This window comes from Neovison vison, chromosome 11 (genome assembly GCF_020171115.1).
Source record: "Neovison vison isolate M4711 chromosome 11, ASM_NN_V1, whole genome shotgun sequence".
NCBI classification, from domain to species: Eukaryota; Metazoa; Chordata; class Mammalia; order Carnivora; family Mustelidae; genus Neogale; species Neogale vison.
Genome location: NC_058101.1, coordinates 126,015,438 through 126,147,239, shown reverse-complemented (window position 1 = coordinate 126,147,239; position 131,802 = coordinate 126,015,438). Strand labels below are relative to the sequence as shown.

General features: G+C 39.2%; 1 protein-coding gene across 6 annotated transcripts; it reads right to left on the bottom strand.

Annotated features, from left to right (window-relative positions):
- Positions 1-36,736: 36,736 nt before the first annotated feature.
- Positions 36,737-100,273, bottom strand: GUCY1A1 (guanylate cyclase 1 soluble subunit alpha 1). Of its 6 annotated transcripts, none has more exons than XM_044224667.1 (9): positions 99,992-100,273; positions 67,853-68,211; positions 63,079-63,140; positions 58,892-58,950; positions 56,826-57,535; positions 54,767-55,252; positions 51,008-51,151; positions 47,329-47,483; positions 36,737-37,630 (listed from the first exon to the last, which is right to left on the bottom strand). In XM_044224667.1, exons 2-9 carry the CDS (start codon positions 68,105-68,107, stop codon positions 37,429-37,431), a joined length of 2,073 nt encoding a protein of 690 aa, XP_044080602.1. In that variant the 5' UTR covers positions 68,108-68,211; positions 99,992-100,273; the 3' UTR covers positions 36,737-37,428. The 6 variants fall into 6 exon arrangements, with proteins under 6 accessions (XP_044080602.1, XP_044080603.1, XP_044080600.1 ...); XM_044224668.1 differs by lacking the exon at positions 99,992-100,273 and adding an exon at positions 99,730-99,952; XM_044224665.1 differs by lacking the exon at positions 99,992-100,273 and adding an exon at positions 99,531-99,636.
- Between the last annotated feature and the right edge of the window lie 31,529 nt (positions 100,274-131,802).

The following is a 131,802-nucleotide window of genomic DNA, read 5'->3' as shown; positions in this document are numbered from 1 at the left end:
TTATAATTATTATATCTTTGAAATGTAAACATAGCTCACAGTTGCCTGAGACTGAAGAAAGAAAGAAAAAAAAAAGAGAGGAGAGGCCTTTTTATTTTTTTCTAAATATTTTATTTACTTATTTGACAGAGAGAAATCACAAGGAGACAGAGAGGCAGGCAGAGAGAGGGGGGAAGCAGGATCCCTGCTGAGCAGAGAGCCCAAGACTGGGTTCTATCCCAGCACCTGAGAACATGACCTAAGCCTAAGGCAGAAGCTTAACCCACTGAGCTGCCTAGGAGCCCCAAGACAGAGGCTTTTTTAAAATACAAAGTCTAGCTCCTCTGACAGGCAAGTATGTTCCAAATATCCACCTTGGAAAAATCTCAGATAATCTCTTTGTGCCTTTGTGATGTAACATTTCTCTCTTTTGTTTTAAAGATTTTATTTATTTATTTATTTGAGAAAGAAACAACACAAGAGTAGGTGGGAGGGTTTAGGGAGAGGGAGAATTGGGCTCCTGGCTGAGCAGGGAGCCTGATGTGGGGCTCACTTGATCCCAGGATCTGGCGTTCATGACCTGAGCCAAAGGCAGTTTTGCTCAGAACTGTGTAACCTTCTGTATTTGCCTTTGATACCTTTTACTGTCACTTTGATTAAATGTATAATTCAATATCGTTTTCATAATGATTTCTGTTTGTATTTAATCAGATATTCAAACCTTTTAATATTTATCGAGATACTTCCCAAAATCAAACTCTAAAATGAGGCCTTTGGACCACAGTCTAACTGAAATTTTCAAGTGGGCCCCTGAAACCTATCCAAACAATAACATTGTGAGAAATTAAACTAATTAGGCTAATTTTGTATGTCAAATTACATGGGAAGAGTAAGTAATAGTAAACCCTCTTAGATTCTATTTCTAGAGATATGTTATTAAAATAAGTTTGCTAAACATTGTACAAAACTAGAAAGCTGATGATAATAACCAGGTATGTTATTATCTTGAAATGTTTTGTATTCAAAATAACCAGATTTTCTTACCAATTGCATTATAATGAACTCGAATCAGCTCTTTAAGCATGGCCTTTTTTAAGTCTTCTCTCATTTATAGAGAGTTACACTGTTACTCAGACACTCTTGTAAAATCTTCCTACAGATGTGTTTCAACTTTAATGAGATTCATAGAACGAACTCTGAGTGCAGGTTCCTGATAGTCTTAAGATCATGAAACTGAACTAGGTAAAAAATTCTGGTTTGACTAGAAAAACTGAATTCAAGCAGGACAAGGAAGAGTATCATGGGACTTGAATAAACTAAGGAAATATAAATTTTATATAACTTTGTGTTTGTAACACTGCTGACTTTTTAAAAATGCTTTGTTTTTATCAATTTAAGAAAAATTTTTCTTTTAGGCAAACTGATAGTGATTTGATAAAATATACCTTTGTGAGTAAATTGAAACATTTATCTTGCTCCCTACCTGAACCCTCCAGAACTCAAAAACTCTCAGTTAGTATTCTTAAATTTTTACGGCAAAATATTTATTTGCATAAGTTCAGTAAGAATCTGCATTGCTCATAATAGGACACAACTAAACACATTGGTTATATTACCAAAGCTTTGACTGGAATGTCATATTTGAGAGAGACATGGATACTCAGATTGACCAGCTTTGAGGAACTCGGGTTGGCTTTATAGAGCCAATAAAGCCTCTTGGAAATAAGAGCCTGGTACCTTGCTTACAGAATTGCCAGAGCCTTGCCAGGTGAGTAAAGAAGGTCATTCCTGGCAGGTACAGGAAATAATACTTTGAAGACCTCGAGAAGAAAGGCATTCACCCAGATCTAAAGGTTCTGCAGGCATAGTCTGATGACAAGTATTTGGCTTGGGTTCTAGCCTTCAGAGGCTGTTAAAAGTTCAATCTAGAGATTCCTAATGAAAATTGCCAGTAAACCCGTTTTTAAAGAGTCTACGTAGTTCTTGCAGAACTTATGGAGATAATCAGGCCAAGTTTTGTTTTTGTTTCTTGAAACTAGACTTATTTTGCTGGTTAGTGTTAATTTGGCTATCTTTAGTAGAAACGAGAATGATTTTAGAGAGAAAATTTCTTTCATTAGAGCATTTTTGTAGATATTCGATTTGAATACTTTTCATTATAAACTGGACTAAATCCTGATTTATTCTAGTGTCCTCCAATGCCTGTCTACAATTCTTTAAACTAACATCTTATTTTTCCCCCCATCTTTTTGACTTGGAATCCTTTGAGAGTTAACACTAGCCTTTTCCCCAGAGCCCTGCAAACTGAATATAAACAACTTGATGTAAAACTTCAGAGAAATTGCCACAGTAGTTGATGTATCCACGATCTTTGTGTCTATTGTTCTGTGGGCCACTCAAAAAGATCCCCAGACATTTAAACTACACACTAGGACAATCGGTCAGATTGCCACTGCCTGCCCTCTCCCTCTCTCTCAATCTCTCTCTCTCTCTGAAGATGCTTGGAGCCTGACATCTAGAAATCTTGACCAGCTACCTTTGAGAACTCAGAAACCGGTTTATAATTTGATCCAATCATTAACTGTTGTTTTTCTTTTGTTTCCATAGAAATACCTTTCATTTAATACCTGACTACTGGAACCATAGGCCCAAGTTTGAGAACACAACTGCATCACTGCCTCCTGAAATGAACCCAACAGAACTGACCTATTGTCAACAGTAATAGATCAGTTCAAGGACATGGAACAGTATACCAGCTCAACTTCTGGGAAGTTTCAGAGGAGGGAGCTGTAGGGGCCAAAGGCAGGCTGCCCCCTCATGAGCCACTTGGCATGCAGACAGACTATGGGAGCTGGGGGCAGTTTCCTGAGAAATTTTTGCCCTTCCCTTAGAGAAATCTTAGTTGGGGATTTTTCCAGATTAAGAGTTAATAGCAGACATAAATGTTATCCGAGTGACCCATCTGTATGGCAGGGGAAAACACCTACTTGTGAAACATCTACTCTTCTTATTACCCCGTGAATTGCATTCTCTTCAAGTTCTAGACCAATGCCCCCCTCTCCTTAGTTCAGGATGACAAATATGTCTCACTTTCCTGACTGTCATTGGAATTCCTATGTCTGTGTGGATTCCCTGTATGTAAGTTATTAAATTTGATTATCTCCTGTTAACCTCATGTCAATTTGTCTCTTGGTCCAGCTAGAAGGGTCCTTGAAAGGGAAAGGAATTCTTACTCCCCGATACTCTCTTCTCTGTGTACCCCATGCTGAGAAGAATTTGTTATGTAGGAATAGGAAGAGCTTAAGGAATTGCTTAGCCAGCCCTAAAGTTAGCAAAAATAAATAAATTAATTAATTTAAAAACATAAATAAATAAATAAATAAAAATGAATGAATGAATGAATAAATAAATAAATAAAAAGGCAGTATGTGGCCTTCAGAAATATCACCTGAAAATACTCACCATAAGTTAGTTGAGTAAGTTAAATATTAAATGTATTGTAACTTCTATTTTCAAGGTTTTTCCAGAAATGTGAAAATAATAAGCCTTAGGTTGGTAATAAAAAGGAACACATTTTTGGGAGGGTTTTCTCAGGTCTGTGTTTGCGTTTTTCAAGGTTTGGCTGTTTTGCCAGTTTTTCCTACCACGGAATCAGGGCTTCTAGTTTTGGATCATTTCATGGAGCAGCATGTCCTTTAATTTCAACAATTCTGATTTTATTTATATTTGTATGCTTCTTAATCTGCATGGTTCCAAGCCCAATTACCATTTCTCCATGGAGCCTCCATTACTTGAGCTACCTGTATCTATTCCAAAACAGTTCACAATTCATAAAAGCCTCTAGATATTTCTAGTCTATGTCCTGCTATGCAACTATTACTGATACAAAAGGAAATAAGAGAGAATGAGCCACTAATTCATTTGTCTGAATACTTCTTTTTATCTTCTCTATATTGAAAAAAAAAAAACAAAAACAACAAAGTCAGCTCTGAGAACAATATGGTAAAGTAATTAATTGCATAGATTCTTCAGTCAGACTGGTTTTCCCCATCCCCCCATGATTTGGTAGTGGTGTAAACATTGAACAAGTCACTTGAGTTCTTGAATACAGTTTCATCAGTTATATAATGGGAAAAATAGTAGGTCAATACACTCCTGTCTTGAGAAGATTAAAAATAGTATCTACCTCACAGGTTTATTGTGAATAGAAATTGGTAATACAAATGTGATGCTTAAAATAATAGTGGCACCCATAAGCACTGAGAAACTATCAGCTAATATTATTTTTAATGTTTTTTCTATTATTGCTGTTTTTATAATCAACGATTAATGTGACTAAACCTCTTGGGTCCCCCCTACAGAAATGTAGGCTTAGCCAGCCCTAAAGTTAACTGGCATCCACCGGCAATGAACACATAGTGAAAAGAACCAAAACGTGGCAATTAGAAGATCTAGATCAGCTTTGTCAGTTACTGCTTGGCAAGTTAACCTGAGTCCCAAATTCCCCATTTTATAATGATGATAACATTGTTTGGCCCACTTTCCTAAAGTAAGGTGGTAGGAGAATCAAATAAGACATGTTTGAAGGCTTCTCATAAACCTTAAAGAGCTACCCTACCCTGTTACTGAGTGTAGGAAATTAGCAATTGAATAAATCAAACACTCACATAAGAAGCACTGAGTGACAAGTGACAACTAGACAATTTCTTGGCTGTATAGGGGTCAAAGGCAGACTGCCCCAAGATGGGCCACTTAGGTGTAAACATTGTTTTGAGTTAAAATAAAACAAAACCCAGCATATTCAGGAAAAGCTTTTTAAGTTCCCACTCAACTGCCTGCAGGTACCAGGAGGAGACCTATTAACAGAGATTCCTCTTTAAGATACTTATTTGTATAATAGTAGGCAAACTCTTTGTTTTGTCTTCCAAACATCTTCTTTCACCTTCCTCTTTTTTTTTTTTTGTTTAAAGATTTTTTATATAATTTTTTGACAGAGAGAGATCACAAGTAGACAGAGAGGTAGGCAGAGAGAAAGGGAGAAGCAGGCTACCTGCTGAGCAGAGAGCCTGATGTAGGGCTCTATCCCAAGACCCTGAGATCATGACCTGAGCTGAAGGTCCCAGCTTAACCCACTGAGCCACCCAGGCACCCCTTTCACCTTCCTCTTAATGGTCTTTTTCCTCTATATCCTCAGAGTCTTACCGCTCTCCTTAGTTCATATAGACCTCATGTTGCCTCACTGTCTTTAGAATTTCATGTCTATGTGACTTCCCTGTGTGTATAAAACTCAACTTGATTTCTTCCTGTTAATGTGATCTCTCATGTTGATTTGATTCTTGATCCAGCTAGGATATTGAGGGCATAGGAAATTTCTTTCTTCCCAACATCTGCATCTACCTCTGACATTCATATTTTTTTCTTTTTTGTTGAAATTGAAATCCAAACCTAACTAAATGGTACTGTTATAGAACTTGGACTGGATCCTGGCAGAAGAATCAAGCAGCACTCGGGAGACTTTGGAGGATCAGAGGTTTATTTAACACCAGTGGACTCAGGAGAGGTTGTTATCCAAAGGTCTGAGCCCTGAGCACAAGCAGGGAGGGGAATTTATACCCTCCTATTTCTGCATACTTGGTACTTTTGGCTTGCACAGGAAACAGTAGAAAAGAAGAACCCAGAAGGGCTTTGAGACAGGAACTGGAATTCCTTTGCTGGTTTGGTCAGCCATCTTACAGTACAGTTTTTCTCTATCAGTACAACAATGTTATGCATTTTCTAACAAATGCAACCTGAATAAAAATAATGAAAAGGAAATAAATTGTCCATTGATCCATTTACATAGAGCTTGAGCTTTTTTTTCTGAATTAGAACTTTATCAGCAACATAAAAAGTTAAGATTAGCCCATGCCAATATGACAATATTAATTTCCATTGACATTTGCAATGAAACAATTTCATTAAATGTAATCATGAGTATGTTTACAAAACAGAAGTGTTTAATAAAATGTCATTTAGAATGCATTTAGAAGAATCTTTATGATTTCTGGTGTTTCTGTATGATAGCTCCCTATATAGCAAAGAATGTCAAACCGGAATGCAGACACAAAAATTCCTGAAGTGTTTTAACCAGATTCAAAAGCTGGCAATGAGGTTTCACTTGAGAAGCATCAAAACCTTATTGAAAAATTAAAGTGTGAAACAGCACTTGTTCTACTAAAATGATTTTAAGCTGTTTAGTTAAAAAAAAATCTTTCCTTAAGTAACCTTTGCAGTTTACCAAATACTTTCATACACATTATCCTCTTGTCTATGAGGGAGATGGTTTTTCTCATTTTAGATCTGGGGACCCAAGGGCCAGAGTCATACAATGATAAGGCCCATGGCTCTAGTCATTGACCCCAAGGCAGATCGTTAGATTCCAAACCTAGAGCTCTTTTCTTATGACATCATTCTTCTCCTTTATGTGTCTAGAGAAATCAACAGTTGGTGTTTGTTATAATGGATGATGGAATAAAAAGAAATCAAAGGAGGAGTTATCTGCAATGAGCTATGTAGGTTGGAAAGAATTGACATAAACCTCACCTTTCTTGCCTTTAAAACAAAGACATTATAGGCAGTAACTTTTATACCTTCTGTAGGGCTTTGGTAAGAACCAATGAGTAGATACATATGAATGCATTTTATGTACAGTACAACTTAATGCACATTGGATTTGCTATTTTTATTATATGGTTTTCTGTCTGAATTGCATGAATTGTGAACATTCTTGTGAGAAAATACCACAAAGGAGATATGAGAATGGGCTCAATAAGACTCCTGGCCTTTGGCCCTACTATGACAAGCTGCTGAATTGTCTAAACCTGTGAAAGTAAGGCAATTGTGAAGAAGAAATATGATAGTGTATGTAAATGACACATTACAGTGTCTGGCACACAGTAAATACTCATCACATGTGAGTTTACAATCCATTTAAGAAATGTATTCATAAAAATATAAATAGTCCATTTTAACAGGAGGTAAGGTAACACTTGAATCTTAAATGACACAATAGAGAATAGAAGCCATGGTTTCCTGATCCCTTCCTGTATCACTCCAGCCCAACCAATAGGAGCCGAAGTCAGCAGAATAAAGCTGCTCTACATTCTATTACCCTAAGGGAAGGGAAATCAAACCACCCATGGCTATTACCAGCAAAAATAATGTGCATTCATATTATTGCACTGATCTTTCTTTCTTATTCCCTTCCCTTCTTTTCCCCTCCCTTCCCCTTTCCTTTCCTTTCATCTCTGCCAAGAGACCCATTAAAAAAGGCCACAAATAAATGGCTATAATTTTCAAGACCACTCAGGCCAACTTTCTTGACCTGCTATGGAAATCTGTGGTTTCTCCAGTGTATCTTAGGTATAGATGATGTTAATGAAGCCAAAAGTTAACCCATATGGAAAAAAAAAAAAAAGGTGGTACAGTGAACTGAATAGGGAGTCCTGAGCTGTGATGTGGCTCTTCACACATATGCAACATTTGATATGCTGTGGTGGGCAGAATCACACCCTCCCCTCCCCATCCTCTTCCTCACCTTAAGATGTTCATGTCCTTATCCCCAGAGCCTTATATGGCAAAATGGACTTTGTACACATGATTAAGTTGAGAATACTGGTACATGGAGAGTATCTTGGATTTTCTGAATGGGCTTAATATAATCACAAAGGTTCTTATAAGAGAGAGACAAAAATATCAAAGTCAGAGAAGATGTGATGATACAGGCAGAGGTGGGAGTGATTCAAGGAAGGAGCCATGAGCCTAGGAATGCATGTGGCTTTTAGATACTGGAATAGACAAGAAAATTGATTCTTCTCTAGAACCACCAGAAGGCAGCCCTGTGGACACCTTGATTGTAGGACTTCTGACCTTCAAAATTATAATGTAATAACCTTTTGTTTTAAGCCACTAACTTTTTGATAATTTCTTAGAGTAGCAAGAAGATACGAATACAATTTTTTCTGTATCTTCTGGGTCAAATTTTGAGATCTCTTGAAGACCTTATTAAGGACTGAATATTTATGTCCCCTACAATCCATATGTTGAAACTTTTTCAGTTCCCAATGGGATGGTATTAGGGCCCTTGGTAGGTGATTAGGTTTAGATGAAGTCATACAGATGGTGTCCCTAAGAGGGAATTAGTGTCTTTATAAGAAGAGGAAAAGTCCAGCCATGGGAAGACACAACAAAAAGACATTTACAAACAAAAAGGGCCCTTTTCAGGAAATTAATTTGTCAGCAGCTTAAATTTAGACTTCCTAGTCTCCAGAAATGTGAGAACTTAATGTCTGTTATTTACGCCACCAGTCTATGGTATTTTATTATAACAGCCCAAGCTGACTTAGATAGAATTTTAAGTTGTATTTCTTTTATTTTTCTTTTTTAAAATTTTATTTAAATTCTAGGTAGTTAACATAGAGTGCAATATTGGTTGCAGTGGTAGAATTAAGTGATTCATCACTTACATACAACACCCAGTGCTCAGCATAACAAATCCCCTCCTTAATACCCATCACCCATTTAGCTCATCTGTCACTCACCTCCATCAACCCTCAGGTTGCTCTCTATTGTTAAGAGTCTCTTACGATTTTGTTCCCCCCATTTTTATAAGTTATATTTCTATACTAATCTTTCAGAGATATTAGTAATAGTAGCAAATCTCCCATTCTCTATCCACGTATATCCTATTACTATGCATATTGGTCTCTTCTTCGCCTGTTGGCTATGTTGTGTTTCACTGAGAGAAGGATCATACTGATCTAGTTCATATATAATAGAGTATCATGTGCAACCCCCTCCCTTCATGGTTAGCCACAGCCTTCTTCTAAAGAATTATCTTCCCCAGAATTAACTGATACAGAAATTGCTGATCTGTTCCTCAAAGTTCTACACTACAAGCAACAGAAACTAGCTGTGGCTAACATAAACACAAAAAGAAACATGAATACTGAGCAATTCACAGAATCACAAAGACTGGAAAAATCGTGGGCAAAAGCATCAACTACATGTAATTCTATTCATTTCCTGCATGAAAAGTGATCCAAAAGATATTGATTTGAGTCAACTGTATATATTACATAAGTATGTATATATGGGGATGTTTCCTTCTTATAAAATAGATAGCATTATTTAATAGTTTTTGACTTGGGGAACTAAAAAATTATCTTTGCTCATTGTGCTGTTAGGTGCCTTACAGGGTCTGCAAGTTTTTTTCTGTCAGTCTTCTTAGAACTAGAGGCCTTCCTTCTACCATTACCAAGATATTTGGTCTGTTTCCCAACACTAATTAATTTTTCTATTTTTTAAATTGCATTTGAACATCAGGAATATGCAGAGGGAGGTACTTCATCCTGAGAGTTGAGGATGAGGTTTGAGAAAAAGCCAGCAGTGAAACGAGAAAGCTGGGAAAGGAAAAAGGGAGAAGCATATGAAACTAATCATCTTGGGGGTAGGAAAAAATTTTGGAGGAGATGAGTCACATTTCAGTGATGAATGTGTGAATAAAAATCAAAAGGTTATTTATCATGGAATAAAGATACTGATTATACATCTGAGAATAAATGCAGTGAAACCACTGAAAACCAATTGATAGGCTTTTCCAAGTCTCGGTTTTATCTTCTGGTTCATGGCTTCCCTATCATTCCTTGACACAGATACTTTTTTTTTTTTTCCAATTTATTTATTTTCAGAAAAACAGTATTCATTATTTTTTCACCACACCCAGTGCTCCATGCAAGCCATGCCCTCTATAACACCCACCACCTGGTACCCCAACCTCCCACCCCCCCCGCCACTTCAAACCCCTCAGACTGTTTTTCAGAGTCCATAGTCTCTCATGGTTCACCTCCCCTTCCAATTTACCCAAATTCCCTACTCCTCTCTAATGCCCCTTGTCCTCCATGCTATTTGTTGTGCTCCACAAATAAGTGAAACCATATGATAAGTGACTCTCTCTGCTTGACTTATTTCACTCAGCATAATCTCTTCCAGTCCCATCCATGTTGCTACAAAAGTTGGGTATCCATCCTTTCTGATGGAGGCATAATACTCCATAGTGTATATGGACCACATCTTCCTTATCCATTCATCCGTTGAAGGGCATCTTGGTTCTTTCCATAGTTTGGCGACTGTGGCCATTGCTGCTATAAACATTGGGGTACAGATGGCCCTTCTTTTCACGACATCTGTATCTTTGGGGTAAATAACCAGGAGTGCAATTGCAGGGTCATAGGGAAGCTCTATTTTTAATTTCTTGAGGAATCTCCACACTGTTCTCCAAAGAGGCTGCACCAACTTGCATTCCCACCAACAGTGTAAGAGGGTTCCCCTTTCTCCACATCCTCTCCAACACATGTTGTTTCCTGTTTTGTTAATTTTGGCCATTCTAACTGGTGTAAGGTGATATCTCAATGTGGTTTTAATTTGAATCTCCCTGAGGGCTAATGATGATGAGCATTTTTTCATGTGTCTGATAGCCATTTGTATGTCTTGATTGGAGAAGTGTCTATTCATATCTTCTGCCCATTTTTTGATGTGTTTGTCTGTTTAGTGTGGGTTGAGTTTGAGGAGTTCATTATAGATCCTGGATATCAACCTTTTGTCTGTACTGTCATTTGCAAATATCTTCTCCCATTCCGTGGGTTGCCTCTTTGTTTTGTTGACTGTTTCCTTTGCTGTGCAGAAGCTTTTGATTTTGATGAAGTCCCAGAAGTTTATTTTCGCTTTTGTTTCCTTTGCCTTTGGAGACGTATCTTGAAAGAAGTTGCTGTGGCTGATATCAAAGAGATTACTGCCTATGTTCTCCTCTAAGATTCTGATGGATTCCTGTCTCACGTTGAGGTCTTTTATCCATTTTGAGTTGATCTTTGTGTACGGTGTAAGAGAATGGTTGAGTTTCATTCTTCTACATATAGCTGTCCAGTTTTCCCAGCACCATTTATTGAAGAGACTGTCTTTTTTCCACTGTATATTTTTTCCTGTTTTGTCAAAGATTAATTGACCATAGAGTTGAGGGTCCATATCAGGCCTCTCTACTCTGTTCCACTGGTCTATGTGTCTGTTTTTATGCCAGTACCATGCTGTCTTGGTGATCACAGCTTTGTAATAAAGCTTGAAATCAGGTAAGGTGATGCCGCCAGCTTTATTTTTGTTTTTCAACATTTCCTTAGCGATTCGGGGTCTCTTCTGATTCCATACAAATTTTAGGATTATTTGCTCCAGCTCTTTGAAGAATGCCGGTGGAATTTTGATCGGAATGGCATTAAAAGTATAGATTGCTCTAGGCAGTATAGACATTTTAACAATGTTTATCCTTCCGATCCAAGAGCATGGAATGGTCTTCCATCTTTTTGTGTCTTCTTCAATTTCTTTCATGAGTGTTCTATAGTTCCTCAAGTACAGATCCTTTACCTCTTTAGTTAGGTTTATTCCCAGGTATCTTATGCTTCTTGGTGCTATAGTAAATGGAATCGATTCTCTAATTTCCCTTTCTGTATTTTCATTGTTAGTGTATAAGAAAGCCACTGATTTCTGCACATTGACTTTGTATCCTGCCACGTTGCTGAATTGCTGTATGAGTTCTAGTAGTTTGGGGGTGGAGTCTTTTGGGTTTTCCATATAAAGAATCATGTCATCTGCAGAGAGAGAGAGTTTGACTTCTTCATTACCAATTTGGATACCTTTTATTTCTCTCTGTTGTCTGATTGCTGTTGCTAGGACTTCTAATACTATGTTGAACAAGAGTGGTGAAAGTGGGCATCCTTGTCTTGTTCCTGATCTCAATGGGAAGGCTGCAAGCTTTTTCCCATTGAGGATGATATTTGCTGTGGGTCTTTCATAGATAGATTTGATGAGCTTCAGGAATGTTCCCTCTATCCCTATACTTTGAAGCGTTTTAATCAGGAACGGATGTTGGATTTTGTCAAATGCTTTTTCTGCATCAATTGAGAGGACCATGTGGTTCTTCTCTCTTCTCATATTAATTTGTTGTATCACATTGATTGATTTGCGAATGTTGAACCATCCTTGTAACCCAGGGATGAATCCCACCTGATCATGGTGGATAATCTTTTTAATGTGCTGTTGGATCCTGTTGGCTAGGATCTTGTTGAGAATCTTAGCATCCATATTCATCAGTGATATTGGTCTGAAATTCTCCTTTTTGATAGGGTCCTTGCCTGGTTTGGGGATCAGGGTAATGCTGGCTTCATAGAAAGAGTCTGGAAGTTTTCCTTCTGCTTCAATTTTTTGAAACAGCTTCAGGAGAATAGGTGTTATTTCTTCTTGGAAGGTTTGGTAGAATTCCCCAGGGAATCCGTCAGGTCCTGGGCTCTTGTTTTTTGGGAGGTTTTTGATCACTGATTCAATCTCGTTATTAGATATCGGTCTATTCAGGTTGTCGATTTCTTCCTGGTTCAATTTTGGTAGTTTATATTTTTCCAGGAATGCATCCATTTCATCTAGGTTGCTAAGCTTATTGGCATATAACTGTTCGTAATAACTTCTGATGATTGTTTCTACTTCCTTGGCGTTAGTTGTGATCTCTCCCTTTTCATTCATAATTTTATGAATTTGGGATTTCTCTCTTTTCTTTCGGATTAGTGTAGCCAGTGGCTTATCGATCTTATTGATTCTTTCAAAAAACCAGCTTCTAGTTTCATTGATACGTTCTACTGTATCTCTGGTTTCTCCCTCATTGATCTCAGCTCTAATCTTGATGATTTCCCTTCTTATGTGTGGAGTTGGTTTGATTTGTTGTTGATCCTCCAGTTCTTTAAGGTGTAGAGACAGCTGGTGTGTTCTGGATTTTTCAATTTTTTTGAGCAAGGCTTGGATGGCTATATATTTTCCCCTTAGGACCGCCTTTGCTGTATCCCATAGGTTTTGGACTGAAGTGTCTTCATTCTCCATTCAAAATGGATGGAGAGAGAAAGAGACTATGCAACCTTGCCGGTCTTGGAAACTCTTTATCTCTCCATCCATTTTGAATGTCAGTCTTGCTGGATAAAGTATTCTTGGCTGCATGTTCTTCTCATTTAGTGCCCTGAATATATCTTGCCAGCCTCTTCTGGCTTGCCAGGTCTCTGTGGACAGGTCTGACGTTATTCTGATGGGCTTCCCTCTGTAAGTAAGGAGCATCTTTGCCCTGGCGGCTTTCAAGAGATTATACCTACAATTATAATTCCTCAATTTGACTATCAGGTGTCGTGATGTTTTTTTGGAGTGTATAATCTTGGGTGGAGACAGTTCAGCCTCTAGTACATGAACGCTGGTTTCATTTGCGAGATTCAGAAAATTTTCATGAAGGACTTGTTCCACGATATCTTCTAGAGTTCTTTCTTTCTCCTCCCCTTCAGGAATTCCAATAATTCTGACGTTGGAACGCTTCATGGCATCATTTATTTCCCTGATTCTGCTTTCGTGGGATCTAAGCTGTTTGTTCCAGGCTTCCTCCTGATCCTTTCTCTCTATCTGTTTGTCTTCCAGATCACTAATTCTATCTTCTGTCTCAGTTACCCTAGCTTTGAGAGAGTTTAGATTAGATTGGAACTCATTGAGAGCATTGTGGACCTCCTCCCTGGTAGCTTTAAGCTCCGCCCTAACATTGTGAACATCCTGTCTGGTCGCTTTCAGTTTGGCCCTACTCAATTCTGTTTGGTCATCCATGGCTTTCTCCAACCTAGCTATTGCCTGGATAATTGTTAGCCTGAATTCTCTTTCCGACATATTGTCTATGTTGATAGCCGTTAGCTCTATTGCAGAAGGTCCATCCTCTGTATTTTTCTTCTGTTGGGCATTCCTCCTCCTAGTCATTTTGGTGGGAGAAGACTGAACAGATGTAGCTGGATGTATCAACTCTGGTGCAGTCAAGGTGCACCCTGGAACGCTTCCTGATCTCCGTCTCAGGGAGAAGCCTCAGTCTGGGTGCAGAAGCTGAATAAATTCCCCCTTGGACGCTGGCAGTGCAGGTTCCAAGTTGCAGACCCTGGGGGCGCAGGATCTCTTGCTCGTCCCCAAAGCCAAGGCAGTGGCGGCTGTCTGGGAGCTCCTGACCGCCAGAGAGGTTCCAAGCAGCGATCGCACACTGAGATTTTGCTGCCGGCCCGGGCTGGGAGTGCCCGGCTTGCTCGCACCTCTTTTCTGAGGCGGCTGTGGGTCGGGCGCGTGTCTGGGGCTCTGAGAACGGGGCTCTGGTCCGTAAGCCGCAGGCTGGGCTTTTGCGCGCCTCTGTCGGGGGAAGAGTTTCGCGCGCACGCGGCTTAGACTTTGAAACAATGGCGCGGGTCAAGAAGCGCCCCCGGGCCTTAGTAACCCAGGAGAGGTCGATGGACGTGCGCGGGCCTCTCAAGCTTTGTGGTAGGGCTAGCGCGCGTTCCGCAGACCGGCGCAGCTCCCATCCCCTCACAGGAGCCGGAAACCACGCGCTCTGGGGCGCCCTGGCAGCTTAGGGACCAGGAGCTGGTTTCTCCGCCGCACTCTCTCTGCCTCCGCACCGGGGAGGCCGTCTGGAACCGGGGACTTAAGCCTCTGTCCCTAGCCGCCCCGATTCCCACAATTTCCCCCCGTGATCCTTTGCTCTTTTGGAGTGCTTTCAACCAGTCTCCAAGTTAATGTTGGTCCCCAGATGCAGGGCACTCTCGCTCGGATTGGGGTATTACTTTCCCACCAGTCGCCTCTGGTGGCTCCCTCCCCCTTTTGTTTATCTTCTGATATCAGTCTGCCGTTCCCATTCCGCTTTACCTGCTCACTGGGGTCTTCTGCCCCTGTAGAGATCCAGACGTGTATAATTCTGATCTCAGGCTGATTTCATGGGTGATCGGAGTTCTTTGGTAGGTAATCAGCTCACTTTGGGGTACCAGCTGAAAAGACGCCTCTTCCTAGTACCCCGCCATCTTGTCCCCCCTCCCCTTGGCACAGATTCTTAGTAACTGTCATTTAGTCTTGGTCCCAGAGGTAATCCAATGGTGTATGGTCTGGCATTTTAGGGCCTCTTTTACTCGACACTCATTCTAACTACCGAGTCTGTTATGGAACCTAGACTGGATCCTGACAGAAGAACAAAGCAGCACTCAGAGAGTTTGGAGGATTGGGGGTTTATTTGACACCGGTGGGCTCAGAGGAGGCTGTTCTTCAAAGGTCTGAGCCCCAAGCACAAGCAGGGAGGGGAATTTATATCCTTCTACTTCTGCATACTTAGTACTTTTGGTGCACACAGGAAACAGGGTAGGAAAGAAGAACCCAAAAGGGCTTTGAGACAGGGACTGGAATTCCACTGCTGGTTTGGTCGGCCATCTTGGAGTACAGTTTTCCCCTTATCATTCACCCCTTAGATGCCCCTTTAAACACCTAGTTTAGAGGTCATCATTATCTATTATGATGGCAGCAGCTCCCCTGGCAACAGTATTTTCTTTTCTTTTCTTTTCTTTTTTTTTGAATTTTATTTATTTTTTCAGTGTTCCAAAATTCATTGCAACAATGTTTTCTATGGACTTAGCAATCCATCTTAAGGTTCCTAAGGCTGCCCAATAAACAATAACAATAACAAGTTTCTGGGAGAAGTCCAGTCAGAAGGGGCAGAAGCATAAAGTCCAACTCCTGAGGTGAGGGATATCACACCAACAATAGCCAGATATCACAGTGAACAGATGTCCATCAGTAGGTGGGGTCTTGTCAAAGGTGGAGCTGGAGCAGGTCTGTAGGATCTGGTTGGGCTTTCCACTGATGTGACTCATCCAACTAGTGAGACCCTTCTTTACTCTAAAGCAGTGGACCCAATTTGTATGACACCTATGGCCTTGAGGGCAGTAGGGGTGGTTAGAACAATAATGTGGGGCCCTGTCCACCATGGTTTGAGGGGGTCCTTTCTAAAGCTTCTCAGGATATGTGCCTTGGAGTTTTTCCCAAGGTTTGGTGGTGTTGGGACACTTCTAAGTTTCCAATCTGTTTGAGGTCTCCTCTAAGCCTACTTATTATAGGGGGTGGCCCACTATAGAACCTTTGAGATGAATTATAGCTGCAGCAGTCCTTTAAATCCAGTTGACTAGAATAAATGATATCAATGACCTCCAACAGTTATCCTCTATGAAAATATGACGTTCAGGTTTAAGCATAGCTGGATTTAAAGTTTGACAGGTTTTAGGTATTATTTCAGGTATATCTATCAGTGTAACTGTTATTTAATAAGTCGGCCTCCATCACCCATTGGTGGCCTTTGGTTTCTAAGACACTCGGGACCTGATGTGAAATCATTACAGTCAGGGACTCTCCCATAGTGAGCTTTGAGGCTCCTTTTACCAGGAGGATTGTTGTATGCTTAGCTAAAGCCTTTGTTTGCAATTGTACCTCAATAATGGTGGCTTCTAGGATAAATATGACTGAAAAATACTATTAAGACCACCTCTTTGTTTGAGGTAAATAGTTAACATTCTAATTACAAAGGATCACTGGCAAGTGGGAGAAAACTTGTCTCAAGAAGTAAGGCTATCCCCAAGTGCATTACCCAATCCAATCATAAATAAAGTGGGGTCATCCATTATCTCCACAAGTCCACAGATAACCCTATGGAGTGGGGTATGCTCTGGCTTTTAGGGAATGATTTCATTATCTCAGCCACATAGAACTGGTCAAGGTGATAAGTTATACAATTGTTGGGGAATCAATCCCATTGTCCAGTTGTTTAATCATGTGCCATGGGGTCCTGTTATTATTAGCCTCATAGAATAAAAACAAGAAGATTTTCTAAATGAGCTATTGTGCAACTTCTCTGAAGTTTACCTCAAGTTGTCTAGCTTAGGTAAACAACAAACATTTAAAGACAATCAAATCTAGAATTTACATCTACAAAGGTGGGTTATTTAAATGTCATTTTTTCTCTCTAAATAACCCTCATTTCCAGAGATAGCCAAATCAGGACTAATTTATTTGAGAAACAATTCCAGTTCTAACAAACCTGGCCTAATTATTTACATAAGCTCAGCAAGAACAGTGAGTGATCATATAGATCTTTAAGAATCTGCTTTCCTGGAACTTTATAAAAAATCTCTAGGTTGAACTTTTAGTAGACTTTCCTGGCCAGAAGCCAAGCCATATGCTTTCCATCAGACATGCCTGCAATACCTCTAAGATTTGGGCAGATTCCTCTTCATGAGATCCCCAAAGTATCCTGACATTCCTGAACCTGCCAGGAAGTGACATTCTTTACTTACCTGGTGAGGGAACCTCTGTAAGTAAGGTATCAGGCTTTATGGCTCTAGGTTGTCAACCTTAGCTCCTTAAATCTGTCTGGTCATATCTGAGTCTATGCATGTCTTTGCTCAAATATGACTCCAGTCAAAGCCTTGGTAAAATAACCAATGTTTCCAATGGTGTTCTGTTACAAGGAGAATAGATTCTTACTAAACTTAGGCAAATGACTAGGATTGCCATGAAAGAAGGTATACTTACTGAGACCTTTTGAGCTTCAGAGGGTTCAGATAGAGAGAAAAGTTGAATGCTTTAATGTGCTTACAAATGATTATTTTATCATGTTTCTATATGTCCTAGAAATTTTATGTTTCCTTAATAAAGAAGAGTGAACATTAAAGAAACAGCAATGTTTTTCAAACAAGGATCACAAAACCATAATCATCATTTTAGCTCATTTAGTCCCATGTTACTGATTCTTGTTCAGTCTGAATGCAGCTTCTTAGTTCTGGAAGTTCTTAATCATTTCAGTTTTAGGATTTTTAATATACTGAATATGTGTATCTGTCCTAAAAGTCCTTTATATGAATCTCTTTGAAGATATAACTCCCTTTACAAGAGAATTAGAACAATGCTACATGACAAAAACTCAGAATAGACATGGTTAATGATCTGACAGGAGAGTTCACTATGAGGAGATTGACAAGGAAACTCAGTTATTCTGTGATACATAATATTTCAATAGCCAGAACCAGAATGTTACATATCAAACAAGTAAGGCTAAATTAGTCAGCAAGACTTTGTTCATGATTTAAATCTTGGGGAAGTTTATTAAAACCTTAGGAAGTTTTAAAGCACATGCCTACATAGGATTAGGGATGTTAAAGACCTGATAAAGGCAAAAACACACACACGTACACACACACACACACACACACACACACACACACAAACAACAACAACAAAAAAACCTGATAAAGGCAAGACATAGAAACTGGTTTTTCCAAGCAGGTGGAGAGAAAACAACTGTTTGCATCTTCTTATCAAGAACAGACCAACAATTGAGAATATTTTGTCTTTTTTTTTTAAGGTTTTATTTATTTATTTGGCAGACAGAGATCACAAGTAGGCAGAGAGGCAGGCAGAGAGAGAGAGGAGGAAGCAGGCTCCCTGCCGAACAGAGAGCCTGATCGATCCCAGAACCCTGGGATCATGACCTGAGCCGAAGGCAGAGGCTTTAACTGATTAAGCCATTCAGGCGCTCCAAGAACTTTGTCTTTTTGAACAGAAAGAAAACCAACTTTCTATACCAGTGTCTTTCTAAAGTTCATTTCAATCTTAGTCCATCCTGACCACACTTAATATTCATTTCCAAAGATTTTCTGTCACAAACCTTCTACAACTCTCCTTTGCATTCAGGTTTTGCCCCAAGCCATTTCTTTCCAAACAATCATCTCATTTAGGACAAAATTACTTTTTTTTACCTTCAACAAGATGTACTCCCTTTCCTTGCTTTTCTTACATATCTCCTACTCTTCCACATATAGATTTGATTCCCTTATTTCCATCAGTCTTAGTTACAGTTAGCAGAATTTTGCACTCTTTTAAAACCTTAATCTCCAGTGAAGACCAAGGAGAAACCAATTGTGAACTGTTAGACCAGAATTCTTAAATAGCAAACTTGTGAATCAGTTAAGCATGATTCACATGCTTGGTAAAAACATGTTTACCAACAGATTGAAGGATCCTTAGTTCTTTGCAGTAAGTCAAAAGCAGAAACCTATGTCCAGTAAACAATGGTATAGCACTTTATCCCATCTGGAAAAGACAGAGAGGTCCAACAAATTTAATTCCATTTGTCACCCATCCAAAACCTTAAAGTTTCAGGTTACCAAAGACTTTGAAAGCTATTTTTAAATTACCCATGAAAATTTTGATGAGACAATTAATCATTTTAGTCATCTTTTTACTAACAACCCAACAGAGATAACAGGAGGTTATTTGACCTTCAGTAAACCTTGAAAGAACAAAAGTTCCTCATTTACCACTGTTAGCTTAAAAGATACATCTATCTTATCTAAGCCAAAAAATTAGTTTAAATGCTGAATTCTGTTCCACCTGATCTTCCCCTGTGGACAATTTTCACCTGAGACACATGGGAAAATCTGGAGTGGGTGGTGTTAGGTCCTGGGAATGCTCTTCTTGCTCCTTGACAGTGGTACCTGAAGCACCGAGGATGTTCTAGAAGCCAGTAATGCAGACCGCAACCAAGATGGTGAAGACACAGGAAAAGGGGGATGGGGAGGCAGAAGAGACAAAGTGCTGCCAGAGGGCAGAGAAAGGGTTCCCAGTTCAGGGGCTCATCAGCTCCAGAGAAGCAGACTCCATGTTTTCCTGTCAACAAGGTGGGGGATAGGCAGTCCATGTTGGGCCAGATAATACCGGGAACTTCCTGGAAACAAAGGAAGTTTCAAGAGCTGCTTGGAAATATTCCTTAAAGTCCTCATCCTGAAGGACAGCTGGGATCATGACCTGATCGGAACGTTGGGTCTTAACCAACTGAGCCACCCAGGTACCTCCCCCACTTTCTCTTAAAGGTAAATATGCGAGCTCCTGTTATTTTACCTCCTGTTTGTCTGGATCAAGTTTCCTGTGGGCTCTCAGAGCTGCTAAATCAGGTATCTCCCCACACATGCCACTTACAAGAAGCAGGAGCACTGTCTTGAGATCTTTAGGATCCGGGACAGAGGACTGTGGTCCCCACACTTTCTGATGGGTTCATCCTTGTCCAGAGCTCATCTGCGTTGCTGTCCCTGATGCCCCCAGGCAGGGCCTCCCTGATAGGCTTTGCTTCCTTAGAGCCTTTGGATTATTTTAGTTGGGTTACAAATATACTACACTTTGGTCCTTCCTATTAGCACAGAATTGGACCCATGGGGGCAGAGTTTGGACTATCTAAAGCCAAGAATCAATATATGGAAACTGGTCACGGTGCCTGGGAGTCCTGACCGTAATTTTGTAAGTGACCTTGACAGTGGGTATGTCTTAGGGCCCCTCGGAGGCCCAGTCGACCCCAAAGGTGGCCCATTCCAGTTCATATAATGTGCCTAATTTTCCAGATGTTTTGACCCCATAGCCTCCTGAGAATCGCTTCTTAAAATTTTGAGCATACAGTCAAAGACTGTAGGTTTTGAAGAGCTTCCACCTATGAGGAGCAGGAGCTCTCTTGGCCACCGTGTGTGTTCCCTCCCTGTGTCATTGGCATAAAGACAAACAAAAGGGTGGGTGCCCCTCCAAAGGAGAGATCAGTCAGATGCCCACCTGTCCACCCTCCTGGAAGAGACCTGGGTGCCTCTTGGCTGTAGTGCGTCCATATAAACCCTGGACTGGTGCCCCAAAGAGACTCGCCTTAGACTTTATGAGGCCACCATAGGAACAGGTTAGGCTTGCTCAGACTCAGTAGGCATCTGGGGACTCTAAGGGTGCCCGCCAGTGGAGCCACAGAATCAGTCCGCCTGACGAGCCAGGTCAAACTGCACATTCACTCACGCATTCACTCCAGAAGTTATTACAGTTCCTCTCCCCCACTCCCAACCCTGGAAGGCCCTGACCTGTGGAATTCCTTCCTATCCCCCCTTTTGGGTGGGGGCCCTGACCTGAGGGACTGAGGGTCTCTGGGAAGACCTCTAAGAGGTCTCTGGGAAGTGATCAGTTACCCTTCCATCCTCATGGGTGGCTCTGACTGGATCCTGGGGCTCCAGGCCTTACTAGAATCTTACATCAGGTTCTACCTTGCCAAATCTCCCGAGTCTGGGTGGGAACAGTGGGGCGCCCAGCCTGAGGCGACCAGGGGGAGACTGCTGAAAATTAGGCAGGGCGTGCCTTCTCCCTTACAATCCCTCCCTCATTCCGGCACTGCCCTGCCATTGCCCCAAACGAGTGGCACCAACAGGCCAGCATGGTTCAGTTTTCTGGTCAGGGAACCAAATGTTACCAAATCTGGACTGGGTCCTGACAGAAGAACCAAGAGGCACTTGGAGACTTTGGAGGCTCGGAGGTTCGTGTAACACGAGCATGCTCAGAGGAGACTGTACTCCATGGGTTTGAGCCCTGAGCATGAGCAGGGAGGGTAATTTATATCCTTCTACTTCCCCATACTTGGTACTTTTGGTGCACGCAGGAAGCGGGGTAGGAAAGAAGAACCTGGAAGGGCTTTTGAGACAGAGACTGGAATTCCCTTGCTGGTTTGGTCAGCCATCTTAGAGTACAGTTTTTCCCTTGTCAAGCCTTGGAGAGCTAGGAATAAGCAAGATAGAAGGAATCCAAGGAAGCTGCATATCCCTTGCCTCCATAAATATCACTATGGTCCAGAAAGTAGGGGAACTGTGGGTTGAAATGTTTACCAAACAATCCCTGGGGCTAGAGAAATTTTAGTTGTTAGCACACCTTGACACCTAGGGGTAAACCTTAAGTGACCCCAACCCTTTGGGAACAACTATAATAGGTTACTAGGACTGAAAATGCTGATAAAAATTTCTTGAGAATTTTGTGTAAAATACAGATCCCTGGGCCCCAATCCTGCTACTCTAATTGTTAGGTCTGTGATTATTTCCCTGAGATTCTGCAACTTTAGCAAGCATCCTATTCCTGCAACGATTCTAAAGCAAGTGGTCCACTGTCTGGATTCAGGTGAAGTCTAATGCATGGTCCTCTTGGTCTCCTCTCACTTGCTATCAGGCTTGAAAAATGAATGACACCCAATGTTCAGGGAACACCTTGTAAAAAAACTACAAGAGATTCCTATGCAGGCTGCGTCGGCCACAGGAAAATTCTGTACAGATTATTTCCAGCTCTGGTAGTGATGAGCTCCTGTTAGCGGTTGTTATATGAGATTTCTGCTCTTAGTGTAAAACTTGCCCTGGAAAAAAAATTGCCCTTAGTGTGCAAATGATTGAGTGGGAGAACATGCAAGAACTGATTGGTCAGAGCATCTGATTAAAGGAGAATGAACCCCTCCAGAGTTCCTTCATAGCCTATGCTGTAGCAAAAAGTGGTGACACCCATTATCCGTATAAACAATCTATGAGTCAGAGACATTTCCTTGCCTTTGCTGGGTGATAACAGGACTCATTATTTGGATTTCTCTTTTAGCATGGCCTACGAGCCCCCACCTGGAACCAACAGGGAGGGTGGCTTTTGCTCCTCACTCAGATGTATTTCATCTGAGATAAAGTGTTCTAGGCCCTGGTCCAGTAGGTTCAGCAGATGATGGACCAGGTCCAGAGAGCATCATCAATTGTCCTGTTCTGGGAGAGGGATGAGGGGATATTTTGTTCTTCCCCTGGAGGCTTCATCGTCACCTATTTTCAGTGCTACATTGCTTCCAGATCTGAAGGTGGGCCTGTCGGGGCCCAAAACATTCAATCTCCTGACCATGTGGAACTGCCAAATAACATGTGGCACAAAGTGCAGAACACTGCCCAGTACTAAGTAGCTCCTCCATAAATCTGGGTACCAGGAACTGTGTTGATCACACATGTGATCAGTTTCTTCCACTTCCTTGCAGTGAGGCTGGTCATGTCACTTAGTTGAAGCTAACAAAATGTGAACAGAAGGGACATGTGTCACCTCCAAGCCCAAGGATAACAACCTGCCACACAAACATTTTCATTTTCTTTCCCCATGTGTCCAATGGCTGTCTATGCTAAGGGTGTTGCTGAAGATGAGAGGGTTGTCCATCTGGGCCCTGAATGACTAGTGAAGCATCACCCCCCCACCCCACCCAATTTTTTAAGAGATAAACAGCTCATGTGGGCTACTAACATTTCAGGTTTTATTTATTTGAGGGTTAGCCTACCTTAAATAATACAGTACTGAAGCTGAGGAAATTATTTGCTTTATACACTGTCCATCCAAATGGGTGTGGGACTATGCCTTACCCTTGGGTTAAGAATCAAGATTCCAGTTATGAAGATTACTGCTTCCGTAAACAGGAAGACAAGGTGTAATGTGGACCTTATCTGGTCTCAAAATCATCAGGCAGAAATACCATCATGAGTCATCATGTTCAAGTTATTGACACAACAATTCTGTGGGGACTGAATCCAAAAGTTAATTAACGTCTGTACTACTGAGCCAGCTCTAGGATGCAAAGCTATCACACTGTGCCATCTACAATTTAAATAAAGACACATAGCTATCTCATATCAGAACTGTGAGAGAACAGTACTAACATAAATACCACTTTATAGAAACTGTATTCTCGACAACTACATACAGTTCTGGAGACCATACATGAAATCACATTTAGAAGTATCAAGGGTAGATATTTAATGAAATCCTAATATGAGCTATGAGTTATAAAGGAAAGACTCTTTTGACACAGTGAACATTCCATTTTATCATAATTTTCTTAAAGCAGGTATGCTATCCTATCCTATGCTATGCAACAGCCACATCTCTAAAGCCCACTGGGTTGGCTAAGTAATAGAAAATGAGGGACAGATTGGATACATTTCAGACAAAAGGAATGTTGGGGAATGCAGTGAGCTGGTGAATATCTTTCTAGCCCAAATGAGGCAGCTGCTACTTAGGGACAACCTTTCATTAACAGGATAGATTGTGGGCCAGTAATGCTAAGTATGCTGAAATTCCTTAGTGAGATCTATGATCTAGATTTCTAAGCAGAATCATCTAATTTTTAAATTTTGGCATTCTGTTCTAACCTTTTCCTACTGGCAAGCTAACAAGTTAGCCTGAAGAAGTTCCAAGGATGCTGGCAGAAGACATCACACTCTTGGGACAGTGATTAGGGATTGTGGCTAAGGACGGTATTACCCATAGCAATGTCAATAATCGGTTTCTTGAGTTCCAGTTCCCACAGGATAATGCACAGTGGGCTAGGAGGCCCCTGGGCATGCAGTGGGTTATATTATGACCTAGGAACTTTGACTTAAGGGAATTTGAGTATTTTATCCTGGACTGTAGGCATGCCTCCCTTTGCTCTAGAGGGAGATACTATTTGTACCTTCTGAGGTAGTTTGCAATACAAATGACCTTGAAAAAGGTACTGGGGAAAAAAAGGCAGTCAGAGCCTTTACTCATAAGATACACATAAGCATGAGGTGCATAGAAAATTATCTCCCAACAATATTCACTGCTAGTTTCTTTCTTTTATTTTTTTTTAAGGTTTTACTTATTTATTTGACAGACGGAGATCACAAGTAGGCAGAGAGGCAGGCGGCGGGGGGGGGTGGGTGGCGGCGGGGGGGAAGCAGGCTCCCTGCTGAGTGAGGAGCCCAATGCAGGGCTCGATCCCAAGACCCTGGGATCATGACCTGAGCTGAAGGCAGAGGCTTTAACCCCCTGAGCCACCCAGGTGCCCCTCATTGCTAGTTTCCAATCCCTCTTGGCTTCTGGTGAATTTTATAAGTATAACACCCTGATTGATCTTACTGAAAGAACTGAGTCCAATTCTGTTCAATTTGGTTCACACAACATTTAATTATATTTACTATCAACAGCACTCTAGGCAGCAGAATGAGGCCATGCTGAATACTGACCTCAGCCTTGCACCGGCATCCCAGACCCAAACAGCTGAACAAGCCCCATAAACCACCAAGTTTCTGTAGTGACCTCTCCACTTGGTCATGTTAGAGATTGCATGGACTCCTGTTTGACCTGCAAGGGGAAAGTCTAGGGCAATTTTGTCATCATTCATAATCACCCAGACCAGTGAGGCTAGGTGTGAAGCCTTCAAAGGTGTACGTGGTGACTTTGACTTCAGCTAACGTTGGGAGAAATTTTACTGCGCTATTCTAACTGTATGACTCCTGTCTGTTTCCAGGGTATGAATAAATAATTAGCCTGTTATCCCTCCAGGAAGCTTCCCTGAGTAATCAAGGATGGTCCCACTTTGGAAAGATCTCTGTACTCTCTGCAGGTGTTTACTCTTGGTATTGCAGGGTGCCATATTCCTTCCTTATTACCCTCTATCCCTACAGTACAAATCACTGTTTTCAGAACAAAGGAAAACTAATTCTGGGCTTCCACATGAGGGGCACAGTGCCAGGTGGCATGTGGCACCCCCTGGAAAGAAAATGATTTTGTTTACTGTTCTTGGAATCTCTCAAGTGAAACATACTTTAGTCAGGGGAAACAGGTCGATAAAGCTTCCTCTGTGGCTTCCCAAAAAGCTAGTAGACTGTGGGGTTCCCAGTTCAATTTGAATACATGAGTCTATTCTTTGTTTGTGGAAGCACTGAGTGCCGTTGGACCAATTTGTCCCATAAATCCATGCCATCAGCCAATGGTATTCATTAGGGCCATGATATGACTGAGCAGCAGCTACAGGAACGGGGTGGGAAAGATAGCTTGTGTAGGATATGCATGGGCTGGAGCCATCCTCTGTGTCTGACGGATTCGGTAATGTTAAGGGAACGGTAATTAATTCATGTTTAGAGTTGTCTCCTAGGAAATGGCAGGCCAGTAGTCAGCAACATTTAAGGCATTTAAAACAGTCTGGAGCCAAACTAAAGCATTTTCTTTTATGAGGAAGGATCCAGGGGTGGCTCTGGATGATAAAGATCATTAATACACTTCCCTTGGCCACATCTCCTGGGGATCAACGTGTTCACGCCCCAGGGGCCATGGTTTTTGCTCCTCCTTCATCACCATGAATCTGGATCCTATTTGAGTAGCTATAACTTCAGCTTTTGTAAATATTTCCCTAATTTCATCCATACCATTCACCTGGAAAGGCTAGATGGTGAAAGACAAGTGCATTTTTAAATATAATTTAGAGAAATTGTTTGAATTCTCCCCTTTGGCCTATATGGGGACTCCATAAAAATTACACTCAATCAAGACGTTGTCCTCTGATATAGGACCATGTTAATCCCACAAGGAAAACCAAGTAGCCAAACCTAAATTCAGTCTGAATTTTCTAGGTCCCAAGGTATCTGGGCTACCAGCCTGGAGGCTAGGAAGCTATGCTGGCCTGGGATTTCTGTTAGGAACAGAAGATCATGGCCGGGATAAAGTCAGAGCCAAAGTCCTGAATTTTTAAATTAGGTCTCTTTGGCAGCTCCTTCTCCTTTTCATTCTGCTCATTACTCAAGAAGCAGCCTAGAAGAGATGATTCCTTTCTTGAGACAACCACGTTCAGTAATAAAACTTCCTTATTAAGGTGTGTAAACCAAGAGGAGGTGTGGTAGTAGAGTCAAAAAGATTTTAGTCAATTTTTGAGAAGTTCATTCTAGTGGTCAATGATACAAGTACTTGAATATACAAGTACATTCTAGTATCAATGATACAATGATACTCGAGTGGTCAATGACACAAGGAGTTGAGTAACCACCAGCAGCACATTGTTGAGTAGCTTTTGCCACAAAAAGTACAGCATTGTTACACTGTAAATGTTCCAAGAAAGCTAAGACAATACAGAATGTATTTCCAAGAGCTACAATAATGTGACTGCTGTGAGCTGATCCAGCTGGAACACAACTGTGATCCAAAAAAAGGGTCAACATTGGATCCGTGATGCTATCTGTGATGCATCATGGATAGCTTCACGAAGGGATGGAAGGTCTGAAACAAGTTGTTGAGCTTGGCCTGTGATGATGAGCATGTTGCCATGTTCACTACGATGATGGATCCAGGGTGCTGAAGGTGGAAATGTGAATGGTGCAGTTTCATTCAGTCTCTGCATTCTGTTCCATATCTTTAGAGAATTGGTCCTTATCACAGGCATTTACAGGAATGATTCAGCAATTGTGATTTGTTTGACTGTTCGTGGCCGCAGAGACGGGTATCTTTAGTCTGCTAATATAGAGCAGTTTAAAGAGCTAGGCCAACAGCAACAACCCAGGAATTAGTAAAACTCTACCAGAGCACCAGCGGATTTTAGTTTAGTTGAACCATCAGGGAGCTAGACACGTAGGAAGCCTTTGGGGACCAAGGGCTCCACTGATGTAGCTGTGCTCTAAGCTGCAGACTAGGATATGAGGTTTCCCCTGTGGTGACAGCTGCCACGTTCCCATGGAAAGCTGTGGTTAGGCTGGCTGTATGCTTGGACATCCTGTTTCTATTTACCAAGTGAAGCTGGTGAGCCATCCTCACCTTGTTAATCACTGAGTCTGAGTCAACATATTCTGAAGTGGGGATATCAGGAAGGACAGTCTCAAAACCCTCATGGGTAAGGCATTCTGTTTTGACAAGAGCCCAGTGGCAAACCAATAGAGGCTTGAGAGTAAGAGTTGTTTAGTAGCTCTGTCAGGGAGGCAACGAGTCTAAACCTCAGAGAGGACTTCTGGGGAACGCTGACTCCTCTTACCAGAGGTTGTAGTCAACAAAACTGTCAGAGGAGAGACTTGTAGCTCAGAGATGTGGTTCAAGTTGCAGGACACCAAATTACTAGAACTTAACCAGGTGCTACTTTTACTGATCAGGAGAATTCTTTCTGGCATTTAAGGAACAAGGAAGTATGAACATATAGTGTATCAATTCCTACTATACATTCAAATATTGATGTGACAATAATGCACTGAATTAGCCTGAAAGGCCCCAAACACAAGGCACATTTGCTTCCCTTCTCCACTATGATTCCTGCCTGAATATCATTAATTGAATTCACTGCCCCATTCTAGCAAGGACAGGTAGGATGGTGACTTGTGTACAACACAGGTATAAATTTTTTATTTCCTTTTTTAACCTTCCCTAAAGACTCCAGTGCTCAAATATTTAGATCGGTGCTTATGACCTTTGACTCTCCATGGTTAATCCTGCTGAGGTCAGAGTAGAGAAGGATGGGTAAAGGGGTAAAGAGGGAAAGAGTAGCTGTAATCCCTAAGCGAGGAGCATTTGCTTTTAGTTTGGAGCACACAGCGCCAGCTCATGGCTTAACAGTGAACTTCCAAAGTCTGACCTGGACAACACTCTAGCAGGTGGGGGTCCCTTGACGCAGCAGCCACAGCAACACTGTATTCCAACTGGGAGCGTGGAGTTTGCTCACTTCCGCTGACAGGAGATTGACATGGACAGCAGCAACTTCTTTTTAAGGAGATCACTTTAATCTGGGGGCAATTGTTGCACCACTACTAGGAAAATATCCTTAAATTCTTAACCAATTTAAGTGCAAAGTCTAGAGGAGTTTTCTGGGGCTGCATGCCTGACTTCAAAAATTGATCTGTGTCAGTCTCTCATTCTCCAGTGAGTTACTTCGATCAGCACTGTAAATCTGTTCAGGGTATTAAAGGCTGATGCCTGAATTGGTTGCTGTGATTGCTGAAACAAGTATCTGGGTGATTTAAACAGCAGAAATTTATTATCTCCCAGGGCACAAGACTTGGCATCTAAGATCATGGTGTCAGCAGTGTTGGTTCCTTATGAGACTATGAGAAAGAATCTGTCCCAGGGCCCTCACGCAGCTTCTAGTTTTTCTTGTCAATAACTTGTATCCCTTGACTTGTAAAAGCATCATCTCAATTTCTGCCTTCATCTTCATATGGCATTTTCCATGTGTGTCTGTGTCTAAATTTCCCCTTTTCGTGAGGATATCAGTCATATTGGATTAGGGGTCTATCTGTTCCAGTATGACCTCATCCTAATTAGTTATATCTACTCTGACCTTTTCCCCAATAAGGTCACATTCTGATGTGGCTAGGACTTCAACAGATGAATTTGGAGTAACACAATTCAACTTGTAACAATGTTTTACTATGGTTTCCCATGGGCATTTGTCTGTTTCAGGGAAATCTCCCGAAAGAACCAAGCTCCACCATGACAACCGAGACTATTGAAAAGCACTTCTAAAACTTTGACTCATCTCTAGAAGATCTCAGGTTAGCATGAAAGCCTGTAGGAAGGGCCAAATCTTAAGACTTCCCAGCTGCTGCCATTCTTCCTTAACAAGCATTGTGCATCTAGCACGCTTATCTCCCAAGTGAACTAGCTGAAATTTTAATAATTCACCTGGTTTACACTTATAGGGCATGCAGATTTCCCTCCTTTCCTTTGAATGTAAGTGTAAACCTCTGTAACTTTAACCCAGGACTGATCTTTGCATCAGTGAGGATAATGAGGTAGATTTGGGGCTGGCAGCCTGACTGGGAGGAGGTCTTCTCACTGGGAGAAATACAAGCAACAACCAAGGCACTGTTCAGGGAACTGGCTTTGGACCTTCTTTCTGATACTTGACATACAAATTCCTCCCTACTTCTTCCTCACTAGCAACAACAAAATGGAGGACCATTTATCACCCTGCTGAACATATGATTTGTTTACCATACTTGTCACCGATTCCCAGAGACTCTTCTAGCCCACCAGACCTTCATACTCACTCTTCCAGGAAGTCGTATCTCTGTCAGCATCCCATTTGCATTGCTGAAACTGTCAATAACTATGAGGAGTGAGATTTTACTTTGGTTACAAATTAACAAGTTAAACTGCCACAGTTTCATGGATGTTGGCAGAAGGAACAAGATTCCTGGGTCAGAGATTAAAGACTTCACTTCTCACAACAATGATAGCAGACAGAGAGAATCAACTTGCTCTTGCACTGGTTCCCTGGACCCCAGTTTCCACAAGACAATGTAAAAAGAACCAAGTGACCTGCACACACAATGGGTTGCATTATAGGAAAGACACCCTGAGTTCAGGAACACAAATTTTTATAACAGTTACTAAATATGCCTGTCTTTTTGCTCAAGGGAAACTTCATCTTGATTTTCTAAGGCAGTTTCCTCTACAAACATCCTGAAAAGATAGTGTAGACCAAAGGCAGATTGTACTCTTTTTTTCTCTACAAAATACAAAGGCACTGATGGAAAATTGTTTTTTAGCAGAATGTAGCTAAGACAAATTGTCCCCAGAGCTTGTGCTACTAACCATTACAATTGGATAGGCAGAAGAGAGTTTTGTTCTTAAATTCAGGTTTTTGTTTTGTTTACAAGTTGATTTGATGGGTGATTTGAAAACTTGGGTATGGATTTTGTTGAAAATAGGAGCTTTACATATCTAAAGATATGTGTTTTGGTTATGTTAGTGCTGTATTTGACAGTAACTTTTTGAAAAGGGGTAACAGTTGTTTGTCCTGTTTTTCCACATTATTGTGTTGGAAGTTTCTTATATCTGTAACAGCAAGACCTACATCAGAACAAACGTATCTGTGTGACTTGGAACAACATTGCCTTTACTTGACCTGACAGTTCATTTTTTCTTTTTCTTTTTTTTAAAGATTTTATTTATTTATTTGACAGACAGAGATAACAAGTAGGCAGAGAGGCAGGCAGAGGGCAGGGGGAAGCAGGCTCCCTGCTAAGCAGAGAGCTCAATGTGGGGCTCCATTCCAGGACCCTGGGATCATGACCTGAGCCGAAGGCAGAGACTTTAACCCTCTGAGCCACCCAGGCACCCCTCATTTTTTTCTTTTTAAACAGCACTCATTTTAAATTTTAGAAACGTTTTTATTTAACACTTTTCTTGTAATATTTATGTGGCAGCAATATCTAACAAGCTTCTGAGACACAGGATAGCTTTTTGATAGACTTTGCAACTCTGCCAGAAGCCAAACTCAAAATAAATGTGTTATTTCAAGCGACTGTGAAAGTAATAATAAAAGGAGTGTTATTAGTTTCAAGGTTTTCAATGCAAGGTCCAACAGTGATTCTATTTGACACAGAAGGAAAATGAAAAGAAATATGTAAATTAGAAAAAAAAAATTGGGATACCTATAGCAACACATGTTTACCAAAACCTGGAGAAAAATAGGTTGATATGTTAAATATTTGATAAAAAGAAAACTTTAGTTGCCTATATGTGAAGCCCCATGAATCATTCCATAGAACAGGACCAACTAAACTAATTCCCTTTATTCTTAAAAAATCAAGTGGTTTCACCTAAAGTAAAAGTCACTGATTACTCCTAGTTATACACTCATTTTACTTTATTTTTTTAATTTTATTTTTTTTAATGTTTTAAAAGATTTTATTTATTTGACAGAGAGAGATGCAAATAGATGAGGGAACACAAGAAGAGGGAGGGGCAGAGGAAGAAGCAGGCTTTCCGCTGAGCAGGGAGCCCAGTGCAGGACTAGATCCTAGGACCCTGAGATCATGACCTGAGCTAAAGACAGACACTTAACTACTGAGCCACCCTGTCACCCTATTTTATTTATAATTTTTATTTATTTATTTGACAGAGAGAGAGAGCACAAGCAGGTGGACTAGCAGGTAGAGGGAGAAGCAGGCTCCCCACTGAGCAAGGAGCCCAATGTGTGTGGGGCTGGATCCCAGAACTCTGGGATCACGACCTGAGCCAAAGGCAGTGGCTTAACCGACCCAGCCACCCAGGCACCCCTACACTTCTCATTTTAAATATTATTCACATTTTTTCCTTTCTTGATAATAAGTTCTAAAATTTGAGGGTTATGCTACCTCATAGGGATGTTCTAGCTCTAGAATCCAGGGAGCCCCCCAAAACTCTGGGAATACAGATAAGGTCATATGTACAGTTTTGGAAGGATAATGGTCTGTATCCTTCATCTTTTATCCTGTATTCATAGTGATAATGTGACTCAGTGAAAATGAAGACCCACTAGCCTATTGTAGCAGTTTCCAAAGTAAAATATAAAGATAATTCACTGGGGCTAAGTGAAGAAAATGCTAGCATTTTTATTTGTATTCATGCTCATTTAAACAATAAAATAAGCTTCACCACTATATCAGATTGAGGGCAGCATATTTTATTTATAAATCATAAATCTTAGTAATATTTACATTTATGCTTATGTATATGTAATATATTGTCAGTCTGATAAAATATTTTACTGATAGTTTGCAGGTATCCAAAGATTGAAGAATATTGCTCTAGATGAGTGAATATCAAGTTGTCATAAGATTTTGCAAGGCATCTTTAATTAACATGTGGGAGGAGGTGAAGGAACAGTGCATTCTCAAATACTAACATATTTTTATTCACTTCAACTTTCCAAGACACAATTTGTTTGGAAAAGAAGGTAGCTTATTGTGACTGAACTGTGCCTAGATGCTGCATATCCCTGCTTCACTGGGCATTGCTATTACTGAAGGCATAGAATTCCATGACCACTGTCACTATAACTTTCCAGAAGGCTTCAGTTTTGCCCCTCTTATTCCCACTGTGTAATATCTGATTGTCCAATTGCTGTAGGTGCATTTTTGTTTCACTTTGTTTTAATTTTCTCTGGGACTACTTCAGAGATCTTTCTTCAATACAAATGGATTTCAGACTAAACCACTATCTTAGTAGATACTTTCAAGTTTGGACATTACAATTACACAAAGTCTTTTTTCTGCCAAGCAAATTTCTTCACAATCTGTAAGGTTTATTTGCAATGTATTATTTTGACATTAAATACTAAAGAAACTGAAAGGCAAAATCTTCTACTAGAATATCTGAGAAGTCCTAGACCTGCCATTTAAATTTTGTCCTGATTTTTATTCCAGTTTTAAATCTAAAATATTAACATTTTCCTGAAATGAAGTTCATTATGGTGGAAAAAGAGTCTGCACTAATGTGGAGCCTGGGTGGCTCAGTGGGTTAAAGCCTCTGTCTTCAGCTCATATCATGATCCCAGGGTCCTGGGATTGAGCCCTGCAACAGACTCTCTGCTCAGTGGGGGAAACTGCATCCCCCTCTCTCTCTGCCTGCCTCTCTGCCTACTTATGATCTCTGTCTGTCAAATAAATAAGTAAAATCTTAAAAAAGAAAGAAAGAAAGCAAGTCTGCACTAATGATAAAAGAAACCTGGCTTTTAGGATATCAACCCCCCCACCACCAAAATAAAAGAATTTCACCTTTTTCCTCCTTTTGCTTGGTTTGTTTTTATTTTTTGAAATGAGAATCTATGCGTTTATGATCCTATGCTATTTCAAAAAATATATATTATTTATTTATTTATCTATGCAGGCACTGAATAGAAGAAATGGGCACAGGTAGGAGAATAGCTTTGGATGAAAGAGTGCGTAGGTTGTGTGAGCTATAGTCAAAACAGATGCAGGTGTGACAGGTTAAAAGCAAAGCTGCTTCACAGGAAATGTATAGATGGCAACAAAATGTAAAATGTTTGAAGTGGCTGAAAGAAAGAATACCAAATGAGTGCACATCATCAGCATAATAAAAGGAGCGCTTAAAAGGAAGCCAACTTTGTCTAAAATCTGGAAGCACACATACTAAGAACAGAAGGAAACTGAGTTCAACAAAGACAAAGAAGGACTAATTACTCCCATAAGCGTATGCTTTTCAGGACAAGTGTGATTCTTCCCCTTCTCACTAGAGAATGCAAAGATTTCCCAGACTTTGTGAAGAAGCTTAACCACAAATGTACATTTTAATGCTGTAAACTTTGATTAAAGTACATTTTGGTTTTCTCTCCATAATAAAGCAAGTTGGCCCTGCTTTTAGCTTGTATTTAGACAGGGATGGCACTTGTCTATGGTGTTTGCAGCTTTGCGTTCCTGCTTTGCAGAAGACAGTTAAGTCCATCAACACAGGGATTGCAGCACCCCTGGCTTAGCTCCTCAAAGTAACCACCTTCCCATCTCACACACAGGTCATATCCCCAGTCTTCTACCCTTCAGCTCTACCTTCACTGAACTCTCCAGGTACAGCCACTTAAGAGTGAAGCAGCACCAAGGTGCGCAGACAAAATACACTTCATGCTTTATTATTCAGTGAAGGTGAATAATCGGTCAAGCCACCCCAATGAGTATGTGCAAGAGATTCCTTTCCACTTTTTAATAATGCTTATCTAGGTAAAACCCATGCACTTAAAACTACTACAATAATTCATTAATCCATTCTTCTTGGGATCATTAACTGTTGTTTCAACAGAGACTTGAAAGTTGCTTTAAGGTGTCATAAAACCCCATACCTGGGTGGCTCAGTTGGTTAGGCGACTGCCTTCAGCTCAGCTCTTGATCCTGGAGTCCCAGAATCGAATCCTGCATCAGGCTCCCTGCAAGTCTGCTTCTCCGTCTGACCTTCCCCCTTCTCATGCTCTCTCTCTTTCATTTTGTCTCTCTCAAATAAATATATAAAATTAAAAAAAAAAATAAAAGTATCTTATAAAAAAAAAAAAAAAGGCATTATATAGCCCCAGACTAGCCCCAGACTTCACTGGGGCTTTGCATGTAAAGCTCTAGTTGGGCACCTTCGCATTTGGGAAGTCTCAGGGAGCCATGTCTAACCCTCAGACACCATGTGGAGTAGACACTCCCCTTCGTTCACCTCATTCACTTGCTAGACCCACCATAGAACACTCTGTTCCATTCTATGACTGCTTCTGACTTAACCATAGGATATGCTCCGAAGGGTCTTCCTGAGCTTGACTGGCAATATGAGGGAGAAGTAATGTGGAGGAAAGGTTAGTAAAATGTTAAAGCAACTTTTCCTTCCTTCCAATCAAAGGATCTGAAGGACTAATGGCCTTTAGAGTAATACGAAATTCCATACCAGACATGCCAGCTTTACGCTCATGCCTGTTTTCAAACCCAGGAAAAAGCATGAATCATTTTCTTTCGGGATATAGAAGGAACGAGAAGCCATGGATGGAAACACTAAGACCAGAACAGAAGAAATTATTCCTGGAATTCCAGATATTAGGAGAAACAGCCTGATTGGGAAGCACTCTTACGACCTACATTTCTTTATAGAATAGTTAACCTGGCAACAATATTCAGGACCCACAGCCCCCAACCCTGACAAAAGCCCTCTGTCCATTCTTTCCTCCATCCTCCTTTCCATTCCTAGCTTCAGAGCTGCAAGTCGGATCCCTTACTTTCCTTGAAAACTTACCCTCGAGGCAGTCTGTCTCTGGCTACATTCAGAGGTCTAGATTAGAAAATGTATCCATAGTTGCTACCCTCCAAAGTGAATAAGCTAGAGAGAAAAAAGGGAGTCCTTAATTTTTTTTTTTTTAGCATACACACTATGAATTTTGATTAGATCCTATCATGGAAATGTATGTTCATCATAAGAGCCATAAAGTATTCCATAATTAATGAGCCTTTGTAGGCTGGTCTGGGGTATCCATCACAGAAGATTTAATTTCTCTGTGAAATTACATTTTTGGTAACTTTTATTTAGATAAGATTTCAAAGTTATGGAATAGTTACAGGAATAGTACAGGGGATTCCCATATAGCTTTTACTCAACGTTGTTTACATTGCATGTGTATACAGAGAAAATATTTTTTTGTATTTTTTTGAATTTTAATTAACTTACAAACTTAGAACACAAATTATTACTAAATTGGGGTGTGTTTAAAAATTTGCCTTAGGCTCAGGTCATGGTCTCGGGGTCCTGGGATCGAGTCCCACATCGGGCTCTCTGCTCAGCATGGAGCCTGCTTCCCTCTATCTCCCTCTCTACCTGCCTCTCCATCTGCTTGTGATCTCTTTCTGTCAAATAAATAAATAAAATCTTTTTAAAAAATTTTGATAAGGAAGACATTGTGTTTTATGCTTTTTAATTTCCTTTAATTCATATCATTTTTTGTAATTTTAAGGGTTCAGTTACATAAAGAAAAATGTATTTAAGTCTTTATTTTTCTTTTAAACATGTTTATTAACTCCATATAATTGTGAGACTATAACTCTATTTTCCCAAGGCCTATGGCACTTTCAAATAATAGGATTGGTATTTAACAAGCTACAGTCAGTGCTTCAAGATCCTGGGCTATCATTTAGTACATAAATTGTCATGTAGCTCTCATAGTAAACCTGGGATACTAGAGGCCAATCAATAATGACTTTTTATTCCTGAGGTCACCAGGCTAGTGTATCTAAACTCTACAAGTACTGATTTAAAAATTTTAAGTTCATCTTTCTCTTGCTTTGAAATCGAGCTCTTTTTAAAATCAGATCCTTATCCCAACCCAAACTTGCAGGTTATTTAGCTCTTCAGAGAGCTTAGACTAGTATCATTAAAAACAGAAGTTCCAACTCCAGAAAAATGTTTAAGAATTTTCTTAATGAAAACAGAGCATCATCTTCTTCATCAATACTAACATTCTCTTCAAAAAAAGATTGAGATCATTCAACTAGAGTTAAAAAAAATTCACAAATGTGTACTTTGAGAAAAAAACTTGATGACTCTTAGGACATCTGTACACACCAAAGTGTCCAACACAAATTTAAAAATAAGCTATTAGCAAAAAGAACAAGTCTCATTTCCCACTTCTGAACTTAGGTTTTCTCACTGGAACTTTGTACGGCTCAGCATGGCAATGCAGGATGTCTGCTGATATAAATCCAAATTTCTGGGTGTGTGTGCTTAAATGTTTTACTTCTGGACATTATGGTATATCCATATCCCCTGGAATCTCACTTTACTCTCATGTTGATTCTCATTAAATTAAATTAGAATGATATTATTGCATTTTAATATAGGCTATAACCCTCATTTATCTCAAATATCATGACACAAAAATGAATTACTAAAAATTAAACTACTAATATGAATTAATATAGCCTTCACCAAAGTGCAGAATAGAAAAATGTCAAACAAAAGGTAGTATTTATTGATATGACACATTACATTATGGCAGATATTTTTATAAAACAAACTTTGATATTTATAGAAGAACTACTTTATAGTCATATTGCATCTAACCCATAATTGCTTATTTCCTTAAAAAAAAAAAAGTGCAACAGAAAAAAATACCCAACCTATTTTGTTACATACACCAACAGTGAAATGAAGAAATATAATAAAATGCAGAGCTGAAAGGTTCAAAGAGCTAATGGTACCAAAGACTCTAATTTCTATTTGGAAAGCTTTTGTGGGGGCACACTATCACAAATGCACTTTCACAACCACGGCATTCCACCAGGACACAAGACTACAGGTCACTCCATTGGACCGTGCAGGTCAGGGCACTACACCTATCTGACATATATACAATATGCTAAATTGTGAGTACAGGTAATAAGTGATGGGGATAGTATCAGAAATATCCCCCAGAGGTCATTTTTGAGGTTCCTTTCCTTTTTTTTTTTTCCCTCTGAAGACTTGAAGTGTTGAAGTGAATACATTTTTATCATGTTAAGTGGAAGAAAAAGTAGATCGTGATTTAGCTCCTAAAATTTTAATACTGTTCTTAGTCATCCGCAATAATAAAGTGCTTTCAGAGATTCCGCACCTGCTCATAGGAGTCAAAATCCAAAGACTAATAAGCAGATATGTATTTTGCTAATCTATTCCTGAGGCTTTGCCCAAGAAATTGGCATTGCCATCTTCGACATCTTTCTTCTGGAACCACGGTTTTGAATTTGTTACTGGTTGATAAGCTTCCAGAAAATGACAGATTCCAGGAATTTCACTGGGGAAGTTTGGTGGAAGTTCCTCCCTTGATCGAGGGGTAAACACAAAACCAGGGCAGTCTTTGAGTAATCTGAAAAGATTAAAATAAAAATATTAAAATTAGAATCTAATACAGAGGTAACTGTCTACTCAAGAAAAAACAACTTAACTAAATCAATATTCCTGACAAACAGATCTTCCTTGACTTATGATGGGGTTACATCTTCATAAGTTGAAAATGTCATAAACTGAAAATACTATAAGTTGAAAATGCATTTCATACACCTAACCTAGGAACATCATAGCTTGGCCTGGCCTGCCGTAATGTGTTCAGAACACTTTTTTTTTTTTTAAATATTTTATTTATTTATTTGACACAGAGAGAGAGAGAGAAAGAGAGAGTACAAGCAGGGGGAGCAGCACAGGCAAAGGGAGAAGCAGACTACCCACTGATCAAAGAACCTGATGTGGGCCTCGATCCCAAGACCCTGAGATCATGACCTGAGCCAAAGGCAGCTGCTTAACCAACTGAGCCACCCAGACATCCCTGTGCTTGGAACACTTACAGTAGCCTGCAGTTTGGCAAAATCCTCTAATACATGGTCTATTATATAATAAAGTGTTTAATAGCTCATGTAATTTAGAGGAGTAGGGAATTTGGGTAAATTGGAAGGGGAGGTGAACCATGAGAGACTATGGACTCTGAAAAACAGTCTGAGGGGTTTGAAGTGGTGGGGGGGTGGGAGGTTGGGGTACCAGGTGGTGGGTATTATAGAGGGCACGGCTTGCATGGAGCACTGGGTGTGGTGAAAAAATAATGAATACTGTTTTTCTGAAAATAAATAAATTGGAAAAAAAAAAGTAAAGGAGTTTCTTTTGGAAAAAAAAAATATTTTATTGAAAGTGAAAAACAGAGTAGTTAAGTTTATCAGTTGTTCATCCCCCTGATTGTGAACAAGACTGTCATGTGGCATATCACTAGTTAGGGAAAAGATCAAAATTTGAAATTCCAACTATGGTTTCTAGTGAATGCATATGGTTTTCCCACCACTGTAAAGTTAAAAAATCATTAAGTTGCACCATTGAAAGCTGGGGACTGTCTGTATTAATAAACTAACCATTTTCAGTGTGATTGGCAGAAAGATCCCAATGATTTTAAAAATATCTTCACAGAAGAACAAAGAAGAATCGATTCACAATAACAAAAGAAAATTCTCCAAATAATGTATTTCACTCACATTAGGAAATATATAAAATATTTTTGTAAAGATAAAATCAATAATTCATATAACAGTAAATTCATAGTAGTGGGAAAAAATGCAAAATAATCCAAAAGTCTAATAATAGCAAAAAACCCCCAACCCCATCCATAAACATAGTGTTCTAGAATAAGACTTCCTAGGTTGAAAGAGAAAAGACATTGTCCATTTATTGGCTCATTTATTTTGTATATATTATGGGGAAGTAATCTAGGACAAGAGGTTGTGAAAGAAAAGTTCTGTATAAGATATATTACATATAGAAGCCTGGCGGCTCAGTCTTTAAGCATCTGCCTTTGGCTCAGGTCTTGATCCCAGGGTCCTCGGATCAAGCCCCACATTAGGGCTCCCTGCTCTGTGGGAGCCTGCTTCTCCTCCTCCCACTCCCCCTGCTTGTGTTCCTCTCTTGCTATGTCTCTCTTTGTCAAATAAATAAATGAAAATCTTTAAAAAAAAATACATACATACACACACACATATATATCATATATAATGTGATATATATTTCTATATATAATGTGACATACATATATATGATGTGAAAATAACATATGAATCTCTTGATAGAATTTTTATGAATTGTAGGTTAGTAAGACTAAAAGGAAATTTAATTATACAAATTAACACTCTTCTTACTGTCTTGTATTAGAAATATTTCTTCTTAAATTTATTTGTTTACCACATTTTATTATTTGCTATTAACTACTTGTCCACTGCAGTAAACTCACTTTATTGTATTTGTTCATTTTTTTAATAAGTTTTTATTTATATCCCAAGTAGTTAACACACAGTGTAATATTAGTTTCAGGTGCATAATATAGTGATTCAACACTTCCATACAACAATCGGTGTTCATCACAAGTACACTCTTTATTCCCCATCACCTATTTCCCCCACTCCCCCAACGACCTCCGCTCTGGTAACCAACAGTTTGGTCTCTGTGGTTAAGGGTCTGTGTCTTGGCTTGCCTGATCTCTCTCTCTCTCTTTTCCCCTTTGCTCGTTTGTTTTGTTTCTTAAATTCCACATATAAGTTAAATGCATTTTAAGTTCCAATCCTACTGATGAAGTTACTTGTTCCTCTTTCTATTTCCTTCCTTAACTTTCTGTCAAAAGCAAACTTTTTTTTATTTTTTTAAAGATTTTATTTATTTATTCATGAAAGACACACAGAGAGAGAGAGTCAGAGACAGAGGGAGAAGCAGGCTCCCTGCTGAGCCGGGAGCCCAATGCAAGGCTAGATCCCAGGACTAGATCCCGAGTCTTGAGCTGAGCCAAAGACAGACGCCCAACCATATGAGCCACCCAGATGCCCCAAATGCAAACTTAGTAAGCATTTCTCTAACCTATTATTCAGGTATATGTATTCAGGACAGGAAATGTTGGTAGTTCTGGGCCCTAAACCAACTTCCACAGAAAACCACATATTATACATGCCCGACCAGACCATGACCTCCGCCTCATCAGCTTGTGACGTCATGCCTTAATGTAACAGAAGATGGCGCTGCATTAGATTTGGTACCGTGACACCCTATGTACTGAAGAAACCAACCAAACAGAAATCTAGGTTTCAAAAATGGCAGAACTCAAGTAGAGAAGAACATGTGAATATTCAATTAGCTAATTTTAAAAAGCTTCATCAATAAATATGCAATCTGCAAAATAATTAATGAAATGATGCTTTAGTCATGATCCATAAATATCTGAATGCCTATTATTTACAAGGCATAATATTTGGTAATACATAATAAGAAGTTTCAAATTTCATAGTATTAAAAGTATAAGCTTCAAAGTCTGGTGGACCTAGGCTGAGACAGCAGCAAAGATGTCTGTTTTCTAACCTTTAAGATGGAGTAATAATAGTACAGTTCTCTTAGGACAGCTGTGAAGATTAAATAAATAGATTAAACATGATGGGATAAGCGTCAATTAGTTATCAGTTCACACTCATCATATTGGTAACATTTGGGGAACAGAAACCTTCATATACTGTTGGTGGGATATAAATTGGGAAGACCAACTTGGACAGCGAATGGATGGTTAGTGAAGCTGGGCTGGACGTAGCCTATGGTCTGGCAATCTGTGGGGTGTAGTATAGCTCTCCATGGCTTATTCAAGCTCTGCTAGACCTGGCTCAAACTGGCCTACGAGAGCCAACTGCTAAACATTCAGGGATTTTTATGAGACAATTAAACCATCTGTGGCTGAAACCTGCTGCGGTGGGAGTACGTACGCCACAGAAATGGGTCAGTGCTAAAAATCAGAGACTCTCCACTTTCCTCCTAATGCTGGTTTACCTGCAAAATGCTGCATTAGGACCAGCTTAAATAAATGATCTAAGTTTACAATTCATCAAAAAAAAATCTCAAAAACATAATAGGCAGCAGATTTAAGGCAAGTCGTGAAAGGATATGGACAAGTTGAACGGGCATCTATTTTTCTCTCATTTTGTTTTTCTACCTGGAGGAACCTAAATGAGAGTGACACTCTTGGCCTCTTTCTGCCCACTTTCTTTCCTGGTAGTGAGTTTGGGAGAAGCTGCTGAGCATGCTCTTCTCGGTGCCTTCCTGCCTCTCTTTGGGAGCCCTCCTGTCTGCGGGAAATGTATGCTCTCAGCTGCTCCTACAAACCCTAAGGGGCACAGAGTCCAGCCTGTGAGATAGCAGTGGTTTGTGGGGAGAGGGGGAAAATTTTCTTTCTTTCTTTTTTTTTTTTTTAATAAAACAGGGATCTTGGGGGCCCTGGGTGGCTCAGTGGGTTAAGCCTCTGCCTGCCTTCGGCTCAGGTCATGATTTCAGGGTCCTGGGATCAAGTCCTGCATCAGGCTCTCTGCTCAGTGGGGAGTCTGATTCCTCCTCTCTCTCTGCCAACTTGTGATCTTTCTGTCAAATAAATAAATAAATAAAATTTGAAAAAAATAAAACAGGGATCTGAAAGAAAAATGACGGAATACGGACATTTATTAAATATTAGTATTGGTCACATGGGTGGCCATGGGTGTCATATTTTATTTTCTTTTAATTTTTCTTTCTGTAGGTTTAAAATGTTTAAAAATTACTTATAAAGTGCATAAAACTATAAAGGTTTGATAAATAACAATATATAAAATTAAGACCTTTCTTTTTTCTGTCTATATCAACCCAGATTTTCCTAATGAATATGGTGATTATAATCATAACCTTATGTTTAAATTTATGTAAAACATTCAGCACTTGGAAGTGGCTTTAAAGTATACCATTTGAATCTAAGTGCCTTGCTCACGAAGACACATCTGAAAAGCTCTGTGTTTAGGACTGTACAGCCTGTCTTCTGAATACAAATTCTATCCTTCTTAAAGAAACTTACAGGTAAACACAATTAGAGTGTCACGGAGTAAGAAATGTTCATTAAATCATCTTTAAAAAAAATTAGATTTTTTTTTTTACAGATTTATTTATTTATTTGAGAGAGACAGAGAGCATGCAGGGAAGAGGGGCAGAGGGAGAAAAGAATCTTAGGTAGGGTCCGTGCTCAGCGTGGAACCTGACGTGGGGCTCAATCTCCAGACTCTGAGATCACCACCCTGAGATCACAACCTGAGCTGAGACTCAGAGTCGGACGCTTAATTATCTGTGCCACCCTGGTGTACCAAAAAGATCAGAATTTTTAAGGAAAAGAGGTTGGAAAAATAATACCATTTAGATGAAAGTCTGAAGGAGGCCAGAGCCAAGAAAAGCAACAAAAGTTTCAGGGCAGATATCCACATATGGTGGGAGTTTCCTTTACTCTCTCTTGACCAGATACCATTTTCCCCAAATTGTTGTATTAACTCTCCTTTTTTCTGTCAGCTCTCCATAATCTCTTTCTTCTCTTTGTTCCTTCCCTTTACAGAACTGAAGTCTTGTTTGTCTTTTATTAGGTTCTCAGATCTTTCTTGCAAACAGCAGTTCCTGGTTGTACTTTCCCACCCACCCTGGGCAGTATCCATTTATATCCCTCACGTGCCATTTTTGTCTTTAATGATCCCTGGATCACCACATAAACCTGTCTCATTAATCCACTGACCTGAAACTTGGACAATATTTAGTCTTGTCTCAGTTTTCTGTACTTCAGTGAGATCAAACAAGAGGGCAGAACATTGTCCCTGAAAATAAAAGTCCTGGTCCCATTTAGAATGAGGAATGTGTAACTGTCGTAACACAGCAACATGGTAAATTACTGATTAGACCCAGGAGTGAAAGGTAAGATTTGAAGGTAAGGATTTTGAAGGATTTTCTGTGCGTGTGGGGTACTTATTCTGTGTCCTGAATTTATAAATTTTATAAGTGTACCAAGGATACAGTTACATGTGTACATATAATTTTTGTTTGACAAATGTCACCCCAGATTTCAACCAGTCAAGTTCTCCAAAGAAATAATTAGGTTTTATATTTGTACGACATCTAGTAGAGTCTACTGTTTATCCCAAACTTTGATAGAACTGGAATTATGTCTCTATTTCACAATCCAGTTGTTAAATTTCACAAAGCCTGCACCTTTTTTTTTTAAAGATTTTATTTATTTATTTGACAGAGAGAGAGCATAAGGAGGCAAAGAGGCAGGCAGAGAGAGAGAGGAGGAAGCAGGCTCCCTGCTGAGCAGAGAGCCCGATGCAGGACTCGATCCCAGGACCCTGAGATCATGACCTAAGCCGAAGGCAGTGGCTTAACCCACTGAGCCACCCAGGCACCCACAAAGCCTGCACTTTTGATTGAAATTTATATTATCAATTCTAAATTTTCCTATCATTTGGGAAAAAAATAAGATAGTTTTTAAAAGAAAGACTTTTAAAATGTGGCTAAACGTATTTCACATTAAATACTTATTTCTTGCCTAAATAAAGCATTTTAACTACTACTTGCCCTTTAGAGAAGACATATATATTTCTTATATGAAAGTAAGAGGTAAATAAATTAAAAAAGGAAAAAAAATACCTTATTTGTCTACAAAAGATAGAAAGAAATTTAGTAAAAACACTGATGTTCAGTATCGATTAAATTTTCATTATCCTTCATAGATGTGCATAAAAATACATACTAAGAAATAATAAAAAAACCCACAAAAATGTGAATAGTTACTGTCTCTGGATAGTGAGAGTATCAACTGTTTTTATTTCCTTTGTAACTTTCTGACATTGTAAATTTTCTAAAATGAGAGAGCATATATTACTATTATAATCAAAAAATAATTTATTAAAAGGAAGGTGGCACTATGTATGGTGTAAAATCTTGTACGTGCATGCCCAGTAACATTGCCTATATGATGAACCTAAGCATTTAAGCTATGAGCCTTCTCCTGTTGCTGAAAATGTATACCGAAGTGTCATAATACGCTGCTGGAAGACACGAGATCTTAAAGTACATTTTTTTTTTTTTTTAAAGATTTATTTTATTTATTTATTTGACAGACAGAGATCAGAAGTCGGCAAGACGCAGGCAGAGAGAGAGGAGGAAGCAGGCTTCCCACAGAGCAGAGAGCCCGATGCGGGGCTCGATCCCAGGACCCTGGGATCATGACCCGAGCCGAAGGCAGCGGCTTAATCCACTGAGCCACCCAGGCGCCCCTTAAAGTACATTTTGGGAGTAAAAAGAGTAGCGGATATCAGTGTCTCCTATCAAGATTTAAGACAACCAGACTTTGAAAAATGAAACAAAGGAAGAATTTGAAAACGTTTTGTCTTGTAATTCCTGAAAACAATTAAAATAGAAGAACTAGAAAATACACTTTTTTCTATATGAAGGTTTGGTTTTAAGGATACATACACTCCCAAGGACTCCTCATGGTGTCCATGCACATATAATACATTACTGAACACTCAATCGCTGTGAAATGACAAGAAGCTACTCGAGTTATCTCAGGACTATCAGCCTGACTTCCTGCAGAAAGCAGAGTCATATCCTCTAAGGACTTGAGTTCCTCTCCTTACATGGCCTATCTGGGATGACTCTGAGGCTATTCCCATTACAATAGCCCTTCATATGCCCTTCATATGATTTTACCTATCTCCAAGGACTTTTCCAATTCTCCTGCTGGAGTGACTCATTTTCATATCAAAGAGGGGTCCGTCAATCAATAAATACTTATTGCTGTCCTACCACACCCCAGGTACTGATCTGGGAACTGGGGCTATGAAGTGTAGACCACCGGAGGCTGACACACTCCGAGGGGAGGTAGGCAATAAACACTGAAAGAAAAACACCATTTTAGACACAGGTGTGAGCTAAGAAGATGGAAAAATAAAATAACGTGAGGCGTGTGAGGCTAAAGTTGTTCCTCTAGCTATGGCAGTTAACTAACCAGTGTCTCGTTGAAGGGGTGACATTCGACTTAAGCTCTAATTATGAGAAAGACGACGACGCAGGATGATCCAGGGAACAAGTAGAAAGCAGAGGTACAGCCAGTATCCTCAATTCAGGAATGGGTGTAGCAAGTCCGAAGGGAAAAAGGCAGGCCAGGATGGCAGGGTGGCAGTGAGCGAAGGAGAAAGTGGAAGAAAATAAAGTGACACAACACAGGTTGGCAGGACATTGATCAAAGAGGACATTTTGGTCTCATTTGGTAGCATACTTCAATTTCATTCTGGTTGCAATGGGAAGCCATTGCGGGGGTTTTGACGCAGGAGTGACGAGACTGGATTTATACTTGAGAGAGACGATCTGGCTGCTGTGTGGGGGATGGACTGTGCGGAGGAGGTGGACAAGAAAGCAAGCAGAAGAGTGAGGGTGATCCTGGGTTGGCTGGGGTGGGACAGAGGAGGGAGGCTTGCCTTGGGGTGTGGTACAGAAGAAAGTGAAAAAAGATGTATTCAGGATATAATCTGTGGGTGGATGTGGTAAGCTGTGAGGGGGAGAAAGCGATGATCGCCCTGAGATTTAGAGTCTAAAATGGTGGTGCCATTTTAAGGAGATTGATAAAGCAAGCTAGGCTGTGGGGGGGGGGTGGTGGATTTCATCAGGCTACTGTATGTAGGAAATTACTTGTTCTAAGATGATCAAGATAATTTTAATTTGTCAATTAGTCATCTGAGCAGAAATACAGAATAGGATATATGAGTCTGTAGCTTAGTGAAGAATTGTGGGATGGACTAGGGATAAAACGACAAAAAACAACAGAAAAAAAAAAAAAAAAAACTGTGAGTCAATAAAATTCAGACACAGAAGACAATGGGGACAGAGCTCCAGGGACTTCGAAGGTATGGTGGGGAAAAGAGCAACAACACAAAACACTGAGATGATGAAGTCACGGGGTAATGAGGAAACGAGGTGAGTGTGGAGTCACAAAAGCCTAAGGAAGAAAACATTCAACAGAGGGACTGCTCAAGCTATTCAGCTGCCATTGAGATGTTGAGGAAGATAAGGGGGAAGAACTGAGCATGATTTTAGCAAGGAACACCGACGACCCCATTAAGAACCATGTCAGTGGAGTGCAAGGGACACATGCTGATAGGTGTGAGCCAGAGAGCCAACAGGAGATTAAAAAAAAAAAAAAAAAATAGAGCCAGTGAGTATGAAGAACTCTTGCAATGAGTTTTGCTGGAAAAAGAACAAAAATATGGTGGCGGTGTTGGGGGTGGGTAGCTGAAATATGCTTGGAAACAAGGAAGATACTATTTTAAGAAGTCTAATAGGAAGACACACCTGTTTTCTGATGGGAATAATCATTTCACCAGAGAAACTGATCATAGAGAGAAACCAGGTATTTTCAGGAGACCAGTTCTTGAGAAAGCGAGAAGTGGTCACACTCAGAGCAAACTTGGGGGGATCGTCTGGAGGAGGAGCAGGCAAGATGGTGGCACTGTCACCAGAGCAAGAGGCTGTGACCAGGGCTCTGGGGGGGGAGGTAACTAGCCTGATGGGGTCTGCCCCCAGGGGAAGGTGGTGATACACTTATCAGATGCATTCCTGTCTTCTCTGGTGAAACAGGAAAAGAAGTTATCAACTCTAAAAAGAAAGGCTGTGGAGTTTTCAGGAGAACGAAGATGCTATAAAATAGCTTTCTCTGAGAACAGGAATGATAACTTTCTGGGAATCGTTTGGTACGTTAGCTACCACTTATGTCTGGAACACATTTTGCCATTCAAGCTTTTCTGTTAAAACTGGATTCTTAAAATGAGATGGAACGTCTCCCCGTCTGGCATCTGAGCTAAAGGCGTGTTGAGGACCATGCCCTGTAAGTTGTGGGGCCCAGGCTAAATCTGGGTGGCCAGCGCCAGGAAGGTGCTGCTGTCAGAACGGCCAACCAAGTATGGAGAGCATGAATCCGTGATTTGAGAAGAACAGTGGAGGAGGATGGGACGTGAGTCAAGGAGCCCCCTGGGCAACAAGCACCTCAGACTTCTCATGAGGCTGAGTAATTTTTTAAAAGGCGAGGATAGTAAAGTTATTGCATTTCTCTTTCTTGTCAGATTATCTAAGCAAGAAAATGCTATGGAGGATAATATAAACCAATGGGAAAAAAAGACAACAGTGTATACGTGAAAAGAAGGGATTTCAGGCATTTAGTGCAAACTGTACCTGTACGTTGTTGGGCTGACATTGATTTTCCGTGGAACACTGCAGGACTCAAATTTGTTCGCCAAGGTGACGTTGTTTCCAAAAAGACAGTAACGAGGCATTTTAACGCCAACAACGCCAGCAAAAACTGACCCGGAGTGCAGTCCAATTCGCATCTGAAAGCCCAAAGTCACACAATGTCCTCATCATTGGTAAAACACTTCTCGATCACTGGTCCATACCAGATGAATGCCCTTCATATGATTTTTACCTTCTGCTGTCCCTACACCATTCTGCTCTTCTGCAAGACCTCCTGCCTGCTTCCCTCTACTCACATCCAGTTAAAAATTACTAGTACAGGGCACCTGGGTGGCTCAGTGGGTTAAAGCCTCTGCCTTCGGCTCAGGTCATAATCTCAGGGTCCTGGGATCGAGTCCCGCATCGTGCTCTCTGCTCAGCAGGGAGCCTGCTTCCTCCTCTCTCTCTCTCTCTCTCTCTCTCTCTGCTTACTTGTGATCACTGTCAAATAAATAAATATAATCTTTTAAAAAATATTCCTAGTACAAAATCTGTCAGACTTCTTAACTCTTTTCCACTATGCAATTAGGTCTGTTCCACAAAGCATTTTTGTTTCAGCTGCCTTCAATGTCTGAAACATATTTCTGTGCATTCCTATCACAGTCACCAGAATGACAAGGCGAAGCGTCTGTGTGCTTCTGTTTATGGGAACCTGCTCTGTCCATCAAGGGAGACAGACAGAATCCTGGCCCCCAAGGGTTGTTTCCCAACGCACGGTCAGAGAAGGGCAGGAGATGCCGCTCTTAGAATATAAAGGATAAAAAGAACTTTATGGCAAACATTTCCCCCCTCTTAATGATGAACATGAAAGGAGAAAGGAATTGGGATACTTAAGTAGAATACATCACAGACAGAGGAAGCAGAGCTGAAGTGGCTTAGACCCGCATCACTATGACTACATACACATTTTTGTTTAACCCGCCCAAATGCGTGGAAAACCAGAGTTGGGCCATATCCAGAAGTAAGGTGAGGTCTGGGATATGCTGGGGTAAAAGTTTAGGAATTCTGAAGGTTACCAGTGATTTGGAGAACAATTAAAACAATATTTTAAACTGGCATCTTTTATAAGTTCTGAATTATTGATCTCAGGGGATGTACAAATTCTGAAAACGCAGCTACAATACAGTAAGCTAAAGTCGGGATATTCTGTATGACAATTGGGTACAACATTCTTTCTTTTCAAGTCCTCTGTTCAGCTGACAATTTAAAAAAAGTTTTGTTAGGTGTATGCATTTTAAACAAAGGCCAAGTACTCAACGATTTAATGTTATTCAGAGTTCGGAAGACTCTAGTTTTGCCTAGTTTTACAACTGATTTTAGGTATCTGCTAAGAATGTTCCAGAATCATTTGCTTATAAAATGTCAAATCATGAATTTTGCACAATTTTCAAACAAAAGCACTATAGTATGAATTAGGAGACCTGCATCTGCCACAAAAATCTGTGACTTTCTGTGAGTCTCTTTAGGTCTTGCTCAGTGTTTCCTCATCTATAAAATACAGGATTGAACTAGTTTTAGAGTCCCTTCTTTGTCACAATTTCATCTTAATCAGCAAAGCTTAGATATCCGTTACATCTGGTATTTTCTTCTTTAGGAGAATATGGTTTTGTACATATACCAACTGATCATTATAAGCAAAAGTCTATCTTCTCTGTAAAAATACAATTTTAGTTTATGATTTAGATCAGGTGCCCCTCTTGGGGCACTCTCCTGGTTAAACCTGTTTCTCTCTCTGTACTTAGTTATTCTAACTTTGTCGTGATACATTTATGATAAGACTTTCTTCTATTTCATAATCTATCAATCCAAACACGGCAGGTAAAGTAAATGGCCTTTAGTTCCTCCCATGCCACTCTCCCTCCTTCTCTTCCCTTCTCCGGTTCTGCATTTCGCTCTCAACTCCACAACTTTCTTATCAGGGAACTCTCCATATTCACCAGCAAATTCACAAATTCCGTTTCAAATTCACAAGAAAAAGACCCTGAATTTAAGATGCACAGCACGTCCTGAAGGGAAAGCTGCTGGTGCAATCTTCCATTTGGGGACCACGTTTGACACAGCACATGTCTCCTCACAGATGCCTTGAGAGCAGGAAGGAGGGTACAGGAGTCCTTTTCCAAATTTACTTTGCACTGACCGACTTTCCCTGTCGCATGCGGCCCTCTGGTTTCTATCAACACTCCACCTGCAGCTTTCTAAGCCAGAGTGTGTGGACGGTAGTAAGGAAATCAGCAGTGAGAGGCGATTTATACAAATGGCATGTTGGAGACACAAAGAGCTTGAACAAAAAGGAAACATTTCCTATTCTTTCACTTTGATTCCATTCCATTGGGTAGTAGGGTAAGAAGGAGGGAAAAGGCTGGGTTCAACATATGGCTTCTATTATGAAGAGAGCCAAGGCTACACTTCTAAGTATTATAGTTTTGTATTTTACATTTTTTCTTTCTTTTCTCTATTATTTTATAGCATGCCAGATAGGATTCTATAGGACTTCAAAGTCCCCTTTCTTTTCATTTCTTTTTAAGATTTTATTTATCTACTTGAAAGAGAATGAGAGATAGAACAGAAACAGGGAGAGAGGAAGAAGACAAAGTGGGGCTCAATCCCAGGACCCTGGGGTCATGACCTAAGCCAAAGGCAGACGCCCAACTGACTGAGCCTCCCAGGCGGCCCTCAAAATCCCATTTTTGAACATCATCAATCGAGGACTGTCTTATAAAAATTAAGTGGCAGATTCACTACAAGTAGGACAAATAAAGGTGATCTTGTATTCTCTGAAATGAATGCCTAGCATGGTCATTTTATCTTCTCATCTGCAATAAGACATTATTTTGAGATAATGTAGAAATTTTAGAGTGTTACATGTTTTGGAAAATATTGGGGTGGAGTAGCAGTCAATTTTCATTAGAGTGTAATGTCCTGCCCTACAGGGGAAATGATGTTTTCTAAACTTGTCTGCATTTTCTAGATGCATTTCGATTGGTGAATCAGATATACTTGTAAGCGATTTGGAAGCCAGGATTTCTGCTGTGACTGCACCTCTGGGGCTTCCAAGAGCATGGACAGCTGTGGCAGTCTGTGGGTTTCCTACGGCATGCTTAGCACAGAGTCCAGCTTCCAGTCACTCGTCTTGTGAGGGTTGTGATGCAGGATTTCCATGTTACTGATTCAAATTATATTAAGTGCAGTTTTGTCCTGCAGCCAGTAATAGAGGCAGCAGCTCTGAGCACAGTGGTTTCCTGCTGCGTCTGGGGCAGTAGAGTTCTGGAGCCAGCTTCTCCATCTCAGAAAAAGCAAGGATTCAAGTGCAGCTCTGGGAGTCACTTTTCTTGAAGGTTTCACTTATGGATGGCTTTGTTAGTCCTCTCAGTGATTCTGCACACCCCTTAAGACCCTATCATAAATTTCTTCCGGCTTCAACAACTTCAGACATTTTGCTCTCTACAACTGACCCCAACTGATGCACTATTCTTTGCATTTTTAATTATAATTATAATTATATATATAATTATATATAAATCTTATATATATAATTATAATTTTCTTTTCATCTTTAATTATAAATAATTAATAAGCATGTACTCTCCATGACATTTGCTGGGCAATATATGATCTGCCTTACCTTGATAGGTTCTCCGTGGGGAGACATGACTTCATCCGAGAGCTCCATCATCTTCAGGGCCATCAGCGCTATCTGAACAGCATGGGTGTCACTTTCTTTGTGTAGTCCCCCAGCCACACAGTATGCGTCACCAATGGTCTCCACCTGCATGTAATAGATTTTCCGCATCACAAATACAAGTTCGGAAGGAATCATAGTGCACGTCATAGAGCAGACACTGTAGTGTTTGGGCCCTCTAGAACATCAGAGTAAATCAGATACTCTCAGAAATGGCTTTCCCTTTCAGGAAATTCATCAAGTGGAGATGCCTTACATCAGGTGCTGCTCTGGAAGGCAGTGTGGTCCTGGGAGCACAATGTCAGGAGGTGGCGTCTCCTCCCAGACTAGCTGAGCATTTCACTCCCTCCACCTCATGTAAAGCGCTCTGTAGAGGCCAATGATGTAATGTAAATGATATTGCGTGTTTGTAACAATTTACTTAAAGATACTGGAATCACTTGCCGATTTTATAGCCTCTTAGAGAGTACAGTGTTTTGAACAGTCGCTGCTCAATCGTTTCATATGAATTTAGTAAAAATGTATGCTATAAAGCTAAGACATTCTAGTTTTTCAAAAGGATTTGGGGATCCTCATAGTAACTATAAGGGGGTCTACAGGAGTAGTAGTCACGAGGTATAGAAATGAAGATGTCAAACAATGGTGCTTGGAAGGCTATTGAAAACCAAGCTGCTATATAAATTCCAAGTGTTATCATTGTCATTACTGTTGTTGTAATAGAATTTTTATATGTCCGCAATGCTGATGGCAAAGCTACCAGTTAATTTGAATCCACAAATAATCCACCAAATCATAATCACTGCGTTTTTCTCCTCCTCTAAATACTTATTGTAACTTACTAGATCGTATCACTCCTCTTATTCAAACTTTCTAGTGTAGAGGGATGGAGATGAGAAAGGAAAAATGAGAAAGGGAGACAAACCTTCAGTGATTCTCCATTTCACTCAGAATCAATGCTGAAACTCTTAAAATGCCTCTAAAGTCCTTTTCACCTTGCTGCTAATCTCTGATTTTACTTCATCCTTTCTCTTGCTTACTTTGTCCCAGCGCCATTGACCTCCTGTTATCCCTCAAACATATCAAACATGTTCCCACTTGCTATTCCTTTGTCTTGAACAACCTCCTGCACACGGCCACTTGGCGTGTCCCTCATTTCCTCCAGTGCCCGCTAAAACATTACCATGTGAGAAATACCTATCCCACCCGCCCTCTGTAAAATAGCAATCACCCTTACCTTCTGCTCTTCTCCTCCTTAACTTTATCCAGAATAGCACACCCATTGGAATGCTGGAAGTTGACTCATTTGCTCATTTTCCCTTCTTTTCCCCAGTAGAATGTCAGCTCTCTCAAACTGCCTGTTTTACTAACTCCTAAATTACCAGTGCCCAGTATATTTGCTAACAAGTGAACCAGGTGGCTGTGCCTCTTGTAAGATTTTCTTCAGCAAATGAATATATAACAAAGTGCCTAAAATAATGGCTGACGTATCTCAGGTGCCCAAGAAGTGCACCTTATTTAATTAAAAGAAGTGGTGCTCTCACTCCTACTAGATGCTTATTCTCTCTGCTATCATAACACCTGTACACCTGTGTTCCCAACCAGGCATTCACCTTGTCACATGGAAATCTGGCATTGGGCAGCCCTGCCCTCCTATCGCCCACATATGAGATCTTCTCGCTCAAGTTGACCCACCCCGGATGACAGTAAATATCTGCTATAACAATGAATAAATGAAATCAATAAATGAAAGCTGAATAAATTGAAAAATGAAAAGAAGATGAAAAGACAATAAGCAAATGAGATTAAACGAAATCCTGGTATAAACAGGTCCTGGGGTGTGGCGGGGAAAGCTAGACTATTCCTTGGAAGCCACCACACTCACAGTCGAGCGTATGATTACACACACTGTGCATCTTACTACACACACTGTGCATCTTACGTTTATCTCCCAGTGAAGACCCTTCCTGATCTACTCACAGCTGTCTCCAGGTATTTCCATGCAAAATCAGAAGTGAAGAGAAGTTGGAAATAAGGACAGAGCAGACGATTCATTATTTAGCTTGGGTTGTGTGGCTGGATTAGCTACGGAACTCTGTGACTACTATCCACATGGTGAGGAACACAGATTCTGAATACTTGATTGGAATAACTGAATTGTTTTAGCTTCAACAAGCTGAAATTTGTAGAAGAGGGCCACTACCTCTGCTAGCCACCGTAGCAGTTGTAAGGGAGAGTGAGGCTTTCTTCTTACAATTCCGAGAGGAGACAATGTCAAGATAGAAACTATCTACAAATAACTATAGTAAATTGCACAAGAGGCCATCAAGCTTAACCTAACTAAAGCCAATTATTTTATCAGTAATTATACATGGAGTTGTGTGTGTGTGTGTGTGTGTGTGTGTGTTTTCCCCAAGGGGATCATGGCTCTGTCTGGAATTTCCTGCTGGAAATTTTTAAAAGGAGGGTTTTAAGTTGGACATCTAGACTGGAACAAAGCAGAGGCTTATGTAGTCTCATAAATAATATTTGTTTTCTCCTCATTGATGTACTTATTTCATGTTGGGTGAATCTCCAAAATGCCAAATTATACGTGGCAAACTAAAATGGGATTCAAGCCACACAAATGAGAGGGGTGCTTTGTTCTTAATGCCAGTGGCTAGAATAATGTGAAAGACTTTAAATTAGTAAAAAAAAAAAAAAAAAAAAAAAAGGGAGGGGGAGTTAATTCTAGAAACACAGAACACAAAACACAAAACTATTTCACTAGTTCTCTTATAGCCAATCAAGTTACATTTAAAAAGAAAAAAGGCTAGTACACATTAGGGATAATTACTTCCCTAATGAGCTTTCACGTGCCTAGAGTGATGCCCAGTTTGCGGTAGACTGGGCAGTAAGTCCCACTACATCATGAATAACTGATACGATTTACCATCATCTTTGCAACAGGCCTGTTCCTGAAGCTTATAGGATATAATGTATGTTATTCATGCGTATAAGCTCCATAGGCGCTTTATTACTTAGCTCCATATTACTTTCTCTGTTATAGAGATGAGAAAGGCTATTTCACTTTCTCAGCTTACCGAACAAGTAGAGAACCAGATTTGAAGCCAGGCCTTTCTCTGCACCTATGTCTCTGCCTTTGGCCTCGAATCTCCAATAATGCCTTAAGTCAGTGTTTTTTTCCTCTGACTCAGCCATTAAAAGCATCACATTAATTCCATACTGAGTTAACCTATTTGAAGATAATTTGTATAAGACCCATGTTTTTTTTTCTACTTTTCCTTTTACAGAGGATCACTTTTCTCCATGTAAGTCATACTTGGAATGATCCCATGCTTGATAATTCAGCTCAGTTGCCACCATTAAGTGTCCCATTTACTGACTTTTAAATTGTCCCCGTTCAGGGGTCCTATGCCCCATCTTCCACTCAGCCTATCACCCCTTCATGCTATGCTTATTCTTTGAGAAGACAATGGGGCAGTCCTTTAATGGAATAATGATCTCAGTTTCTGAGCAGATTCGGCGCTATTTCTGGCTAGAGCACACGCACAGGATTAAGGCACAATGCCTGCTCCCAGGATGCGGCTTGCAGAGAAAGCCTTTCATCTGCATGGTAACTCAGTAACTAGGGGGTCCTGGCTCTGGTGCTTTTCCTCAGTGACTTCTGCCTGTCCCATGGGCCTTGACCTCCTCTGCCCCTACCTTGTAGACATCCAGCTCACCGCACTGTTGGTCAAAGCGAGTGTAGAGTGCGTTGAGCATGGTGATGACCTGCAGCGGTGAGCACTGGGAACAGATGGCCGTGAACCCCACGATGTCGGAGAAAAGCATGGTGACGTCACTGAACTTCTTGGCTTGCACAACTTGCCCTTGCCACAGCTGTTGCGCAACCTCGGAGGGAAATATGGAGCACAGGAGATCCACCGTCTTCTTCTTCTCCTCCTCCAGGGCTTGGTGGGCTTGCTCGAGGGTGGCCTTCAGCTTGCCCAACCTCTTCTTCAGGCCATCTTGTGCTCGGGCCTGCTCTCCTATCAAGACTACATCCCTCAGTGCATTGTGAATCGGGATGTCTGACAGGTAGAGCCCACGTCCTGTAAAATCTTCCAATCTGTCCACGCAGGGTGACCCCAAGAACAAGATCGCACTCGATTCAACAATGTAGATCATTTGGCCTTTGAGGTCCATAACCTGGGAAGTAAAGGCAAACCAACTGAGGTTTATTTCAGTTTCCAACATCTTTTTAGACAAAAGGAAAGGTAGAGATATGGTGATGATCTCTTTGTGTTTAACTCGATTTTTTTTCCTACCTGCTAAAAAGGAACAATATGCTTTCTTATAGTTCCAATTGACTGTGCATTGTAAAATACACATGAACATTTGGAGAATGGGTAGAGTGGAGTAACTCTGCATAGAGATCATGATTTTCAATAAATCACACAAAAAAATCTTGCTTCAAGTTTTTCTCACTAGGGGGAAGGCTGATATTTCTGCTATTATTTTCTGTTAGTAGTAGCAGATAGTGTAAAGGATTGTACCAAGGAAGCCTTGAGAGATGTGAGGGGTAGGTGATCATCCTGGTTTACTGTATGAGTGAGAACAAATACATGTAAGTGTGTTCTCTGCAGCAAAGAGTCAAAATCAACCCAGATGCCCTTCAGTAGGGGACTGGTTAAATAGAGGATAAGCATACAATGGGATTCTACACAGTCTCTGGAAAAAGGAAACAAGCCTACACACCATGATGTGGAAGAATACCCGAAATGTGTTGCTTAGTGAGAAAAAGGAAGTTGCAAATAGTATTTTGTTTTGTTTCACACACAAAAATGTATCCAATTAATGTCATTGATTTTTTGGCTGCAAGGAATATCTCTAAGTATTACCTATTTTGAGCATTTAGCTACATTGTTTTTGTGATGAAGAGTGTTAAAACTGTTTTCATTTTGGGAACAAAGTGCACATCTCCTGGAATTATGCATGTTTAAAAGTTATATACATATAAGCCTGAATGTTAGCTTTGCTCATATAATCAACTATGATTTTGCAAACTCCTTCCTTGGACTAAATGACCACCCAGATTCTCTACCATGAGAAAAAGCCCCACAACATTCTCTAACAATTAAGAAAGTTACTGATTTTCCAAGTCTATTAAAAATTGATTTAAAGGGGCACCTGGGTGGCTCAGTGAGTTAAAGCCTCTGCCTTTGGCTCGAATCATGGTCCTGGTGTTCTGGGATCGAGCCCCAAGTCAGGCTCTCTGCTCGGCGGGGAGCCTGCTTCCCCCTCTCTCTCTGCCTGCCTCCCTGCCTACTTGTGATCTCTGTCTGTCCAATAAATAAATAAAAATCTTTAAAAAAAATTGATTTAAAAATCCATTTAGTTGTCTCCTCTAAGAAACAAGTAGTTTTTGTTTGTTTCTTGCAGAATAATGCCTCTTGTTAGGTATTTGATGACTAAAAACACATTTTTATATAAATATTTATCTAATTCAGTTTCTAAAATACCCTGAGAGGACTTTAAAAGGTAGACCACATCCAATAAATATTTTTGAAGTAATGAATCAAGTAACCAGCACATGAATGAAGAAAGGATGTTAAGTTTATTTCAGCCTTAAAATGCTACTTAAGAATTGTCTTAAACGTAATGGGTGTTTTATCAAAATGTATGAAGTGATGCATATCTCTTTACTTTTTTTTTTTAATTTCTAGTCCTTAAACACGAAGTGATTTATTTCATATGCCAACCACTATGATATTTTCCTTACCCTTGAAGATTTCTTCACAGAGTTGTCCCACCTCCTCACTCGGACGACAAACTGCATGTTCAGCATAGCCATGATCCCACTAAACGTTTGGTTGATTTTGGGAGTCAGAATTTCAAAGTACTCATCAAAATTCGGCTTTCCTTGGAAGTCCTTCCTGTTCATCAGCCTTCTAATGCCATTGCCAAACTGCAGAATCGTCAAGTCCTTGTCAAACATGAAGTGGAAAGGAAAGGTCTTGCAGAAGAGGGACGCGGGAATCACCAGCGAGGACTGGGGCTTCCCCGGGGACAGGGATGGTTTGGTGCTTTTGATGTGGAGGGAGTATAACAGATAGGGCTGATTGACGAACTCGCTGCCGTCATTCCGGAAGCAGGGAGGCAGGACGGACACCTCCACTTCGGTTTCGTACAACACGCGAGCAGCAGCCTTCATGATGCCAGGAAGAATCAGGGACGTGATTCTCTTAGGGAAAAAATAGTACACATTTAAGAAATCGTGGTCTTTATCCAGGCACAGAATGGAAGCGTCCTCAAACCTATCTCTCTTTTCTGCTTCTTGGCAGTGGCTGCTCTGTTTCAGGAGGGTGCTGAAGCTATTTAAAAAATCTTTGAGGGTTCCTCCAACCACACCTAGAATGTGTTCATCTTCCTCGTAACATATTTTGAAAAGCTCTTCCCCGAGAGACTCTTTGACGATTTCCACTGGAACTCCTGAAAGCAAAGAATACATTTTCTGCCATATCTATATCATTCTGGGAAGAGCTGCATGGTTAATACTATTTTTTAACACCGTTTGATTTGAGGATTTAGTGCCCTTTACCTCTGGTAACAAGAGTTTTGACCAAAATTAACCATCTATATTCAAATCACCCACATCGATGAGTTTCCACAATTCTGGAAACTCCAAATAAAAATTTCCCATCAGTTAATTATGAAACCATGATAAATTAAGTATAATACACAACTTTTAATCTCCCTGAAGGGACTGTTGTTCTTACAAAAGAACAATCAGTACTACAGAATCAAGTTCATTTCAGAAAAAATCTCTCCCATCATTCTGTTAATGATAAACACAGCACATTTTGATGAAGGGGCACTGTCCAAACCTGGAGGGCCTCCCGCCCTCAGTAGAAATGTTAACAGGAATGAATTTGAAATCACTGGTCATGAACCTCAATTTTATCATTTTTCTCTAGAGATGATATAAAGTCATTTAATTTTTTTTTTTTAAAGCAAAACAAAATTCTTGTTTAAATGTTACTGGAATGAATATTTGTTTGGAATTCATTAACTTCCTGTAACTTCTCCTTCCCTAATCTTCCTTATTCTTTAAATTCTGTGTGTCATTTTTTTCCCCCTCATCTATAATTTGGAAAAACAATAGTGCCCTTTTCATAGCACTGTTGTGATGTGTAGAGACTATTTAGAATAGTGCCCAGCTCCGGGGAAGGACTCAGTATATACTGTTAGCCGTCACCGTCACCATCATCATCATCATCAAATTCTTCATATCTTTGTACCTTTGGAAAGATTTAACCCATTGGTCCATGTCCTCCAACTTTAAAAAGGACAGTACAACAAAGTTACTCATCTACTTCCTTCCCATAAACTAATTATTAATACTAGAACACTGCTAATCCTTTTCCCCAGGATTGCTTCCCACCTTCAAAAAATTTCTTTATTTTACTTGGTTGAATAAGATTTTTCATGAATAAATAAGGAATACTTAGTTATGTTCAAGGTCAAAGCATGTAAATGTCTATGAGTCAGCTTCCCATGCAGCCTTATCTATGTCTCAGCAAATAAACATTATAAAGAAGAGGAAATGTTTTCTGTCAAACAAAAATACACAGCATGAAAAAGAATTACTCTTTATGTTAACACAATGTATTATACTGAATACTTCATACTGGAAGTCACCAAAAATAAATATGAATATTTTAGGAGAAAATTTTAGTTCTACAGGTAAATATTTTCTACCAGTAGAAAATATTAGTTTATGGGTAAAATATTAGTTCTGTAAGTATAATTACTCCCTAATTACATATACTTAAACAATTCTATTACCTGCTGCAACTGCTTGGTCTGTAATTATTTTTTCCAAGTCTTCTCTTTCCAAAGATTTCCTGAAAATATGTCAACATCTTAAATTATAAACCGACAAATGCGTGCTACAACTTCTGATTGTAACATACAGACATGACGACAGAAAATAGTTTGAGTTGCCTCTTCCGTAGAGGCAAATCTTGACTATCAAGTTTACAAGAAAGGAGCAATGACATGTGCAACCCCAAAATACACCTGATTTGGAGTGTTTCCTCATTTTTTGAAGCATATTTACCATATTTATCTTTCTTTAGAAAGCTAATACTATAGAGGTTTACACTGGCAGGGAATCAGAATAGGGGATGGTAATAAAGCTGCCCAGGGTTCTTCCGATAATACAACCAAGAAGAAAAGTGCATGCACTGATGGATTTCCCTTTTTAAGTTCCATTATATTTCTTCTTTGCTTGCTTTCTTTCTTTCTCTCTCTCTTTCTTTTTTTTTTCCAAGATTTTTAAATTTATTTATTTGGCCGAGAGAGGGGGGCACAAGCTGGGGGAGCAGCAGGCAAGGGAGAAGTGGGCTGAGGGAGAAGCAAACTCCACTGAGCAGAAAGCCAACTGAGGGCTGGATCCCAGGACCCCAGGATCATGAACTCAGCCAAAGGCAGATGCTTAACAGACTGAGCCACCCAGACACCCCCCACCCCCGCTATCTTCTTTTCTAAAGCAAGTATGTAACATATATTGCTGAGTTTAAGGTTCTATATATTTAACTCTCAGGCATTATTACATTGAGCTATGTGTATAAAAATTAGTAACTAAAGAAAACTATTCTTTATTCAATCACTGCACTGGTTTTTACAGCAGAGAAGTTGATAATACATTTTGACCAATAAAAAGTATTAGTAATTTCTTGTGGAGATTCCTCAAGAAATTAAAAATAGAGCTTCCCTACGACCCTGCAATTGCACTCCTGGGTATTTACCCCAAAGATACAGATGTCGTGAAAAGAAGGGCCATCTGTACCCCAATGTTTATAGCAGCAATGGCCACAGTCGCCAAACTATGGAAAGAACCAAGATGCCCTTCAACGGATGAATGGATAAGGAAGATGTGGTCCATATACACTATGGAGTATTATGCCTCCATCAGAAAGGACGAATACCCAACTTTTGTAGCAACATGGACGGGACTGGAAGAGATTATGCTGAGTGAAATAAGTCAAGCAGAGAGAGTCACTTATCATATGGTTTCACTTATTTGTGGAGCACAACCAATAGCATGGAGGACAAGGGGCGTTAGAGAGTAGTAGGGAATTTGGATAAATTGGAAGGGGAGGTGAACCATGAGAGACTATGGACTCTGAAAAACAGTCTGAGGGGTTTGAAGTGGCGGGGGGGTGGGAGGTTGGGATACCAGGTGGTGGGTATTATAGAGGGCACAGCTTGCATGGAGCACTGGGTGTGGTGAAAAAATAATGAATACTGTTTTTCTGAAAATAAATAAATTGGGGGAAAAAAATGTAAAAAAAAGAAAAAAAAATAAGCTGTAAATGAAAATAAATAAATAAATAAATAAAATTATAACAATCAGGGAAAAGTGAAAAAAAAAAAAGTATTAGTAATTTCCACTAGATGACTTACTGATTCATGCTTGCCTAATTATGTTTTGATGATTTCCGACAGAGATGACTTATGATAACCAAATTGGCCAAATTACTAACACATGTGAAAAGACACCTAAGATTCTATCTGTAGTTCAGTTTGCCATTAGATAAGCCAAGCTTACAAACAGACAAAAATCTAAATTTTAAGCAGATTTCAATAAAACACAATACATGTACAGAAGTTTCAAAAGGAAATATTTTCAAGAAGGGAAACTGCTCAGTCCACTACTTTATCACGTAAAGGTACATTGCTTATAATTGTTTAAAATGCTAGGTAGAAATACTTCCTTATCTAAATTGGTTGAGGCTCACTATCTAATTTTCTATTTAGTTTGTCTAGATATCCCCAAACCTCTCATTATATTTTATATTAATCATCTTCAGATTTGCTTAGTTTTCTCATTTGCTCAATTTCTGATTTGTTTTGTTTTGTTTTCCTAAAGAAATGAAAGCCTTTCTGCTCAGGGAACCTTAATTCTGCCAATTTCCCGAACCCATGATATGAGATGTGAGCAAAACTTAGTGCAAACAGCGAATAATGCATTAAAAATAAGTCCTCTAGCTTTACCTTCAAAAAAAAAGACTAAACTTTCATATGTGCCAGCAAATGTGTGTGTGCTTGTACACACACACACACGTACACATACACACACACACACACACACCCCAGCCTTGCACAGATATGTTGATGTGATCAGAAGATACCAGGAAAAGAAACAAAGCAAAAGCTCTCTGTAAAACCAACCCAGAGAGATATCACAATGATATCTGTATTAAAATTAATTCACTTAAAAGGTGGGGGGCAGAGGGCACCAGTCTTCATTTAGGGACAGTTTATTGTTTAATATATTGATTTTTTTTGCTTTTCAAATAATATTATAAACAGTCCAAAAAAAGAGTTATGTTCAGTGGTTGGCAGGTTGAGACCAGTAGATAGGACCACTTTCCAAAAAGAAGATGGGGGAAAAAAGGAAACAAAAAATATATCCACGCACTAAAAAAGCAAAGCAGAGAGAAGCCATTTAGCATATCAGCAGGAAGTCATGAGAAAAAAGTTTGTCATCTTATTTCAACAACTGAATAATTATCATTAGCACAATTTAAAAGTATGATCAGCTCTTTAAGAAATCAAGGAAGCAGTAAAAAAACTTCAGCTTTCCAAAAAAAAAGATTTTTTTTTTTTTAAGTTTTGAGGTATTTTTAAAGAGCTGCACAACTGGGAATACATCCTAACTGAACCCCTGCCGCATCCAGCTTAGGAACATTTCAGAACACAGAGCCCTGAGAATCAATTTTGAGCCAAGTGGCTGCCAAGGATTTAAGCAGACAGACACAGTAGCGTAGCTACAATGACTTGGCTATCTTATCAGCTTGACTGAGAATTAAGGTCAGAGGCATTCCGGAATGCTTTTCATATCACTTGTATAAACAAAGCTTCTGTCAGACACATAGAGTCACACTCTCTCCTTCTGGACTGCTCCTGACCCTTTCTTGGCTTGCCTCCTGCCTGTAGTCCGGGGCCAGTTAGTCAACAGGGAAAATGAAGGACAGATAATCCACTCCTGAGAAATAGATGAATGAATGTGTAAAATATTCTCGACAATGGCGTTGGTTTGCAAAGCTGCAATGTTCAATTCTGTGAATTTGAACACAAGTATTTATTTTATTATTTACAACTGAAACAATCCTTGAGATTCCAAGAAATCAAAAACAAGGCCAATAAAATGACCCTCCAGCAGTAAACACACTAAGATATTTATGCAAAATTAACTCTATAAAGCAACTTAAAAAAAAAAAAACCCTTATATATTAACCCTTTACAGAAAACTTTCTTCAAAAAATTTCAAAGACGGCATGCAAGAAAAAAGTATAAACGGAAAATACTCAGCCAGCGCATACAAATAGAATCAAACTGGTTATGAAAATGCGGAACCACTTCCCTTAGGACTGATAAACAGCTTTCGCCTCAAGCCTCCTGAGTCAACCCCTCCCTTTTAAGCACCCTCCCAACTTTGATTCTTTTTCAGTCTTCTCTGGCTGTGGCAGCTGAAAGTTTAAAGTGTGTGGGAATTCCTCTCCCCACCCCCGTACTGGGCACTGGGACCCTTTGCCACCCCTTGGCTGTATCCTTCAGGCAGGAGTCTGTACTGAACACCTGGGATCCCTGCCTTATCTGTGAAGTATTGACATTACCTCTAGTAGGAAAGAACATGTCTTATGGCTTGTTAAAAGCAACAGTATAGGGAAACATGGTTAAGATCACGGACTCCGGAAAGAATAGGCTTAAAACCCAGCTCTGCCTTTTCCTGAACAGCTGTAAAATCCTAAACATTTTATATAAATCTGAGCTCAGGGATGTATTCAGTGTGAAAAATAAATGCACTAACTTTCAGATTGGTGGCAGTTAAAACACTTAGTCTAGTTTTCTCCAATATCACAGCGATTCAAAACATATCCTGGCCTTCACTAAGGCGTGGTTATTTGTAGTGGTATCAGTTAAGTGTCACGGGAGGGTCACACAACTAAAGTGGTTCAGTTTACCTGCTTTCTTTTATTTTGTGTTTCGCCAATGTCCTCTGAAGTGCAAGGTTCAGCCGCTCCAACTAAAAAGTGAAAAGACAAGTTTTAAACATTCCCTTGAATAATAATTTACTTGAAGACAGATATTTTTAAAATGTGTCCTGGAAGTTTCTATCCAGCAGAAACATGATCACTTTACTGATGAGTGCAGTGAATTTACGCTTTGGAAACGGAGACTGATTTTCTAGAAGTTTCTCAGCTCTGGGAAGAAACAATGCCCTTTAACTAATTTGAGCTTGAATGGTGTGGGCTGGGCCTTACAGCCTTCGCCCTTTGTGGGTGGTCTCACTGACAGCCACAAAACAAGGTCAGGCTGAATCGGAATCCAAATAGAAGATTCCAGTGGGTAATGCCAGGTCTTCCATGAAGGAATTGCGGGCACTACTTCCGCTGGGTCAGGAAATCCTCTTGGATGTGCTGCCAAGGCTTCAATCTCAGCATGGCTCCAGCCAAGCAAATTCCTGTTCTCTTCACAAACCCTATACCCGGCCCCCCCCTGCTGATTTTCTCAGCTACAAATACAAGTTTATATTTCATATTTGATTTACAGGTCCTGGCCTAGAAAACTTGAGCTATCTCTGTCTTTCCCCTTTCTCTAAACCCTTAAATCCAAGCTTTCACCAAGGCCAGCTGATCGTTGATTTGAAACAAATCTCGCATTTACCTTACATTTTTACTCTCTTGATTGCTGTGTATTTCATGAGTTTTTCCACATTGTAGGTTATTTGTATGTAAGTCTCCATACTTCATAAATACTTGATGATCTATTAATCTCTCTTTTTTTTTCTTTTTTTTTTCCAATTTATTTATTTTCAGAAAAACAGTATTCATTATTTTTTCACCACACCCAGTGCTCCATGCAAGCCGTGCCCTCTATAATACCCACCACCTGGTACCCCAACCTCCCACCCCCCTGCCACTTCAAACCCCTCAGACTGTTTTTCAGAGTCCATAGTCTCTCATGGTTCACCTCCCCTTCCAATTTACCCAAATTCCCTACTACTCTCTAACGCCCCTTGTCTTCCATGCTATTTGTTATGCTCCACAAATAAGTGAAACCATATGATAATTGACTCTCTCTGCTTGACTTATTTCACTCAGCATAATCTCTTCCAGTCCCGTCCATGTTGCTACAAAAGTTGGGTATTCATCCTTTCTGATGGAGGCATAATACTCCATCGTGTATATGGACCACATCTTCCTTATCCATTCATCCGTTGAAGGGCATCTTGGTTCTTTCCATAGTTTGGCGACTGTGGCCATTGCTGCTATAAACATTGGGGTACAGATGGCCCTTCTTTTCACGACATCTGTATCTCTGGGGTAAATACCCAGGAGTGCAATTGCAGGGTCGTAGGGAAGCTCTATTTTTAATTTCTTGAGGAATCTCCACACTGTTCTCCAAAGAGGCTGCACCAACTTGCATTCCCACCAACAGTGGAAGAGGGTTCCCCTTTCTCCACATCCTCTCCAACACATGTTGTTTCCTGTTTTGTTAATTTTGGCCATTCTAACTGGTGTAAGGTGATATCTCAATGTGGTTTTAATTTGAATCTCCCTGAGGGCTAATGATGATGAGCATTTTTTCATGTGTCTGATAGCCATTTGTATGTCTTGATTGGAGAAGTGTCTGTTCATATCTTCTGCCCATTTTTTGATGTGTTTGTCTGTTTCGTGTGGGTTGAGTTTGAGGAGTTCATTATAGATCCTGGATATCAACCTTTTGTCTGTACTGTCATTTGCAAATATCTTCTCCCATTCCGTGGGTTGCCTCTTTGTTTTCTTGACTGTTTCCTTTGCTGTGCAGAAGCTTTTGATTTTGATGAAGTCCCAGAAGTTTATTTTCGCTTTTGTTTCCTTTGACGTATCTTGAAAGAAGTTGCTGTGGCTGATATCAAAGAGATTACTGCCTATGTTCTCCTCTAAGATTCTGATGGATTCCTGTCTCACGTTGAGGTCTTTTATCCATTTTGAGTTGATCTTTGTGTACGGTGTAAGAGAATGGTCGAGTTTCATTCTTCTACATATAGCTGTCCAGTTTTCCCAGCACCATTTATTGAAGAGACTGTCTTTTTTCCACTGTATATTTTTTCCTGTTTTGTCAAAGATTAATTGACCATAGAGTTGAGGGTCTCTTAACAGCTTGTTTTCTCTAACTAGTTGGTAACTGGACGTAGAGTACTGGTTAGTTAGACTGCCAATGTTTTGCATTCCATACAAAAACCATATGTATCTATATGTGTATATATAACTGTTGATCCTTTCTGTAGTTTGCCCAGAGGAAAGGGAAGAATTTTCTGGTTGTGTTCCAAGTTGGGAAATTCCTTTTCCCCTAAGAACTATTTATATCCCTCTTACAGTTTCCACTGGTCAAGTGAGGCAGCAAAGTTAGGCAAAATAGAGCAAGCTTCTGTCTTAATAAAATAAGTTATGGAAAGGACTTTCAGTTTTAAAGAGCAAATCGAGCTTAGGGGGAAAAATCTGGAATTTATTGAAAAAAAAAAAAAAACCCGAAATGAAAATTTTGCATTGGATGAGCAATAACACATTTTCAGGTCCTTCTATTCCACAACTGGATGACATCTCTCTGTTCTAAATCTGCTAAGGACACTGTCCCCTCCCCCGCCAAAGAAAACCCCCAACAAACTCAAAACACCATGACTACAGAGTTAAATCTAATTATCTAAAGCAAGAACTACAATGCTGTCCAATGCTATTTTGAGTCCCTCCCTTAGGTTGCTGATAGAATTGAAACTAAACTGAACTTAGCCAAACTAAATGCTCTGCGTGCTACTTACCAACAAGTTAGAGAAAATAAGCTGTTAAGAGAGATTAGCAGATCGTCAAATATTTATGAAGTATGGAGGCTTGTATACAAATCTATCCACATGAAAAAGAATCAGTGAAAAAAAAGTTATATTTGACATGCTGATGTTTGGACAGCTGAAGTAATCCACACTGAACACTGCGCAGTCCAAACGCATCCAGCACCGGGACATTTTACTGTTAAAAGACAAATGGCCTCAGTTGTCAGAGTTCTAGTCATTAATACCAAATGTACCCATTTTACCCCCTAGAGTTCCGACAGCTTTGCCTTCCCTGCTACATGACGCTGTAGTCAAATTTTGATGTTTTTTCCTAGGAGTTCACAAACAACAGAGATTATTCCAAATGAAGAAAAAGAGAAAAGGTAAAATATCATTTAGAGTTGGTATTCAGAATGTTTTAAAAAGCGATTCCAACATTTGTCTGACTTCAATGGCAGGAATTCAAATTTATCCAACAAAATAATAAAGCCAACATGGTAATGACAGGACCCAGGGAAGGCATGGAAGCTCTCCAGCTTTCCCATCCACACCATCTGTTCATCTCTGTGCATCTCACTCTGTTCTTGGAAATGAGAGTCCCAACCACTTCCCAGTGGATGATGCCAACCGACTCGCTGAGAAGGATGACATCGCTCATCCCAGCCAAAGCTGGCTATCTAGTAACTGGGGTGGGGTGAGAATAATGACATAGTTCCGTTTCAAAGGCCATTAACCGAAGTACTATTGTGCGAATACTGTATCTGAAGTAAATTCCCTCAACTTTCTGTTGATTCTAATTTCTCCATCTTCAAGCTTTAATGCTAGTCTCTTCTTTCTCAGTCACTCTAGCCATACCGTTGACAACAGTAATGCTCTACCTTTCGGAAGCTGTGGGACTTGAGTCTTTTAACCTCCCTAAGTCATTCTGGGACTGAAACAAGATTACCTCCGAAGTTCTTTAAGTTTGAAAAGTCAGCAGTCCATGGTTTTTTCAGTGCTCTGCACAAAACAGAGTGGGTGTTGAGTGAATTAAAAATGTTCAGTGGATTCTTATACCTGGAGTCGGATCAGGTCAATGTCCAATCTCCCAGATAAAGTGAGTTTATAGAAAACTGTGAATACTGCCAGAGGGAGGAAGACATCATGAAGACTTGTCAACTACTCTTCTTGTTAGTCCTGCAGGGGGAGAGGAGCTCTCCACATACCCTTCTATTCTAAGATATGTGACCTCATTAGGTACTGCCCTGTCCCCAGGTTCTCTTATAGGAGGATTAGCAGAAGGTGCTCCAGATATCAATGTGACACAAGGCTATGAGGCTCACAGAGCTACATCACGAAGTGTCCAAGCTAACGGGCAAGCAAGCGCAGGGCCATGATGCTGACTCAAGGAAGCAGGTCAAGAACTGGCTTTTGCAGAGACCTCAGATGCAGAGCTAGAGAAGGAAAACGGAGATTTTCCCAACTCAACAAACTGGCAGCGAACATATGATGCTCTTTGTAATTAGAAGAAAATGGACAGTAGATAAGTTATTCTTCTAGGAATTTAATTTTAAGAGAATAGGTAACAACTACCAGGCACTTTTGGTATGGCAAGAGCCGTGGATTAAGTCCCTTCGTGCTCATTAAAACTCTAGGAGCAGGTACTGTTATTACTATCATTTCACAGACAAGGAAGATGAGGATAAGAGGAGTTAAGCAGTTGCCCAAAGTCGTAAAGTTCATCAGAGTGCAGGATCCTGCTGAAAAGAATTCAAGATCTTAACATTTATTAAGAGTAAACACAATTTAAGAACACAATCACTTTCAAGAAGTGTGTTTATGTGTTATAGCCTTGAAAGTGAGAAAGCAAGGGTTAACATTTTCCTTAAAAAATATTCTTTTACCATTTTCACAGTATCAGTAAAAATCTCAAAAGGTAAAGCACTCACCTCGGGAAAAATCAGTTTGCAAATACTCTCCGCTAATGTGTGAAGATAAACTCGGCTCCTACTGGTCTTTCTTTGAGGAGAACTTCTTTGAACATTCTTCTCAAGGACATCCTGACAGATGGGCAGAGTTGCTTTGCCACTCTCTGAGCTTTCTGCTACCTCTTCTGCTGGCTCCTGGGGAACCTGCCCGGGTGCCAGTAAGGACAAAGGGCACTCCCCTGTGATCTTAAGATCCTTCAGCTTGGTGCAGAACATGGTGTTAGTAGCTGCTCAGAGTACTTCCGGGTGAGCCGTTCTTCTTACGTGGGACTGACCAATGGATGCCACTAGCAGATCAAGGATACTGGTGACTGGGGTGTCTATGGAAGTAGAAAATCAGAACAGAAAGGTAAATGATTTTGTATACTTAGGGAAACAGAAAAATATAGGTGTAAAAAAGCAAAGACGATATATTCAAGTGTCATTTTCAAGAAGAAGAAAATTCTGGTGGATGTGTCAGTTACAGAATGGATGAACCATTTGGTGAAGATCTTTATTTAGTATCTGTGCATTTTAGTATACTAGTAAAATACTTGGTTTTAGTAGTTTTCAAAAGGAGCATAATTTTCTCCCAACTGTCCCTACCACAAATTACTGATTTACATTTCTATAGCCCATTTGGTCTAGTTTGATTCCACAAGAATGGAACTTTACAGTTTTATGACAAAAGCCAAGTATAAATAAATCTACATCTCAGTGCTAAGCACTACATTTTCATTATGCTCTCCTTTCTGAAAAATCAGGATAACAGAAACCAGTGTCTCCCAATATTTAAAAGAAAAAAAAAATGTATGTAGTGCTGCTCAAGGATATGTTTTGGGATCTGAAATTCTGAATTTCAGAAGAAAAAAGATTAATTGAAATGATTACGGCAAAAGAAGATACTTGTTTCTGTAAATAGCAAAATACTTTTAAAATAGCATCAAAATTAAAAAACAAATACTACTTTTTCAAAATACTCCTGGGTCTCTGGATCTGAGTCTAGATGACACTGGAATAAACTAAGAAGGCATCTCCTCCCAGAGGCCAGCTGAAATCATACATATAGCTATTCCAACATATTTCTCTTGTTTGTGTTGATGTTGTGACCGTGAATCCCCACACACAATCCACAGCCCACTGATAATTAGTTATCTGTCACTTGAAACTGTCTGGTTGGGAATTCAGTTTGTCAGCAATACTAATGATCTTGATTGACTGGGATCATTGTTTCCATTCTTTGAAAATTAAAACACACACACACACACACACAAAGAGTACAAAAGAGCCCTAGTTTACTTCCTTCCAGTGACATGCCTGGCACAGTGCTGAGGATTCTGTATTTACAGTTAAGCCTCACAGCAACCATATGGCACATTATTATTATCCCCAATGTGCCAGAGGCTCAACAATTGAGGTTATTTTCTTTCCTTTGATATGCTGGAAAAGTGACATAGCTAGGCTTCAAACTAGGGTCCATGCGACACCAGAGCCAATGTATTTTCTATGAACCCAAGTTCCTAGACCAGTTTCTACATCATCAGGCTTAGTTCAAAACCAGGATTCATTTAAAAATATGGTTTACAAGTTTATATTAAAAAGCAAATAAGAACACAATTCTCCCGCTCATAGGCTGGGAGTAGTTGAATGATCTAGGATAAAGCCGTGTATTTCAGTCTTTAGAACTGGAGTACAGTGACTTCCTTTCTGTGTGCCTCAGTGCTTTTAATATGTTGTTAACGCGTACAAGCCTTAGCTTGTAATTTGTCACAGATAAGTTCTCTAATAAGTTTAGGACAATGGACAATTCATTTTCTTAACTGGGACAACTAAAGAAGCTAAATTTGTCATCTGCATGCCCTTGGGGAGTGTCATGGATCATTAGGTATGGGGGAGGATTACGAATGCTGACAGGTCAGTAGAAGCTGCTACTACTCTCTGTTACTTGAAGTCTTCCCCCAAATCTGTGATCACATGTAATTTATGAGTCTTCAAGAAGATACAAGGAAGATCCTATCTATTCATGAGCAGGTGACATTTTCTGCTAGAATAGAATACGGAGTTCTCTCAGCAGTCTACTGAGTGACCCAAAGGTAGTAATTCAGTGACAGCGGGAATGGTTACTTGGAGTCTGAAAGACCTAAAATCCCAGGCTTTCAACCACATTTATTTTGAGATTCAGTTCTGAGAAAATAAATGTCACTCAGTCTTAAATGCATCTGAAGGTAACTATTACTATTCACTAACTCCCACCCTCATAAATGCTTTAGATCAGTGGGCAGTGAACCTTTCTGTAAAGGGCCAGAGAGTAGATAATTTCAGTTTTGTGGGTTTCTATCAGTGATTTAATTCTTGCCATTGCTGCATGAAAGCAACCACAGCTGATATACAAAGGAGGAATGGATGTGTTCCAGTAAAACTTTATTTGCAAGAACAGGCTATGGATTTGGCCCTCAGATTCACCCTATCAACTTGGATCAAGCCATAGGTTGCTGACTCCTGGTTTTAGAAAGCTGAGCAGGTTAACTGAAGCATTTTAATCCAAACAGAATTCTGCTATAGGGCCAGAGTCACTTTCTCATCTCCTCTACCCAATTCACTCCCAAAACATAGCGGCCTACGTGGATTCAGTTTTGTACAACTTTAAAGTAAAAAAGACAGCATAGTGGATAATATTAAATAACTATAAAATTAAAATACCATTATTTTATATTAATTTTCAGGAAGAAGAGCTATATTAACTGAATGCCATGATTTCAGTTATATCAAAATTAACTATAATAACTAGAAGAAGGGAGTACTCAAAAAAAAAAAAAGAAAGAAAGAAAGAAAGAGAAAGAAAGAAAGAAATCAAGCAAGAACAACAACAAAAAAATTAGAAGACTTTAGATTGGATCTGATGAAGATATAGAACTCCTCCCTAGAATAAGTTATTCTGGAACATATCAGAATTTCAATTTGGGACTTAGGAGTCTGTCATAAAACAGTTCATGATAAAGTCTCCCACTAAGTTTAACTTCTCATTAATGTTGAATTTCAACCCTTGTCCCCAAACCCAATATTTTGATTCTCAGCCTCCTATTCAATCTTGCTGCAAGATAAAACTCACAAGTCAACCTTGAAATTCTTTTTTCTCCTATATTGCACAACACTATAATTCCCAGAAAATGTGTCTAACACTGTTTTTTATAGAGTAAAAACAGGAACAGGAAACAAGTTGTGCTTACTTTAAGATCAGTTAAGTGTTTAGTCTCATTAAATTACATATGTATAAACAAGCTAATTAGCATTCTTCATCTGCTCAGCTGATGAAATTACACTACGAAACAGATGCACTCAGTGCTGATACCTTGGAAACCTATGCTTGTTTTGTGTTTGCCTGCTAGGAATACAGAATATGTTCTTCAACTAAACAAGTGATGATTTTCAGATGTAACATTAGCAGTGACTTTGGAAATGTCTTGGTCAGTGGCTGATTGGGGAAGTAAGAGTAACACAGTAAGGGGAAAAAATTAATTAAAGTAATAAACTTGGTGACAAGGCCTTGGTGAGCAGTGGGATGTATGTTCGTAGAAACTTGGAGAGGTATCTGCCATCCTCAAGGTTGATGATTAAACAGCCCTCAAATGTATTAAATGTTCTCTTCCTTTTACTAGTAAGTGATTAACTCTGCTATGGTGAGAATAATGACCCAGTTTTTGGCCTCATATTAATAGCCAAAATGTGTGATTGTTCAGGTAAGGGGCCTGTCCATGATTCCAACTCCAAAGTTACACATAAAAGTCTTGTTTTCTACTTATAAAAAGATCTGAAAGAAAACTCTGACACGGAAATCCTCTTTTACATCAGGTCCTAAAGAGCAGATTTCAAATTAGAAACTGGGGTGGGGGGAGGAGCCTAAGAACTAAGTCTCCATAATAAAAACAAATAGTTTTATCTGATTTCCAATTTCAGACCTAGCACCTAGCCAGGCCACAATCTGTGTGAAAGAGAGAATTCCAAAGTCTAAATTTTTAAGAGTAGCTGAAAGAAGAAGAGAGCTTAGAAACAAAAACTGCCTTAGTGAGGATAAAGTTTGCATCCAGCAGCACAAAGTTCTTACCATTTTCATAAACTGGTATCAAGCTTAATTTTCAGGTAGACCAGAAATCTAAAAACGTTTTTTTCTTCAAAAAATTGAAAGAAATAAATAAAATCCCATAAATCATTCTTTTACAATGTGTTTCTTTTCATTTTGCAGTGGGAATTATTTATAGAACTTTCTCCTGTGATCTATCAGGAAAGCAGACCAGGACTAAGGTTTTAAAAAAAAAAAAAGGCAAGCCAATGTCCCTTATGGTCACACTTGTTAAAAGATCAGGACTTAGGTACCGTGTTCACTTCCTTAGAAAATAATTTATTCCTAAGTCCACAATTCCCTGGCTTTTGCTTCTGCTGCATCACTGACACCCAGACACGATAACCTCCGAAAAGTTAAAGCTCATGAACCTTTTGGCTTTTAACATACTTGATGGATCTCAAGTGTCATTTGCCTTTTCTTTTTCATCATCTCTACTCCCACAGACTCTTTGATACTTCACCTTCATTCACTTTTCATTCTGTTCAACAGGTATTTGTGGTGGCCTACTATGTGTCAGGCTTCTTCCAGGCACAGGGACAGAGCAGTGAATAAGGGACATGGCCTGCTCTCTTGGAGCTCACAGTCTGGCAGGAGAACTCTTTCTGACATACCAGTTCCCCAGGAAGAGGAAGGACAAGTGAGTGCTCTCAGAGCAAAATCAGGGATCCAAACCCAGTCCCGGGAGGAAGAGACATCTGAGCTGAGCTGTGACCCTGAACCAGGTGAAGGGAGTTCCAAACAGAACCATACCTAGCCATGATCTAGGAACTGAAATAATTCCAGCATGGCCAGAGCATGGGGTCAGGGAGAACAAGGTGATGGCAGAGCGAGCCAAGACAGGTAGAGGTCAGGATTATGAAGGGCTCTCTAAACCTCGTTAAACAAAGAAAAACTATTCTAAGAGCAACCACCTGAAAAACTAAGATGTAAGAATGTGAATAGATTAGATTGTATTTTTAAAGGATGATTTGGAATGGAGAATGAGAAATGTGTCAGATCAACCAAGAGGCTGATCCAATTTGGACTAAATAATGACCTTAGCATGAAAAAGTGGATCAGTTCCAGAAGTATTTCAGGTAGAGAATCTACAGCCCTTAGCTACTGACTGGATATGGGAGCTGAAGCACCATGAAGACGTCTTCCTCTGAATTTTCTTCTCAATACTGCAGCCAAGGAAAGACTCTAGGGCTCATGGAGAGCAATCAAAGAGTCCACAATCCATTTCCCATGACTTTGGTTATTCAATCATTTTGAGCCCAGAATTTGGGTTTTCACTATTACATAACACCTTGTGGGAGTCAATGTGCTCCAACTCTTTTGCTAAAACCTCCTTTTGGAAAGTAATTTCTCCTTCTTCAAAAGCCCAGAGGTGGGAAAGCTAACTCCAGTTTATGTTATACAACAGAATGTTCCCCTTCCAAGACTGCATCTGCACACCAGTGTAAGGTGTCCTCAGCTATTTTAAGAAGAGTGCAGGGTACTTACCTTGAATTTTGTAACTAGAGAGCCCATACTGCCAATCTTCCCAAAACAAAGAAGTCAACTCTAAGGGCAACAGCAATATCAGTTCTAGGGTTCAAAATGCCAGAAACCCCCCCCTCGCCTGATGGCAACTGCCTCCCTAAAGCTAGAAGTACCCATAAAACTTGTGTTTAATAATAATTATAATGAAAATAATATTTAATACTGATAATTCTAGTTTAACAAACTGTATTTTCTTCTTTTTTTTTTTAATGATTTATTTATTTGAGAGAGGGAGAGATAGTGTGAGGGGCAGAGCAGAGAGAGAGAGAGAGAGAAGCAGACTCCGCTGAGCACAGAGACACACATGGGGTTCAATCCTAGGACCCTGTTATCACAACCCAAGCCAAAATTAAGAGTCAGAAGCTCAATCAACAGAGCCACTCAGGTACCTCAAACTGTATTAATTCTCTATTAAAAACAAGATGGGTATGATTCACAATTTTTTTTTGCTGGAATTGGGAGCAATTCTCTGACATCTCTGAAGTAATAGGAGAGTTTAGTATCGTCTATAGTAGAGAGATTTTAACTCTAAGATTCTGTTTTTATGACAATACAGCGTGTTTTATATGATTCTCAGTTTTTATTTCAAAACGTTCACAGAATGTTTTATAACTAAGCAGCAAAACCTCTGGGATTATAAATCCTAAATCTCTATGTTTAAGACTTTTAGTGTGACTATCACTGAAATTTGAAGACATACAGTTAGTATGTCTTCAAATTAAATATAATTACCACCTAGAGTAAGTCATGTAGGTCATAAAGAAATCAGATAAATATTTCAATATTCTGCTCCTGAAATATATAAAACAATTTCCTGCAGCTATTTCTGTGATTCCCATCATTGTTTTATTACTAAAATAGTTCCTTAGAGACTTAGTCATTTAAAAATACATTTACTGAAAACATAACAATTAGTATGAAAGGAGTTAAATGCAAAATGGAATTCCTTCTACACCATAAAGAGCCATTTTGTTTTTATCTATTTCCAGCTAACTACTGTGTACTTCTGTGATGTGAACCGGCTCAGACACAGTCATAAAGAGGGGAATAATGTCAGTTAAAGTAACAGTTACGCCGCATCTCTAACTACCCCACATTCTTCCTCCTGGCTCAACTGACCTCACGTTCCATCTTGGAAGTACTTACTACGGTGGTTTTCCTCTATTTTCTTCCTTGGCACCCTAACTCAGCAGGCTCTGCACTTCTTACAGTTCCTTTCTATCAAATTACTTTCACCCTTTCCCCTCATGTCAGACCCATCGTTGATTGCAGCAGTCCAGTATCCCTTAGAATTCCAGAGAATGCAACTGGTTTTGTTTTTTGTTTTGTTTTGTTTACCTAAGCTGGTATATATAGCTTTTACGATTGTTACTGCTTTTGTTGGTGCTCAAACTTTGGGCTGGTTTCACCCTAACACATTTTCCTCCCACAAGCTCTTTTATTTTTAGTGCAGTTTTACAGCACACAAGGTTTTTCGGGAATACATATATGGTGTTGTTTTAGAAATGCCTGTACTCTCAACAATGTTGGATTTAAATTTGCAGGTAAGGTAAAAAGCTGCCTGAACTACCTGCAAAAAAGCACTCGGTAAGGTCACATTCTTGAACAGCCTACAGAGTCCATTATGATATAGATAATACAGCCTGATGAAACCTGTAGAATGAAAACAAGTCCATGATGCTTAAACAATTGGGCTGACCGATAAATTTCATTTAAGTGGGAAAATAAAACTAATGACCATCTGACATCAGAACTTCTCTGCTTTCTTTTCTTTTTAGTTTTGGCCGGCCAGGAAGACCTGGAAACACTTCTTCCATTTCATATACATGTATACATACATGTACACTATTATTTGCCCTCTTGCGCAATGCTGACTTTTTTAAGTGCCTTACATCTCTATCTCTGGAGATGAGTGGTAGGAGACAGACTTCATGCTTGGAGACATCAGTTCACACCACTGTACCCTCAGGTAGCAGAGTTAAGTGGAGCAGTGACGGAGCTCAGGCTCTGGCACCAGGTGGTCTGTGGCTGGCCTTGCCTCTACCATCTCTCAGCTCTGTGACCTTAGCTAAGTTCTTAAGCTCACCTCCGCTTTCTCCATTTCGAAAATAGGGATCCTAATAGCAACTGTCTCATTAATGTGTTTTGAAATTAAACAAAATGATAAATGCAAAGCACTTAGGAAAGTGCCTGGTGCCCAACACATAATGATTAATGTTGACTGTCACAATTCTTACTTAGCAGTAGCGCAACAATGGAAAGGTTTCTTAATTTCACTGAGCTTCTGTTACCTCAACTGTAAAATGGTAAAATGACAATGAAACAGGGATGTATGAAGGACTAGGAAAGATAATCTACCCAAGGGTGTTGTACAAGAGAATCCTGCTAAAAGAAGTCACTAAATAAAAGACTGACAAATTTATTCTATTTCCTCAGAAAGACCGAGTCATGTTTTATACCTATGACACCTTTCAAAGCCAGTTTAAGGGAACTCTAATCTACACCAACTGCTTGGTCCTGTACAAACTTGCAAGACATTCTCCACTTGAAGAACTTTAATGCTTACCAAGAAAATAATATCTATGTCAGCAGTTAGGGTGCCTTTTATTGGTTTATAAAATAACAGAGTTTACAGTATAGTCCAGAAGAGTAAGATTCTAATTTGGTTGTATCTTATATAAATCCATTAACTGAGTTGCATGCAAAATTTCTTTAATAAAAAATTAGAATTAAAAACTGATGGAATGTGCTAAATTTTAAATCTGTTTTTCCACTCATGAAACCAAACCTGTGATATAAATCAAGCATGCTTTACATCAGTGAAGTACATACTATTTTATATAAGCCCACCTTACTCCCAATGTGGAAAATTTAAAAAAAAAAATAAACTTGTAACAACCAAGTTGAAATAGAAATTCTGTTGTATCTGATTTTCTTTTCCTAGAATGCTAGGTTGGCAAATGACTCATATTGTTATATGACCAATCTTGCCTTCAATCACTGCTTTCATATGTCAACTGTTCTCCATACTGACTCAGTGTTAGCTTCTTAGTGTGTACTTCTTTTGTAGAAAGGTTTAAGAGATGGGTAGGGAGAGATTAACTAGCACGTTAATTTTAGGATATTTGTGAAATCAAGTTAAGTCACCCAGAGTCTGATTAAAATAAGAGATGTTGGGATTCCTAACAAGAGTAAAGTGGATTCTGGTTTTGACTGTCACACCTATGGGGCATTTGAATTAACATTTTAACAATAAGGAGATATCATATCAAAGTGGCCTCATATTTGGTGGGAAGGAAGGGGTAACTGGACTAGTACAGAACTCACCCTCTGGTGGAGGAAAATAGATTTAACGTGTCATATTTGGAAAGAAGATTCTGAAAGAAAACACAATAGTGACTCTCCTGAGTCTTCTAATCCAGCCCATGAAACTTTTCTCAAGATCCTTGAGAAAAAGGGCTGCAAACTATGAAGCCATGAAAACTTAAGACTTATAAGTACCTTCTCTCAACAAAGAGAAAAAACAAGAACAGGAACAAATATATCAATAGTAGAAGCACAGGCACTGAAGAGGTCTACACTGGGCCAGCATTGGGAAGGTCAGATAGAGCTAAACCACACTCAGGAAAACACTGGACTCTCAGGAATTCTCCCTCACTTATTTTTTAGGAGAAAGAGAATGTGTGAGAGTGGAGGGTGGGGGAGACACAGTGGGCAGAAAGAATCTTAAGCAGGCTCCATGCCAATGCAGAGCTTGAGGCAGCGGGAGGGCTCAATCTTGGACACTGAGGTCATGACCTGAGTTGAAATCAAGAGTCAGATGCTCAACTGACTGAGACACCTAGGTGCCCTTCTTGGGACCTCTTAAGGCAGGGGTTGGCAAACAATGGCAAAATCCAACCTGCTGCCTGTTTTTGTTCTTCCCTAGAGCTAAGAATGTTCTTTATGTTACTAAATGGTTGAATAAATCCAAAGAATATTTCATGATACATGTACACTATATGAGATTCAAATTTCAGTGTCCATAAAGTTTCATTGGAACACATCCACGCTGGGACAGAATAAGAAATATATATTTGGCTTCTGCCTGTTGTTTCCTGGCACACAAGTGCTGAAACCCAAGGAATCTCCAAAGTGCTAAGACTCCTAGATAGCTTCAGGATGGGGCCTGGTTGCCAGGGGAACCAACCATATGATTAGAGGATCGGAATTCTCTATCCCAGCCTGGTCTCTAGAGAGAGGAGAGAGTCTGAAGGTTGAATTAATCACTAATGGTCAATTATTTCATCAATCATCCCTATCCAATGAAGCCTCCGTAAAAAAGCCTACTCAAAGGGGTTTTGGAGAGCTTCTAGGATGGTGAGCACATGAAAGGGCTAGGTGGGTAACACACGAGGAAAAGGTGTGTAAAGGCTGTCTTTTAAAAAGACCTCTCTCTTCTACAATTTACAATTCACCCCAAAATCCCACCCTGGAGACCCAAGGAAAGATGTTCCCCTGGAAGTTCCTGGGGACATGATGGATAGTCAGGGGGCTTCTTGAGTTCTCAGATCAGCAGCTGAGATCTTCTGATTCTTGAGACAGAAAATGACCTTCTGTCACCAGCAATGGGCTACAGATCCTTGATGCTCATGCTTAGAACAAGGCCAGCAAGGGTTCAGCACAGATTGCATTCCTTTCGAATTTTACATAATGATGAAATGAAATCATTACCAGAAGTAAATTTTGGCTTCTGGATGTGTACTTTGCAGGTAAATATTCAGATATTCACAAAGTTCCATGTTGAGAAAGGCTAAGCTCCTTCCCATTAAATCTAAAACCACAACCATATTATTTTAATGATTTTTACATCTAATTGATTCAAAATGGGAAAAATTAAAAGGAGCCTTCCTGTTCATAGTAAGCCCCAAGCAATTTTGAACACAAAACTGAAAGTGAACATAAAGACATAGGTATTTACATAACAGAAGATTAGAACTAGGAAAGATGTTAGAGACTATGTATTGTAACTCTTCCTACTTACAGATGGCAGAACAGAAGTCAGATTTCAGTGAGTTGGCCCAAACCCCAAAGTTACTGAGGTAATGGGGTCAGACGGGAACTCAGGCAGATGGACAGCCCAGAATTTACTCCAATATACAGCGGAACTTTGAGAAACATGAATTTGAACTGCACTGGTCCACTTATGCACAGATTTGTTTTTCAATAAATATGATACATTACTGTCCATGTAGTTTCCTTATTTTTTTTTATCTTTTGTTGTTTTTTGTTTGTTTTAGATTTTTATTTATTTATTTGAGAGAGAGAGAGAGAGAGAGAGCATGAGAGGGAAGAAGGTCAGAGGGAGAAGCAGACTCCCCATGGAACTGGGAGCCTGATGTGGGACTCGATCCCTGGGTTCTGGGACAATGACCTGAGCTGAAGACAGTGGTTTAACCAACTGAGCCACCCAGGCACCCCTTTTTAACAGTAATTTTAGTTCAAGTTCCACCCTTAATAATTTGAGAGTTGAAAATACTTCAGCTTAAAAAAAAATTTTACTGGGGCACCTGGGTGGCTCAGTGGGTTAAAGCCTCTGCCTTCAGCTCAGGTCGTGATCCCAGGGTCCTGGAATCAAGCCCCGCATCAGGCTTTCTGCTCAGCAGGGGGTCTGCTTCCTCCTCTCTCTCTGCCTGCCTCTCTGCCTACTTGTGATCTCTGTCAAATAAATAAATAAAATCATTAAAAAACATTTTTACTTAGTCCAGAGGCTTACATCTCATCCATACATCATTATTAATAACATTAATGAATTAATATTAAAACATACCATAACATTGCTTTGGCTGTCTGTAGTTTCTACAGTATTTCCCCAGACTCTTTTTCATGATTTTCTCATCACCTTTTGCACTTTCTCAAGAAGCTATCTTTAGCCCTTTTTCAATTACCAAAACATATTTTCTAAATAACCTTACTCATGATCCAATCTTTGCCACTTAACTGAAAGTAGGTATGGGAGGGGGGCACCTGGGTGGCTCAGTTGTTAAATGTCTGCCTTCAACTCAGGTCACGATCCCAGGGTCCTGGGATCCAGCCCTGCATTGGGCTCCCTGCTCAGCAGGAAGCCTGTTTCTCCCTCTCCTACTTCCCCTGTTTGTGTTCCCTCTCTCGCTGTGTCTCTCTCTGTCAAATAAATAAATAAAATCTTAAAAAAAAAAAAAAAAAAAAAGGAAAGAAAGAAAGTAGGAATGGGGGCACCTCGTTACCTGGGTGGCTCAGCTGGTTGAGCATCCAAATCTTATTTTCAGCTCAGGCTGTGATCTCAGGGTTGTCATATCAAGCCCCACCTCAGTTCCTCGCTCAGCAGAGTCTGCTTGAAATTCTCCCCCCACCCACTGCTCTCACACACTCTCTCTCTACAATAAATTTAAAAAAATTTTAAAGATTTTTTTAAAATTATTTGAAACAGAAAATGAAAGAGAGCACTAGCATGAGCAGGGTGGTGGGGCTGGGAGTGGGGGGCAGGGGCTGAGGGAGCGGGAGAAGCAGGCTCCTGGCTGAGCAGGAAGCCTCTTGCTGGTCTTCATCCCAGGACCCTGAGATCATGACCTGAGCCAAAAGGCAGATGCTTAACTGACTGAACCACCCAGGTGCCCAAAATCTTCAAAAATAAATAAATAAATTAATAAATTAATTAATAACAAGTAGGTATGTTTCCAGACTCAATCTAACTGGTCCATGTAGATCACAATTTATTCAATTTTTGACTTCCAATGAGTTATTTTTAAAAATTTTATTATTATTATTTTTTAACGATCTTATTCATTTGCCAGAGAGAGGGCACAAACAGGGGGAATGGCAGGCAGAGGAAGAAGCAGGCTCCCTGCTGAGCAAGGAGCCCCATGTGGGACTCAATTCCAGGATCCACGGATCATGACCTGAGGCAGACGCTTAACCAACTGAGCCACCCAGTAGTCCCTCCAATGAGTTATTTTATGCTGTAATCAAATGACAGAACGAATGGCTTGAACTCATCTGTTATAAACATGGAAGGGGTTAGGGTCACTGATTAAATCTTTATTATCGAATTCACTCAATCTTTTCATTTTATTTTCACTGGATCTTGTGTGTTTGTGCTATACAAATTGAGAAGAAAAGTGTTTCAAAATGTTTTCCTATATATTTTCCTTTCCTATTTTATTATTCTACCTTCACCAACTTATTTATTTTTTATTATTTCTTTCCTTTTTTCTTATTTATTGCTTACCTTTTTTGGAAAGGAGAAATCTTGTTATAGATAGAAATTTATGAAGTTTACTAAAGTGTGACAAAGAAGCCAATAAGGTATAGGTAATTACCTACCCTCTTTTCCCAGTTCTCTGTGAGAGTAGCTAAGTGAGAAACCACACGTTTTTTACAGTTCACTGCTCTTCAGGAGCACTGAGCCCAGCATCAGATATTATTTGGTATTCAATAAATATGAGCTAATGTCAATAAAATATACTAATATTAGGCCATTATTATATCTAATATAAAAAACAAAATAGTTTAAAAAAAGTTACAAAGTTGAAGTAAAATAAGGCTAATAAATTGGAGCCTATAAAATGTGTTGCTTCTTGAAAACAAGTTTTATAATGAAAGATTAATAAATGAACTTATAATTCAATCAATATTTATTGAGTTTCTGAAAAAGATAAAATTATTCCTTTCTTTAATTTTTTTCAAAGTCTAGTATGGGTGATAATATATTTTCATAAATGGCTATAATAAGAAGTGGAGGATAGGCACAGGCAGAAAAATAATGATATTAATAAGAAACATTGCTTTAAGGCAGTGGCAGCAAAAAGGAAGGGATAACTTCTTGGAATGCATGGAATTTGAGCTTAGTTTTGAAAGTGACTAGAGTTTGGCCATAAAGTCGTTAGCAAAAACTAAGCCCATAGAGGGAAAACAGTGTAAGTGAATGTGCGGAGTGAAGAAAGCTGTGGGAAAGGGCAGGAAAGGATGGGTTTTAGAGATATTATAAAATTAAAGTTGGCATCACGTGGCAAATGACTAGATCCGAGGAACAGGATGACTTTGAGGTTTTGTCTGGAAAGATAATGGTGCCATTAATAGAAAGAGGGAATAGAAGAAGGCTTGATAGAAGGAATATTGAATTCCGTTTTGTACACATGGATCTTGAATTATTAGCAGGGCATCTAGGTAGGGATATATTTGAAAATTGGAATATTTAATTAAGCATTAGAGACATGAGTGTGTGGTTCTCCACACTGAGAAAGCTCTTAAAGTTCACTTCAATTCAAACTGTTTAATGTCAAGGGCTGCAAGTAGAGAAAACTGCCAAATTCATTATCCTGGGGGAATATTCATATTTAAGAGTTAGAGAAGAATTGTTATGACTAAGACTGAGAAGTAGAAATCAGAAAACTGTGATGAGAATGGAAACAGAAGAGGACACAAGTTCAAAAAGAAGTGTATTTTGCTAGTCTGAAGAGGGAAAGGGGGTCTATTAGCTCAGTCCAATATAACAAAATATCATAGACTGGGGGCTTAAGCAGGAAACATTCATTTTTCACAGTTCTGGAAGCTGAAAGCTCAACATCAGATTCCAGCATGATTGGGTTCTGTAAAAGCTCTCTTCTCGGCTTGTACATGGCTACTTTCTCACTGTAGCCTAACATGGTGCAAGAAGAGAGAGAAAGAGCAAGTTCTCTGCTCTCTCTTCTTCTAAGGGTACTAATCCCATCATGAGGGTCTCACCTTCGGGACCTCACCTTATACCCAATCATCTCCCAAAGGCCCCAGCCTCCAAATACATTGGGTATTTTTAGAGCTGCAATGTATGAATTTGGGTGAGGACACACTTCAGCCCATAGCAGAAGAATTGAGAAAACGTCATCTGATTTTTAGATTAAAAAAACATTTATAGCTTTTATGAGACAAGTTTCCATAAAAATAGTAGAGTAAAGGTGAAAGGAACGAGGAATTATGGTGAGGAGAAACTACAGTGTGATCGATTACAGATGACATTGAGAAATACCAAGTTTGAAGGAAGGATTTTGAGAATGGGAAATCTCTTGTTCTTTATTTATGTATACTGGTAGTCTTCTATAAATAGAAATACTTATCCACATCTGTATCAAGTTAGCTTAGTCAAAGTACAGAGTCTTCACTTCTGATTAGATTATAGAAAATCACAAGAGACTCTCCTACTCCAGCCCCAAGAATGAAAACTTGCTAGATAAACTACATAATTATAGTTTTAAAAACTCTATCAGAGGGGGTCTGCATAAACTACAGTAAAAGTCGTACCACAATTAAAGACTTAACACTTTTTACTTTGATCAGAAATAAGGCAAAGATGCCTCCTCTCACCACACCTAATCAATTGTATTGAAGTTAGATCCTAGTCATTGCAATAAGAGAGAAAAATAAAAGACAAAGATTAGAGAGAGGTAAAACTGTCCCTGTTTGCTGTATGTATTTATGATAATTGTTCATGTAGGAATTCTCAAGGGATCTACCAAACATAAGCATATCGTGATATTGAAAGTTTAGGTTCAAATAATGGCAATAAAGCAAAATTGCAATAAAGTGAGTCAAGTGAATTTTAGGTTTACCAATGCAAATAGAAGTTATGTTTATACCATACTATAATCTATTAAGTATACAAAATCATTATGTCTAAAAAATGTACACATCTTAATTGAAAAGTACTTTAATTTTTTAGAGTTAGATTTAGATTTATTTATTTTAGAGTGCAGATGAGCGAGAGGGCAGGGTTTGGTGGGGAGGGGTGGGAGGAGAAGGAGAGAGAGAGAATCCCAAGCAGAACTCCCTGCTGGGCAAGAGCCACCCCCCATCAACGGAGAGCCTAATCCTACCACACCACAATCATGACCACAGCCAAAATCAACAGTTGGCAGCCTGACTGACTCAGCTATCCAGGCACCCCTGAAAAGTACTTCATTGCTAAAAAATGCTGTCATTTGAGCTTACAGTGCGTTGTAGTCAGTGATCACAGATCACCATAACAAATATAATAATGAAAAATTCTGAAATAATATGATCATTCCAAAATGTGACACAGATACACAAAGTCAGCAAATGCTGTTGGAAAAATATCTCTAGAAGACTTTCTGGATTTGGGGTTGCCACAAACTTTCAGTTTGTAAAAACACGGTATCTGTGAAGCACAATGAAGTGAAATGTGCCTTTAACAGGTAGAACTAAGAGGTGAATTTAGCAAAGCTGCAAATACAACTACGTATGGAAGTATGCCAATCTACAAAAATCTGTTGTAATTTCTGTACTAATAGTAGACAACTGGGAACTAATATTTTTAAAAATCCATATATAAGGGGAGCCTGGGTGGCTCAGTGGGTTAAGCCTCTGCCTTCAGCTCAGGTCATGATCCCAGGGTTCTGGGATCAAGCCCCACATCAGGCTCTCTGCTCCTTGCGGAGCCTGTTTCCTCCTCTCTCTCTGCCTGCCTCTCTGCCTACTTGTAATCTCTGTCAAATAAATAAATAAAATCTTTTAAAAAATCCATATATAATAATATCAATTAATATGAAATACTTAGGAATAAATCTAACCAAAGGTTTGCAAGACCTCTATACTGAAAACTACAAACCGTGTTCAGATAAAATAAGGAAGGCCAAAGAAATGCAGAGGTATATTATGCTTAATATTGTTAATGTACCAATTTCCCTAAATAATCTATAAATTTAAGGCAATCCCAATTAAAATCCTAGCTATCATTTTAGGAAAAAAATGATACTAGGATTTAATGGAATACATAGAATATAGAGAATAGCTAAATCAATACTAAAGAAGAAAAACAGCACTTAAAGATTTATATACCTTATTTAAAAATTATTATAAAGCTGAAGTAATTGAAAGAGTTTGGTCTTGGTTTGAAAGGAGTAACATAGAGATTAATGGACTAGCAAGCCCCAAAACAGATCCAGATTTGTGTATTCAATTATACAACCAACATATCAAGGCAATTCAATGAGGAGGGGAAAAAAAGACTTTTTCTATAAATGATGTTGGAACAACTGGATATGCATATGGAAAAAAAATGAACATTGATCCATATTTCATACCACATACAGAAATTAATTCTCTATGGATCACAGCCATAAATGTGGAGATTAAAATGATAATACTTGTAGAAGAAAACAGGAGAAAATCTTTGTGACCTTGTATGAGGCAAAGATGTTTAAATTAAAAAAACGAATCATGAAACATCAAAGAAAATAATAAATTAGACTTCATCAAAATTTTAAATGTTTTACTCTTCAAAAGATGCCATTAAATAAACAGAAAGCTAAGTCACACACTGGGAGAAAACATTTGCCACACATATATCAGCAAAGTAATTAAATCCAGAATATATAAATTTTACCATTAAGAAAGCAAACAATTCAATTAAAAACGGGCAAGAGATCTGAACAGATATTCCACCAAATAGATATATATATATGTGTGTGTGTATATATATATATATATATATATGAATAGCCCATAAATATCTCTTCCTGAGTTCAATAATATTAATTATAAAGCAAAAACCCATTGGAATGTCTAAATTTTAAAAGTTTGACAATGCCAAGACTTAGTGACGATGTGGGATAACTGGAATTTTTTAAATGCTGCTGGTGGGATTGTAAAAAGGAACAAGCACTTTGTAAAATAGTTTGGTGGTTTCTTAAAATGTTAAATATGCTTTCTCATACCACTCAGCTATCCCATTTCTAAGTATTCACCCAGAAAGAAAGGTAAACTTATTTTCAAACAATGACAGCAGTTTTGGGAGGAAAGGTGGTGGTAATAGTCAACACCTGGAAACAATTTAAATGTCTCCGATCATGGCAACAGATAAAAAGAAATGTTGTAATAGCCATACATGTAAAAGACTATTATTCTGCTGATACACACAACAAGGAAGATAAATCTCAAACTGTGTGAATGAGACCACACATACAAGAATACATTAACTTTCCACAAAATCTAGATACTGCAAACAAACCTGCAGGAACACAATGCAAATCAATGATCGCCTGGGGGACAAAGGAGGAGTGGGGAATTGACCGGAAAAAGACACAAGAAAACTTTTAAGGGGTGATAGAGATCTTAAAAATATTGATGCTGGTGGTGGTTTCACATGTGTATACATTTGTCAAATTGTATCCAACTTTGTATTTTATATATGTGAGATTTATTTATGTAAGTTACACACTGGCTAAGATGTTAAAAAAACAACAACAACAACAAAAAACAACAACAACAACAACAACAACAACAACTCAGTGGAGAACTCAGAGAAATCTAAATAACATAGGTTCCAAATAAATAAATAAATAAAATAACAGGCCTAGGGAGAGATGAAACTCATAGCTATTTTCATCCCAGATGAAGTGGTGGAAGGTGACAGAATCTCCCCACGGCAGAGGTCAAGAAAAGCTGATTAAATGTTTACCAACCTTTTAACTGTTGCAAGATAGATTAGAACTCAGTGACGCCCTACAATTTATACTGACTCAGCTCCATACTTGCAGTTTAATACACATGTGTGCATGTGTAAATAAAGCATATCTATTGAGAAACGGCTAGCAAAGAAAATGAAACAATCGGAAATACTAAAAATAAAAAAGACAATAGCAGCAATAAAAAATTCCACTTAATTGACTTAACATCAGAGGAAAGAATCAGTGAACTTGAAGTCAGGCGAACAGAAACAACCACAAGAGAATCACAAAGAGAATAAACTGCAAATAAATAAATAAATAAATAAAAATAGGAGAGCACCTGAAATCTATACAGAAGTATCAAAAGGTCTTTAGAGTCCCGGGTGGCGGGGGGGGGGGGGGGGGGGGGGGAGGTGAGGGGATGCAGGAAGAAGAAATATTTGCAATGGCTGAAAATAGTCCACATTTGATAACAGCATTAACTCACAGATCCAAGAAGTTCAGCAAATACCCATGCATGATAAATACAAAGAAAATCGCACCTAAGCATTTAGTTACCAAACTTCTGAAATTCAAACATAAAAAGAAAAAAAAGAAGAAAGAAAAAAAAAAAAGACAACCAGAGAATCATGGAAAGTAGCGAACAATGAAACAAAAATTTAAGAACCGAAGAAAGAAAACAAACAAGTTTGTTTCTCTTAAATTATACACCCAACAACAACAAAAAATTTTAAGAGTTAATACATATGAAAAAAAGAGTAGCCTAAACATTACAATCATAGCAACTTTAGACTGGTGGGAAATTTAAAGATATATTATTTTAATTTCACTGAAATTCTTTTTGCTTTGTTTTGTTTTAAAAATTTATTTATTTATTTATTTTGAGAGAGAGAGAGTAGGGTTGGATGGGCAGAGAGGAAAGAGAGTCCTTTTTCTTTTTTTAAAGATTATCTATTTATTTATTTGTCAGAGAGAGGGAGAGAGAGTGGCAGACAGAGGGAGATGCAGGCTTCCCACTGAGCAAGGAGCCCATCCAGGACTCCATCCCAGGACCCCTGGGATCATGACCTGAGCCCAAGGCAAATGTTTAACCAACTGAGCCACCCAGGTATCCCTAATTTAACCGAATTTCTATCAAAATTCTTTCAGATGCCTTAATTATCTCTTGTTTCATCCATATTTTTGGAAGTTCACAAGTCTTCGAAACCTAGCTCTAGAGTCTAAGTAGACTACTGTATAAACGAATACGCTATTGATCATAGGCAAAAGTCATTTACAAACCACCAGAAAATCTTTTCTACAGCCAGGAAAGCTGGTAAAACATAGTATTTAAGAGCATGGACTCCACCCACCCCTAACTGAAGGTATGACACTAAGTCAAATTACTTTTCCGCTTTTGACTCCATTTCCCCATCTGTACATTAAGTGATAACACAGAATATTTCTCAGGGGCTCAATAAAGCTTTCATTTTAATTCAGTTTTAACAATGCTTGCAATATAATGCGTATTTAATGAATGTTGACTCCTAGTTTCTGAAATTAGGTATAAAACTATTCTAGCACCTGTATGTTACATTGTTATAGGCTTGGTTGACCTAAAGCAGTAGTTCTCAGAGTATCATCTGCAAATTCTTGTGGATGCCCTGAGGCCCTTTAAAGGGCCTCATTTGCAACATTGCAACTCTTTTCATATCAGTACTGAGGTACAGGTGCCCTTTTCATTCTCATTCTCTCAAAGGTAATGAGTGCATCTTTCTAGAAGCTATACAACATCTAACAATGTCCTCATTTATCAGCTAACCAAATGTGTGCTTGTGTAGAATACTCTAAGGTAGTAGATTTAGTATAAAAATGTATGCATGTTCAGGGATTAACTTGGTTTGTTCTCAGAACTTCTGCTGTGTTCTTTCTGTGTTTCTCAGAAATCAATGGTTATACCTGCTATTATCTCCAGTAACTTCATCACTGTCCAACAAATCACTATTTTGAAATTTCTGAGTTTTTCTTGCACCTGCATGTAAACACAAAAAATAACTACACTTTTTTGTTTTTCGGTAATATTAAATTATGTTGTTTTCTAACTTGTAAATTTTCACTTAAACTGCTATGTTAGAATTTAATAATATGTATTCCAATTAAAAGGAAAATTTATTGGTATTTTTCATATATTTATGGGTGGATTCTTGGCTTGAAGACCTTCACAGCCTCCACACCACACCACAGCTGTATCTTCTATATCTGCCATGGTGAATTCGACAGCTTCCCAATACTTAAAAATTTTTTCTGGATGAGATTCATGGTGATATTGATGAATGTGATTTTTGGTTACTATATGATAAAACATAAAGTGTGTCAACATGTTAGGCCTGGCAAAGCTCAGTGAACCAGTATTTTCCAGTGACCATGATGTTTCAAAATCATGCATTAATAAAGATTCCTTCACAGAATCATGCATTAATAAAGATCCCTTCACAGAATATAGATTTTAATAGTTTCACGTCCCATACTGCAAGCAACCTTTAAGTTATGATCATTTTTCAAATTTTGAAATTTTTATACAAGAAAAATCTATAATTACCCAAAAATACTACTAAATGACTCCTCCCTTTTCAACTATGTATCAGAGGAAGGCTGGAATTTTTTCATATACTTCAACAAAAACAACCTGAATTTGTTAAATGTTAAAAAAATATATTACTTTTGGGGCACTGGGTTGCTCAGCTGGTTTAGTCTGACACTTGATTTCTGCTCTGGTCAGGATCTGAGAGCCCTGGGATCAAGCCCTGCATCAGTCTCATGCTGAGGGAGGAAACTGCTTAAGATTCTCTCTTTCCCTCTCCCTCTGCCCCTCCTCCCACTCACATTCTTTCTCTCTCTAAATAAATAAATAAAATCTTTAAAAAATATATTACTTTTTACATCAAAGAAGTATATAATGATTGTGGGTTCTTTTACCAAATACATAGTTAGAGCTTATAAATAATGTACTTTAGGTTTATATTTCACAAATCATTTGAATAACATCACTTCTTTCTTCCACAGCATTTACCTTAATGTCACACTAATCTGTATTCAGTATCCTTGTCTCTGATACTGGACAAGAAAGTGTATTTCCTCTTCAAAGTCTATGTACTGTTCTGGACTCCATCACTACATGCTTTCTCTAGGACCTTTCTTTATAATTACTCAACCTAAACTTCCCTTAAAATCTTCCCTCTTTCTTCTACCTGAATTCTTCAATGTATCCATCCATCCATCCATTTGTTCATATACCCTAGAAATATTTATTCAGCATCTATGACTACTTTCTAAGAGATGAGATTTCAGAAACCCAGAACAAAAAGCAATAAAAATAAACCAGCTCTAGACCTTTAAAGAATGTTTCATGTAGGGAATCGGATGTGGATAGACTAAAAGCACACAAATTCAGTTAAAGTGTGATCTCTCATGACATGTGACAGAAAGAAAATCTGCACCCATTTTTTTTAATGATTTTATTGATTTATTTGACAGAGAGAGACACAGTGAGAGAGGAAACACAAGCAAGGGGAGTGGGAGAGGGAGAAACAGGCTTCCCGCCTAGCAAGGAGCCTGATGCAGGGCTGGATCCCAGGACCCTGGGATCATGACCTGAGCTGGAAAGCAGACGCTTAACAACGGAGTCACCCAGTGCCCCAGAAAATCTGCATCTAAATATGACACGGTACACTGGTAAAGGCTTCCTCAAGAAAAGACTTAATCTGCATCTTCTAGAATAAGTATGAAACAACAAGGCATAGAAAACAAGAAAGGTATTCCAAAAAGAAGAAAAAGATGTGTAGAAGACAATGACAGAAACAAACAAAAAGAGCCTGGTGACCAATTCCATAACACAGAATTCAAGTAAGAGAATAACCAAGACATTGACCAGCAAAGTTAGACAGTAAAGTAAGTAAGGCTGGCAGACTACTTGAAATTATGAACACTGCATGATCTCGACAGCACTTAACATGGTTTTTAATACATGGCATGCAGCAAATTCTTGATACTCAAACAATGACCAGTGATTATTTACCAAGGACAGTTAATGTAAAGAAACAGAGCTAAACACCATTTTACCGTGTGTAAAACAGACTGTGACAACCTACAGCTACCAATTTCCACTATGTACTGAAACAGATCCAATATTAAGATAAATATAACTAAACTGATGTTAATCTGCTTTAATGTAGGTGAGGAAAACATCCTAAGCACCCCCAGTTAGGATAGGGAACAAAAGTGTAAAGAAACAACTCTTTTCAGGACCCTAAACTTTTTTTTTTAACCTTCAGCTTCCTGTCTGAACACCATATTGTCCCCAGTGTACCCTACTTGTAGCTACCTTTCTCATTTAGGCACTACATGCTAGGTCTTTCAGTTTTCTTTTTCTCTTGCATTTGAAGGTCTATGGTCCAAGAAACCATACTCTTGCTTGAAGGTACAAGGCCACATAATAAATGTGAATTTTGCTATTGGGGAAACAAGGTAATGCTGTTCTTCCCAGTAAAACAGTTATACCAGGACCTCCTAAAGATAAAATCCAAAGGACTACATTGATCCAAAGCAGTTGTCCCTAGGAGATGACCAGTGGAAGAAAAACTTTTGTGGTAGATGGCCTATGATACCTCTCAAATGCAACCATCTTACCCTTGGCCAAGCTATCAAATGAGATGCAGGTGGTAATCCAGTCTAAATCAGGATAAATTCTTATAGCTTCAAAGGGTGGCAGAGAAAGAGGAGATGCGGAAAGCTAACAAATTAGGTTCGGATAATTTGCTATCTATCCCAGGAATAGGCTGTCTGAAGAAAGATCGCAGCTCTCCTATATACGGCATCTGATTTTTCAAGAGCATAAGACAACACACACGACAAGAGCTTAAGAGTTACTCTAAGCCAGTCACTGGAGAAAAGAACCAGAAATAGATGTGCACAGCACGTTAAATTGTTATTTGGGAGTAGAGGTGGACGAAGAAGAATGTTGCTTACAGTTAGTGACTGTGAATATTTTAAAACACTTAAAAAATGGAATTTTAGCCAAAGAGTCTTCACTGGGAAAAGTCTTTTGTTAATCACATTTACAAATTAATACTAATCTATTGTAAGAATATCTTGTTTTAAATTTTGATATATCAAGTACTGACAAGGTTAATGTGTTTATCCACATCTCTTCCATGTTACAGTTCTAATCCCCTAAATACTCCACCCATTGTGCTATCTTGATTAAATTTTATGCTCACAAATATATGACTCAAAAGTTTATATTATACCAATGGAACACTGAAATTCCTCACCCTGTGTGTTACTAACTCAATAATATAAACCACGTAACATTTTACAACTTTAATAATAGAGAGTATCTGAAGCTGTAAAATGATTGAAAATTGAGAACAATTAGCAGCTACAACGTCCTTCAAATAAAATTAGACTAGTAAAAGAACAAAACTTCTCTAATAAAACGAATGGCATTAAAGTTACAGGGTCTTCTCAACCTCACACATGGAAACACTGGATGCAAGGTAAGGAGCCAAATAATTTCCTCGTTAAATCTAGAAAAGCATATCAAATTTTGAATAGTTTGAATTGATTTACGAAGGTTTAATTAAAAGTTATGCATGTGCTGCATCCTGTCCTTAAACTCAAAAAAACAAGATAGTTCTACATTCCCTAATAAAGCCAAAACTCAGCCTGGCATCCTGGTCTTTTGTAATCTAACCTCTCTTTACCTTAAATCTTTTTATAAATATGCCCCAACATAGCCTCATCACTCCAAGCAGGCCTGTATCATATGACACATTTTTACTGAGTGCTGAGGATCCATGGGGCACTTCTATTAGGTGTCTATGACTAGAATGAGAACTAGGCAGAAATGGTACCTCCTGCCACGAATAGGAGGGTACTGGTGAAAACAGGCAATTCAACAAGCAATTACGGGGTAGTATAATAATATGATGGGAAAGCACAGGGCATTGAAGGAAAAGCATAATAAAGCACTTAACTCACTCTGGAAGGTCAAGAAAGTTTCTGAGAAGTAGAGCCTAGTTTGAGATTATGAGGTTGATTAGGAATGGGCTTCCCGAAAACCGAGCAAAGGAAAAAGAGATCTAGAAATGGAGGGAGAGGTAGTAATAGTATTTTCCACAAAGGAATACTTCAAAGCTGTGCTTGAGGAGACCTTCTGTTACCCCTTCTCCCTCCAGACCCTGGTTCCTCATGGACATGCACGCACGTGGACGCACAGGCGCGCACCCCACGCTCAGCCCACTCGCCCGCTTGCGGCTCTGCGCCTCTCCTGTTCTCTGCCCAGAGCACCCTTCCCACTCTTCTCTATATTTAAATCCTACAGGTCCTGCAAAGTCCCACATCAGTCCTCTTTCAAAATCTCAACGAAGAGCCGGATCTTCTCTAGAGAGCCTTCAGTATTTCCATCCTGCCAAGTTCCCTCCTTTAAGTTCTTCAGACCTCCCTAAAAAGGCACCGCGGATATTAAGCTCATTTGTAAACGTTGCTGTGTGTAATTTTGAGACTACTGCTGGGTTCTGTTATCTCTACATGCAGACTTCAAATTCCCTCAAGTCAGCGACTGTGTCGTAAACTGTGCTGGTATGTGGCCCAGTGACAAACATAATCCAAAATAAACCTTAATGCGAGAAATAGCAAAAAGAGACTGAGACTCTGAGAAGACTGTCATAAAATATAAAATAACCTGAATCCTCCAAAAATCATAAATTAAAAAAAAAGTTCTTCCAATTCTTTTATCTTTCAGATAAAGTGGAGATAATGGCATTTATTTGGGTCTAGGAAGGGTTCAAGGACTTGCAGGGGAGGTGAGGAAATTCAAAAGATGGTGCAGAACTGGTCAAGCAGAATTACTCTATTTTTGTTTTGTTTCATCTCTGTTCCTCAAGAAAACAATATTCATACTGGCAAAAGTAAGACCAAAATCAAAATAACAAATTTAAGGCCCAAGGTATAGAATGATATTAAATATTCTAAACGAGTTTAAATCTACTCATGTGAAGGAACCGCATTACAAAGTACTGAAAGCATCTGTGGATGAAATAAGGGACTAGTTAAAATCATATTTAAAAATATTACAATGAAGAGAAGGGTAGGTAGAAAAGGAAGAATCCAGCCATTGTCTCAGTTTTCAAAATAGAGAAGGTGATTCCATGAACTCTAGCCTAGAGAGCTTGACATTCCCTATAGGTATGATTCACAAGAGATTTGTAAAACTATGGTATGTGAGTATTCAGAATGTGGGGTGTTGTTACCTACAAGATAGTGAAGGGTCACAGGGAGCATATCATTACATAAAAATAATAATTTGGTATCTATTCCGCAGAAAGTGGAAATGCATTTTTCCAAGGAATTTGACCACATCTGTCACAGTATACTCCTGGGCTACACAAAGGAATGTAAATACCAAAGATAGAGAATTAGTTGAGGATATAATTGGGGGGGGGACATCCTCATAAAGAGGACTACTAATTCACAGACTAATGTAAAGCAAGAAGAAGGTGTCCAGGATCTAGGATCGTGCCAGATGTCCCTCCAGTGCAGCATTTTGCAGTTATTTGGATGAAGATCTTAACTGGATCCTAATCAAATCTATTAATGCCACTAAATTGGGAAGAATGGCTAAACTTTATCAAGGAATTAGAATCCAAAAATACCTTGACCTTTTGGAACAACAGACTAAAGGTAAAGATCAAATTTAATTGCAGTAAGTATTTTTAAAAATCCCAACTCAAATGGCCAAATGCACAACTGTGGAGAAGTATATCTGCATCAGAGTATGGATAAAAGGATGCATAATTAAACAGTGTAGTGTGGATGCAAAAAAAAAAGTGGGGGAAAGACAGATTAGAGTTAGGATGAGTAGTATACAGTATCCAGAGGATGTAACCAGATATATTCAATGATATCAGTCCACTCATCTATGTTCAGCTCGAGGGACCACACTTGAAGAAAAATAGGAGAGTATCCAAAAGAGAAATTCCCTGATGATGATGAGACTTTCAAGGCATATCAAATACAGATGAGTTGAAGGAACTGGATGGGACCCATAGAGACCCAAGAGTTGTCATATATAAAAGCCTTTTGTATGAGTACTCTAAGAGGTAATAATCAGCACATAAATATTACAGAGATAAATATATTGTTCAATATAAGAAGAGAGTTCTTATGCTCAGGATGGGTCAAATAAAGAAATGCCTCCTAAGTTCCAAATGAATCTTGATAAATGGTTTGCCTAAGTTGAACTTCATATTCTCTGTGAATATGGAAATAGGGTCATCTGCTAAGAATGAAAAGAGTAAGGCTAAAGTGGGCAGATTGGAAAATCTGGAAAAATCTGGAACAAGTACTATGGAGAATTTGATATGGAATTATCCAAGAGAGGATAAAATAGCTTCCTAGCACTGTTAACCACCTCTTATTTTTTTTTTTAAAGATTTTATTTATTTATTATTTGAGAGAGAGAGACTGAGAGGGATATGAGTGGGAGGAGAGGGAGAGGGAGAAGCAGACGCCCGTGAGGCAGGGAGTCCGAGGTGGGACTTGATCCCAGGACACTTAGTTTATGACCTGAGTCATAAGCAGACACTTAACCTCTAGAACCACCCAGGTACCCTACTAACCAGCTCTTAAGCTGAAGTTAGAGTAAATCAGATTCTGGTAGCTCTGGTGGCAAGAGATCTGAAGTCTGGAGCAGAGTTGACATTGCCGTTCAAGATGAGTGTGGTAAGTAAAGAGGAAAACATGAGAAAATTGGGGGTGCCCAACTAACAGTGATGGGAGAGAAGGGTGTTGGGCAGTAATGAGTGAGTGGAATTAGGGGAGGGGGAGGCATAAGATGTTGTTGGTAAGAAATATGAAATGCTTGGCTTTTGGTCCAGCTGGGGCAACCCTGAGGGATAAGAAGGCCTGAAGGGGGTCATGATCCTAGGGTTCTGGGATCAAGCCCCGCGTCGGGCTCTCTGCTCCGCAGGGAACCTGCTTTCTCCCCTCTCTCTCTCTGCCTGCCTCTCTGCCTACTTGTGATTTCTCTCTGTCAAATAAATAAAAAAATCTTTAAAAAAAATATTTAAAAGAAGGCCTGAAGGGGTGAATACTAGTGGACCCCCACTGGGAGGTCGAGCAGGTTAGGGTCCTCTGAAAGCCAAATCATAGATGTTGAATGAAGCCCTGAACAACCTCCCATTATTTTAAGTTTCCCAAGGAAAGCAGAATGTTCAGGAGGTCAAAAAGCACTGGTAATGGGGGCAGGGTAACACAAGTTAAAGATGTAAATTAAAAAAACAAAGGGTAGGGGCGCCTGGGTGGCTCAGTGGTTTAAAGCCTCTGCCTTAGGCTCAGGTCATGGTCCCACGGTCCTGGAATCGAGCCCCGCATCGGGCTCTCTGCTCGGCAGGGAGCCTGCTTTCCCCCTCTCTCTCTGTCTGCCTCTCTGCCTACTTGTGATCTCTGTCTGTCAAATAAATAAATAAAATCTTAAAAACAAACAAACAAACAAAAGGTAATTGGACAATGGTGAAAGAAACAGCAGTTTACAAGCAGTTCTGAACAGGCTGAAAGCTATATGAGAAAAGAGCACAGCAAAATCTCTCGATGATCAAGACCAGAATATTCCACAGGGCGTCAGTGCAAGACGAGTATTTCTTTTAAAAAAATTGTATTCTTAAACAGAATTTAAAAACAAAAACAAAAACACCTTAATGCAACAATTACAAAGACAACACAATTAATCTTATTAGATACCTACTGTGTGCCAGGCTATGGACCCAGTGATGAGTATCCTGAAAGAGATATGAGTTTGGTAGGCAATACAGGCATATTTACAGGTATTTTTAATGTAATGCCCCATAGAAAAAGGAGACATGTAGATAGGTCAGACCTGGAAGAAAATTCAGGATTAAGAAGTTTTTTTTTCTGGTCTGCTCAACTTCCTTTCCCCAGGGTGTTCATTCCCAAAGCCATTGTCTTCTGTTGGCTTCTTGCTAATTCCTACTGTGGTGAGTAGGAGGAGGTGGTATGTGAGTTAATTAAATTGAGTTGCCTTTGATTTTCTGAAAGGGAGGGTTCATTTTATAAAATTAGTATTAATTTCCAGAAAGCATTTTGAGTAAGTGATAGGAGTAACTACAAGTAACTACAAGAAGTAGTTGTAGCAAGGGTAACCATGCCCCAGAGACCCTCAAGTTTTATAAAGCATTCATTCTTTCCTACTGTAGGCTGAGGAGGGAGCTTACCTACAGCTCTACACTCCTTGCAAATAATTCTATTCATACTGTATAACCCTCATGACTATAGGAAGATAAAATCTGTTGGCCTGAACCCAAGAGAGAGAAAAGAATATGAAATAGGTCAGACACTTCCAAACTGTTTGAGAGAAATAAAATAAGCAAATGTGATTCAGGATAGTCAAAACAGTATTCTAACCCCAAATAAGTCAACGAGTCTATGGACAACCAAATTTGTTCATATAAAGACCTAAAAATTGTCAAAAATTCTTCTTGTATCAGGTCAAGGTAGAGATACTCAAAACTATTGCATAGGGCACCTAATAAATACTTATTGAATAAGCCTAGAGACTAAAACCTAAAATTATTGTTATTTTATGAAATAAAATATCCTTTTTCCAATAAAATATCTTTATTGTTATTTTATGAAATAAAATATCTATTTTATGAAATAAAATATCTGCAAATATGCAGAAAAGTAATTAGTAGTATTTAAGAAAAGTAGCTTGGGTGAATATCTATAATTAAATGGTATAAAAATCAGTGCCATAAAAGTTATGTATTTCAGCAAAAAAAAAAAGAAAAGCTAAGCAACTTGCTGGCAGATCTGACATATAGAAAATATTCTCAATATCTAATTTTCCCCCCCAAATTTTTCCCATCAGTAACATACTTTTTGGTTTATTCAAATACTGCTTTAGCTTTCTACTTCTCCTTCCTTGGAGAAATTAATTCTTAAGGCAAATTTGATTTTAACTAGAGATTTTTTGGGTACTGATATTATTTTTAAAAAAAATCAATATTCTCCTCCCTACAGTCATTATTGTTAGCAAATGTAATCTACAAATGTAAATACAGGATTTAATCTCCCTGATATGGTTTCTGACAAAATTCAAGGTTATCCAATTTTAATTTATAAGAAAACAAACAAACCTGGTATTAACTAAAGATTTAAGTATTTTTGTTTCAAAAATATCTATGACACAACAGTTGACATTTAGGCACAATAATATTTTATTGATGTATTTATAACAGAAGTAATTTAATTTTAGTTATTACTTCTTTAGTTTTTGGTGCAATATTAAAACAGTTTTTCAAAATAATGCCTTAAAATAAGATTGTTTCATAAACCATAGTTATAAGAACTATAAGGACTAAGGCTTATGAAGTTGCCCACATTTCTCTTTCCTTTGCTGTTGCCAGATGTAAGTCAAATACCTTTACATTTTCTTCCACATTCTCTAAATGACAGAAAACTATCTTAGATATGTTATACCATCTAAAACAAGACATCTAAAACCAAGGCCTCTAAGGGATTACTTATATTCACACACTTTGAAACACCACACCAAGTATAAGTATATTTCTGTTTGGTTTCAAATAGAGAAAAATAGAATTAAAAAAAAAAATTTTCTGTGTCATACTAGCAAGAGATCTTACAGTACTAGCAGAAACAGAATTTACCTATTTATGTATCACAAATTTCTACTAAATAAAGTTCCTCTACCTAAGTTTCCTGATACATTTAAAAACACACAAGGGGGCCTATCTTACATGAAATGTTTAATTATTGTAACATGAGTTATTCAAGATTTGTTCCTACCATTTTATGTCTGCAGGCTTTATGTAGAAAGCCTATTGTTTTGACAAGAAAAAGTAAAGCTTTTATATTTTAACTTTGTAGTTAGTTTCCTATTGGGTCAAAAATCCCTATGTATATCTGAGGACTCTGACCCACCGCCCTAAAATGCAGGGACTCAAATGTTTACATACAATATCAAGGGCTTCGTGACTCCTTGACAGAGATCTACAGACTCAATCGCTTAAGAACTTAACGAACACAGACTACACAGAGTCTCACCTAAAGAGTAATGAAGCTTATAGGGCTTTTTGACAAATTAAAGTTTGCTTTGGAATTTCAGATTTTCAGATTGTTGTTATATTTTTACTGTTACTGATTTTTTTACCACTCTTCATAGTAAAGCACTTGACAGGACCACTCCTGAAGAAAAATACAGCCATTTTAGGAAAAGCAACAGATTACTTCCACACTATGAACCAAGCTATAAAAACCTCTATCATTAAGTGCTTCAATGTTTATGTACGTAACCAGAGGGTTAATGATGCTCCCACCAAGACTAGTTCAAGTATACTTACTTGGGAGACAAAGATATCACCATCGGAAGACTGATCCTGGAAAATCACTACTGATACAGAATAAATGTGTGCGCGCGCGCGCACACACACACACACACACACACAATATGGCCTGTTGTATTTAAAACTCAGAGTTTTCAGAACCTTGGAAACCCGGGGCCTCTGACCAGTTACCATGAAGGCGTCCAACCTGTATTACTTCGGAAGATGAGAACTGCTCATCGAGTGCAAAAGGAAGAACCACAGGAAATAAGTGAGCAAAAGAAAGACGCATGAAATCCATAGCCTGAAATCACATGACCACGAATCACTGCAGCCCCTCACACAAATGCCACGGTGAGGCCGCTTAGCTCAGCAGGAACAGGCTGCAGGCACAGCCTCGACGCGCAGAGACAGCCCTGATCCCCAGCTCACCATTTCCCCAAGTGCCGCGGTCTTAATGAGAACAGAAAATTGGTCTACCAGATTAGACCGCGCGCGCGTACACACACACACACACACACACTCTCTCTCTCTTTCTCTCTCTCTCTCTCTCTCTCTCTTACTCTTCGGTTCAGCCCGAGCAGCCCCGCTGGAAGTTTGCTGGTTGCTTTCTCTAAGCAATTCTGCTATCGTAGCGGTTTGCTCCCTACAAGGGCGAATGGCTCGCCCACGCAGCAGCCGGCGGGGTGAAGTTGCGGTGAAGCCCGGGCGCGGCCTCGAGCCCCGGCCGGCTCTAAGGTCCCGGCCGCCCTTTGCTGCAGCAGCTGACCCTCGCGTGCGCCCAAGGCCCCGGCACCCCGGCCGTGGGAGAGCAGCTGCCCCAGCGCGCCCGGCGCGTTCTCACGCCCTGGCTTTCCGAGCGCCGGCGCTGGCGCTGCACGGCCCGGCACCCACCCCCTTCAGTCCTCTTCCCTTGGGCCCCGCAAACCGCCCCCCTCCTCCCGAGCCCCGAGCAGGGCCCCCCGGGCGCCGTCTCCTTTGCTCCTTTGCTCCTCCCCAGCGTGGGAACCGGGCTCCGGCCCCCAGGGGCCGAGCAGCTGGGAGCGCACAGAAGTCTTCCCAGGGAGGGGTAAGGGGATGAGCCCAGGCCACCGGCCGGGGGCGAAGGACTGCCTCTCTGGGGGAACCCCGAGCCGCGTGGGCATGCAGAGACCACTTACTCGTTGGCTTCCCAGACCCGGCGGCTGCGTTTCCGGATCTCGGGCAGCTCCCGGGCGCGCCCGGCAAATCCCCACTGCGAACGCGGAAAGACAGTGGGCGTCAGGGACAGGAGAGGGTGAGCGGGAGAAGGGACCCTGCAGCCGCACCTGTCAGTTCGGGTGCGAGTGCATCCACCAAACGCGCGACCGCGGTACTCACACTTGGGCTCACTCCTGTCTACCTGCTCAACAGGCTGGGCGGGACGCGACGTGCCTTGCAAACCGGATTCCCCGCTCTGCTCCCAAACAGTCAGCTCTGGCCGGGGTCCCTCCCTGTCTCTGTTATCTCTCTTCCTCTCCCTGACGACTCCAAACGATCCCTTATAATCCCTTTCCCTACTGCATTCAATCAAGTTCTTGTCAGAATCCTTCCCCTTCCCTGCACCGAAAGACTGAAAAAGAAAGTAGCGACTAAAACCAACCATGGTGAGGTCACTGGGGTCTGGGTCCCGCTGATGTGCTCGCGACGCTCCCTGCCCCCTGTCCCCAGCCTCCAGCCCCCCAAACTCCGGGCAGGTGTCCGTCGCCTGGGGCGGCTCCAGGCTGCTCTTGGCCTTTTGGCCTCGCGTTTAGCGCTGCTAAAGAGTCGGTAAACTGCAAAGAAACCTGCTTTGGAAAATATGCTCTGTGTTAGAGTCCCACCCACTACGCCCAGGCTAGGGCAGGGGAACTGAGTCCTGGCCTCTCTCCAGCCGCTAAGTCGCCAGCCCGCAGTTACAGTGTGGAGACAGAGAGAAGGGACAGGGACAAAGGAAAGGAAACAAAAAAGGGAGGAAACCCAAGGAAAATTTGGCTCACTTAGGAAAAAAAAAAAAAATCTGCACTATGCGCTCATCAAGAAAAACTGTCGTTCACAGTAGTTAAAACCTCCAACATTTCTACTGGGAAGTTAATACCAAATGGATGGTTTTCTTTTCCTGTTTTACAGATTTTAAAGCCAATCTAAGGCTCTGCAAATGCGATTCTGCGGTTGCAAAGCTTATGCATCTTCCCAGTAAAGTCCTGATTCTGCTTGGTTCAGTGCATTTAATTCTGGTGGTGGTGGTGGTGGTGGTGGTGGTGTGTGTGACAGAGAGAAAGAGAGAGAGAGAGAGAATTCCAGCACAGAAAAGTGAGTTCTGATATTCATTTTGGGTCAGTTTTCCGACTTAAAAAAAATCTCATTATGCTGTTTCATTGTGAATCCATAATTAATGCTGATTATTATGTGTTCCTTCTTTAAACCCAGGACCACCACTGTGCACTAATTAATTCTGCAGTAGGTGACTATGTCAGCCTTGTGGGATTGTCTCAGGTTATCTCAGGGAGAAATCAAGAACAGGAAGAACTAGAAAACCAGTTAAGTAGAGGTATGCAAACAATAGTTTTAAATAATCAAATATGATAGAAACATAACATATTAAGAGGACTAAGGGTCTTTCTTGTGTCTATTTAGAAAGCAGAAAAAAATTTTTACAACTGTATTATATTTTACAACTGCATATATATTTTCACAACTGAATTATACCTTATGATGTATGAGTATTGGGAGAACAACTACATATGCACCCTTCGCCTTTTGTATCTATAATCCCCTGTAGCTCACAAGCTTTGAAGACATTCTTCAGAGCAATCTGAAATACTACCCAGGCTATAGTCCTCAGGGAGACAATGAATAACGAACGCATTGATGAACCTACCTAATGAGCGTGGCTTTCTTTCAGTGGACAACATAATTGAGAGAGAATTTCTTACTATTTTCTTTCTCCTTCCCTTTATTTTTTTTTTCATTTATTTATTTTCAGCATAACAGTATCATTATTTTTTCACCACACCCAGTGCTCCATGCAATCCGTGCCCTCTATAATACCCACCACCTGTTACCCCAACCTCCCACCCCGCCCCCGCCACTTCAAACCCCTCAGATTGATTTTCAGAGTCCATAGTCTCTCATGATTCATCTCCCCTTCCAATTTACCCCAACCCCCTTCTCTCTAACTCCCCATGTCCTCCATGCTTTTTGTTATGCTCCATAAATAAGTGAAATCATATGATAACTGCTTGACTTATTTCACTCAGCATAATCTCTTCCAGTCCCGTCCATGTTGCTACAAAAGTTGGGTATTCGTCCTTTCTGAAGGAGGCATAATACTCCAGAGTGTATATGGACCATATCTTCCTTATCCACTCATCTGTTGAAGGGCATCTTGGTTCTTTCCACAGTTTGGCGACCGTGGCCATTGCTACTATAAACGTTGGGGTACAGATGGCCCTTCTTTTCACTATATCTGTATCTTTGAGGTAAATACCCAGGAGTGCAATTGCAGGGTCATAGGGAAGTTCTATTTTTTTTTTTTAAAGATTATTTATTTATTTATTTGACAGAGAGAGATTACAAGTAGGCAGAGAGGCAGGCAGAGAGAGAGAGGAGGAAGCAGGCTCCCTGCTGAGCAGAGAGCACGATGCGGGACTCGATCCCAGGACCCTGGGATCATGACCTGAGCCGAAGGCAGCGGCTTAACCCACTGAGCCACCCAGGCGCCCCCTATTTTTAATTTCTTGAGGAATCTCCACACTGTTCTCCAAAGAGGCTGCACCAACTTGCATTCCCACCAACACTGTAGGAGGGTTCCCCTTTCTCTACATCCTCTCCAACACATGTTGTTTCCTGTCTTGCTAATTTTGGCCATTCTAACTGGTGTAAGGTGATATCTCAATGTAGTTTTTGAATCTCCCTGATGGCTAGTGATGATGAACATTTTTTCATGTGTCTGACAGCCATTTGTATGTCTTTATTGGAGAAGTGTCTGTCCATATCTTCTGCCCATTTTTTGATATGATTGTCTGTTTTTTGTGTGTTGAGTTTGAGGAGTTCATTATAGATCCTGGATATCAACCTTTTGTCTGTACTGTCATTTGCAAATATCTTCTCCCATTCCGTGGGTTGCCTCTTTGTTTTCTTGACTGTTTCCTTTGCTGTGCAGAACCTTTTGATTTTGATGAAGTCCCAAAAGTTCATCTTTGCTTTTGTTTCCTTTGCCTTTGGAGACATACTTTGAAAGAAGTTGCTGTGGCTGATACCGAAGAGGTTACTGCCTATGTTCTCCTCTAGGATTCTGACAGATTTCTGTCTCACATTGAGGTCTTTTATCCATTTTGAATTTATCTTTGTGTACAGTGTAAGAGAATGGTCGAGTTTCATTCTTCTACATATAGCTGCCCAGTTTTCCCAGCACCATTTATTGAAGAGACTGTCTGTTTTCCACTGTATATTTTTTCCTGTTTTGTCGAAGATTATTTGACCATAGAGTTGAGGGTTCCACATCTGGGCTCTCTACTCTGTTCCACTGGTCTATGTGTCTGTTTTTATGCCAGTACCATGCTGTCTTGGTGATCACAGCTTTGTAGTAAAGCTTGAAATCAGGTAACGTGATGCCCCAGTTTTATTTTTGTTTTTCAACATTTCCTTAGCGATTCGGGGTCTCTTCTGATATCATACAAATTTTAGGATTATTTGCTCCAGCTCTTTGAAGAATACTGGTCGAATTTTGATCGGAATAGCATTAAAAGTATAGATTGCTCTAGGCAGTATAGACATTTTAACAATGTTTATTCTTCCGATCCAAGAGCATGGAATGGTCTTCCATCTTTTTGTGTCTTCTTCAATGTCTTTCATGAGTGTTCTGTACTTCCTTGAGTACAGATCCTTTACCTCTTTGGTTAGGTTTATTCCCAGGTATCTTATGCTTCTTGGTGCTATAGTAAATGGAATCGATTCTCTAATTTCCCTGTCTGTATTTTCATTGTTAGTGTATAAGAAAGCCACTGATTTCTGTACATTGACTTTGTATCCTGCCACTATTTTTTTTTAAGGATTTTATTTATTTATTTGACAGACAGAGATCACAAGTAGGCAGAGAGGCAGGCAGAGAGAGAGAGGAAGGGAAACAGGCTCCCTGCTGAGCAGAGAGCCCGACGCGGGGCTCAATCCCAGGACCCTGAGATCATGACCTGAAACGAAGGCAGAGGCTCAACCCACTGAGCCACCCAGGTGCCCCCCCCGCCACTATTTTTTAAAAATAAATCCAGTGATATAAAAGCCCAGAGGAAGAAGAGATATCTTCTGATAGGAGAAACGCTTCATAATGGAGCAACATTAAAGTTAGTTCTTAAAAATTTGGTCATTATGAAAAGATGAAATAAAAGATATTTTCCTTTTGGGGTGCCTGGGTGGCTCAGTGGCTTAAGCCGCTGCCTTCGGCTCAGGTCATGTTCTCAGTGTCCTGGGATCGAGCCTCGTATCGGGCTCTCTGCTCAGCAGTGAGCCTGCTTCCTCCTCTCTCTGCCTGCCTCTCTGCCTACTTGTGATCTCTGTCTGTCAAATAAAGAAATAAAATCTTAAAAAGAAAAACCCACAACAAATATCATCCTCAATGGGAAAAAGCTCACAGCCTTCCCATTGAGATCAGGAACACGACAATGATACCCACTCTCACCACTCCTGTTCAGCATAGTATTAGAAGTCCTAGCAACAGCAATCAGACAACAAAGAGAAATAGAAGGTATTGAAATTGGCAGTGAAGAAGTCAAACTCTCTCTCTTCACAGATGACATGATACTTTATATGGAAAACCCAAAAGACTCCACTCTCAACTGCTAGAACCTATACAGCAATTCTGTAATGTGGCAGGATACAAAATCACTGTACAGAAATCAGTTGCTTTCTTATACACTAACAATGAAAATACAGACAGGGAAATTAGAGAATCGATTCCATTTATTATAGCACCAAGAACCACAAGATACCTGGGAATAAGCCTAACCAAAGAGATTAAGGATTTGTACTCGAGGAGCTTTAGAACACTCATGAAAGAAATTGAAGAAGACACAAAAAGATGGAAGACCTTTCCATGCTCATGGATCAGAAAAATAAACATTGTTAAAATGTCTATACTGCCGAGAGCAATCTATACTTTCAATGTCATTCCAATCAAAATTCCACCAGCATTTTTCAAAGAGCTGGAGCAAACAATCCTAAAATTTGTATGGAACCAGAAGAGACTCTAAATTGCTAAGGAAATGTTGAAAAAGAAAAACAAAACTGAGGGCATCACGTTGTCTTATTTCAAGCTTTACTACAAGGCTGTGATCACCAGGACGGCATGGTACTGACATAAAAACAGACACATAGACCAGTGGAACAGAGTAGAGAGCCCAGATGTGGACCCTCAGCTCTGGTCAAATAATCTTTGACAAAGCAGGGAAAAAATACACCGTAGAAAAAAGAGAGTCTTTTCAATAAGTGATGCTGGGAAAATTGGACAACTATATGAGGAAGAATGAAACTTGACCATTCTCTTTCACCGTACACAAAGATAAACTCAAAATGGATAAAAGACCTCAATGTGAGGCAGGACTCCATCAGAATCATAGAGGAGAACATAGGCAATAACCTCTTCGATATCAGCCACAGCAACTTCTTTCAAGCTATGTCTCTAAAGGCAAAGGAAACAAAAGCAAAAATGAATTTTGGGGACTTTATCTAAATCAAAAGGTTCTGCACAGCAAAGGAAACAGTCAACAAAATAAAGAGGCAACCCACGGAATGGGAGAAGATATTCGCAAATGACAGTACAGAAAAATGGCTGATATCCAGGATCTATAAAGAACTCCTCAAACTCAACACACACAAAACAGATAATCATGTCAAAAATAGGCAGAAGATATGAACAGACACTTCTCCAATGAAGACACACAAATGGCTAACAGACACATGAAAAAATGTTCATCATCACTAGCCATCAGGGAGATTCAAATCAAAACCACATTGAGATACCACCTTACACCAGTTAGAATGGCCAAAATTAACAAGACAGTAAATAATGTGTGTTGGAGAGGCTGAAGGGAAAGGGAAATCCTTTGACACTGTTTGTGGGAAAGCAAATTGGTGCAGCCACTTTGGAAAACAGTGTGGAGATTCCTTAAGAAATTAAAAATAGAGCTTCCCCATGACCCTGCATTTTCACGACTGGGTATTTACCCCAAAGATACAGATGTAGTGAAAAGAAGGACCATCTGTACCCCAATATTCATAGCAGCAATGGCCATGGTCACCAAACTGTGGAAAGAACCAAGATGCCCTCAGCGGATGAATGGATAAGGAAGATGTGGTCCATATACACTATGGAGTATTATGCCTCCATCAGAAAGGATGAATACCCAACTTTTGTTTTTTGTTTTTTTAAAGATTTTATTTATTTATTTGACAGAGAAAGAGAGGTCACAAGTAGGCAGAGAGGCAGGCAGAGAGAGAAAGGAAGAAGCAGGCTCCCTACTGAGCAGAGAGCCTGATGCGGGCCTTGATCCCAGGACTCTGAGATCAAGCAGAGAGAGTCAATTATCATATGGTTTCACTTATTTGTGGAGCATATAAGAAATAACACAAGGACATGGGGAGATGGAGAGGAGAAGGGAGCTGGGGGAGATGAACCATGAGAGACTGTGGACTCTGAAAAACAATCTGAGGATTTCGAAGCGGTGGGGGTAGAAGGTTGGGTGAGCCTGGTGACGGGTATTATGGAGGGCACGTATTTCATGGAACACTGGGTGTGGTACATAAACAATGAATTCTGGTATACTGAAAAGAAATTTAATTTTTTTTTAAAAAGGAAAAAAAAATTCAATTAATTAACATATAACATATTATTGGTTTCTCAAAGGTAGTGATCAATGATTCACCAGTCTCATACAATACTCCGTGCTCATCACATTGTATGTCCTCCTTATCGTCCATCATTCAGTTACCCATCCTCCCACCCCTCTCCTCCAGCAACCCTCAGTTTGTCTCCTATGATTGAAAGTCTCAGGTGCCTGGGTGGTTCAGTGGATTAAGCCTCTGCCTTTTGCTCAGTTCATGATCCCAGTTGGGCTCTCTGATCAGCAGGGAGCCTGTTTCCCCCTCTCTCTCTGCTTGCCTCTCTGCCTACTTCTGATCTCTGTCTGTCAAATAAATAAAATAAAATAAAATAAAAGTCTCTTATGGTTTGTCTTACTCTCTGATTTCATCTTGTTTTATTTTTCCTGTCTCTGTTTTGTTTTTTAAATTCCACATATGAGTGAAATCATATGATAAATGTCTTTCTCTAATTGGCTTATTTCGCTAAGCATAATACCCTCTAGTTCCATCCACATCTTTGGAAATGGTCAGATCTCTTTCCTTTTTTGATGGCTAAGTAGTGTGTGTGTGTATATATATATATATATATATATATATATATATTCTTTATCTGTTCATCTGTTGATGGACATCTGGGCTCTTTCCATAGTTTGGCTATTATGGATATTGCTACTATAATATAAACATTTGGGTGCACATGACCCTTCGGATCACTGTATTTGTATCTTTAGGGTGAATACCCAGTAGTGCAATTACTGGGTCATAGGGTAGCTCTATTTTCAACTTTTTAAGGAACCTCCATATCATTTTCCAGAGTGGCCACACCAGCTTGCATTCCCACCAACAGTGTAGGAGGGTTCCCCTTTCTCCACAACCTCACCAACATCTGTCATTTCCTGACTTATTGATTTTAGCCATTTTGACTGGTGTGAGGTGGAATCTCATTGTAGTTTTGATTTATATTTCCCAGATGCCGAGTGATGTTGAGCATTTTTCAATGTGTCTGTTGACCATTTGGATGTCTTCTTTGTAGAAATGTCTGTTCATGTCCTCTGGCCATTTCTTGATTGGATTATTTGTTCTTTTGGTGTTGACTTTGATATGTTCTTCATAGGTTTTGGATACCAGTTCTTTATTTGATAAAACATTTAGTTCTATCAGATATTATTACTTTCTCTTTGTCTTCATTTCCCTTGTATTTGGAGATGTGTCTAGCAAGAAGTTGCTGCAGCTGAGATCAGAGAGATTGTTGTCTGTGTTCTCCTCTAGGGTTTTGATGGATTCCTGTCTCACTCTAGGGTCTTTCATCCATTTTTAGTCTATTTTTGTGTGTGGTGTGAGGAAATGGTCCAGTTTCATTCTTCCGCATCTGGCTCGCCAATTTTCCCAACACCATTTGTTGAAGAGACTGTCTTTTTTCCACTGGACATTCTTTCCTGGTTTGTTGAAGATTAGTTGACCATAGAGTTGAGGGTCCATTTCTGAGCTCTCTGTTCTGTTCTGTTGATCTGTGTGTCTGTTTTTGTGTCAGTACTATACTGTCTTAATGATGACAGCTTTGTGATAGAGCTTGAAGTCTGTAATTGTGATGCCACCAGCTTTGGATTTCTTTTTCAACATTCCTTTGGTTGTTTAGTATCCTTTCTGGTCCCATACAAATTTTAGGATTATTTGTTCCAGTTCTGTGAAAAAACTTGATGGTATTTTGATAGAACTTTCATTGAATTAGATTACTTAGATTGCTCTAGGTGGCATAGACATTTTAACAATATTTGTTCTTCCAATCCATTGGCACAGAATGCTTTTCCATCTCTTTGTGTCTTCCTCAGTTTCTTTCATGACTGTTCTATAGTCATATCCTTTGTCTCTTCAGTTGGGTTTATTCCGAGGTATCTTATGATTTTGGGTGCAACTGTAAATGGAATTGACTCCTTAATCAAAGGAGATTTTTCTTTGTTTTGTTTTGTTTTCAGGCAGAGGGAAACTTGTGAACAAGGGCATGGAGGTGAGAAGGCATGAAGACCAATAGTCAAAAAACAGAGAGTGATGTCAATAGATAGAAATAGGAAGTAAATGAAAAACAAACAAACAAAAGTCTAGGAAGATAAAGTGGAAAAATCAGTTGGGGCCAAATGGCCCCACTGGCCTGTCTTCCAGTTGCATGACTGTAAGCTTGTATAAAATCTGTGTTTTTGTTTTTGTGTTCCTTTACTCTTGTCAATACTCCTGTCATCCTGGCACATGACTTGCTTAACTCATTCATTTCTGCCTTTACCATCTTTATATCCCAGTGCACACCAAAGTCCTTCCCAAGTACTGCATTTATCCTCAGTAATCTCTGTCTCCCAGGCTACTCAGTTTTACCAAGAATAGACTCTCAACTAGAGAGAGGGCTTGTATTCTCCTTCTCCCATCCTTTGTGACTGTCAGGCAATGCAGAATGTGGGAAAAATAACCAATCTAGGGTGCCAGGTGATCATGAAGCATATGTTCTACTCTGGATGTTTGATATGCCCTAAAAAATTGCTAAGAGTTCCTTGTTGTTAGGGAAGGAATCTTTGCAGCCTAAGTGCCTAGCAATGAACATGGTTCATAAGAGGAATTCAGTAAAATAACTATAGAGTGGATGAATGAATATATGAATATTTCATCATCTTCCAGGTCCATTCTTCTGCCTTCTAGGTAATGTGTAGGTTAAGACCCACTGGCCTCCGCTTTATGGAGAATAGGAAATTTGTCATGATAACTTAATAAAAAGTTAACAAGGACAAGTGTTGGGTTGACAGTAATCCTTGGTAGCCCTAGCATCTTTGGCAGAAAAACAAGTTTTTCTTCTCAAAATATTTTGGTTTTTAAAAAAATGCTTTGGGTTTTTTTCCTGTGCCCATAACTGACAATGGCACAAAAGCATTCAAATGTGTATTCTTTTCACACTCCCAAAAGACAATGGAAACCAGAGATGTGATCTAATGTTTTGCTACTCAGAGTGTAGTCTGCATATCAGCAGAATCAGCATGACTTGTCCTCCTCTCAGAAATAGAGTTATGAACCTCATTCCAAACCTACAGAATCAGAATATTCATTAACAAAATCTTCAGTTGATTCCTATGCATATTATAGTTTCAGAAGCACTGATCTAATATCAACACATTAAGTATGCTAGATGTGAAAACAGATTCAATGAATCTGTTTAAACCCAGAGATTTTTAGGTCTAGTATTTTCTCTTTTTTTTTTCTGTGAAGTTATTACCAAGTCAGTTTTAATAAAGTAATGGGGCTAATTGATTCATCTCTAATAGGTTCTTGGTCTAGTTCATAAACCAAACACAAATTGATAAACCAAAGGGAACTGAGAGAGAAACAAGGATGGGAGCAATGTAGCTGGAGGGAAGATATGAAAAACATTGAACATTATTGTATATGTTTTTAATGTGTCAGGGGCAGAACTTCACTTTATTTTTTAGCAAACAGACAAACCACTTGAGTGTACTGTTTATCAAATCATGATAACTTGTCAAACATAAGAATGATAACTTCATTATCTGTTTCTTCTTTACGACTTCTTCCCCTCCTTTTCTTCTTAAGATGATTTACTTTCAATTTGTTTTAAATACAGCTAGTTAGATAAAATTCACATTGCTAACTTGTCATTACTGGGACTGTGTTAGTACTCCAAAATGTCTGTTTTAGAATGTGAAGTTTCAGGACACCTGGGTGGCTCAGTCAGTTAAGCATCTGCCTTTGTCTCAGGTAATGACCCCAGGATCCTAGGATAGAGCCCTGCATTGGGCTCCCTGCTCAGCAGGAAGCCTGCTTGTGCTCTCCCACCCTCTCTCTCTCTCTGACAAATAAAGAGGTAAAACCTTAAGAGCACCTGGGTGGCTCAGTCGTTGGGCATCTGCCTTCATGTGGATCATGATTCTCAGATCGTGATCAAACCCCATATTGGGCTCTCTGCTCGGGGGAAGCTTGCTTCTCCCTCTCCCACTCCCCCTGCTTGTGTTCCCTCTCTCATGTGTCTCTGCCTATCAATAAATAAATAAAATCTTAAAAAAAAAAAATGTGAAGTTTCAATTAGGAAAAACAGACCATGTAGGGTTGGAGGTCCCTAAATGTCTCGTCTTGGTATCAACATTCATGAAGCAGTTGCGGCTCTAAGAGATTCTGATGGTGACAGAAATGTTTATACTTTTTCTCAAACCGGTGGTGTTTGTTATCAGTAAATAGAGTGGTAGGCAAAATGATGTGCCCTCTCTGCCCCAAGGTTCCCATGCCACCCCAGAAAACTATGACTATATTATGCCACGAGGCATAGGGGGAGGGGAAGTTAAGGTTGCACATAGAACTAGGATTGCTAGTCAACAGAACTTGAGATGTGGCAGGTTATCCCAGATTATCCATATGGGCATGCTATAATCACAACGGTCCTTATAAATGAAAAATGGAGGCAAGAGAGTCAGGGTCAGAGTCAGAGTGATGCAACATGAGAAAGACTTGACCAGGAATTGCTGGCTTGGACGATGCAAAGGAATTATCACCGAGGCATGTGGGCAGCTTCTAGAAACTGGAAAAGCCTGGGAAACCTATTCTCCCTGAAAGCCTCCGGAAAAGAAGCAGCCATGCCAGCACTTTGATTTTAATCTGGTAAGACTCATCTCAGAGTCTTAATCTGTGTTACTTGAAGAAACTGAGTCTGCGGTTGTTTGTTACAGTGGCGATGGGAAATGAGTGCCAATTTTGGTACTGGAGTGTGAGGTGCTATTGTAACAAACACCTAGAAATGTGAAGGTAGCTTTGAAATGGGGCAGTGACAAAGGCTGGAAGAATGATAATTTCATTATCTTTTTCCTTAAGTCCTAAATTTCCTTTAATTCCTAAATTTAAAAAGCCTCAGTTGCTTGAATGCAGTGTTAGTGGACATATGTATGTTAACTCTGCTAGCAAGGACTCCAGAATGTGGTAGAGAAGTGGGCATGTGGTAGAGAGAGCCTGTATCATTCTGGAGAATACTTAATATGTCATGATCTGACTGCTGGTTTGAATTATGATGTTAAAAGTGATACCAGGGACAATATAGCTGGAAAGGAGGAATCTGTTACTGGAAACTGGAGGAAAAGCCGTATGGCAGGAAATTTAGCTGAATTATGGTCTGCAAGTACCAGAAAGGCAGAATCTGGATATGTAGAAAGAGATATATTTTTTAATATTATATTTATTTATTTGTGAGAGAGAACAAGAGCAGGAGCACAAGCAGGGAGGTGAGAGAGTGAGAAGCAGGCTCCCCACTGAGCTGTGAGCCCAATGTGGGGCTTAATCCCAGTGCCCTAGAATCATGACCATGACCCGAGCCAAAGGCAGATACTTAATGACTTAGCCACCCAGGCACCTCTAGTGGAAGAGATTTCTAAGAAAAGTGTTGGAAGGCATGACTTGGGTTTTTCTTGCCGCTTACTATAGAATGTGAAAGGAGAGAGAAATTGAAAGGAAGAATCACGAAACAAAATGGAACCAGGATTGGTGATTTAGGAAATCTTCAGTTTATCTAGACTGTGAAAAATGCCTTGCCATCATTTTCCAGATAAATGTAACATCCTTGTACTTGGGTGAAAACGGAGAGGACTTACTGATTCTTGTATTTGAAAAATTTGCTGAACATACTGATATGGGACATCCCCATATCTTAATTTCATATCTTAAAGTACTAGTCATTTTGACTCTTTTAGCCTGATATAATTATACAGCATCGATAGTATTCCAAGAAATGTGCTTTGAAAGGAGGCCAAAGTAGTAGCCTATAGACCTCCAGATAATTCCTGCTGTTGACTTTAGGAAATTGAAAAGAAAATGTAGAAAGGAGACATTGACACGGAAGTCCCTAAGATGAATGGGTTAATGGAGACTTCAAAAGAAAGACTTGAAAAACTTACTCAAAGGTATTTATTGAGTGTAACTCTACCCGGTAAAAAATATTTCCCATGAGTAAAAATTGACACATTTAAAAGGAACAGTTCAGCTCTACAAAGACATTATGTTTATAAAAACAAAACAAAAAGTCCATAGCTATGAACTATCTCTCACTGTAATTTAGTTCAAAACACACTTAATTTTCAATATTGCAATTTCTACTTTAGCTTGGTCTCCAACCCTACCCTGTATTTACAAGATTTCTAGGCTTTTCAAAATAATTGACCAGATACAGACAGATTCTGTTTTTTGAGTCTTTTACTTTTCTGTCTTTCGAATAGGAAAATTAATGCCAGCCAAATTAATGCCAAATTAATAGATTATTTGGACTACTTGTAATAGCCCCACACTGGAAACAACTCAAATATCCAGCAACAGATAAGTGGATGAACAAATTATGGTACATTCGTATAATGGAATACCACTCAACAGTAGAGAAGGAATCCCAAGGATGAATCTCAGAAACATTGTGCTGGGGGGCAAAAAAAAAAGACATAAAAGTATACATACTGCATGATTCCATTTGTATGCAATTCAGGAAATGGCAAAGTTAATCTGTGATGACCGAGGAGCTGTTGGCAGCCAAGATAGGAAGATGCCAGAGGGGCACACATGACTGTTTGGGTGATAAAAATGTTTTCTATCGTGATTGTGGTGGTGGTTATTGTGTATGGTCATTAATACATGTATTAAAACTCATCCAACTACACACTTAAAATGAGTGTATTTTTTTTAAGATTTTATTTATTTATTTGATAGACAAAGATCACAAGTAGGCAGAGAGGTAGGCAGAGGAGAGGAGGAAGCAGGGTCCCCGCTGAGCAGAGAGCCCAATGGGGGACTCTATCCCAGGACCCCCAGATCATGACTTGAGTTGAAGGCAGAGGCTTTAACCCACTGAGCCACCCAGGCGCCCCAAGTGTATTTTCTTGTATGTAAATTTATTTCAGTGAAGTTGATTTGAAAACAATGTCCACAATCAAAGTCATTAAAAGAAGGATGAATGAGGGGTGCCTGGGTGGCTCAGTGGGTTAAAGCCTCTGTCTTCAGCTCAGGTCATGATCCCAGGGTCCTGGGATTGAGCCCCGCATTGGGCTCTCTGCTCAGCAGGGAGCCTGCTTCCAGCTCTCTCTCTCTCTGCCTGCCTCTCTGCCTACTTGTGATCTCTGTCTGTCAAATAAATAAATAAAATTCAAAAAAAAAAAAAAGGAGGATGAATGACTTCTTTTCTGGGATTGTAACATTTTAATGTTCTCGAAGAATCATAAGAGTTGGCATGGTAGGATGTTAAAGTTAAATATGAGCCAAGCAATTCTAAATACATTAGTCAGTCATTTCTTCCAGTAATCCTTCGAGGTAAGCACTATTATTATATTTGCTTAACACATGAGAAATTTGAGGAATAGGAAGATTAAGTAACTTTCCCAAAAGCACACAGCTAGTGAGTGGCTAAAGCAGGACTGTCTCGGGCCATCTGGCTCATAATCCTGAGGTATGAATCATCCTGGTCATCTGCAAAGAGCTTCTTAATTATATGAAATAAAGAGTCCTAGTTCAAACAGATCAAATCAGACTCTTTGGGTATTGGTAGGTCCTGGGAATCTGCATTTTAGCAAGCACCTATAGATCATTCTGATGGTTAAATGTGAGAAACAGATATTTCAAGGTAGTAAAGTTGTCTTATTGAGAATTCTTTGGATGGGTACCTCTTCCTGACACAATTATATAATAGGCTTCAAACTGTTGCACTTCAAACTGTTTATATATTCTCTTACATTCCTTGCTTGACATGAGTTTCAGCTGCCAAGTAAGGAGTGGAGAATATGAGTTTCAATAGTTTTAGCTTTTAATAGAATGGTTAATTAAGTAGGGGTAGTATGTTTCCATTTAATTATGTATTTATAGAAAGGAAAAGAGAGACAGAGAGAGAAAGAAGGAAGGGAAGGATAGATTTAGGCAGATTACTGAGGAGGTAGGCAAAGCCCTTGAAATCTACTCAGCAAAGCACCTGACAGAAGAAACTATTAAGGAAAACCACGCTCAGGTAATTTTCTACCAGTTCTTCAAATGTCATACAGGTTGAGTTGTTCCTATTTCCTTTCATGGCAGGGCATGTTAAAAAGTAATCACTGATTAAATGAATGCCTTATACAGAGAGTTGGAAATGCTTTAACACTTTTTATCTCTAAGCACCCAACATGGAAACAACCCCAGAGCTCCTGTGGTTAAAGTTCCCAAGAATTTTCCTTGACAAGGATGACAACACTATTTCAGGGGGTTCCTGTAGAGCAGAGTTAAAATAGAGTTTAAAAACATCATCGTCTTAATAGAATATTACTTGTAAATGAAAGCATTTCCTCAGGATGAGAATTTTTATATGCAAATATAAATATGTGAACATCTAGCAGCTTTAAATTTTAAGAGATATATTCCCAGGCAGCATGACCTACTGACCTATTGAAAAGCAAGCTCTCTGTGGGCAAAGCTGTGTTTGTAAATTTTTCAAATAATGGCCAATGAATGAAATGTATACTTCAGTCAGTAAAGCACCCTCTTGTCTTTCAAATATTGTAACACATAAAACCTTGTCTTGATTCCTCTGGTAGTTCTTCCTTTTTTATAACTTAAAGCTGCAAAATATGGTGTGAGAAAAATAATATGCCTCTTGCGAAGGAGCCCAGTAGGGGCATGTCCTGGTAGTTTTCCTTAGTCTAACACAGGACACTCATCCCCTGGGGATGTGTCATGCTAATGAGCTAGTGAGGTGTGTGTGTGTCAAAAACCTCCAATGAATGGGCATCAGTTTTGCTTTGGGTTTTCGACTTACTTCCCAAGCCAAGATGTTTTCTTAGAGCTTTGCTTATCATGTATTCTGCTCCTTCTGGGAAAAGTGAAGCACATAGATCTCAAAACTGGAAAAAGCAGCCAGAGAGCATGATGCTCTTAAATAATAGTCCTGCCAGTCGGGGCCTAAAGGCACTTCCTGAGCCAGGGATTAAAAAAAGAAACTGCTTCCAGGGGCACCTGGGTGGCTTAGTTGTTAAGCATCTGCCTTCAGCTTAGGTCATGATCCCAGAGGTCCAGATGGAGCCCCTACATAGAGCCCCCACATTTGGCTCCCTGCTCAGCAGGAAGCCTGCTTCTCCCTGTCCCACTCCCCCTGCTTGTGTTCCCCCTTTTGCTCTCTCACTCTCTCTGTCAAATAAATAAATTAATAAATAAAATCTTAAAAAAGAAAAAGAAAAAGAAACTGATTCCAAACCCAAAGCAGAGAGAACTCTGTTTTGACCTTAAAAATAAAAATAGGAAAATTATGCACAGGCAGTTGTTGAAATCTCATTTGATGAAAATGACAGTTATGGCTGCTGCTTTTATATTTATGAAATAATTTGTTTGAGCAGTTGGCAATATTACCTAAGGGAAAGGGTGCCTTACCAAATCTCTTTCTTCTTACTTTTTAAAATATTCTATTTTGGTCGGATTATAAAAGTAATGCAAGTAATAAAAAGAGGCCTTCCCTTTCTAACACCATAGCAGATGTACATAGACACCCTTCCTGTGACAGAACACTGGATGATGCTGTAGAAAAAAATTAAACACAATTTTTGGGTTTAACCAGGCTGGAGGCCCAGAAAGAGCGACGGACTGAAACCAGACTCAGTGAGAAAGGAAGACTTCCCTGCTAGGGAAGCATGGTAGTTGGCCTTTATTTTGAGGTCATGTGCCTATTCACAGTAGGCCAGTACCTGGGTTATGGGGCAACATGGGGAGAGCACCTAAAAGCCAAAATCAAAGGCAAATAGGAAATGATAATACACATAATAGAAATCTTGGAGGCAGTGTTTTCACAAGGTACTTTTTCTCTCATTAGATACTGACTCAGAATGGAGCGGGGTGGTAAAAACAGGTCTTTCCTAAGGTTTCCTGATCCTCTGCTTGAACTTCTACAGTTTGGAATTGGAAGCAAAGACAGATTTGGTGGCTTGAAAATCTGCAGGCAGAACCTTGGGTTTAAAGTGATCGTACATTGGGAAGGCTGCAGGAACCTGGCAGAAGCAAGTGAAAATCCTCACTGGGGGGAATTCACTTTAAAGAAAGTCTTCAAAGAACTTCTACAGATAAAGTCCCAGGAAAAATGAGCCTATAATAAGGGAGTCACCAAATACCTGAGGAAAGATGCAACCATAAATGATAGAGAGAACTCAATAAATTAGAAATCAGACCTATAACACTGTAAAAGTAGAAATTATTCAAAGAAGAATATAAAATTAGTATGTTTTATATATTTAGATTTTATTTATTTATTTCAGTGAGAGAGAGAGCACAAGGAGGCGGGACAGATGGAGAGAGAGGGAGAAGCAGGCTCTCTGATGAACAGAAAGCTTGATGCAGGGCTTGATCCCAGGACCCTGAGATCAGCACCTGAGCTGAAGGCAGACACTTAATCGACTGAACTCCTGCTTAATATATTTTATACATTAAAAACAGTCATTGTGTAAGAAAGGAACCAGAATATAGAATTTAACCAGTTTGAAACAAGAACCAAAAGGAACTTTCAGAAATACAAATACGAAGATTGAGAATAGCCCTTCTGTTGGAAGAGTTAAGTAGCAGATTAGATAAAAATGAAGATAATATTAATAAACTAAAAAATAGATCTAAAGAAATAACCATAACTTAGAAAACAAGTTGGATGAAAATATGAAAGTCAGGTGAAGATTTACGAAGGATACTACCAAGAAGGAGTAGAGAGTTAGTAGGAAGGTGATATTAAAAAGGACAACTGCTAAGATTTTCCAGAATTTAATTCAATCACTTCTTCTTAGTCCAACAACTCAAAAAGAATAAATACAATTTAAAAAAAATTCACTCATAAACATTTGATGAAATGACCAAACCAAAGATAAAGAGATCTGCAAAGTGACCAGAAAAAATTCAAATCATCCACAATGGAATGACAATTAGGTTGACTGCCAATTTTGCTAGCTTCTTAACGGAAACGATTGAGAGTAGAAGAAAATAGGTTATTACCTCCAAGGCGCTAGAAAGTGCTTAGAGAAAGAGGGCTGTCGATTCAGAATTGTATATTGAACAAAATTGTCTTGTGAGAACTGGCGGTAGGGTGAGAAGTGGGTGATTTTACAAGCATCATCTTATCAATAAAAGAATTTCTAAAGATGTACTCCAGTTTTAAAATTTATTTACTGATTTGTTTGTTTGTTTGGGTGTGGAGCCCAATAGGATGCTTGAATTCATGACCCTAACGTCAAGACCTGAGATGAGCTCTAGAGTATAACCAACTGAATCACCTAGGTGCTCCAGGTTTACTCCATTTTTAATAGAAAACATTTTGGAAAAAATGGTATTTCCAGTCGGATGATCTGAAAGCAAGACAGAAGCAAAAGAAAAATAATAAACATGTCATATGTTTAAGGTAAATGTGAACAAAGTAATTGATTGCTAAACTCTATTTTTATTTTATTTTTATTTTTTTTTATTTCTTTTTTTTAAAGATTTTATTTATTTATTTGACAGAGAGAGATCACAAGTAGGCAGAGAGGCAGGCAGAGAGAGAGAGAGGAGGAAGCAGGCCCCCTGCTGAGCAGAGAGCCCGATGCGGGACTCGATCCCAGGACCCTGAGATCATGACCTGAGCCGAAGGCAGCGGCTTAACCCACTGAGCCACCCAGGCGCCCCCTAAACTCTATTTTTAATTTAAGAAATTCCTTTCATCAAAGACACTATAAAGAGAATAAAGAGACAAGACATAAACGAACTGAAGTTACTTGCAACATAATTAAAAGTGGATGAACAACTTTGTAAGTAAAACTGGTTTGTTCACATGCCTTATATTTTTCTTTGAATAAAGAAAATTCCTAGGACCCAAATTCCCAGGAATTTGGGACTTAAAAAATGAGTTATTTTATGCTTGTTAATGTCAATTGCCAGATCATTTCATAAGTTTTAATCACCTAATAATATGAATTTTATATAAAGAATATTCCACCTGCTTGCTATTATTTTAATTTGAGATTTATTTTACATTAAACATTTTCATGGAGAGTGATTCTCAGATTACATTAGTTTCATAAATGATTCTGAATATCATTATTACTACCACTACCCCTTATTTTTTGAAATGTCAGTTTATGCCCTTTGCCCTTGATTAAGGTATTAGTGCTCTATTCCTAATTCATTTGAAGGAAATGCTTAAATATTTAGAATATTCATCTGAAGTATCAAAATTATCAACCCCCAAATTAAATTCTTCTTGATTAAAATTACAAGCAGCCATAGATCACAATGGAATTTAATGATAAATCTTGAGACAGAATGCTATTTAGTGCTGGGCTGATTTTTACCCTTTCCAAGGTAGTTAAAACTTACAGAGACGGCAGTAGACAATGAAGGAAGAGCAAAGCTGGAAGACCAGTCAAATAGGACAAGGACTTATTTAGAATTAAATATGCATGCTCTGTTTCTTCTTACCATAATTAGTGACTGTCCCCCTCCCTTTTTTTTTTCTGATCCTGACATTTAGAAAAAAAGAAAAAACATTTTCTCAGATTCATTCATTCATTAAAATATTTTTATTGAATAACAATCATACAACAGGCACTGTTCTAGAAACTGGGGACTCTACAGTAGGATAAACAAGGATCCTTGTTGTCATGGCACTTTTACTATGATGGGCAATTAAAAAGATGAACAAGGGTGCCTGGCTGGCTGTCGGTTAAGCATCCAGCTCTTGATTTCAGCTCAGGTCATGATTCGGGGTTGTGAGATGGAGTGGGCTCCGTGTTGGGTGTGGAGCCTGCCTAACATAATGTTTCTCTCCCTCTCCTTCTGTGCCTCCCCGCAACCCTGAAAGAGAGAGAAAAAGAAAAAGAAAATTAACAAATAAAATATATAGAATGTCAGTGATTTCTGCTGTAGGGAAAAATGAAGTAGAGAAGGATGATGGAGGTGAGGTGAAAGGGTAAGGAGAAGTTTCAACTGTTCAAATTCAACCAATAAGGGTTTTTTTTCCCCTCCATATCTCAGCTATCGAGTATTTAACTTTTATTATGACCACTATATCAGAATATTTTTCTTCAGGAAAACAGACATCACTTCATGCATTTCAAACAGAAAGAGGTGCTAAGAGAAGTACTGGAAGGAAGGGCTTGAGGAGAAATGTACAGATCAGAGGAAGATACCACTGATGATGTCAGCTGCCTTCCATGAGCAGGTGGGATACAAATCTCTCCAGGCCCTTAATCAGTGCAGGCGCCTGCTGCTGCCAGAAGGAAATAGCACTTCTCTTTTTCTCAGCGTTTTGAAGCTCACACATTGGAACTAAAGCCTGTTGGTGAGGGATTCTGGGAACTGTAGTTTCTACGCTCCTGCTTTCATTCCAAGAATATTCCGGAAGGGGCCTGCTGAGCCTCAATGGACAAGACTCTCTGATATAACAACAGAGTTTGAAATAAATTTTACTGTTGTAAATACTGCATAGGTGTGTTTTTGATCAATTAACCCATACAATATATTTGCTATAGGATATTGCATTTACTCATCTGAGGTGTAAATAAACCCACCAGTTTTGCGTTAATTAGCCAGAAGTTCAGAGCACAGAGATGGTATTAGAAAAAGAGCACATCACTCATGTCACCGATCATCGGGGGCATTGGAAGGGTCTCCTGGAGCAAAGAGGAGATACAAATCACGTGAGAATGGCTTTCAGAGGAGACGGTCTTTGAAGCTTGTTCGTGAAATGACAGGTGGGAGAACATGGCAGCCCAGAAAACCAGCCATGGAGATTGATCCTGAGGGAGAAAGTGGTTCATCATGGCGGATGACCTAAATCGATTTTTATATAAAGTATTACCAAGTGTTGAAGGGCTCCAGGCTATCTTTGTGTCGGATAGAGATTGAGTGCCTATTATGTAAGAGGTCCACGGTAATGCTCCAGATTACACCTTGGGACCGGATTTCTTATCCTCTTTGCCTTTGCAACAGACTAAGAGCAAACTTGGACTTAACGGGACTCATTGTCAGCCTAGAAAAGGAACTTGTGGGCACCTGGGTGGCTCAGTCGTTAGGCATCAGCCTTTGGCTGGGGTCATGATCCCAGGGTCCTGGGATCAAATCCCCTGTGGGGCTCCCTACTCAGGGACGAGCCTGCTTCTCCCTCTCCTCCTCCCCCTGCTTGTGTTCCCTCTCTCATTGTCTCTGTCAAATAAATAAGTAAAATCTTAAAAAAAAAAAAAAAAAAAAGGACCTCACTCCATTATTTGAAGAATTGACAAGTTGTGGAAGTTTCTTAATCAGGCAGTGGTTTTGATATACACCCTATTTTCGTTATAACAGATACAATCAATCCAACAATCTTTAGACCACAATAATATTTGTATCCATGTATTCAAGAAAGGGCCCCTTTTTCCAACTTAAAGAAAGAAACTTCAGACATAGTTTATGGACAGATTGATTGTTAATCTTTTCTTGTGTAAGGTCCTTCCTTATGTAGGAAGATCTCAGGATATCACAGAAATGGTTCAGTACATCACAGCTCCCATGAAGTTAGCCCAGTCACCAAATATGCATTAGATTCTGTTTAGTGGGTCAGAATCAAAAGGGTGCTTTGATCTACTTGAGCCATTATGTTCTTCTTAATCTATAACATGCCCAAGATTGCAGAATGGAAGTGGATCCTTTTTATTGCAAATAATAACAAGGACATATTCTTCTTTATATTGTTTTACTTCCTTGCATTGAATGTGAGGAAGATGAAATGGCTTAGTAGAAGTAATAAAGTCAGTACAACCACAAAAAAAGAAAGAAGAAAGAAAGGAAGAAAGAAAGAAAGAATGAAAGGAAGGAAGGAAAGAGCAGGTCAGAGGAAAGCACTGAGGAGAGGTAGAGTTGAGGCTGAGAGAAAAGGCAGCTCTAGTGCCATGCCTGAATGAGCTGGCTGGTATACCAAGAACTTTTAAAGCATCAAGAGCAATAGGAATGTTAATTTAATCCACTGTATTTCAGATTTTTTCATTAAGTTCATATATTGAAACATTCTACCATTTCAGGAGATAAACTAATGCCATTAATGATAATGTTTCAACTAATTGATTGATTCTTTCACCTGATTCAATAATGTCATTAGTTGCCTATTGACCTAACTGTTGGGAATTATCCCGCACCCCAAAAACCTGATCTAATTATGGCCCTCCAGGAGTTTATGGTTTAAAATAGAAAGGAAAATCGAAAAATAGGTCATGATCCCTGGGTTCTAGGATTGAGCCCCACATCGGGCTCTTTGCTCAGCAAGCAGCCTGCTTTCCTTCCTCTCTCTCTCTGCCTGCCTCTCTGCCTACTTGTGATCTCTCTCTGTCAAATAAATAAATAAAATCTATAAAAAAAAGAAAAAGAAAAAAAAGTGGGGGGGCGCCTGGGAGGCTCAGTGGGTTAAAGCCTCTGCCTTCGGCTCAGATCATGATTCAGGGGTCCTGGGATCGAGCCCCGCATCGGGCTCTCTGCTCAGCAAGCAGTCTGCTTTCCTTCCTCTCTCTCCACCTGTCTCTCTGCTACTTGTGATCTCTCTCTGTCGAATAAATAAATAAAATCTTTAAAAAAAAAGAAAAAGAAAAATAATTGCAATTCAGGAATACAAATGCTATGATAGAAATGTCCAGAGGGTGCTTTAATAACCCATGAAGGGTCATGAACAATTTCAAAGAGTTGATGATATTTGAATCTGAGAAGTTGGGGCTATCTGATAATTTTCTAGGTGGAAGTGTAAATTTTTATTCCAATTTTATAGACTAGGAATTGAAGCTCAGAGAGGTTAAGTAACTTTATGAAGTCATACAGTATCCAGTATAGTGCCTGACACAGAATAGGAACTCCTAATTATCCTTATTTATTGAATGGTTAGAAGGATGAAGGATGATTTAGATCACATTATTATTGTATTTACTGAAGTTTTCTAAGATCTGTATTTTCAAATTTCAGAAAATGCTTCACACTTGATTCAGATTCTTTTTTAAAGATTCATGATGTATTTTTTAAAAAAAGGACAAAATTCTTAATGTGATGATAACCTACCAAACAATACCAATAATAATAGAAAGAACAAAGAAATTGGATCTGCTTGAAAGGCATGCATAATTATGTTAGATGATCATAACAAAGGGAACCAAGAAGGCAAGGCAAAACTTTTAAGAAAATTCACAAATACATTCACACATTTTAATTATGGTTTTATATAATTAAACAAATTCTCTTAAGAATTTCCAAATATTTTCTGTCTGCTTTCCCCATATATTTGTTATCTAAGATAGAGATCAAATATGTAAGAACTGGGGATGCCTGGCTGACTCAGTCTGTTGAGTGTCTGTCTTCAGCTCAGGTCATGATCCTAGAGTTCTGGGGTCAAGTCCTGCATGGGTCCCTTCCTCAACAGGGAGCCTGCTTCTCCCTCTCCTTTTGCTTCCCCGCCTACCACCCCCCCGCACCCCCGCTTGTGCTTGCTTTCTTCTTGTCAAATAAATAAATAAAACTTTTAAAAAAGCAAAATAAATAAATAAAATAAAAGTAAACAAATACATAAGAACCAACTGAGACTGTTATTTTTACAGAATAGTTATTTTATCCTAGAGGCCATGGAAAGTAAATAGCCAATGTCCAGGAAGTTTTGATGAATTATCAAGTAAAATTAAGTATTTATTTTTTTAAAAAGGATTTTATTTATTTATTTGACAGACAGAGATCACAAGGAGGAAGAGGGGTAGGCAGAGAGAGGAGGGAAAGCAGGCTCCCTCCTGAGAAGAGAGCCAGATGCGTGGCTCTATCCCAGGAACCTGGGATCCGGATGTGAGCTGAAGGCAGAGGCATTAACCCACTGAGCCACCCAGGAACTCAAAATTAATTATTTTAATCATAGTGGAGCAGCAAGAGCATCTTTATCTTATTACTTATATGTGTTTCTTCTACAAATAATGATTTTTATTTTGGGTGTTAAAATCGGTAAATTAAAATAACTAGAAATTTGGTATGCTAAAGAACAACTGTTTGCTAGATAGAAAAACATAACAATAGTAGTAAAATTGCTGTCTTAATTTTTCCTTCTAGATTTAGAATGGTCTTTAAAACTATCAGCTGAAATATGGAAATAATTTATAATGCAAAATAATTTAACATATTTGGTAATAAACTTGAACTGGCATTTCTGTATGGAAAATGAGTAAAAGAGGCAGTTATAATTAGTAAATAGAAATCTTGGCTATATTTAAAAAACAGAAGTGATGATAAGTCCTAGGTTGGCAGGATTACTTGTCTAAACTGAGTCATTTATGAGAATGTAGAGGTTACTAACAATTATTATGTTGGGATGGTAGACATAAAGCAAGAACTTATCTGGGCCAACTTTCCCTATCTCCTTCCCCCATTAGCACTCCTGTGCCCCCCACCTTCCACTCCCTACAGTGTGGTAGGATTGTCAGAGGATAAACTTATTGAACACAAACCCTCTGCTCACATCACCCACGTGCTCTTCCAGACCGTCAGATGTTTCAAATTTGGAATCCTTCCTTGATTTGCCATCTCTCCAGTCTTATCGTGGAGGGTTCTTTCATCTTCCATTCCACTCAGGACGTCTTCCTCCATCTCTACAATGTCAAAATCATCATGTACCAGTTAGCCATATTATTCTTGCCTATGGTTTCAGCAGTTAAGTGAAGTGAGATTAGCAGCTTCTTCAAACGCTACATAAATGTGGCTCATAGAGATTTGGGGCTTTGTGGTCAATGGATCTGAGGAAAGGGAGGATGGAGAAAATGGGAACAATGGTCTCTGGAGAATGGGATTTTCTGTGTTTGAAGTCCACTGTTCAAGAGGCCAAGAGTCCAAAGTCAAGGTGTTGGCAGGTAGGCTCTGAGGGAGAACTCCTTCCATGCCTCTCTCAGAGCTTCTTCTGGCTAGGAAGGAGCAATGCTTAGCCTTGCGTGGCTTTTTGCTGTCATCACTTCAATCACTGTCTCCATCTTACTGACATCCCCCATCCCCCTGTGTCACCATGTCATCAACTTTTCTGTTGCTGATAAAGACACTTTCCACTGGATTTAGGGCCCATCCTATTCCGGGAAGTTCTCATCTTGAGATCCATATCTTAATTACATTTGCAAAGACCCTTGTTCCAAATAAGGTCACATTCTGAGGTTGCAGGTAGACCTATCTTTGGGGGGCTACAATTCAACCCCCTATGACAGAGTTAACAGTTGGAAAATTCTCATGTAAACTCTAGTTTGCTTGAAGGTTTGGCAGAGGGTTCCAGTACGATTTTGTCATAAACACAAGAAACAAGGAATTTAGGAAAGATGACATTTAACTGTATCCTATTCATCTCTGTATCACGTTGTGATAATGTGATAATAGTTACTTTATGCATTTGTAGCATTGATAGTCTCATAAAATTGTCACTGCATTTTGTGCTATATACAAACAATAGAAATAAAACATGTTCCTTATTTTTTTCCTTCTCAGTGGATTTAGTTTGTTATTTTATTGGAAAGATCAATGTCGTTCTAAGAGATACTCTCACAGAGTATTATAATTCTAAAGACATTAATCAGCTTCAAATAAACAAGTTACAAAATTTAAAAATGAGGAAAAGAGCAATTTTTACTTAATATGAACACATTAATTATTACAATATATTTCTTATTAAAAATATATATTCAAGGTGAAAATGGACAATAACTTCAGTTTTACTAAAATGTAAAAAAAATTGCAACAGTGTCAAATCTTGGGCCTGAATTTTATTTTGTGGCATATGTTTTTTGTATTATTTAAAAACAAACAATTTTTTAATATATTTCCTTTAGGAATAAAGTTGTTTAAAAATTCCTAAAATTTTAATTAACCAGACTGAACCAGGGAAATCCTGGCAAAGGAATTTGTATGCAACAAAATTTGATTTATTCTTAGGCATCCACTTATATTGATGTGTTTCTTTGTGCATCAGGATAGGTCTGTTTCTATATCTATCTATTTATAATATGTATATTTTGTCACATTTGTTAATCTTTGAATATTGTAAACAAATCTTAGTGGTACTGTGTTTACTATAGACTGGTATTTCTTTTTCAAACTACTTGTTATAAATCTCCTTTTGGGCTCACAGCTCACTCTGTGTGTGTGTCTGCCTGTTTGTCTCTCTTTCCCTTTCTACATCTATTTCTCTCTCTCATCCCACATACTATGTATAAAACATATTACATGTGATTATGTAATTCAATATATGCCTATATATGTAACTTTCTGTTAATGTTTATAACCCCATTATCTATAAAATATATGTATATATATCCAACACACCTATATATTTGTCTACTTAATTAACATTTTCACCAATAAAACATTAAACTTCATTAAAGCTTTGCCAGAATGCTTTTTAGCTACTAGTTTCTTTTTTTATTTTAAGATTTTATGTATTTATTTGAGAGAGAATGAGAAAGGAAGAGAGAGGAGAGGTCAGAGGGAGAAGCAGACTCCCTGCTAAGCAGAGAGCCCAACGTGGGACCTGATCCTGGACTCTAGGATCATGACCTGAGCCAAAGGCAGATGCTTAACCAACTGAGCCACCCAGGTGCCCCTAGCTACTTATTTTTTAAAACTATTTTTGCAATTATCTTTGAAGTAAGCTTTTATTTTTTTTATCTGTTATAATAGTTTTCTTAATAGTTCTTACTTAAAAACATAATCCCTTAATGTATTATCAGAAAGCCAGATTAATAATTCATCTCTTTCACATTTTTTTAAAAAATTTTTATTTTTCTTCATTTATTTTTAAATTTTATTTATTTATTAGAGAGAGAGAGAGCATGCGCACACAGAGCAGACTTCCCATGGACCAGGGGCCCAATGAGGGACTCGATCCAAGAATCTTGGGATTATAATCTAAGCAGAAGGCAGATGCTTAAGGGACTGAGCCACCCCGGCGCCCACATTGGTTTTTTTTTGTTTTGTTTCTGTTGTTTTTGTGTTTTTTGGCTGCTAGCATTTTTCTCTGCATTTTAAATAGGAGGCATGGTCAAACAGTTGATTTTATAATCTGAGTTGTGGTAAAATGGTCACTTCTGTTAAAGTAAATTTTCGAACTTTCTCTTGTTCAACTTTTAAGTAGTTATATTAACCCTTTAAATATTGGGCAACTGTATATGTCAATGAAACATTAAGTTGGATGGAAAAGCCGAAAACCGGTTACCTAAATTTCTTTTGATCATTTTAATATCTTTCGTTATATACAAAAGCATTCCAACTTAAATTCTGATTGTTTTTATTGAGATGATTAGTTTTCAAGAGCCTCTCCAGACAAAGTGGTTCCTACCAAAGTGAAAAATCTCTCATACAGTAAATCATAATTCAGAATCATAATGGAAGAGCACAGAACCTATGAAGTTTTTCACTGGAAGTAATACCAACAGATGCTGGCTTGCCCTCTGTCAGGACTGCTGGGTTGTACTGGGAAGGTACTTAGGAAAGGTGAGATCCAACTGTACCCTATCCATCTCTGAGATTCCGTAACTGTGATAATATAGTTTGGCTACGTTAGCATCTCAGTAACACCTTGAATTTCAATGTAACACTCATTTATTATTTAATAATAATGCAACACAAAAATTTTGGAGGAAAAAAATGATCAATAGAGAGAAACTTAAAAATAAAAATTAAAATCTCATGGAACATTCACCATTCAGAACAAACCAGTATCATATTTTGGCAGATATATCCTTACTATTTTATTCATTCACATGCCTACCATAAAACTTCAAATAATGCGGAAATAAAACCATATTTCCCTTATTAAAATGAGATTACATTCTCCTTAGTATTAATTACTCCAAATATGTCTAACCACTCATGAGTAATTAATGCAGATAAATTCCCAGGAATATAACTGTTGGGTCAAAGATTATTATTGTTTTTAAGCTACAGATGTTTTTTGAACCACTTACAGATTTTGAAAGAACTATTTCCTCTAGTATTAGCAACAGTCCTCCTGTGGAAATGGGAGCACAATTATCAGGTATAATAATGTTTCCATTATAAATATATAGTTAATTATTTAGATAATTTTTTGGAATAAAACCAAAGCAAGAAGTCTGTGGACAACAGTTGTTCAGAACCCATGCTGAGTAAAGTGTCACTAAATGCTTCTGCATATGCCATCAGAGGGCACAGAGAAAGGAACAAGTTCAAGGTTCATGAGTTCACTATTCTTAGAACAAACCATAGTCTGTACAATGCTTTGGGGACAGTTATAAAATAAGATGTATGACACATGACAACTAAAAAGGAAATAAAACAGATTTGCAAAACTCTCTGGACATATTCATCTCCTTCACATGAACCTTGCCATTTCAAAATCATGTCTAGTTTTCTAAAAATTTGTAATCTTTTTTTTCTACCTGTCCTGACATATACAAAACAAAACTAACAAACAAAAAGTTAAAGGTAAGCCCAGGTTTTTGTTGTTGTTGTTTGTATTTTTGTTTTGGGATTTTATTTGTTTGAGAGAGAGAGAGCATGAAACAGGGGAGGGTCAGAGGGAGAAGCAGACTCCCTTCTCAGCAGGGAGCCTGATGTGGCCTGGATTCCACAACCCTAGGATCATGATCCAAGGCAGATGCTTTTTTTTTTTTTTTTAAGATTTTATTTATTTACTTGACAGACAGAGATCACAAGCAGGCAGAGAGGCAGGCAGAGCGAGAGGGGGAAGGAGGCTCCCCGCTGAGCAGAAAGCCCAATGTGGGGCTTGATCCCAGGACCCTGAGATCATGACCCGAGCCGAAGGCGGAGGCTTTAACCCACTGAGCCACCCAGGCGGCCCCCCAAGGCAGATGCTTAACCAATGGAGCCACTCCAGCACCCAAGCCCAGTGTTGTCTTGACACCACTTTGCCTAAAGAATAAAGAACCTACATCAGCTTTTCTCAATTGGAACTAGGACAAAATTAAATGGTGAGGCCTTAAATTATCCATGGTATGTAATGAATGATCTTTCCTAGGCATGGAGAATGATACCAGTTATAGAACATTCTTTGGAGACTAGGGCTTGCATGGAATACTAGTGGAGAAAGGCTAGCCTATGAGATTCATGTACCTATGTGACCCAAGCACAGGACTAAGGCACGGGAATAGAATGGCCACATGGAAACATGGTGTCACCACATTAGCCCTGCAGATGCCTGCGCAGGACGATAAGGGAAGGAGCAGGCATGTTCTGGCAGCCTGTCTGATTATCACCAAAGGAACTGGTATTAGCATGACTTGCACAATGGCTCGCCCCTGTGCTTGCCCCCGTCCTGAATAAAGAATATCCTTAGTTGTGGGATAGAGAGACATAGATTGTGGAAAGGTCAAGTAGCATGTCTTGTTTGTCCCTAGAGCTGGGGCACAGCAAGAGTACACCACTGGAACTCAGGAAACATGGTGTGGAGGACAACAAACTATTAGACACCTTCATTCTTTAGTTTCCATGAACTGGTCACTATTTGAGCCTCTTTTTCTCCACGTATAAAGTGGAGAACATGATAACATTTACTTCAAAAGATTGCCTCAAGGATAAAATCAAATTCTGTCAGTAAAGATATTTTTGTGAACTTTAGAATTCTAAATAAGGGATTAGAAAACAGCTTCCATGGGATCTACTTCTAAAAAAGAGAATAAGTTAATTCTTTGTTGTCTGGCTAAATTGCAGTACATGTTTCCTCACTGAAATGTTGTGTAATCAAGTACAAATAATCTGTACCATAAAAACATAATTTTCCCCATGAGATTCAAAAATATTATTTTAATTTTAAATGAAAAAATGAATCCCACAAAAACCCTTATTTTCCAAGAATAAACTTTGTTCTAAATAGGTTGTCTTCAGGGGCACCTGGGTGGCTCAGTTGGTTAAATGTCTACCTTTGGTTCAGGTCATGATCTCAGCAATCTGCGATCAAGCCCTGCATTGGGCTCCCTGCTCAGTGGGGAGTCTGCTTCTCCCTCTTTCTCTTCTTCTCTATCCTGCCCATGTTCTTGTTCACTCTGCTCTTTCTCTCTCTCAAATAATCTTAAAAAAAATAGAACCTTCAAATAGGTTGTTTTCAGTTGGTTTAAACAATTTTAAGTTGACTGGTTTTATACGATTGGAAGAATTTTAAATGGGTTTATGACAAATCCCTTAACAACTGGCAGTCATATTGTCAAATGCTGACATTTTGGACGTAAAGGGAACATCACTATTGCAAAAGTAAAGCCTCAGAGATTACATGTATCACTAGATCCCCAAAACGTCTTCCATAGATGACCCTCTCAAATTCAGTCTTTAAAATGTAAACAATTTTGTTTCCAAGTAATAAATGCCTTTGTCTCATGTTAGTTTTGCATAAGTAAACAAAGACGACATTTATGTTTAGCAACATTATCTAACCTGCATTTGTTTAGCTAAGCATTGTGATCTTTTATGAAAATTTTAATATTTTAGAATTTAAGTGTGGTGATTTTTAAAATTAATTTCTTAAAAGACTGTTTTTAGAATGGTTTCAGGCTCACAGCAGAGTGGGAATGAAGGTATGGAGATTTTTAAAGATTTATTTATTTATTTGAGAGGGAGAGCAAACAGGGGAAGGGGCAAAGGAGAGGGAGAGACAGAATCTCAAGCAGACTCCCCACTGAGCACGGAACCAGACCTGGGGCTTGATCTCACAAACCTGAGATAATGATCTGAGTCAAAATCAAAAGACCAGTGCTTAACCAATTGAGCCACCCAGGAATCCCCAGAAATTTTCCATATGCCCTTTGTGCCTACGCATGCATAGACTCCCCCATGTGGTACATGCTCCACCCCAGTGGTACATTTCTTATAACTGATCAATGAACATTGCCACTGCAAAGTGCATAGTTTCACTGGGGTTCACTCTTGGTGTTACATGTTCCATGGGTTTGGACACATATATAATGACACTATCTGTTATTATAGTATCACCCAGGGTATTTTCCCTGCCTTTGCTGTGCCTTGACAGATAATTTAAATCTTTAGACAGCGATTTTAAAGAGGTCCTTTAGGGGCACCTAGGTGACTCAGCCAATTTTGTGTCAAATTATTGATTTTGGCTCAGGTCATGATCTTGGGGTCCTGAGATTGAGTCTGCTGTCAGGCTGGGTGTGGAACCTGCTTGAGATTCTCTCTCTCTCTCTCTCTCTCCTTCTGTGTCACTCTCCCTCTGCCTTTCTCTTTCTCTTAAAAAAAAAAAAAAGTTGTCCATCAGTACCATTCTTTTGTCTGCCATCTGAAAGTGCATCATGTCAGTTTCCAACAGCTATTGTTGAGAATGGAATAAGAGTTTTGAAGCAGGAATAAGTAAAATTTTAAGCACTTAAAATTCTATACCCTTTTGCATTTGTCGTATATCTGTTCATACTTGGAAAGTGTAAAAATTGCTTCATAACAACTGTAGCTAAAAATTCAAGAATGTCCAAGTATATTCTACTGTAGTTAATGCAAAAAATAAGTTGTGCACATGTGTTGTAAATAGATCATAAGTGTTTTACTGAGCTTAATTATACACAAGATTTAAGACACTGCAATATGTGTAGGTGAGATTTTATTCCTGTGATATTTTTAATTCTATTCTTGAAACTTTATATGAGGCATTTTAACAGCACAATCTCTAAGCTTCAGCTGGATGAATAAATCCTATATTCAAATATATTGTTATGTTATTTATTCAGATAGGAAATGTTATTAAAAACCATTATAGTGTGGAGGACCACAGGGGAAGGGATGGAAGACTGAACGGGAAGAAATCAGAGAGGTAGCCAAACAATGAAAGATTCTGGACTCCAGGAAACACACTGAGGGTTACAGAAGGGAGGAGGGTGGGGGATGGGGTAAACTGGTGATGGGTAATAAGGAGGATATGTGTTGTGATGAGCACTGGGTGTTATATGCAAATAATGAGTCATTGAACACTACATCCAAAACTAATGATGTACTACATGCTGGTTAACTGACTGTAATAAAAAAATTAAAATTAAAAAAATAGTGGATTTAGCTTCATATGCTTAATATTTATAAGAAAGATTACTTCTTTTAATAAAAAACCATTGTTGTAAACAACACAAAGCTTCTTGATCATGTACCTCTCGTAGATTCTTTTTTTGAGATAGGTGGAGATTGGCCATTTTTTCTACAACCTTACCACAGATCATAATGTAATGCACTCTCATAAAACATATATTTATTTAAAAACATTTATTATGTAATGAGCACAAAAACAGTTATTATCAATTGGTATATAAATTTGATGAGTCCCAGTTTTCTTTTGTCCTGGAAGATACTACCTTCACTAGTTTTACAAATGTCTCCTTAGAGGCCTTTGTTAAAAATATTCTACAGGTAAAATTCTCTTACTCTCGTATTTGGCATCAGGCAACTAGAATACAACCCTGTGATAGACACAAAGTTATTTAGAGGTTAAGCCTCAAGCCCCACCTTGGAGAATTAGGGTTTGCTCAGAGAAGAGTGGAAAATGTCTGTATGATGTTAGGCAGTTCACTTAGCTTGTATATTATTGACTTTGCCAATGAG

Excerpts from the sequence above, each read along its gene's own strand:
- GUCY1A1 (XM_044224667.1), bottom strand. The coding sequence starts at position 68,107 with ATGTTCTGCACCAAGCTGAAGGATCTTAAGATCACAGGGGAGTGCCCT. Across the intron at positions 58,951-63,078 it reads CACAAAATAAAAGAAAGCAG|GAAATCTTTGGAAAGAGAAG; the intron begins GTAAACTGAACC and ends ACATATTTTCAG. Across the intron at positions 37,631-47,328 it reads GTCAGCCCAACAACGTACAG|ATTACTCAAAGACTGCCCTG; the intron begins GTACAGTTTGCA and ends TAATCTTTTCAG.